Source organism: Pongo abelii, chromosome 3, assembly GCF_028885655.2.
Source record: "Pongo abelii isolate AG06213 chromosome 3, NHGRI_mPonAbe1-v2.0_pri, whole genome shotgun sequence".
Classification (NCBI taxonomy): domain Eukaryota; kingdom Metazoa; phylum Chordata; class Mammalia; order Primates; family Hominidae; genus Pongo; species Pongo abelii.
In genome coordinates, this window is record NC_071988.2 from 10,660,489 (window position 1) to 10,804,667 (window position 144,179).

Sequence of the window (144,179 nt, forward strand, 5' to 3'; positions counted from 1 at the left end):
TGGCCATGAAAAGAAGATGATGTCCTTTGCCACAAGGCTACATGCTCATCTGGTTCAAGACTTAGAGAAGATGAAAGAGGAAATGCAGTAAAAGTGATGGAGCTACTCCAAGCCCAGCTACTGTCCCATGATAGCAATTAAATCTAAACCTCAGCAATAACATGGAAACATGCAATGTTTTTTTCACCAGAAACCAACATTTGCTGGGTAATAATGGCTCTTTCACTTCTACATTCTACATCATGATTAATTTTCCTTGTGTCAAACCTAACCTGGATTTGTATAAGGAAAGGGATTCTGGAAAGGTACAGCTTAATTAAGTTGACATGGTAAAAAACAAAACAAAACTATTTTAGACTATAATCTCAAAGAGATACTGCATGCCTTGATTATTTTTTGTAACGTCTAAAAGTGCATAAATTTGTTTCTGAAAGACGGTTGCAACTTGTGAAAGTTTAATAAAATTAGCCTCCAAATTATGTGACATGCAGTGTCGTCTATGTATCTTCCACTTGAATCTGTGATCTGCTATTTCTTGACCAATAGAATATGGCAGAAGTAACACTGTGCCCATTTTGGGGGTCAAGGCCTAAGGAAAGGCACTTTTCACTTCCTGCTTCTTGGAATATTTGCTCTTAGAAGTCAGCCATGCTGGAAGAAAGCCCAAGCTACATGCTGAGTCCGTGTATAAATGATCCACCTATTAGCTCCAGCTGAAGTCCCAGTGGATCACCTGCTGGACATGAAAGTGCAGAGGCCTTTGCAATGTCTTGAACTTAGCAACTGTCTGGCTAAAATTGAAACATTAACTTCGGGATAATTTGTTGTAAAAACAGATATTTGGAATAGATTACAATACTAAATATGTTATGCTATCATATTTTTAAAAATTGACGTTGGCTTTGAGATTGAGCAGTGGGAGGAGTTAGAAAGACCTTGAGGAGGCTGCTAGTAAAAGCCTAAAATATTTCAAGAGGGCTATCATAGAGGGCTTAGAGGAAAGTAAGAATGGGATAATGTTTCTGGAAGCTGGAGGAAAGAGGATACTTGTGTGGTGGCAGAAAGTCTACCAACACTGTCACTTGTGTTAATGTCATAATTAGGAAATGCAACTAAAGATCTCAAGGATCTAGTTAAGATTTCCAGCCAGTGTGTTGGTAAAATGCTAAATAAAAAGCATTTGGAACTTGCTGTATTTTAAATTAAAGCTGTTTTCAATTCCCAGTCTCTCCAGACAGCAAATGATTCTAAAATTACACATGGCTTAGGTCAAAGATCAAATACAGGGTAGGATGTTCTGTCACCTGATAATAATTTAAGCAGTGGCTCATGAAAACTTTCAAACACATAAAAGAGCCTCTGAGGATTTTAAGGTGACACCTCACAGGTCGTTTCCATTAAACAATAGGGCTTCCAAAAATTCATTTTCTAACAGCAGCTTCACAAGAAACTCAAGGTGGAGAAGAGCTTTCCTAAAAGAGCTTTCTGATTTGGCTAAGTCTAATGGAGTGAACCCACATAAGAGTAAAAAAAAATTCACAAGGATTTTAAAATAAATTTCTGGTGGAAGCACCACCTACTTGGAAAAAAAGAAATAGAGGCTGTATAAAATGAAAAGGGTGTTGGGAAGCAGGCTGAGAAGTCTCATTCGTTGCAAAGTCAATTTTCTTATGCAAAATGATGAATGACTTATGGGAAGGAACCATGAACTTTGAGCACAGAGCCAAAATTTGGGAGAATTACTGTTATGAAGGAGGAAAGGGCCCTACAGAACATGTGTCTGACTGGATTTCAGAATTGCTATGGACCAGTAACTGTTTGTGCTTTCTGTTTTCTCTCTTTTTCTAAGACAGAGTCAGTAGCAGTTATTCTGTATCTGTTCCACAATTGGATTTTGAGTGTGGTGTGGAGAAGAGATTGAGGGGAGATGTCAGATAACTTGTCTCTAGTTTGTACATTTTTAGATTGAGAGAAACCAGGAGCCAAGGATCTGCACTTTAAGAAACCAATTTAAATAAAAATATTTGAATCTTGAGGATGAGTCTGACACCAATATGCTATTAAATTCTTAAGAGATCTTGGGAATGAGTATATTTTGCATTTTGGAGAAATGTTCATAATTTGAAGTTGGTGGCCAGACTCTGGTGGTTTTAAAAACTTACTGTGATATTCTTTGATATTTCTTCTATTGAGCAATGGGGTCTATGTTCCCTTGAAACTGGGCTCTATGACTGTGCTTCTAATAGATTACCCCAAAAGGGACCCTCTGACACCTTTCAGGCCCAGGCTACAAGAACTTAGCCACTTTGACTTCCTGCTCTTGGGATAGTGGCTATTGGAACCTAGGTACCTTGTTTTAAGGATGCACCAGTTACATGGTAAGTCCGTAGGTAGGTGTTCCATTCCCAGTTTTGATCCCTGCCAGTAGTCAATATCAACAAGCAGGCATGTGTTATAGAGGCTTTTGGCATAACTCCAGTACTACTCACTGTCTAGCTAAAAATGCACAAAAGTAAGAAACACTAAACTGAACATAATCAAACCCCAGAATTTTCATAGATACTAATAAATAATTGTGATCATTTTAAGCCTTAAGTTACAAAGAAATTTATTATACAACAATAGATAGCTAGAGTAGCATTTAACTATGTCTCACGAATGAATGAAATAACTAATGATAAACTCAGGAAGTTTTTTTTACTAGTAATCATATTTTATGGAATGCTTAATGTCCTGGTGAAGAAACTGAATACTCAAAGGTCAACTAATTTTTTTCCAAGACATGAAATTAAGTTATTTTCTTTAATTTTCCATTCTCATCTATTTCCTACTGTATCATTGAGAAACCGTACTTATCACAAATGACACGTTGATTAAGAATTTTGTCTGTGATTTTCATCATGCAAATATGGACTGGTCTTTCTGTTTGAGTGTTGAAAATGTAATCTGGATGCACTAGGAAATAAGTAGAATATAACAGAATAGGTAGATTTGCTAAAAAAAAATTTAATACATACATAAATTTGTGACTCAGTTGTCTTTTTTTGTTTTAATGTGAATCAAGTGATGACAATAAATGTTTATTATATACATTTTTTTTTCCAGGATGCAACATTTAAAATATACTCTTTTCCTCCAGGACTCAATCTTCCAATTAGGGATCAAGATTTAAAAAAACATGAAATAGGTTCATACACAGTGTCATGTACAGGAAGGTAAATTATACACAACATCAGAAAACTTTTGTCCTTGATCAAGGATTGGCAAAAAAAAAGAGTCGGGTAGTAAATAGTTTATGCATGGCAAGACCTACCATCTCTGTTGCAGCTCCTCATCTCTGCTGTTCTAGCGTGAAAGCAGCCATAGACAGGAGGCAAATGAATGAGTGAAGCTGTGTTCCCTTTAAACTTTATGTTCAAAAGCAGGTGGCCAACTGGATTGAGCCTGCTGGTAGTAGTTTTCTGCCTCTTGTTTTAGACTTTGCATTGCCATTGGTTAGTTGTGTAACCCAAGGATAAATCAAGCTCAGAGCTTCATTTTTCTTATCAGTAAAGTAAGAATAATAGTAGCAACCTCCTAGACATTCCCAGTACGAGGAGAAAGAAGAAAATACTTGTGAGCTTTTTTGGAACTGTCTATTGTGTGGTAGACATGTTAAGTTACTTGCCATTATTATATTTATTTCAAGTCTCCTGGCTCTATTCTTTTAGCTATTTTTCTATACCTTTTTGTGAAATGGGAAATCATGGTTACTCCTTTTCATTTTGGGTTGGCAAGAAATTTTGGGGGTGTGGGCATCTCTGGCCCTCTTGGACTTGATATTCTAAGCAGCATCTTCATTCCATGGCTTTTGATATGCTATTTTATCAATTGTCCTTCCCTGCCCCTGTTATCTAAATTAGCTGTCACCACTTTCTTTGTTATACCCTGCTTCATTTTCTTTATAGTACTTATCACAGAAATTATCTTGTTCTTTTAAATCTTAGCCTCATAATGATCTGTCAGCCCCATTATGATATCAATTTGATTATTTTCTGATTCACTTAGTAATATATCCTCAGCACTCATGAACGTACTTGCCGTATATTACAAGTTTGACACACATTTGTTGAATGAATTAAATGAATGAAACGTGCAATATTATCTCATCCTATAGGCAAAAGTAGAAGTTCTTCTGTGTATCTGGCCTGGCCACTCTAGTTTCTGGAGTCTGTATCAGATATTTTACTTTCATATCACTTAACAGATTACATGTATCTACTATAATATTTAAGATTTTATAAGAACTTTGATGGAAAGTAATTGGAAATGCTTTCAGTATTAAATAAAAATTATGCATTGTGCATTTAACTTGAGCATAATCATCTATCTGGTGCTTAATGATATTATTTACAGAAAGTGTCTCATTTCTGCTTATTTGGTTATTACAGTTCAACAACAGTGTGCTTTGTCAGCTGCATATCTGCAGACGGTCTGCCAATATGGTCTTTTCCAAATGCCTCATATACTGTAGTTGCCAATCTTCTGTGTATATGTATCTCTCTCTCTCTCTCTCTCTCTCTCTCTCTCTGTGTGTGTGTGTGTGTGTGTGTGTGTGTGTGTGACTTGATTCTCTTTAGGAAAGTAGTGAGGCTCAGGGACCACTTTTTTTTTTTAATCGAACATGCACTAGCCAAATTGAGTTTAAGCTGAAGACTGCCTTTTGCAGAGAAACATAGATACTGTTGCACCATGTAACACCGTCACTCACTCACACTGGATAAAGCAGATCAGAATTTCACTCAGAATCCATTTCGGCACCAGTAACAGGTTGGCACAAAAGCCTTAGCATTCATTACATGCTTACTGAATCTAATACAGATTTTCTGAGGGACGCTGAAAAATAGAAACAAGGGCAGGTTGCCCGGTCACCTTTAAATCAGATTTTTTAAAAAGTTGGATTCCTAAAGGCTAAGGAGGTGTAGGTCTTCATGAAAGTTGTAGAAAATCTGCTTTGTGTCTTTTCCATCTTTAAATGTTTATGATCCAGTGAAAAGTCAGATGTTCAGGGTTTTCTTCTTTAACAGAACTGTGGTGAAGAGGCAATGGCTTTAACATAGATTATATGTGAGTTCCATGTAGTTAGAGAAAGCAGAGGAAATTGTTTTTTATATGTTCTTGCCATTTTTTTTGGCCTCCTCTCTGTTTCTAATTTAATCTGGCAGCACTCTCTGAAGGTGTGGTAAGAGATAAAGCGTGACGGTTGTTTGGGCTGGCTTGCCAAGTGATTTGAAAGGCTTCTTAAGGATTTTGAATGCTGTCTTGAAGGTAACTGGTAGACACTGACAGGTTTTAGGCAGTAAATTACTTTGTCAAATTTACAATTTAAAAGCTACCTCTGGCTACAGTGTGGGAGATAAATTGGAGTATGCTGAGAATAAAAGCAAGGAGAAGATTTGGGAGTCTGCTGCCACTGTCTATAAGAACCATAGTATCTCTGAAATAGCAAACAGGAATCCTGTGAAGAGAGTGGGGAAGGAAGAGCTCAGTGTTGAGAAAAGTGGTTTTGGGAAAAACTCTTCCCAGTGGTGGCTTTTGAGCAGAGCCTGGCATCTACCTTGGTTTACTAGTATGTCCCGAGCTCTAACTGCTACCCACTAAAACACTACCACCCTAAGGTAAGGAAGAGTCTGCAAAAGTTAACCTGATCAGTATCTATTCTGAAATAACTAAAAGGAAAATTGCTTTGAGTCTTAGCTTGGTCCAAAGAAGCTCAGTTCAGATGTTTGCTAGTTCTTTATATTCAGATTGCAAATACGACTCAGTGTATTTAAGGGAAACACTCATGCACACACACATACACACATACACACACACAAACACACCCAACCTGCAAGTCCCATGCATTGTGTGTTAAATATGGAACTGGCTGGCACAACTACCAAGATGGGAGTTATCCACCCCTGCAGATTACTACCTTGGACGCTGCTCTTCTCAGATCCTATACTTTCTCTTCCCTAACAGTCATTGGAATGTCACTAGAACTTGATGAGGGCAGGGCAGGAAGCTGAGTCAAAAATATCAGGAAAGCTAAAACACGGTAGAATTTATAAACCTTAGGATTCATATCTTAGGTGGGGTTGGGCTGTGTGATCTAAAATGGGAAGCGCTGACTCACTGCATTTTGAATAATGACTGGAGGCTCATCTCACAGTATGCCACTTCAATTACAACTGAGGGTTTCTGAATCTCTGATTTCTAAACACCATGCTCTTGCATCATACACACATTTGATTTATACGATTAAACTATGCATGCTGGCAAATAATGACAGGATAATAATCATGATGTTGATAATAATGAAGAGGGAGAGAGATGGAATATGACAATGAATAGAGCACAGGTGATTCTACCCCTCATTTCTCTGTTCCTCTGAATATGTCCTTGATTGAGTGTGACAAGTGAGAGAGGAATGTGCTGTTGCTTCAGTTGTCTGATTCTTATAGTAAATATTCATATTTTTTCCTGTTTCACATATTCCTTAGAAGAAAATTAACAATGTCTTCTATGCTCAAGGAAACAGAGACCAATTTGTATGTACACAGGAGGGAAAGCTGATTGTGTTAGGTGGATAAAAAATAATAGTGTTTAATTTTGTACCTTCTCAAAAGATTTTGGGGAGTCACTTCAACGTACACAATTTTAATTGTATTTGTTGATTTCAGAACCTAATGTTATTAAGACAAAGTTAATGGTGTTTTACATATCTGCTACAGACTTTTGGGGTGCTCTTCATTTTCCCTATCACAATTGATTGTCATGAACTCTGAATTAGAGCAGAAAATATTTCCATTTTGCAGATAAGAACCCTGAGACTCAGAGAGATAAGAAAATTATCAGCCAAATAATAATTCAGAGCTAGGACCATCATTAGGATTTCATGGAAGTATCTTTTACTCTCTACCTGATGTTCTGCTCTAGAATCTTGCTTTACAGCCCTGGAGGTTTCATCCTCCACTTGAATGAGTTATGTTTAGGTTCCTATCTTCGAAGGGCATATTGTTCCCAGGAAACCAGTCCTTAGAACCCACACATGATGACTTTTACTAAGACATCTATTGAGTGGTCTCAGTTAGAAGCCTAAGTCCTTATTTTAGAAATCAGCCATATGAAATCAAAGTCAGCAAGTTTTAGTAAGAAGAAAAGTCAAAAATGAGGCCATCTTAGAAGACTGCATTCTTGACTTGGCTCTGTCTCTGTTTAGCTTATGTAATTCTGGGGAAGTCATATGCCTCGGTTTCCTCACTGGTACATGGAGAAGTAATGTCCTTCTGGCCTATCTAGTAGAATGATGTGGTATTTAAGTGAGATAGCATTTGCAAGACTGTTTCATAAAGGTAGAGTACTGTAACGTAAAAGATCTAGCCACCTGTAAGGGATACGTTACCCAGAATCCACTTTGGCTCTTCTGACCAGTGTCTTTCCCACCCCTGGAAGGCATCTTTTTTTCAAATTTCCCTTCCTTAGAGTGCCATTCAGCAGCAGCAGCAGGAAGAAACAGCCACAGATATTTGGAAAAGAATAGAAAAATAGAACTCTTTCCTAAAACTTACTTGGAAGCTTGCTATTCATTCATTCATTCGTTCATTCATTTATCTCTTCATCATCTATTTAATGAAAACCTATTATGTAAAAAGCTAATATATGGAAATGAAAAAAGTCTCTGCCTCAAAAGACACAGTCTAGCAGAGGGAGTATGCATGTACGTAAGCTACTTAAAAACAGGTTAATATGAGTGTCCATGGGTGGGTGCGAGTGTGGGTACATGCACTTCTTAGGAACAAGCTATTGTGAGATGATAGGTCACAGCTGACCAGACTGGCAAGGCTTTCTTGAGAAGGCCACCCTTCTATGGAATCTGCAGGATGAACATAGTAGTCCAGATAAAGCAGAAGAGAAATGAATCCCAGGAGAACATAATCCCTGCTTCCTTCTTATGAGTAATGATGATGCCAGAGCAGCAAGTTTGAGATGTCTGTGCATTATGACATTGAATCCTCACAAGCCTCCTGGAAAGTAAGTATTGTACTGTTTATAAGAACAAGAACACATTCAGGAAAAGTAACATACCTGGGCTACTCAGCAGGTGAATGGCTGGAATTTGTAACCAGATCTTTGTGAATCCCAAGGCCGTAATGTTAACCACTATGATTCAAAATTTCCAAGCAGACACTCCAAAGTGTCTTGTTTAGAATGACACAATCAGAAAGTGGCCAACCTGGAAATCACAGCCACTCTGTTTGGCTCCAAACCTTGTTCCCTAAACTCTCTGCTGATCTGGAAACACATGTGCAAATGCTAGAATTTGAGACTATCCCTTTTTGGAGGCCAAAACAATTCTGTTAATTTGCTAGGGCTGACATCACAAAGGACCACAGATTGGGTGGCTTAAATAACAGAATTGTATTTTTTCACAGTTCCAGAGGCCAGAAGTTCCAGATCAAGGTGTCAGTAAGGTTGGCTCCTTATGAAGATTTTGAGGGAAAATCAGTTATGTGCCTCTTCCCTGGCTTCTGGTGGTTTTCTGGCAATCTTCTGTATTTCTAAACTTGTTAGGAGCATCACCCCAATCCTTGCCCCCTTCATCTTCACGTAGTATTCTCTTTGTGTGGGTGTCTCTGTGTCTAAATTTCCCCTCCTTATAAAGACACTGTAGTCTTGTATTGGAGGCCTGCTCTACTCCAGTACAACCCCATCATAACTAAATACATCTGTAATGACCCTATTTCCAAATATGGTCCTATTCTGAGGTATTTAGTGGTAAGACTTGAACATATGAATTTTGGGGGGCACAATTCAACTTTTAACAGTCACCCTCCATTGTTGAAGCACCCAGTGCATGTAGAAAACTTGCAGGAAATACAGGCTGAGAGACAAATGAGCATCCCGAAGATCTTATTGTAGTCTCACTAAGGACTTGGTTCTGTATATGACAATAAACAGAATTTTCTGTTTGCAGAGAGAAGACTCAGCTTGCAAGTCTTGGGCTGAAGCTGCTTCCACTAAAGTAAGAGTGCTACCCTTAAACACATCACAGCCTTGGTTCCTCCCCTCCCCAGGTTTCATGAGGACACAAACAGGAGAACTTGACTGACAGCCATTATGCATAATTGACTAAGCAAGAATCTAACTACTGGCTTGCTCTCCCTCTGCATATAGGATCCGCATGGGGGCGCCGTTCCAGGAATACGCCTGCCAGGCCCAGTCCTGGGCCACCTGTGTGTTTTGAATCATTCATTACCAGGTGTCCTCAACTCAACTTGCAAAACTGAAGTGTCTTAAGCGAGTTAAAGAACTCTGCAAAGAAGAGGCATGGTGCCTCCAGTAAAGCCTCGTGTGATAGGGACAATGATCAGGTTCAGGCTTTGGGGTAAAAAGAATTAATGAGCTTCAGTTGGAGTGACACTCCGGCTTGCTCTTGTCAGGACATCACCCCACATTACCCCTCATCTTGTCTCCCACAGAAGGCCTCGCTTCCAAGCTGGATTTGAGTCACTATCATTATCCTCTGAACAGACTTTCTCACAGTTCTTTTTTGCAGACAGTAACATACTGGGGTTAATTTTAGATATCACCAACTTGGAGTTTATTTTGGATTCCAGAAGTTTACATTTAGGTCTGCTAAAACGCACAACCTGCAGGGGTGGGTGTATGTGTGTGTGCATGTGTGCGCGTGCGCGTGAAACCCATCAACTTTCTTTAATAACTCTGAATATGAGTTATTTCAGAATATTTTCAATGGATTGCTAATGTTGTGCCAAAATTAAAATGAAATTTTAAACCAAAAGAACTTACAGATGAATTGCAGAGCTCATTTGCTTTTTACCACATTCTTTCAATTGTGATTTTTTTATCCATATATATGTGTGTGTGTGTGTGTGCATATATATATATATATATATATATATATATATATATATATATGTATTTGCCACACTTTAGTTTCTAAAGCTTTATTTTTGGTCATTGTAAGAAACAGCATTGGCTGAGTGTGGTACGTTCTCATCTTCATAACAATTCTGTAGGTTAGATCAGTTTCTTAGAAATTAGAAAACAGAGGCTCAGAGAGAGGTGACTTAAGTTGCTGAAGGCCATTTGGCAGGAGAGTGGCAGAGCAGGCATTGCGATGATGCTTCCTTGTTTCGAGACTTGTGTTGTTTTCATTACACACTATTTCCTCAGGGCTCTGTGGTTAGGCACAGTCTGCAGAAGGGCACTTCCTAATGGAAGCTCCCAAATGACCCTGTGTGCCACTGTGTGGAGTTGAATGAACCTACGTGATGGATAGAATCTTCAGATAGGTTGAAGAAGTTAAAATACGAACTCCTCAGACACATTCCACCAAATACTGTTTGGCAACAAGCACTGGGAATGCAAATTTTCTGTGCACATAACCCACACATTTGCAATGATTGGTCAATGATGTTATGCACAGACATAGCAGAACTATCATTAGATTTGAATGTAGAATGCCTGGAGTTTTGTTCTGGCTCTGTTATTAGCTGGGTATTTTAAAGCAAAGCAGTTCATCTCTCTAGGCCTTAACATCTGCATTTGTAAAATGAGGAAAAAATCATTTCATTGTGAGAATAACATGTCAAATATTTGAAAGCACTTTACAACCTATGATAAGGTATAAATGAGGCTTTAGTCTTCCTGAAAAGTCAGATGTAGAATAAACTTTCACTTATTGAATCACATTTTCCTCCAATAAGTTCCATCATTTCAATGAGGTGTTCAAAAGGGGAAAAATATCTGGGCTTTAACATGGAATAAGAATAACATTTAAGAATGGCTTAATACTGGATTCAGAAAGGATTTATCTATTACGGTTCCATAGTTTCTGTGCCTGCCATTTTCCTTCAATACTCTAGCAAAGAATTAATGACACTCAAAATCAATCCACTTGCACTTTGTACATATTTTAAATATCCATTAAAACAAATAGAACCAGGTCAATAAATATTTTTCTTAATACTGCTGTGAACTGCAGTTTCATTAGCTATAGTCACACTTAACCTTCAAATAGCAGGCCCGGGGTCTCCTAATTTCTTAGCCAATCTTGGCAAAGCCTGACATTATATAGGAGCCTTGGCTAGGTGTGATTCACAGTTGATTATTGGTTCAAATCCAGAGATTGTAACATTAAATTTCATAGTATAAATCCAAATGCCTATGGGTAAGCCTCCGGTCTACTTTTCTGAGCACAGCCTACTTCCCTATACCCCTTCAAATGTACTTTCCCCATCTCTTGCATTTCTTGATTATCTTTTCAGGTTTTGCCTGAATGTAAATTCCTTGTCTATTACTCAGACCTCCAATCTAGGTCTCATTACCTCCATTTCTTTGGCACTTCATACTACTTCTTGTGACTTCTGGCATTACCTTACAATACCAGTGGAATCCTTTTCCAAATTAGACAGGCAACCTTGAGCAAGAATCAGCCTTATCTTGATAACGAGACTTCTCAGATTCTCCCTGATCTTTATCTTCTTTTCTAATTCTTCTGGACTACATTATGACCTGGATCCCATCTCTTCTCATTTATTCAAGTTTTTCACTTCAGCAATTCTTTCCTCTCCTGTGTCATCACTGTTGTTTTCTTTCTGTTAGATCATTCACACCAACATACCAGCATGCAGTATTATCATAAAACAACAGGACAAAATCTTTGGTTTCATATGCCTTCTGGCTCCTGTCCCATTCCACTGCTTGTTTACAGTAAAGCTCGTTAAAAAGTTTTCTTTACTCACTCTTCATTTATACGTCTCCTTTTTCTTGAACCCATTATTAACCCACCAGATCTTGAAAATGTTCTTGTCTGTCACCTAGTGCCTTCTCTATTACTAAGTCCAGTGGCTAATATTCTCCTTGCATACCCTATCAGCAGCATAACATAGTGATCTATCTCATCTTAGACTATATTCCTTTTTTAGCTCTCCAGATACCACTCTCAATTCTCTTTGTACCTTACTTTTCCTCCTCACTTTCCTCTACTAGTCTATTTCCATTTCTTCACTCTCTACGCACAAAATTGCCCATGGGGTTAGACCTGGTTTCTCTCTCTCTCTTTCTCTTTCTTTATCTCTCTCCACCCTGTCAGATTTATTGTGATGCCACTGTAATGCCATTTCTAATCAGAATAACTCACCTTTTCTTGATGTTTGGTTTATAACATTTGACAAACACACACATTCATGTACCCACCACCACAAAGGAGATGTAGAACCCCAAAAAGTTCTTGAATGTTCTGTTGGAGTCATTTCCCTTCATCTCTGCAAGCCCATTGCAGTAACTGGTATATTTTTATATGTCAATTGTTTTCATTCTCCAGGATGTCATGTAATCAGAATCATCAGGACCATATTGTAGCTTTAAATCTGGCTTCTGTTTAATGCAGTGCATTTGAGATGCATCCATTTTTTTTTTCGTGTATTCTTTGCTTGCTAAATCCGATTACCTTATATGGATTTACCATATTCTGTTTATTCCCTACTTGATAGATATTTGGGTTGTGTCTGGTTTTTGGCAATTATAAATGAGCACTTTCACATACATTATTTGTTTTTGTTTGAACATATATTTTCATTTTTCCCTGATAAATACTTAAACGCAGTAGAATTAATGGGTAATATTATAAGTGTGTGTTCATAAGAAAATACTAAACTGTTTTCCTAAGTTGTTATACCATTTTTCATTCTCACTAACCACGAGAGTTCATGTTGCTTTATATTTTTATATTATACCATTTTTGCATTCTCACTAGCCATGAATGAGAGCTCGTGTTGCTTTAAATCAGCTTGGTATTGCCAATTTATTTCATATATTAGAATTGACTTTAAATATTAGAATTGGTATATTGTGCCAACCCAAAGTTATACAAGTTATAAGATTATATTCTTTTTTCCTAAGTGTTTCATAGTTTTAAGTTATATATCTATGATTAATTTTGAGTTTATTTTTTATATGGTGTGATCTATGAGTAGAGGACTTGTTTTGCCCTATTTTTTGTTTGTCTGTTTGTTTGAGACAGAGGCTCACTCTGTAGCCCAGGCTGGAGTGCAGTGGTGCGATCCCAGCTCACTGCAACCTCCACCTCCCAGGTTCAAGCGATTCTTCTGCCTCAGCCTCCTGAGTAGCTGGGATTACAGGCATGCGCCATCACGGCTGGCTAATTTTTGTATTTTTAGTAAAGACAAGGTTTCACCATGTTGGTCAGGCTTAATGCACAGTTGCTCCAGCCTTATTTATTGAAAAGACTAACAGTTTTCCTCTATATTGTCTTGTATTTGTTGAAAATAAATTGACCAGATATAAGTAGGTCAATTGAATTCCATGGATCGTACATTTAGTCTTTAATTCAGAGCTTAGCAAAACCTGCCCCATTGCCTCTTTTTATGTGATCCGAAATTTAAAAATTTCTTTTACATTTTTAAATGAGAAAATCAAAAGATGAATAATATTTTATGACACTTGAAAATTGTGTGAAATTCAAATTTTAGTTTCTATAAAGTTTGATTAGAACATACTCATGCTTATTGGCTTATACATTGTTTATGGGTGCTTTCACGTTAAATAGCACTATAATTGTGACAGAGAACCTATGGCCCACATAGCTAAAATATTTACTCTCTGGTATATCAATAAAATATTTACCAACCCCTATTTTCACTGATACCACACATTTTCTCTCTTTTTTTTTTTTTTCTTTTTCTTGAGACGGAGTCTCATTCTGTTACCCAGGCTGGAGTGAGGTGGTACAAACTTGGCTCACTGCAACCTCCGCCTCCCAGGTTCAAGCGATTCTCCTGCCTCAGCCTCCCGAGTAGCTGGGATTACAGGCACCTGCCACAATGCCCAGCTAATTTTTGTCATTTTAGTAGAGACAGGGTTTTGCCGTCTTGGCCAGGCTGGTCTTGAATTCCTGACCTCAGGTGATCCACTCGCCTTGGCCTCCCAAAGTGCTGGGAATACAGGCGTGAGCCACCACAGGTGGTCCACATTCTTGATTGCTATAACTTTACAATGAGTTTTTGAAATCCAGTAGTGTGAGTTCTCTCTCTTTGTTCTTTATCAGAGTTGTCTTAACTATTTTAGTTACTTTTATTTTCCATATAAATTAAAGTTAGTCAATTAAATATGTATATTTAATTGACATTTATATAAATTTACATAGTTATATATAAATTTATTTATATATCTGTGGGAATTTTGATTTTGATTGTGCTGAATCTGTGGATCGATTTTGGTAGACTGACATCTGAACAATACTGAATCTTTCAACCCATGAGCATGGTGTATTTCTCAGATCAACATTGTTTACTTTCATTAGCATTTGTACTTCTCAGTACAAATGTAAATCTTATATATATTTTCATTAAGTTTTTCCTAATAAGAGCTGATGCTTTGATGCTATTATAAATAGTGCTGTTTTGTAAATTTCAATTTTCATTTGATCACTGCTAGTATAGAGAAACACAATTGATTTTTCTATATTAATCTTGTATCCTATGACCTTGCTAAAATCATTTATTACTGCCAGTAGCTTTTTTTGTAGATTCTTTGGGATTTTCTATGTAGACAATCATTTTGTCTGCAAAGAGAAATAGGATAATTTATTTCTTTTCATTTGGTATGGCTTTTATCTTTTTTTCTTTTTTAATTTTTTACTTTAAGTTGCAGGATACATGTGCAGAACATGCAGGTTTGTTACATAGGTATACAAGTGCTGTGGTTGCTTGTGGCACCTATCAACCCATCACCTAAGTTTTAAGCCCTGCATGCATTAGCTATTTGTCCTGATGCTCTCCTCCCTCTCCCTGCCATCCCTCAACAGGCCCTGGCGTGTGTTATTCCACTTACTGTGTCCATGTGTTCTTATTGTTCAACTACCACTGATGAGTGAGAACATAGAGTGTTTGGTTTTCTGTTCCTGTGTTAGTTTGCTGAGGATGATGGCCTCCAGCTTCATCCATGTCCCTGCAAAGGACATGTTCTCCTTCCTTTTTATGGTTGTGTAGTATTCCATGGTGTATATGTACCATATTGTCTTTATCCAGTCTATCATGGATGGGCATTTGAATTGTTTCTGTGTCTTTGCTATTGTAAATAGTGCTGTGATAAACATACGTGTGCATCTGTCTTTATAGTAGAATGATTTATATTGGGTATATACCCAGTATTGAGATTACTGCATCAAATGGTATTTCTGGTTCTAGATTCTTGAGGAATCGTCACACTGTCTTCCACAATGGTTGAACTAATTTATATTCCCACCAGCAGTCTGAAAACATTTCCTGTTTTTCCACAGCCTCGCCAGCACCTATTGTTTCTTGACTTTTTAATAATCACCATTCTGACTGGCATGTGATGGTATCTCATTGTGGTTTTGATTTGCATTTCTCTAATGATCAGTGTTGTTGAGCTTTTTTTCATATGTTTTTAACTACATAAATGTCTTTTTTTTAAAAAAAAAAAGTATCTGTTCATGTCCTTTGCCCACTTTTTGATGGGGTTTTTTGTGTTTTTTCTTGTAAATTTGTTTAAGTTCCTTGTAGATTCTGGATATTAGACCTTTTCAGATGGGTAGATGGCAAAAATTTTCTCCCATTCTGTAGGTTTCCTATTCACTGTGATGCTAGTTTATTTTGCTGTGCAGAAGCTCTTTAGCTTAATTAGATCCCATTTGTCTATTTTGGCTTTTGTTGCAATTGCTTTTGGTGTTTCCGTCATGAATTCTTTGCCCATGCCTATGTCCTGAATGGTATTGCCCAGATTTTCTTCTAGGGATTTTATGGTTTTGGGTTTTACATTAAGTCTTTAATCCATCTTGAGTTAATTTTTCTGTAAGGTGTAAAGAAGGGGTCCAGTTTCAGTTTTCTGCATATGGCTAGTCAGTTTTCCCAGAACCATGTGCTGAATAGGAGATCCTTTCCCCATTGCTTGCTTTTGTCAGGTTTGTCAAAGACCAGATGGTTGTAGATGTGTGGTGTTATTTCTGAGGTCTCTGTTTTGTTCCACTAATCTGCATGTCCAACTGTAGCCATGTAGTATAGTTTGAAGTCAGGTATCATGATGCCTTCAGCTTTGTTCTTTTTGCTTAGAATTATCTTGGCTATATGAGCTCCTTCTTGGTTCCATATGAATTTTAAGGTAGTTTTTTCTAATACTGTGAAGAATGTCAAAGGTGGTTTGATGAGAACAATGTTGAATCTATAAATTACTTTGGGCAGTATGGCCATTTTCATGATATTGAATCTTCCCATCCATGAGGATGGAATGTTTTTCTATTTGTTTGTGTCTTCTCTTATTTCCTTGAGCAGTGGTTTGTAGTTCTCTTTGAAGAGGTCCTTTACATCCTTTGTTGGCAGTGTTCCTAGGTATTTTATTCCCGTTGCAGCAATTGTGAGTGGGAGCTTCTTCATGATTTGGCTCCTTTTGAATTATTTCATTTGGTAAAAACATCAGTGGGATGTTGAATAGGAATTGACAGACCAGTCATCCTTGTACTGTTTCAGTGTTACAGGGAAAACAGTCAGTCTTTCACATTAAGAATGTTCTTAGCTAGAGAGTTTGTAGGTGCTTTTCATCAGATTGATAAAGGTTGCTTAATATCTAATTTTCTGGAGGCTTTTAACATAAATGGATGTTGAATTTTATGAAATATTTTGTCTATTTCTTGAGATCATCCTATTTTATATATAGTCTATTAATATGAAAAATTACATTGATTATCAAGTGTTAAAACAAACTTACATTTCTTGGTAAAACCAACTTGGTCATAAGTTTTATCAGATTTAAGGTCTGTGTTGATGTTAATGAGGGAGGGTATAACGAGTCATGGCTGATGCCCACTTCAGGTCATGGCCTGAATCAGTATTTCAGGTTAAAATTTAGAGTGTCCTGACTGAGGAGGAAGTTCATTCAAATGGTTGGGGAGCCTTAGAATTTTATTTTTGGTTTGCACTTTTCAAACACTCCTCTCCTCCAATCACATCATTTCTGAACTTCTTCTTTTGATTAATGGTTTCTTTCAAAGCTTCTATTATTTTCTCAATTTCTTTAAGTGGCTTTAAAATAGTTTGCAGATAAAAATCTGTTTTATAGACATATATTCTGGCAGAATTTCATTGTCTGTACAGACTTTGTTCTGCTCCTTGTATTTTCGTTTTCTTACAATTACTTCATATAGAATTCTTTTATGTTTCTCGTTTTACATAAAATTACTTTTCCAGTACTTTTTAAAGGAAGACAGTGGGATAGAATAGCTGTTTTAAGGTTCACTGCCCTAGAGCATCTTCTTTTGCTGTTATTTTTGTTGTTTATATTTTGATATAATAAAAAATGGCTTTATATTTTCTGATGGTATCTTCCAATATTTTGGGGGTATTCTCTTTTCTTTGTCCCTATTTGGCCTGTTTTGCTCAATTTGTATTCTTCCTTTAGCAATTATTTCTTAGCATATGGCTTTCTCCTAGTATGGAGCTTCAAGTCATTAGTTTAGAGTATACACAGGTCTCAGACCACTCCAACACATTACTGTAGAACCCTTACTTCACCCCTGTGTTGAAGTCTATGGAGCACACTCCCCGTTGGTTACTGTACTCAGACTTCCCAATAAGTGCTTTTGGTGACTCAGTGAAGCACTGTTTAAATTCCTCTTCAGGAATGAAAGATTTATTCTTTCAGCTGCTGAAAGTATTGCTAAAAGATGGGCCTCCATCTGTTAGGACTGACTGTGGGGTTTGCCATAGCTAAAATAATCTTACTCACCCAAGGTCATAAAGCTTTGTAGGATTAGTTCATACTTAATGGCTAATCAATGTGGAAAAATAATAAAGTCCAGGCAACCTTGCCCAATCTTAGAACAACTCTAATTACCCATTCCAACTCCAGAGCTCCCAGGAGATTTGCTGAAGCCCTCTTTAGAAATGTATTACAGCTCCACTCCCTCTGCCCAGTGCTACTTCTCTTCTCTCCCTTCCACAGGCATGGATCCCAAAAGCACTTCCTAAAAAAAGCGTGTTACGCAAATATCCCTCTCATTGTCTTTTTTTCCTGGTAATGCAAACTGCAACAATACCTGTGGCAATTTTGCAGCTCTTCTCTTTTGAAGATTCCAGGTGCCCCATTTTTCTCTCTTCTTTCTATGACACAGATGCTGGTGTCACATGAGTCTCTTTCTACCACACAGATGCTGTGTCGCATGAGTCTCACAGCTGTTGGTTGTTTGTCCACACCTGCTTATATTTTGGGGATTTATGGGGCTATCCAATCACCCGGTTTTATTGTAAGTTGTCCATTCGTGTTTGTTTAGGTATTTTAGTTGCTCTCTTTGTTTTATTTGCGGATGGGGAGATTTAGATTCTGGGCCATGTAAAAACTATATTGCCTCTACTGCTATTTTTTTCACAGCATTATTTCTCACTGAACAATATTTTTGAAAGTATGTGTGTAAAAAGAAGGGTGAAAATGAGGTGATGTCCTCAAGAGGAAGCAGACTTAGACATTTTTGGGTTAAGGAATAGCCATTAACAGTATTCCTTACTTAATGCTGGATTTGGTGGTAAGGAGATATAGAAATATCACTGATAAGACCTGAGTTCATGTTCTGGTTTTGCTAATTCATAACCCAATTAACAAATTGCTAATTCCATTAAATATACATTTATCTATCTGTCAAACGGAAATATTAATACCATCCTTGCCTCTACCACAGAACTGTGAGGCTAAGAATGCAGTATTTCAAGTGGAAGCCCTAAATAAACATGAAACAAGAGGAGCTTTCTGTATGAAATTCATGTAGGATGTGCACAATCTAACAAATAAAACCACTGATGAAATTGACACAAAGCCAATAAGACAAAACACTAACTGGCATGCACTAATTCCAGCAACATAATTTATGATGTATTCCAAGTGGGATGAATGAAAATAGTTTGGGACTTTTCAGTTTTACCATCAAAGCCTCCAAAAGGTTCAAAGAAACCTTTTTTAGAGGTTAGTCTATGAAAAGCATATTTGACGGATGCTGTTGATTTCAGAATGCAAATATATTTGTTTTGGCATAAGGAAAGAAGATGAATAAAGAACAAAAACAAAACAGCCCATTTCTTCTGTAAATCTTTTAGTGATCTTGCAACAATGAGGACTTTTTCTCCTGGGGAGACAGGGTTTCTAGGAGGAAATGTGAAAAGAAAAATTAAAAGGAAGGAAAAGTAACACAAAACAAAATAACCTTAGGGCTCTGAGATATGCCTTCATTTTTGGCTCTGTTTTATTTCTTAATTGTTGTTTATTTCTTTTTTTTCACAGTCAATTTTCTGGGAGAAGACACAGCTTTTTACAATGTAGGCACTCAATCTCAATCAATATTTATTGTAGAGTGTGTGGTTGCAAACATTCTTGCATAACAATTTTGCAAATTATTTTTTAAAATAACCCATGGTTAGGTAACCAAAGACATGATTTTGAGGCAAAATAGATAATTTTACTAAGGAATATTGGTGAAAATCATACAAAAATAACCCCTCCAAATCATGGGGTTCGATACTATAGAACCACATATGATTTCTGGTCATTATTTGGAACTATTAAGATTGAATGAATAGTCGACTTTGAGGATTTTTATATATAATATTACCCAGAAACATTGTTTTATTATACTAGAACTATTGCAGTTACTCAGCAGGATCATCAATGCATAGCACAGTAGATATAACCTAACAAGATGTCACAGGTAGCTAAGGCTACTGTAACTGGGACTAAGGCATAAGGGTTCAAGTACAGAAACAACAATATGTGTGGCTTGTTGGAAATACTGCACCTATATAACAAAAAAAGTGGGCAGGCGCTGGTGGCTCATGCCTGTAATCCCAGCCCTTTGGGAGCTTGAGGTGGGTGGATCACGAGTTCAAGAGATCGAGACCATCCTGGCCAAAATTGTGAAACGCTGTCTCTACTAAAAATACAAAAAATGAGCTGGGTGTGGTGGCACGCGCCTGTAGTCCCAGTTACTCAGGCGGCTGAGGCAGGAGAATCGCTGAAGCCAGGAGGTGGAGGTTGCAGTGAGCTGAGATCACGCCACTGCACTCCAGCCTGGGTGACAGTGTGAGACTCTGTATTAAAAAAAAAAAGAAAGAAAAAAGTGACTATCCCCATAAAAATCATAGAGAGAAGCAAGATATCACTCAGAGGAAGATAGAGCAGCCATGGTAATGCCTAAAGGGCTCTTTTTACTGCCCCCTTTCCTCATTTCCAAGAACACCAAAAGTCGGGGATGGGCTACAAAATAAAAGAAATAATCTAGAACATAGAAGTGAGGACATGCTACAGAATTAATCTAACTAAGTCAATAGGCTCAAAAGACTTTCATATGATCCTCAATGGAGAAGTAGAGGAAAAATAAGGTCCCAAGAAAAGGAAACTCTTCAGCAAAAAATTAAAAACATAGCTTAGCTTTAGATGATTTTGAGTTCAGGTGTCTAGTCTGTGACAGATAAATTATATATCTGATATTTATTTTAAAGTCTTGAAGTTGATATCAGAGAAACATCGGCAATGATTACCTAAGAATTCTGGGGAAAGAGGTTCTTGAAGACTTGGTGAGCAAATTTTTTTTTTAGTTTTTAAAAAAGAGACCACACAGATACCAAATATTCAGTGCTAGTGATTTGAAACAAGTATTTAGCAAAATGCTTATCACAAAATAAGTGAGAAATAAAAATTTATTGAATTATTAAACAAATCAATACTTGATAAAAGGCAGGAGCCGTTAAAACACAGCACTGGTTCATAGAGAAACTAAACCTACTAGAATTTTTGACAGGTATTTTAGACTCAGAAATAGATACACATTTTTTAACCTGGATTTAAGAAGGCATTTCCAAAAAATCTCATGAGTCCATCATGTTCAAGATCTAGAAATGTGCATTAAGTGACAGTGTAATAATTGGTTTCATGGGGGATTGCATAAATCATAAGGTAAGAATTAATGAATCAATGTAAAATTGACAGAGTTCCCTAGTAATGCATCTGATGGTCTTGTCTTTAACCCTGCAGTGTTCAACATTTTAATTAAACCCAGAAATGGTTACAGGAACATAGATAGTCACTGATGTCATGCAACAAGGAGTATTAACTATCCTGCACGATAGACTCAAGATTCTCCAAGGTCCTGACGGTGACTTACAAGTTAACAAAAAGAAAAAGAAAAAGAAATCATTCACATTTAATTTTTTTAATGTAAATAAGAATTCCTGAGTTTAAGTTGGATCTCTTCATGCTCCTATATCTTATCTACCTCCTTCAGATGTCCAAGAAATAGAGCATAAACATAAGGAAAACTTGGACCTGTGTGTACTTCTCATTAATACATAAAATATGATCTGTTCTTGGTCACTGTTTTCAGGCTCACATTGAATTTTTCTTTGTGTTAAGGAACATAGAATAGTCCTCTTCTATTTCCTCCTTTTCTTTTTCTTTTTAAATTGACACATTTTTATCATACTTAAAATATGAGGTAAAATTTGATGTTTTGATACATATATAATGATTCAATTAGGATAGTTAGTATACCTATCACCTAATTCACTGTTGTTTATTTGTGGTGAGAACATTCAAAAATTTCTCTTCTAGCTATTTTGTAATGTAAAACACTTTACTCTTAACAATAGTCAACCTACTGTGCTGCAGACCACCAGAAATGATTCCTCCTAATAGGAGCTTTGTACCTGTTGAATAGCCGTTCCCCGTTCTTCTTCCTCTGACCCACTTCCCCATCTCTAGTAATCACTGTTCTGCATTCTGCTTCTTTGATTTCAGCCTAAAAAACTTTTATTTTAGATTCCACATATGAGTGAGATGAGGTATTTGCCTTTCAGTGCCTAGCTTTTTTTCACTCAGGTGATATCTTCCAGATTCATTCATGTTGTTGCATTATAGAATTTCATTGCTTTTTATGGCTAAAGTAGTCCATTGAGTATATATACGATTTTTTCTTTATCCATGCATCCATTGTTGAACACTTAGGTTGATTCTATATCTTGGCCACTCTAAATAGTGCTGAAATAAACTTTTTTATTTTTAATACTTGAGGGTACATAGTAGGTGTATATATTTATGTGGTACATGAGATATATTTATACAGGCATACAATGTATAATAATCATGTAAGGGTAAATGAGATATCCATGACATCAAGCATTTATCCTTTGTGTTACAAAATATCCAATTATACACTTTTATCTATTCTGAAATGTACAATAAATTATTATTGACTGTAGTCACCCTGGTGTGCTATCAAATATTAGATCTTGTTAATTCTATTCAACTATATTTTTGTGTCCATTAACCACCTCCACTTTCCCCAATCCCCTACAAACACCAGCCTTCCCAGCCTTAGGTAATCAACATCCTACTCTACTCTCCATGAGTTTGTTCTGATTTTTAGCTTCCATAAACAAATGAGAACATGTGAAGTTTGTCTTTCTGTTCCTGGCTTATTTCACTTAACATAATATCCTCCTGTTTTATGTGTGTTGTCTCAAATGACAGGAATTCATTTTTTTTTTTAATGGCTGAATAGTAGTCCATTGTTTCTATGTACCACATTTTTTATCTATTACTTCTGGATTTATTTTTCAGATTATTCAGTGTTGGTATATAGAAATGCTATTGATTTTTGTATGTTGATTTTGTATTCTGCAACTTTACTTAATTTGTTTATCTGTTCTAAGAGGTTTTTTTGGTAGAGTCTTAAGTTTTCCCACATGTAAGATTACATCATCTGGCCAGGCATGGTGGCTCACGCCTATAATTCCAGCACTTTGGGAGGCTGAGGCAGGTGGATCATGAGGTCAGGAGTTCAAGACCAGCCTACCCATGGGCAGGGCCTGCTGAAACTCAGAGCCTACTTGTTGGGATGGGTTATTCACTTCTGGCTAGGGCTTGTCTAAATTCTCCCTCAGTGGAAGCCAGCTGAGTTCTTCCCTGTGTTTCCTTCCACTGTGACAGGGCAGCACAGAGTTCCAATGGAAACTACCATAATCACTGCCCTCTCCCTTCTCCAAGTGAATAGATTCTCTATCCACACCACATGGCTGCTGCCACGGAATGGGGATGGTGTGCATAGGTGATTCAAGACTGTCTTTCCTACCCTCTTCAGTGCCTTTTTTCTTAATATAATGTTAAAACCAGGTACTGTGATGGCTCACCTGAATTTTGTTCCTTATGAAGGTATTTATTTGTGTGTGTAAATAGTTGTTAAATTCGGTATTCCTGCAGTGGAGACAATTGCTGAAGGCTTCTATTCAGCCATCATGCTCCACCTCCTCCTCTCCAGCTGCTTTCATTTTGAATTTATACACAGTAATGGGATTGCTTCATCATATGGTAGTTCTATTTTTAATTTTTTGAGGAACTTTCATGCTGTATTCTGTAATGGTTATACTAGTTTATAATCCTACCAACAATATGTAAATGCATCCTTTTCTCTACATCCTTGCCAACACATGGTTTCTTTTGTCTTTTTGATAATAACCATTCTACCTGGAGTGAGGAAATATCTCGTTGTGGTTTTGATTTGTAATTCTGTGATGATTTGTGATCGTAATCATTTTTTTATACACCTTTGGCCATTTGTATGTCTCCTTTTGGGAAATGCCTATTAAAGTATATTGACCATATATTAATTGACTTATTCTTTTTGCTGTTGAGTTTTTTAAGTTTTGTACATATTCAGAAAATTAACCCTTTGTCAGTTTTATAGTTTGAAAGATATTTTCTTCTATTCTATAGGTTCTCTTTCCTCTGTTGTTTCGTTTGCTGTATAAAATATCTTTACTTTGATATAATCCCATTTGTTTAATTTTTTTGTTGTTGCCTTCCTTTTCATGTAAAATTTTAAAATTCTTTCCCAGTCCAATATTGTGAAGCATTTCCCCTGTGATTTTTTTCTAGGACTTCTATAATTTCATGTCTTATAGTTAAGTTCTTAATTCATTTTTAATTGCTTTTTGTATATAGTCGGAGGTAGGAGTCTAGTCTCATTATTCTGCATGTGTATATCCAATTTTCCCAGCACTACTTACTGAAAAGACTGTCTTGTCTTCAATATATGTTCTTGGCTCCTTTGGCAAATATTATTTGGCTATAGGTGCATTCATTTATTTCCAGGCTCATTCATTTATTTCCAGGCTGTCTATTGTATTCCTATTGGTCTGTGTGTCTGTATTTATGTCAGCACCCTGCTGCTTGGGTTACTATAGTTTTGTAATATATTTTGAAGTCAGAGGTATGATTTCTGCAGCTTTTTTCTTTTTGCTCGGGATTGCTTTGGCAATTCAGGCTCTTTTGTGTTTCCAAATGAATTTTTGTATTGTATTTTATATGTCTGCAAAAAGTGCTATTGGTATTTTAATACACATTGTGTTAAATCTGTAGATTACTTTGGGTAATATGGTCATGTTAACAATGTTTTTCAATCCATGAACATGGGATTTTTCATTTATTTGCATTCTCCTTAATTTGTATTATCAATGTTTTATATTTCTCCATGCACAGATCTTTCATCTCTTTATTTAAATTTATTCCCAAGTATCTTTGGGTTTTTTTTATAGTTATTGTAAATGGATTTGGTTTCTTGATTTATTTTTCACATAGTTCACTATTAACATATGAAAACACTACTGATTTTCTGTGTAGATTTTATATCTTGTGATTTTGCTAAATTCATTTATTCTAACAGTTTTTTGGTGGGATCTTTAGGATTTTGTATATATTAGATTATGTTATCTACAAATTATAATTTGATATCCTCCTTTCCAATTTGGATGCTCTTTATTACTTTCTCTTGCTTAATTGCTCTAAATTCTAGTACTATATGAAATAGAAGTCATATAGCTGAACATCTTTGTCTTGTTCCTAATGCTACAGGAAAAGCCTTCTGCTTTTTCCTATTCATTGTAATGTTATATGAGAGTTTGCCATCTATAGCCTTAATTTTGTTGAGGTACATATCTTTCATACCTAGTTTGTTGAGAGTTTTTATCATAAAGCAATGTTGAATTTTGTCAAATACCTCTCTGCATCTATTAAAATGATCATAAGGTTTTGTCTTTTTATCTATTAATGTGATGTATTACATTTCTTAATTTGCATATGTTGAACCGTTGTTGTATCTTTGGTATCAGTCCTACTTCATTATAGTGAAGGCTGTTTTTAACGTGTTATTTAATTTGATTTGCTAGTATTTTGTTGATAAATTTTACATCTATGTTTATCACGGTTACCATCTGTAGTTTTCTTTTTCTGTGTATACCTGTCCAGTTTTGGAGGCGGAGTATTGCTGGCCTTGTAAAGCGAGTTTGGAAGTTTCTCCTTCTCTTTAATTTTATGGAATAATTTAATAAGGATTGATATTAGTTCTTCTTTAAATGTTTGGTAGAATTCAGCAGTGGAGCTGTCCAGGTCCTGTGCTTTTCTTTGATGAAAGATTTTTAAATTAGTGATTCAGTTGTCTCAATCATTATTGGTCTATTCACATTTTTTATTTCTTTATAATTTAATCTTGGTAGGTTTTATGTATCCAGAAATATATTCATCCCTTGTATGACATCAAATTTGTTGGTGTATAGTAGTAGATAATTGTCTTTTATAGTCCTTTGTATTTCTGTGATATCCATCAGAATGTCTTCTTTTTCACCTCTGATTTTAATTCTTTGCATCTTCTATTATTTATTTATTTATTTATTTATTTATAGTTAGTCTAGCTAAAGGTTTGTTAATTTTGTTTATCTTTTAAAAAATCAACTTTTCATTTTATTAATATTCTGGGTTTTTTTCCTCATCTCTGTTTTGTTTATTTCTGCCCTGAGCTTTATTATTTTCTTACTTCAACTCATTTGGGGTTTAGTTTGTTCTTGTTTTTCTAGTTTCTTGTGGTGCATCTTTAGGCTATTTATTAAAGTTCTTTTCTAATTTTTTTTTCTTTTTTCGAGAATGAGTCTTGCTCTGTCACCCAGGCTGGAGTCCAGTGGCACAATCTTGGCTCACTGCAACCTCCACCTCCCAGGTTCAAGCGATTCTCCTGCCTCAGCCTCCCGAGTAGCTGGGACTACATGCACATGCCACCTCACCCGGCTAATTTTTTGTGTTTTAAGTAGAGACGGGGTTTCACCGTGTTAGCCAGAATGGTCCCAATCTCCTGACCTCATGATCCGCCCGCCTTAGCCTCCAAAAGTGCTGGGATTACAGGTGCGAGTATTTTTGATGTAGGTGTTTATTGCTACAGACATCTTTTTTAGAATATTTTTTGGCTCATAGGTGTTGAGATAACATAGTTTTGTTCTCTTTTGTTTAAAGAATTATTTTAAAATTTCCCTTTAATTTCTTCACTGACCCATTGGTTATTTAAGAGCATGTTGTTTCATTTCCAAGTATTTGTGTGAAAGTTTCCAAAGTTTTTTGTTGTTGTTCACGTCTAGTTTTACAATATTGTGGTTAAAAAAACACTTGATTTGATTTTTATCTTCTTAAATTTGTAATACTTCTTCTGTGGCCTAGCATATCATTTATCTTGAAGAATGTTTTTTGTGTAGTTGAAAAGAATACATATTCTGAAGCTGCTGGATGGAGTGTTTTGTAAATATTTGTTAGATTCATTTGGTGCAGTTAAAGTCTGATGTTTGTTAATTTTTTTTGTCCATTATAGAAAGTTGGGTATTGAAATTTCTTCTTATTATTGTGTTATAGTCTATCCCTCCCTTTAGATCTAATAATATTTGTTTTATATAGTTCGGTGCACCAGTGTTGGATGTGTGTATATATATATCTATATGTGTATATATGTACATAGATATATGTATATACACCTGTTATTTTTGCTGTTGTTGAGTTGCTCCTTTTATCACTATACAATGACTTTCTTTGTCTCATTTAAATTTTTTATTTAAAGTCTATTTTATCTGAAATGAGTATGGCTACTTCCTCTGCTTTTTGGTTTCCATTTGCATGGAGTATCTTTTCTTATTCCTTCACTTTCAGTCTGTTTGTCTTTAATAGGGAGAGGAGTCTTTTATAAGCAGCATATAGTAAGGTCTTTAAAAAATTATTCACCACTCTGTCTCTTTTGGTTGGGAAATTTTATCCATTTACATTCAGGTTTATGGTTGATAAGTAGAGAAATATTCCTCTCATTTTGTTAATTGTTTTCTGGTTGTTTTGTAGATTTTTGTTCCTCTCTTATTTTCTTGCTGTTGGTCTCTCTAATTTGGTGGTTTTCTGTATGCTCAGCTTTGTTTCCTTTCTTTGCTTCATTCATGCATCTGCTGTAATTTCTTTCTTTATGCTTAACATGTGGCTAACATAGAGCCTTGTAGTTATAATAGACTATTGTAAACCTATATGTTGCTGTTTTTACCATTTGACTTTAAATCTTCATACTAGAGGCCTGAAAGATTTACATAGCACCATAATATCACTGAAAACTTCTGAGTTTGATTTATGCATTTATTTCTATTGATATTACACTTTCATGTGTTTTCATGATAGCAATTATATCTTTACTGAATATAGTACTATTGGCTGGCATTTTTTTTTCTTTTGGCACTTCTAATATATCACTTTACTCTCTCTTGGCCTATAAGGTTTCTGTTGAGCCCCTATACATGATTTCATGCTTTTCTCGTTAGCTTTTGGAATTATCTCTTTATCTTGTCTTTGACTTTTGGCAGTTTCATTATAATATGACCTCAAGGGTAACTTTTTGAGTGCTATGTCTTTGCAGACCTTCCCTTTTCCTGGATCTGAATGCCTATATTTCTCCAAGACTTGGAAAGTCTTTACCTATTATCTCATTAAATTGGTTTTTCATGCCTTTCTCCCTATCATCTCCCTCTGACAATTCTATAGCATGAATATTTGTTTGCATAATGTTGTCCTAGAGGTCTTATAGTCTTTTTCATTCTTTTTAAATTGTTATTTTTTTTCTTTCTGACTGGGCTATTTCAAAAAACTTGTCTTCAACTTTAAAAATTCTTTCTTTTGTTTTATCTAGATTGTTATTAAAGCTCTTGATTGTATTTTTAAAATTTCTATTTTTGAATTCTTCAGCTCCAAGGCTTTTGTTTATTTTTATATAATACCTATCTATGTTGCATTTCTCATTCAAATCATGAACTGTTTTCTAATTTCATTGAAATTTTGTTTATGTTCTCTTGTATCTCACTGAGTTTTCTTAAGATCATTATTTTAGAATTGTTTTTCAGGCATTTTGTAAATATCTTTTTCTTTGAGTTCTGTTACTGAAGACTTATTGTGCCCCATTGGAGATGCTATTTTTCCTTCTTTTTCCAAGTTTCCTGTGTCTCTATGTTGATATCTATGCATCTAGTGGAAGGGTTGCTTTTTCTAATTTTATGGAGTACATCATAGGTGGGTCCTGTGGGTTCTTTGGGTATGGTGCATTGGCTTTGGTTTTGGTTGGACTCAGTAGTGTGGTCTCCATACAGTTCCTTCTATTGTGATCCTCATTGGTGATGTCTGGGATTGCCTCAATGACTTAAGCTACAGAAGTTCATGATAGTGGTGACATGTTTTTGCTGGGGATGAGGGCACCAGGTTGGATTTCTAGCCCAGTGTAAGTGGGCATGGAGAGCCAACAGGCTATCTGGTGAGCTCTCTTTGTGGGGCTGGGTCACCACTGGACTGACTGTCAAGCTATGTATGCACAAGCAGGCTGGCTAGTTGTGTGGTAGTCTTTCCAGAAAATCAGGGCAAGTGCGGTGGTATGGTTGACTGTTCAACAGCTTCCTTTCTATGCAGATCCACCAGTTTCCTGTGGAAAGGTTGTGGAAGTATTGTGTAGATTTAGATGCTAGGATCTCAATAATTCTGTCAGATCCAAGCTGTAGGCAGCCAAGAGCATGGTGTTCCAGACATTCACGGAAATGTGATGGAATGACAGCAGGCACTCAAAGCTGAAAACAGTCAGTGGCCCCTGGCCCCCAGAGCGGGATACGCTTTAGTAGTTTGTTCAGTTTCAAGATGGCGCTGTGCCAGATCAGCTTAAGAGTGGAGGCAAAGGGTGCTCAATGTGGGCTTTTTTTCTAAGACAATGCAGCCACAAAACCTCTCAAATACTCTGCAAACTGGATTGGAGGCCTGTGAGGAATGGGGGATTCTCCTGAATAAAAAGAGGAAACAGTAGAGGGTTCTGGGGAAAAAAAGACACAGATGGAGCAGCAAAAGTTACTGATAGATGTTAGAATTCAGTCAAGACTGAGAAAAACAAACCAAACAAAGTTTGATATAGAAGTAGGGAGAAAGATTTTATTGCTGTATAGAAAAGTTTCTCATTCTCTAAGAGACATAAGGGAACAAATTCCACTCTTGTGCCTTTTTCATAAAGCACAGAACTTCCAGGCTATAGACACAAACTCTTGGCCAGCACTCTCTCTAGTGGTGGACCTATGAACTACCCCTCTGCACTTTTCTCAATTCCACGAAAATGCAGAAGACATCCAGTATTTAACAGTTGTTTATTACATCTGGGGAAAGAGAAATACATCTATATTATATGCATATCCATATATAAAATATAATGTATTCATATGTATAAAAATCCATACATATATAGAAATTATATATATTCATACAAATATATTTATTATATTTATATAATATATCCAATATATTGGATATGTGTGTGTGCATATATTGTGCATATATATATATATATATATATGCATTTCCAATAAAGAAAGTAATTCCCAATAAAGTAAGCATTTCCAATAAAGACAAAATTATATCCATGAGATCCCACCTAATAGGAAGAAGTGGCCCCTGCATAAAACAAACTTGCAAAGATATTCAGGGACCCGGAAATCAATGATAAGGGAATGGATCTGGAACAGGCGATATGTAATTTGCTACCTGTGAATTCTGATAATTCACATAAGCAATCTATGCCTCAGTTTCCTTAACTGATCTATTTGGATTGATCGTATGTCCCAGCTTGCCTGGGACAGTTTTGGTTATGCCAATTGTCCCATATAATTATTAATAATTCTGATTTTACTCTCTAAAGTGTCCCATTTGGGTGATGAATGATATGGTCACCCTAGTTATGTGATCCAAGGGTACTTTTTATATACTTTCATGGAGAGAAACGATTAAGCATGGAGCAGTTGAGGTACAGCCAGGAGTCAAGTGCTTGGTACTCAGTGCATTTTTAAACTAAGGTTTTGTCTGTGGAGCTAATTTCACCAATGATCGTTAAATGTCTCTTTGTATCTTCAATGTGTTATGTAAAGATGAGAGAATGGAGAGACTATAAGCTCTGGATCTTATCAAATTAATAAAGTTAACACTACCCAGAAAGCAGGAAAACCCTCTTGCATTACACATTTATCTGCATTTTCTGGCCTCTTGAAATCCTTAAAAACATTTAAAATATTCCACAAATAACGGAGAAACATTGACATTTCCACTATATTATAAAAAGGTATGGAAAAGGACAGAAAGCAATGATAATGAATGCATCATAATTTGGGTTTGGGTTAAGCTGGGCATTCCTACAGCTGCGCATTTTATTTCTATAAAAACACACATATGAAACAACTTTAATATCAAATAACAAGTGATTGGAGGAGTAATTATAGAGCATCCATACAATGCAACATATTGCAGCCACTAAAAATGATGGCATGAAGTTATATTTATTGACATGAAAAATAGCTCATAGCATACCATCAAGTGAAAAAAGCTATTGCTGACAAGCAGGTGCAATATTATTGTAAATTTATGTACAATTACATAATATATAGTTGTATGTGTTTATATGGTTTAGAAATGTCTAAAGTGTTCATCCACATATTAATAGTGATTATCTCTGGGTGGGGTGATTGCAGAGGACTTTTATTTCCTTTCTATTTTTTAAACAACAAATATGTTTCCTTTTAAAAAAACAAAACATACAATTTACATGAAATTACAAAAGGAATTTCTCTTAAACTATAATTCAGAGGTTGAAATACTTATGCACAGATGATGAGAATAGGCATTGATATACGAAAGCTAAATAGTCAGAACCTACACAGAATTAGAGCTCTTTCTACCATCAGTATCTGAGCCTTCCTGTAGCTCCATTTCTTGTAACTACCCCACCATCACCACCAAGAAAAAACAGTAGACCCTAAATGTAGCACCACAATTCCTGTGGTGCCAGTCTTAAAGAAGGTGCCAAATGGCCCCGTCCCCTGATTTAATACCTTTGTGCAAACCTGTCCCATCTCATGTGAGCTGGACTTGGTGACTAACTACAGTCAATAGAATTAAACAGAAGTCACATGCGTAAAATAGAAACTAGGTCATAAAAGTAGTATGACATCACCCGGAATCTCTCTAACGCTCTAGTTGTCATGTCAAAAAACCACTTAGACAGACTATGAAGAGATACATAGGGTGAGAAACAGAGGCCTTCAGCCAACAGCTGGGAGAAGCTGAGTCCCATCAGCAATTCAAAAGTCTGCAGCCCCAGCCAACAGTTTGATGTAACCTCATGAGAGACCCTGAGCCAGAACCACCTAGGTAAGCCACTCCCGGATTCGTGACCCACAAAATGATGTGGGATAATAGATGTTTGTTGCCACATGCTGGTAAATTTTGGCAAAATCTATTACAAACCAATGGATAATACAGTTTTAAACTTATTTGAGAAGTTCTGTCTCAGGAACAAGTAGCTAAGGAACCCTAATCTCAGCCAGCCTTTCCTTCCATGCCAGGCTCACTTGCTTCTCCACTGATAAAAAGATTCCTTGCATCAGCTGTTATGTGGTGTTTTTTCTTTCTTTAATATCAATCATGTTTCTTGTTCTTGGCACTTAGTATCCAAGTTGGATATCTCAAAGACATGTGACAGTTGTTTTTAGGTTGAAATCTTGCCTGAAATAGGGATTCCAGATGCACTGCTTGTTCTGATCTCTGAGTCCTGACTGTTCTTGCATTTAGTTGGTACTTCCTGAATTTTCTGGGCAGAGACCCATGTACTACCTGGACATCTTCCTTTGGCCAGTGATACCACAGTACACATTTGTAAGCACCATTTCTCTAAAACAGTGCAAGTGGGGGGAGCATTTATTGACTGTCAGTGTTTTAGATATGACTTAATTTAATTATTCAAAATGCTCTGAAAAGAAGTATTTTCATTTTATAGACAAACATTGAAGGTTCAGAAAGGGTAAAAAAATGTCCTGGATTATGGAGTTCATAAATGCAAACCCATATTTGTAACTCATACATATTTGACTCGTATACGCATGTACTTAACCCAAATAATGCATGGTCTCCCTAACAAATAGTTCTTTGTGGTAAGCCAAGGGGGAAAAAGTCTTTCTGACAGCCTCCTTAGCTGCTTCTCTGAGATCCTTTCACCTGTATATTCATTCCTCTTCAGTGGTCATGATGTGTCTGGAGTTGGTTCCTTCTGGTGGGTTCTTGGTCTCTCTGACTTCAAGAATGAAGCCGAGGACCTTCGCAGTGAGTGTTACATCTCTTAAAGGTGGGACAGACCCAAAGAGTGAGCAGCAGTGAGACTTATTGTGAAGAACAAAAGAACAAAGCTTCCACAGCGTGGAAGGGGACCCAAGCGGGTTGCTGCTGGGTCCGTGGCTTCATTGTTGAAGTCAATGAGACCGAGAACCCACTGGAAGGAACCAACTCTGGACACAATGACAAACCTGACCACAGCAAGGAAAACATTACTATTATTCATGCCACTGGCAGGTGGGGTCTGGAATTGTTTTGCATGACACTTTCCCGGTAGATGCTCCTCCTGGGCCTGTTCTAGTATATCACTATGATACCTGTCTACCAAAGTTTATCCACGTGCAGCTTCTTCCTCAACTTTACAGTAGGGACTCTGTTCCCCTGCTAGGATGGAAGTCTTCCGTGTCCCAATCACCTGATTTAAAACTCTGACAAGCTATATGGCCAAGTCCTTTTCCTGGGTGGGTACTGACCTTGGCTTCCAGACACCTTTCCCCCTTGATTTATTTCCAAGAATGAAGAAAGAAGAGCAGATCAGGTACAAATAGACACAATTGTAATATTGTCCCTGATTGCAGCTTTTGTGTAGTTCTATCCCACACACTGTATTCATTATCCCTTTATCATCTTGGGGTCATTTTCATCACATTAAACCCCTAAACTAATTGTTCTAAACTTTAGTGTGCATGAGATTCACCTACTCTGCTACTTCTTGCTTCTACGAACTTGGAGAAGACAAAGTTCTTATCTAATCCTCAGGTTCTTTTTGTAGTGGTGATTTTTAATAAGAACTCTCCTATAATGTGGCTATAAAAATTAAATGAGATAATCCATGGGAAGCATTTGGTATGCTTCAAGACAAATTGCAAATGATAGTGTTCTTTGTTATTAAAAGGCACAGGTGGGGCCTTTGGATGCCCATTTTTAATAAGCAACTCTAGCGATTACAACACAAGTTGCCATTAGAGCATACTATAAGAATTACTAACAGAATATAACTAAACCTTGTTTGGTTATTTTGATATTATTGATCTTATGCATTCCCTAGTTTCTATTCTCCTTAACCTTTGCATCTAACTTGCCAGGAAATGTTCTTTCTCTTTTCAGAATTTTCTGCTTTATTTCTGAGATGCTAAATAGCTATGTCTCTCTTGCAAGACATTTTATTTTATTTATTTTTTATTTTTTATTTTTTCAGACTGACAACTTGGCAATAGTGACTGCGTGGAAAGTGGCCTGCAGCTCTAACCCATATTCCATCAGAGCCCTTTCCTCTAGAGTTAGTCCATAATCTGTATTGGCTGTTGTTATTTCCACATCCACTCATATAACAAATATTTCAGGATGTAAAGTACATTTTTTTTCTGGAATAAGAGCCCAGAGATTATGAGCTACTTGTTAGTCATGGAAATGTCTATGGTTTAGTATTAAATTTCAAGACAAACAAAAGGCACTTCCATTTTGGTTATGATGGATAATGGATTTCAGAATTATTCTTTGCTTGTACAAACAACAATGGCATGAAAAATGGGATAAATAAATGGAACTAGTTTAGGTCTTGGCAGCAGAGATCTCAGAATGCATGTTGTTTTTAAATGTCAGAAACATTCATCACGATAGCCCTTATATTGGAAAATAAAATGTTACAATAATCTTTAAAATTAAAGCAAATATAGTGACTATAATAAAATTGCATTAGAAGCCAATTAAATATTTCTAAAAAATACCCAAAATATTTAGTAATAAATTGGAACAAAGTAATAATCTGTAATAGTATTATTTATAATTAAATCAATACTACATACTAAATAATGCAAGATAAAATAATAATTACATATAATTTCCAATAGTATAAAATGACTATAATATTTAGATAAAATTTGTGGAATTAAGCTGAAGTATTGCTTGGAGAAAAATCTATAACTTCAAATGACTTGATTAAAAAAGAAGATAGGTTTAAGATTAATAATGTAAGTTTAAACATTAAGAAACTAGGAAAAGAAAGGTAAATTGATATTAAATAAAAGGAAGGAAATAATAAGGATAAAAATAAAAACACATAAACAAGAACAGCAAACAGTCAACAAAAACAAAACGTCATTCATTGAAAGGACCAATAAGATTAATACACCTCTAGATTAAATGATCAAGAAAAGAAAGAGAAAACACAAATTATCAATATCAGGAATGAAGGAGAAGACATCGCCAAGAATTCTAACAATATTACAAGAATCTCAAAAGATAATTACGAAATCTTTTGTGCCAATAAACTCTTCAACTTAAATTAAATAGAAAAATTCCCTGAAGTCATATTCCCAAAACTGTCTCAAGACAAAACAGAAAAAGCTGTGTATCTATTAAAGAAAGCTAGTTTCTAGTTAAACATATTTTAGTCAAGGAAACTCTAGGCATACATAGCTTCCTTGATATATTCAGGCAAATATTTAAAGTACTGCACATCTGTTTTTCAGAAGATAAGGAAGCACTTTCTGATTCATTTTTTGAACTATCATTACTGTGACAACAAAACCAGACAGGTATTGCAATGAAGGAAATCTCAAGATGGATCTCTCTCAGGAGCAGATGCAAAAATTCTTAACAAAATAAATATTAACAAATCATATCTGATAATAGACTGTAATCAAGTCACATTTATTCAAGCCATGCAAGGTTGGTTTAACATTGCAAAGTGAATCAATATACATTACCATATTAACAGATTAAGAAAATAATGTATTTAGTCATTTCAATAAATGCAGAAATATTATTTAATACAAATTCTCAGCAAACTTAGAATAAATGGGGACTTCCTCAGCCTGATAAAGACATGTATAAATAATCTTCAGCTAAGATCTTATTTAATAGTGAAACCATAATAAAAAATAGGACAATAATATCCATCCATTAAGAGGGATATTGCTTTCCCCATTGTGTTGGAGCACCTGGCCAGTACAATAAGAAAACAAACAAGCAAACAAATAGTATGTGTAGTTTTTGCAATAACATAAAGATGATAAAGGTTAGGAATAAGCTAAGGGATAGATTTATAAGAACTTAATAAAAAGTATAAAGCATTGCTGAAATAAATTTAAAAATTCAAATAAATGCGAAAATATACCATATTCACAGTTTTGAAGATTGAATATTGTTCCTGGGTTGGTTCTTTTCAGATTGATAGATTTTGTACAACATTCATAAAATTACAGTAGAGTTTTGCCACAGTGATTTGAAAGTCCTATGTTCATTGTAAAAGTCATGTATTAATTTCAAAAGTTATAATTGCCAAAACTGTTTTAAAAAGGAACAGAATTGAATTTAATATAAAGCATCAGTGATCAAGGGAGTGCGAATTTTGCATAAAGATAAACAAATAGATTAATGTAACAGATTATAGTTTCTACAAATATACCTATAATTATCAAGTTGATTAATTCTCAACAAAAGGCAACAAACCAATTCAATGAAGAAAATTAACATTTTAAATAAGTTATGTAGAATCAAATCGATAACCCTAGGGAAAAACTTCTCATCCCTTGGTTCATCCTATGTGCAAGAGTAAATTTGAGTGGATCTGATGCATTAATTTTAAGGTTGAAATTATGGTTTCTAGAGGAAAACAGGAAAGACGTCTTTGTGATCGAGACAAAGTAAAAAAAGACTTTTTTGAAAGCACAGTTCCATAAAACATTAAAAAGTGATGAATTGAACTTTATAAAAATTAAATACCTCAGTTCATCAAATGACTCTTAATAAAATTGTATCATTAGCACAGATATCTGAGAAAGGACTTTTTCCAGAAAAAAAGAACTGCAATTTAAAAAAAGGGGAATGATACCTAAAGGCCAATAAGCACATTACATTTTTTAATGTGCTCAGCACTATTAGTCAAAAGAGAAATGCAAATTCAAATCAAATTATGATATCATACAAATCCACAGGAATACACAAAGCCACTACACCAAAATGCTGGTGAGAATGTGGAGCTATAAAAACTGTGTTTTTTTTGTTTTTTTTTTTGAGAATGTAAAACATTACAAGCATTTTGCATTATTCTGGTAGTTTCTTACAAAGGTAAATATTCAGTGATCAAACTATTCCACTACTAGTTATTTAAACAAGAGAAATCAAAACAAATGCCACAATAAGACTTTTATGAGAATGTTGAGAGCAGCTTTATTCATAATATACAAATAAAACTAAAAACAATTCAAATATCTATTAACAAGACAATGAATAAATAAAGGATGATATATTTATAAAATGAAATACCATTCAGGAATATCAATATTTGTATGAATGAAATAACATGGGCAAATCTTAAAAATGTGATGTTGAGCTAATACATTCTGACCAAAACAGTACGTATTGTAAGATTTCATTTATTTGAAATTCTATTTTAGGCAAAGCTTAATTTGTGGAGATAGAAATCAGAGTAGCAGTTGCCCCTGGGTGGGAGTTTGAAGCCAGACTGCCTTGGGAGGTGGCAGAGAGTCCAGGCTTTCCGAGATGTTGCAAATGTTCTCTTCTGACTGGGGAGAGGTTATATGAGTATATGCATATGTTAAAACATATTGCAATGTAAATTTAAATTCTATGTATTCCACTCTATGTAACTATATTGGTGTACTTACTCTGTCATAACAGAATACCATAGACTGAGTGGGTTAAACAACAGAAATTTATTTTCTCACGGTTCTGGAAGTCAGAAGTTCAAGAAGAAGGTGCCTTCAGAGTTGGTGTCTGATGAGGCCACTCTGTCTGACCTTTGCTGTGTGCACACTAGGGAGAGAGAGAGCTCTAGTATCTCTTCCTCTTCTTCTAAGGACACCAGTTCTACTCAGTTAGGGACCTACTTTTATGACCTCATTTTACCTTACCTTCCTAAAGACTGTACCTACAAAAATCAAAAAAGAAAAAGAAAAAAACCTTTATCTTCAAAAAAGCCAAACAGAGAGCTAGAGGTTCAACATATGAATTTGAGAGAGACACAATTTAGTTCATGACAGTAACTTATAGACTTAAAATGGAAAAAAAGGCAGGGAAAAGATACATTTATGTTCTAAGGGAAGTTTCATTTCTAGTTATATTAAAACTAAACATCATCATTATTATTATTATTATTATTATTTGAGACAGTGTCTTACACTGTTGCCCAGGCTGAAGTACAGTAGTGCAATCTAGGCTCACTGCAGCCTCCTCCTCCTGGGTTCAAGCAATTCTCCCACCTCAACTTCCCTAGTAGCTGGGACTGTAGGCATGCACCACCACACCTAGTTAATTTTTGTATTTTTTGGTAGAGACAGGATTTCACCATGTTAGCCAGGCTGGTCTCAAATTCCTGACCTTAAGTGAGCCACCTGACTTGGCCTCCCAAAGTGTGGGGATTACACGTGAGCCTGGCCCTAAATATTAAATATTAAAATACACTTCATTTCTAGTGATATAAAAATTAAAGTGAGAAAACATCCAGAGTCACATGTTTATCAACAAGTATAGTAACAAATGCTCTGACGAATCAGTCAAAGGAAGCTGATTAAATAGCTTGAATTCAACACAATTGAGCTGTTTCCACTATGCTGGTCTTACTGGCAATGACACTTTAGTTAAGAAAGGAGTGAGGTAATTTACCTTTAAGTGAGGCTTTGATTTTGCCAACTTAATACAGAGCCGCATCTATGACCATAAATTATACCTCTCACTAATCCATTTGTCCTTCTGACATATTAGAATGATTTTGCAAGATTCCACATCAATCACACACCTTCATGTATTACATATGTGACAAATTACTATTTGATAAAATCTAATTTAACTCCATACAGTCAATGTTGCATAGGAAATAAGCTCTTGAAGGCTGGGCAAAATTGAGAAGCTTGAAATACTATTATATGCTTTTTTCCTTCTACTCCATGGGGATTGTCATGTAAAGACCCATAGGAAATGCTTTCCCTGATGTCCTCCCAGGAATATCTCCTGTGCTACAACTGAAAAAAGTAATATTCTTTCTTCTATCTTTGCATTAAACATATATTGAGCATGTTTTCTCTTTCTAAGCACTGCAGTGGGTGCTGGTCATAAGAAATAAACACAAGTAATTTATTAGCCATGAGAACACTCACACACCCATCATTCCATGAGATGTGGTGGTTTCCAGCAGAGACAAGACTGTGAAACTCTGTCTTGGGCTAATGAGGAAAATAGATGTGTGAACTTTGACTCTTTGAGTAAACTGCAGTTTACTTGGTAGAGGTAGAGTGAGAAACGGCAAGAAAATCCCAGGTACAAGGAATAGCAGTGAAGCTTTTAAGACTTGAAAAGAGCATGGAGCATTTCTAGAATTTGGTGGCTCTGTGTGCCTTTGTGGAAAATGAGACGGGAAAAGTAGGGAGAAGACAGAATATGTTAAACAGTGTTGAATATCATGCTTTCATTCTTTTAGACTTTAGTGAGCTTAAGAGAATTTTTAAACTGAATTGTACCATTAGATTTTTCTCTCAGAAAGGCTGGAGTCCCAACTATAAGGAGAGTAGGGGGAAGGGATCTAGCTATAAAACCACTGTCATTGGGAAATTGGATTACATAGAGGCCAGCACTAAGGTTGTTTGCAATTATTTTATTGATTGCTTTAATATTTAGTAGACCACATGGAATCAGCTAACGAGATAGTTACAAGGAGTATATAGAGAACACATTGACATCTCGATAATCTAAGAGCATATAACCCATTAGTGGAGGCAGACAGGTGAATGAGTACTTAAAAATATCAGGGGCATCTTGACATTTTTTCATGATCACTCTATTTCCAATGTCTTCGGTGAGCAAAATAATACCAACTTCTCACCTTTATTAGGCATTTTGTAATTTCCAAAGCATGTCCATATACATTTTCTCACTTGAGCTTCACAGAAGCCTCTGTAATGGAGGAAGTTATCCTAGGAAGAAACTGGGGCTTAAACAGAGAAAATGATTTGCATAACAGCCTAAGAGTAGTCAGGAACAGAGTTGAAGCCAGAATGTAGTATTTATTCCAGTGCACTGCACAGCTTCTCTGTGAACTCTAGCTCAGCATTTACAATCATCTTCTTTATTTGTTTTGAATCTTCAAATCCTGATTGTTTACCCAGCAGGTCCATTGGCCCTCTCTGACCTCTCCTTTCCCATGGGTGTGCTGGTAACTGTCAGTCTTCTAGAGCTACACTGCTGTCCAGCCCTGCTCCATATTATTTTGTGTCTTCCCGATTCTGGTTTGTATCATCAGCCTCTGACCCACAACTTGAGCATCCCAAATCCTTGGGCCTATCTTGTGCTCCATTTGACTGTCTCCTTCTTACACCTGGACTTGACCTACTTGAAGAAAATTTTCAAGGGGTAGAGAATTTCTCCTCGAGATCAATATTTTGTGTTAACTCTAAGCCTAGTTACTTGGATTCAATCAGGTCTTCTTCTTTTGTTAATGGATCTCAAGTGCAATTGTATTATTTATAATCCTTGGCCATGCAATGTATCATTGGTCCACGGATTACACTTTTTTAAATTTTCAAAAAGTGATTACAATTAATTTGAAATAATGTCATAAACATCCATGAACCCACAGTTAAGGAAGAACATTAACAGTAACTGTATGGGGTCCTCTTGCATTTATTTTTCTTACGTAACTCCATCTCAAGTAACCACCATCCAAAATTCTCTGTGCATCATTTCCTTGTTTTCCTATTTGTGTGTGGCATTTCAAGCAAGCACTTGTTTGTTAATAATTGTATTCAACTTTATTTTTAAAAAGGATTTACAGCATACATAATATTTTTCAATGTATTTTTAAAATTTGAATATATTTTTATAATTCATCTATACTGTTCATTATTATTATACCACATTTATTTTTAGGGCCATAATAGTAAATATACAACAGTTTATTCATCTTGTATCCTCTCTATTGGCATTAGGTTGTTTATAGGTTTTTGCTAGTTTCAAAGATTTTGTGCATAATAGTGGACACATATCTATTTGGTAAGCCTGTTTAAAAGGTTCCCTTGGTTCTACATGTAGAAGTAAAATATGTACCTTTCTCAGTATTTGAATATACAAGTTTACAATACTCAACTATTTTCTTAAGAGATTCAGCCAAATTTACATATCAATCAGTAATAGGTAAGAGATGCTATAAATTTGTATCTTTCTAGCATTTGATATTGTCAGACTTTTGAAATTTTACTGATCAATTGACGGTAAAATATAGTAGCATATCATGGTCTTCAACTGCATCTTTCTCAAAACTAATGGAGCTGGATATACCCTCGTATTTTACAAACCATACATATTTTTATATTTTATGACAAACTTATTCAAACTGTCCATATTTCCCTGGGGTTCGTGTTTTTCTTTTAAACTTGTATAAGTTCTTTATATAGTCTTTGTTGTGTATATTAAATATGCTTTCTCTCAGCTTCTAGCTGATCTCTGAAATAAATATGATGTACTGTATAAAGACTAGTTTAGAGAAAAACTGTGTCATAAATTTTAGTGTTGACACTTTTTCAATGTGTGACCTGGTTATTCAGCACCTCTTGACTTAAGTTGTATGTTAAGTGGTCAAAAATTCATGCTGCTAGTGATAATTAGGAATCAAATAACATTGTTGAGCTCTTATTATATGCCAAACACTCTGCCAGGCCCTCGGTTAGGGAGAGGTGACACATTCTCTGACCTCACCATGAGTATGGTGTAATGAGAAGCAGATGAACAAACAATTATAGTGAACTGTAATAGTGTGACACAGTTGATAAGCGCAGGTGCTGTAGAAGCTTGAATCCAATCTAAAACAGACTTTGCAAGAAAGGGCTGGCAGCATGGCCATGTATTTATTCAAGCATACATGGATTCATTTACCAAACATACAGTGAATACCAACTCTGTGTCAGATACTTTGCTAAGCACTATAAGTGTTATAAATGGAATTCACATGAATTAGAAAATGGCTAACTTCTGGGGGAAAGAGAAAATAAAGTGTTAAAGAACTCCCAGGTTTTTACCTGTGTGAACTGTGTTTATGCACAAGGGGTTGTCTCTACTTTAGGTTTTAATCTCACCTCCTATTATTATTCAAAGCTCATTGGTCCTACTAAATTATCAGCTTGTTAATAAAATTAATATGGAAGATTATATTTTTATTCTCAATTTTTTACTCCTTTTCTGCAATAAGATTAAACAATTGGGTTGCCTGACATGTGACTTACCCTGTGACACTGACCTTGGCCATATGACATACTTTGGTCAATTAGGTGTGAGCACATATTTTTCTTGTCAGAGACAGTGCTTTAAGTGTCACTGCATTTTGTGGCTCAGTGTCCTTGAGTTTCTGCCCATGGTCCGTGGCAGGAATTCTCCTGCAGTTTGGGTGCACACATAGAGCATTTCTTAAAAAAGCCTCTGCCAATCTGCCCTCCACTGGCAGAATACCCTAAAACCTTGATGGATTCCTGCTTACTTTTCCCATCAGTTGAAATGTTAGCTACTGCAGAAAGTCTTTGCCATACCCACTGTATATCTTCCCACTCTCCCTTTAGACTGAGTGCTCCTTAAAATCAGGAACCTGTTGATTTCATTTTTCTATCATTGTGCACCAGACAATGTTTGATACAAAGGAGGTATTCTGCAAAGAGTTGTTGAATGAGTGTATGAATGAGAGGCCTGAGATTCCCAAGAGGGAGGACTTGGAGTCTCGTGGACAAGTTTGTTCACACACATTCACTCCTGATTATTGCGTTTTATAAATATTTTAGTAATCTACAGAAAAAAAGATAATTGTGGCTGGGTTGACTTTGGGAATCATTGCATAACAGAATTTTTCTAAAAATGCACCCTTGAAAGAGTTTGTCATAATAAACACATCATAGCAATAATAATTTTACATAATTTTACTTTTTGACCATTTAATTATTTCATTCCACAAATATTCATAGAGTGACTCTTATGTACCAAGTTTTTCATTTTACAATTGAAATAACTGAGTACCTAAAAAGGAAAAAGACTTGCCTTGTTCAAGATTAATAACTCTGAATTGTAGCTTAATGATTTCTGGGGGATAGGGGACTCCCTGAAAACAAATTAAACTGTGGATGTTCTGGAAGACTCTAGTTCTTCTTCCTCCAGGTTTCACATTCAAAAATGGAAGTGGATTTTGTACTGAGACAGATGAGAACTCTAGTGCATTTGTACATGTGTATGAGAGTGTGTGTGTGTGTGTGCGCATGTGTCTGTGTGTCTCTGAGTATGTAACCATGTGTGTGAGTGGGTTTGGCCGTATGTGTGTATGTGTGCATGTGTGTGTGACCCAAAATCCAGGAATTCCACCCTGCTGAGCAAAATGCATTTCATCAGTATTTATTCGTACATACTACTGAAATTTGAACGTCTTTTGAAGTTGACAAAGTATTTTAAAATTCATTATATTTTGCTCTAGGCAGAGGTATTCTAATCTTTTTCATTTCAGAAAAGGTAACCAAAGCAAATATAATGACTACCATGGATTCAGAAATGCCAGTGTGCCAGGCTCTGATCACAGGGCTTTGCAGATTTTTAACTCAGCTAACACTCATATCAACTAAGTAATATAGACTCTATTGATATATATTCACACTCTTATGTTAATATCATAACCAATTAATATCATCCACACTTATCTGATGAGGAGACTGAAACACAGTGTATTCAGTAACCTGCCTCAGGCCACACATATAGCTGGTAAAATGTGGTACTGTGATTTGACCTTGGCACTCTGACTCCAGAGCGAAACTCTGAACTACTCCAAGATACTAGTGGTGCTTCATTCATCATTTCCCAACCTGTAGGTGGAAGATCAAACTTCTGACTTAAAATTTGTAACTTTTCTCATCCTTTTTTAAAGTGTCATATCCCTGCTAAACATTTTCATTTACAAAGCACATTTACCATAATTCATTTATTTATAGAACAACAGATGGGCGAAACAAATAAAATTACCTTTCTTCAGTGCACAGATTAAAAACTGGGATTCAGGCTCAGAGTATTCAAGAGGCTCACCTGGGGTTATACCGGCAGTTAGCAGCAGACCTGAGACCAAAACCTAAGACACACAAGATGCAAGGATCCTCAACTCATATGACCTCTGTGGTCCACGTGCTTATTTTGAGTTCTGCTATTCTAAGTGAGCTATGTTTACAGATGTCTTAACCAGCGTGGGCTGCTATAACAAAGTCTCATAGACTGAATGGCTTATAAACAACAGATATCTGTTTCTCACAGCTCTACAGGCTGGAAATCCAAGGTCAGCATACCAGCATGCTCAGATTGTCATGAGGGCCCTCTTCCAGATCGCAGATGGCTACCTTCTTGTAGCCCCACATGGAAGGAAGGAAAGAGAGCTATCTAACTCCTCAGCCTCTCCTTATAAGAGTACTACTAATCCCATTGATGATGGCTCTACCCTTGTGACCTAATTACCAGCCAAAGGCCACACCTCTGAATATTATCACATTGGGATTAAGGATTCAACATATATGAATTTGGTGGGGAGGAATACAAACATTCTGTTCATTGAGACAGACACGGTATAATTTCTAACTTTACCTTAATAAAAATATAAATAAACCAAAGTGACCCAGAATGTCTTAACAAACAAGCCATGACCATTGTGCCACTGGGTTCTTAGAGCAGACGTCATGGAAATGGGCCAGATGTAAGGTGATTGCAGTATTTGGAGACACATAGCTGAAAATAACACTTGCAGCCCCCATGCACCCAGAAGTTTGTATCTCAAAGCAAATAGAAACAATAGAATGTTCACAGTGCTGACAGCCAGGGTGATAAAGGCTGACTCAGCGAGCAGGGGAGACCCTTATTGGAATTCAGTAGCAGAGGTTTTGATAGGCACCATTTAATTAAATATGTTATATCAGACCCATGGACTGTTAACTCTTTTGTAAGTTAGTTCATCTTCCATGTCAAGTAAAATGTGGCTCTTTTTTTGTATTGGGATCATAAGCCAATCCATATCATGTATCAGTTACCTATAATTAACATTAATTGTGACAAGCTGTGCTGTTGTTGAGTTATCTCAAGTTATAGGACTATTATATAGCTTTGCTGAAGTTGCACAGCCAATTCAAGAGTAGCTTCAATTGCTAATGAATGTAGTTCCTTTTTTCAGTCATTCTTCTCTTACACCATTAACCATTCAATCTATTAGTCATTCCAACTACAAATTCCAAACCTAGATTTCCGTGTTGCCTGACATTTTTCAGAGCTTGTCTGTAGGTATTTTCTCACAGTCTTCTACAAAAGACTTAGAAATAGATATCACTGTTTCCCTTTTAAAATTTAAGAATTCCCTTTTAGAATTCCTAAGGCTGGAGAAATATAGACACTTGCCCGAGGTCACATGGAGAATGCAGCAGAATCTGATCAGAATGCAGGAGAATTTTAACTCCAACTTGAGACTTTTTCTTCTCTCACACATGGGGTCCTGATTAAAAACAAAAACAGAAACAAAAACAGGCAGACAATTCTTCCAATGCCTGAATATACAAAATGCAAATATATACAAAGATGCCTATATATACAAACATGTAAAGAAATTTGGATTCTTCACTATTATGCTCATATTATCTCAGAGCTAGCTGACTCTGTTAATGCCTCTCTATTAATCCTCTTATTGACTATAGGATAAAATAAAGCCCTTACTCCTCAACCTGACTTTTACCATCTGAACCTTGTCTATTTCTGCTGTCTTATCACCAACTATTTTCCTGTACTCACTGCTCCTTCCATCACACAGGATGACTTATAATTTCAAACCGTGTCCATGTTCTCTAGTAATTCTGCCTGCGTTGTTCCTCCAGACAGCCTTGCAATCCCTTTTCCATATGCTTGGTTAAAACTTACTGTTCATGATTACTCAGATCATATGTCAACTGATTAAGTATACCCTTTGGATTCCATCTTTGTGCCATATATAGTGGTAGGCCAGGGGCGTTCACTGTTTTGGTTTCCATGGGCCACATTGGAAGAAGAAGAACTGTCTTGGGCCACACGTAATATACCCTAACATTAAAGATAGCTAGTGAGTTAAAAAAAATTACAAAAAAGACCTCATAAACTTTTAAGAAAGTTTATGAATTTGTGTTGGGCCACACCCAAAGCCATCCTGGGCCACATGCAGCACATGGGCTGCAAGTTGGACAAGTTTGTGCTAGGCACTGAAGGTCTAGATAGAGTGACCAATTGACCTGGTTTGCCAGGAACTGAGGGAGCTTCTGGGTTAAAGAATGTATAGTGCTAAAAGTGTAATAGTTGTAGGCAAAAAGTTTGTATCCAACATCTAGAGGACAATTGACTCCTCAGTTTCATCCTGTCATCCCTAGGCATTTGGATATTGCCTCCTCTGTGTTGCCTGGTTTCTGTCACTGCATTTACCTTATTGCTTTAATTATTGGTGTATCAACTGTCCACCTCCCAAAAAACTGTGTGATATGGTTTGCGTTGGCTCTGTATCCCCACCCAAATCTCATCTTGAAGTGTAATTCCCACATGTCCAGGGAGGGTCATTATGGAAGGTGATTGGATCATGGGGGCGGTTTCCCCCATGCTGTTCTCATGATAATATGAAAGCTGTCATGAGATATGATGGTTTAAAAAATAGCAGTTTTCCCTGTGCTCTCTCTTTCTCTCCTGCTGCCTTGTGAAGAAGGTTCTTGCTTCTCCTTTGCCTTCTGCCATGATTGCAAGTTTTCTGAGGCTTCCCCAGCCATGCAGAACTGTGAGTCAATTAAGCCTCTTGTATTGGTAAATGACCTATTCTCAGGTAGTATCTTTATAGCAGTGTGAAAATGAACTAATACAGAGAATTGATAACAGAAGTAGGGTACTGCTATAAAGATAACCTGAAAATGTGGAAGCGAATTTGGAACCAAGCGACAGGCAGAGGTTCGAACAGTTTGGAGGGCTGAGAAGAAGACAGGAGGGTATAGGAAAGTATGGAACTTCTTGAGACTTGTTGAATGGTTTTGATCAAACTGCAAATAGTGATATGGACAATGAAGTCAAGGCTGAGGTGGTGTCAGATAGAGATGAGGAAGTTGTTGAGAAATGGAATAAAGGTAATTCTTGTTATGCTTTACCAAAGAGAATGGCATTTTGCCCCGGCCCTACAGATTTGTGGAAATTTGAACTTGAGATAGACAATTTAGGGTATCTGGCAAAAGAAATTTCTAAGCATCAAAACATTCAAGAAGTAAGCTGTATTGTTCTGAATGCTTTCAGTCATATGCATTCACAAAAAGATGGTTTCAAATTGGAACTTATGTTTAAAAGCAAAGCAGAGTATTTTGGGAAATTTGCAGCCTGACTATAAAGAAAAAGCTCATTTTCTGGGGAGGAATTCAAGCTGGTTGCAGAAATTTGCATAAGTAATGAGGAGCCAAATGTTAATAGCCAAGTCAATGGGGAAAATGTCTCCAGAGCATGTCAGAGATCTTAACAGAAGCCCCTCTTATCACAGGCCCAGAGGCTTAGCAGGGAAAAATGGCTTTGTGGGTTGGACCCAGGGCCCTTCCTCTCTGTGCAGCTTTGGAGCTTGGTGCCCTGCAGCCCAGCCATTCCAGCTGCAGCCATGGCTAAAAGGGGCCAAGATACAGCTCAGGCCATTGCTTCAGAGGGTGTAAGCCCCAAGACTTGGTGGCTTCCATGTGATGTTGCACCTGTGGGTGCACAGAAGACAAGAGTTGAGCTTTGGAAACCTCTGCCTAGATTTCAGAGGATCTATAAAAATGCCCGGATGTTCAGGCAAAAGTCTACTGGAGGGGTGGAGCCCTCATGGAGAATCTCTGCTAGGGCATTACAAAGGGGAAATGTGGGGTTGGAGCCCCAACATCGAGTTTGCACGGGGGCACTGCCTAGTGGAGCTGTGAGAAGGCTGCCATACTCCAGACCCCAGAATGGTAGATCCACCAACAGTTTGCACCATGTGCTTGGAAAAGCCACAGGCATTCAATACCAAACCATGAAGGCAGCTGCAGGGGCTGTACCCTCCAGAGCCACAGAGGCAGAGCTTCCCAAGGTCTTGGGAGTCCACCCCTTGCATCAGTGTGTCCTGGATGTGAGACATGAAATCAAAGGAGATTTGGGAGCTTTAAGACATAATGACTGCCTGGCTGAGTTTCAGACTTGCATGGGGCCTGTGGCTCCTTTGTTTTGGCCAATTTCTCCCGTTTGGAAAGGGAACATTTACCCTATGCCTGTATCCTCTTTGTATCTTGGAAGTAACTAACTTGGTTTTGATTTTATAGGCCCATAGGTGGAAAGGACTCTCCTTGTCTCAGATGAGACTGTGGACTTAGACTTTTGAGTTAATCCTGGGTTGAGTTAAGATCTTGAGGGACTGTTGGGAAGGCATGATTGGTTTTCAAATGTGAAAAAAAAATGAGATTTTGGAGGGGCCAAGGGCAGAATGATATGGTTTGGATCCGTGTCCCCACTCAAATCTCATCTCAAATTGTAATCTCCATGTGTCAATGGAAGAACACAGTGGTAGGTGATTGGATGATGGGGGTGGTTTCCCCCATGCCATTCTTGTAATAGTGAAGAAATTCTCGTGATATCTGATGGTTTTAAAAATGGTAGTTTTCTCTGTGCACTCATTCTTTCTCCTGCTGCCTTGTGAAGTAGCTCCTTGCTTCTCCTTTGCGCTATGCCATGATTGTAAGTTTCCTGAGGCTTCCCCAGCCATGCAGAACTGTGAGTCAATTAAACCTCTTTTATTTATAAATTACCCAGTCTCAGGTAGTATCTTTATAGCAATGTGAGAATGAACTAATACACTGTGAAACACTGAAGGCTAATGGTGGAGGAGGATCATGTACCTTCTTTACTCATCCCAGATCCTGGCTCTGAACTTGTATATAAGAAGTGCTCTTTGAATATTGGCAAATGATTTTGCAGAAAAGGCCTTATATTCTTTCAATGGACACTCAGGAATTGGATAGTGCATGTGTTCTGTAAGATGGGAACCATCAGTGCCCTGAATATATTGAAGCATCATTTCCTGAACCCAGATATGCTCCATTCTCTCAGTTTCTTTAGCTGTTTAGAAAAAAACAAGTTTGGATGAGATCACTTCAGACAGTACATAAAATGGCTATTTCTGTTTTTGTTTTTTTTTTTGTTTGTTTTTATTTTGTTTTGTTTTTGAGACGGAGTCTTGCTCTGTCACCCAGGCTGTAGTGCAGTGGCCCGATCTTGGCCCACTGCAAGCTCCATCTCCCAGGTTCACACCATTCTCCTGAAAATGGCTATTTCTGAAAAACACATAAAGAAGGTGAATTGCTGAGAGAAGAACTAGAATAAAGAATAAGAGCAGTGGGGAGGTGTATAATAAGTGGTGCAATTAATGCTTTTTATATTCAATATGTAATTATAGCAGAGATACAATGATTCTTAAGAGAGAAATGGCTGAATCTACTTACAAAAATGGCAACTTACTCAGAAGGTTTTAGAGTCAAGTTTCAGGAAATAAATCAAGATAAGAACTATTCCAAACTTATACAAACTGTTCCAGAGAACTTGGAAACAGATGATTCACTTGAACTTATTTTATGAAACTGAGATAATCTTGGTATCAAACCAAGCCAAGACAGATGATAAATGAAAATTATACAACAATTCAAGTTACAGACATAGTTGTAAAAATTTTAAACAAAATATTAAGGAATTGATTCCAGTAATATATGAAAGATTTAGGACTCATTTGGGTGTATGCCAGAAATGCTGGTATAGTTTAATATTAAAAAATCTTTTAAACTAATTATCTTCATTAGTCCATTAAAGGAGAAGAACCATAAAATCACTTCAATAGATTCAAGAAAACATTTGCTAAATTAATTTTTTAATATATAGAAAACCTAAAACATTCAGGAAAAAAACATATAGGCAAGCATTTTAATAATCCTGGGTTATAAATACATACAACATAATGAACTCTACGTAAAAGACACCTTAAAAAGTGAAACAAAAGATCATAAACTGTAAGAATATCTTTTCAATGTGTATAACCAACAAAGAACTAAGATCATCAGTTTACATAAATCCTGGACCATACCTCTGTTTTACTACTAACACATAAATGTATAGAGTTGCTTTTTTGTTTGTTTGTTTTTAGGAGATGATGAGCTCCTGGGCAAGACTTGGGTTTGTGTCACTTTGCATCCCCAGCACCTAGAAGAGTACCTGGCACTTATTGGTGCACAGACAATGTTTGCTGCATGATTAGAAGGTTTAACCAGAAAAACCTACTAACCTCTGGTATGAGTGGTCCACCATGTACAAGATAATGTGCTGAGTCACCTTCAGTGGTTTATAAATGGTTAACCATTCTCATCATTCAGGGCTTTAGGTTGAAACAATACAAACTCCACTAGACAGTTTAGTATGCTATGACAAAATGCTATTGATTGAGTGGCTTAAACAACAGACACTTATTTCTCACAGTTCTGGAGACTGAGAAGTCCAGAGCAAAGTACCAGCAGATCTGGTGTCTGGTGAAGATCCACTTCCTGAAGGTTTCCAGATGGACATCTTCTCCTTGTCTCCTCATATGACTAAGAGCAGAGAAAGAGGAAGCATTTTCTTCATAATTCTCCTTACAAGGGCATTAATCCCATTTATAAGCACTCCACCTGTATGATCTAATCATCTCCCAAACGCCCTACCTTCTAATACCATCCCATTGAGCCTTATGGTTTCAACATATAGGTATTTTTTTGAGTTGGAAGGGGACACAGTCATGCAGTCCATACCACAACCAAGTGAAGGCTTCTTTAGGCAGAAAAAAAATCCTTACTGAAAAGATAGGGAGTGATTCATAGATTTCCAGGAAGATTGGAGAATCAGGCTCAAAAGAACAGAAATAAGGAGAGGCTCCTAAGCCAGAACCACTGCACAAATGATGCTGCAGACCTAATCTAGTGAGGGCCTGAATGCTGTTGCCACTGCTTCCAACACTGCACATGAGGTCTCCACTGTGCTGTGGACCATCCCTGGTAGCTGATTCTCCTACTGCATCTCCTGCCCACAAGAACATAAAAGTCTCCATTCCTAGGTCTTTTCTATCCCTAAGACCAGACACATTCCTTGGCTGGTAGGCAAGGTCACAGGCCTTTATATTTTTCTGAGGGATTGGAAAGTTAAATCTTGGCCTCTATCAACCTATAATTAGGGACACAGTTTTTCTGTATGTAGGCACAGGCTTCAGGTGCTTTGCAGTCCATGAAACATGATATGTCTACAACATAGCCTTTCAGCTTTTGGACACTGAAACCCCTTTTTTTCTAGGTCTAAGAGCATAGTTTGAGTTCAGATGAAAGAAAGGGGTTCTCAGATTGCTCTTAAGAGTCTGACCTCAGCAACAACCATCTTAAAACTCCAAGGTTCTCAATTTGGGTGGGAATTCCTCCCAGGAATCATTTAGAAATGTGTTGTGAAGACTGTTTTTTGTTATTCACTTTTAGACCTTACTATAATTTGATGTGGGGAGAAAGAGAAGTGAAACAACTCACAATACACAGAACACTTTATGAAGCAAAGACTTGTCTTACCTCATGCACACATCTTCTGAATGCTTACCATCACCGTCCCTGGGGTGAAAGCCCTCACTGCATGGTTGCTGTCACACTCTATGTGGGGGCCCAAAGCCAGGCTAAACAGTCCGTTGGGGAATTTCAGAACCAAACTTTGTTATTGCACTTGGCAAGGAGAAGGGAAAATAGCTTGATCTGGAAATATGTAGACCTGGATTATAGTCTATTGCATTTAAATTTCTCTTGAATTGAGGGGACTATCTGAGACTGAGCCAGGCCCCAGGGCTACAGACTTCAGAAGACCACTGGCTCTCTACTGCTTACCTACTCCCATGTCTTGGGGGCAATTTCATCATCATTTGAACTTAATAGCATCTTATTTTATTTTCAATGCTATTTCCGTGTGTGTGTATATTAACACAGTTCCCTTTAGATATTATGTAGCTAGAAAGGTTTTATTCAATAAAGTTATTTTACATCCTAGGCTGACATGTACTTTACAACACTAATGGTCATTGTGTTTACAATTGTAACCCATTTTACTGACCATATTATTTGCTCTGACTAAAAATATATGTATATATAAACATACATATAAACCCTACTGAATAAGTATTATCTTTGATCTTAGAATTTAAGCTATTTCACAACATTGTTTATGGAATTGTATAGTAACTAGAATTCCTAGCTATAACTTCTAGCACTCTTTTCCCTATAGAAGGAATAAAAAAGTCATAATAAGAATAACTAATGCTTACATAGTGCTTGGTGGTTTATGAACATTTTCAAATCTTACATACCAATGAAGTAGATATTACCAATGTGCAACTGCAGTTTATATTGTTTGAATCATTTGAGCAGAGCAATGCAGTTTACACCAATTGGAGTCAGGATGTCACACCAAGTCTTGAGCCTCCCAAACCTGTTCTCATCACTGCATGGCAATTACTTTCATCAAATGTTATTTTGAAAATCCAGTATCTTCTTCCTACAGTCATTGAGCATCTTTAAACTTGAGGAGGAGAAAACAAAATAAAAGTATCATACAATTAGATCAGAAAAATATATTTTTCTTTTTACTGTTTACACGCAAATATTTGTTGGAGGACATCATCCAAAGTGAAAGGAGAAAAATGTTACTTGAAACTACAGTGGTAACAGATACAAAATCACTAAAGGGCAGCTGTGGACACATAAGTGTGTGGAGTAAGCATTCTCATTTATTTGATGATTTCCTGAACTGGGGACGATTTGATTAGCACATTGGAGGAAGGTGGAGGCAGATAACACAATCGCTGTAATGACCTAATTTTCCAATAAAAGGGTTTTCAGACTCCTGAAAGAAAATATTGTAGTATATAATGAAAATAAATTAAGCTGCAGTGCTGATGAAAACAATATCATTGGTGTCGCTTTTCCATATCCAAGGGAAAATCTGGAGATTTATTGCTTGGATCTGACCTAGTTGATATCACCAAAGTCTGATCTCTTCAATACATTTACCATATGTGTAAGCACTAACCTTTTTTAAGAAAATAGAACTTCTATGGGTAAAACGTCAACATAGAAATAAAATGAAATAACCATGTGATATGACTCATCACTTTTATAGTTTCTGTTTGTTGGTGTTAGTATTTAAGTAGTTGTCAACAATTTTTGCATACAACAATTATTATACATTTAATCCTGGTAAAATTCAGTTAGGCGATTATGTATATATACACATATTCCTATGCAATTATTATTATTGTCACTTAAGCAAAGATAATAGAGACTGGCAGCAGTTAACTGACTTGTCAAATACAACAAAGCTGGAATTCCACCCTGCTTCTCTGACCCCAGATACCGAGTTCTTCGAAATTCTTGGTGCTTCCTGTTTTACAGCATATCAAGATTTCATTACAATACAAAGTAACCCAGTCAATGACCTTTCTCCTCAGTTTTCCTGTTCACATTAAATATGCCATAAATATAGAGCCCCTTCCTGCCATATCCTCTAGTAACCTTAGTCATGTTGCTTTGAGCCAATGACTTAACTAATTCTGTTTTCAGGGCTCAGCCATGGAATAAGTTTCATGCATGTGGCTGGTTCGTATTTCTGCTATTCATTTTTCCAAAATCACTAAGTGTCATCTTTGGTCCTTTCAAGTTTAGAGAAAAAAAAACAAGCAAGAATTTCACTTAGAGTGTGACCTAGAAGTAAATTATGTCTCTTAATGGGCAATAATCATGAAATAACTCTGATTTTTTAAAACTTAAGATTTCGAGCCAATAAATCTTAAATTATATGCCTGCAGAGTACAGGAGCAAGGGGTTGGCCATATAAATGTTTTGCAAATACAGAGAAAAAGCTAAGTTAACTTTTTAGAATTATGTCAGTCATGAGGTATTTTTCCTTAATTTCTTTCTGATAATGTTAGCTACTCTCATGTGCAAACAGAAAAAAACCTGAATCCACATAGTGTAAGTAAGCAGACATCAACAACAGCTACAAAAACAACAGCAGTGACAGTTTGGTTGAAAAGCTGTCTACTAACTACCTTCTCTCTAGTGCCCATCATAATAAGATGACTTTTATACACCATGCGGGCATCAAATCACATTTTCTGATAGCAAATACTTTCTTATTTTACATGATGAAATTAAATACATGATAAAACCATTGTATCACAGAATTCTATAAAGACACTCTGAATTCCAGGATTGTTATCACGTAAATGGGTTTGTGATCCACTGAACTAGATATTAAATATCTCTTACAGTGGTGGTAGTTTATAGGTTTGTAGTATGCAATATGCTTTTTGAAATCAGGACTTTCCTAGAAAATCTGTCAGATATGATCATCCTTGTATGTATAAATTGAGAATGAAAATATAAAGATACCCAGAAGACTTTGATCATGACAAAACTTTATGGGGGAAAAAAAAAAAAACTCTTGAGAAAGTTTATCCTCCTCGTCCTTCTCCTCTTTTCTTCCTCCTCTCTTCTTCCTCCTCTCTCTCTCCCTTTTCTTCTCCCTCTCCCTCTCCTTCTCCTTCTCCTTGTTCTTCTTCTTTGTGTAGGAGTCCGAAGCATTTAGCATAGTGGATGTTTACAGAAATGTGTATACACAATCTGCTGTTCAAGAGTGAGTTTTTCAGTCTGTATTCCATTTCAAGCCCTGTGCGATTTGTCACTCTAATCTCAAATAGCTTTTTTTAATGTAGGGTAGTATATGAATGTTGGGCAAACATTAAGTGTAAGTGCACAGAGTTCAAGCACTGTGAGAGATGCATCATATACAAGTATGGAAGAGAAAATGATGAGAAATCATTAAGCATGATGGCTCTAAGAGTAGCAGACAGAGGATTCAAGCAAGTTGGAAGAGTGGGAGCTACGAGCAGAAAAGCCAGATTAAGGGTATCTTAATACCTAAGGTAAAGTATCATAAGGCATGTGAACAGACTCAGTGGAAGTCAGCTTGAACAAGCAAAAGGAAACTTAAATCAGTTTTAGATGGCAAAAGTAACAAACTTTCTGCCAGATAAAATAAGGGTCAGTCAATGGAAAAGGGTATTTTAGTATAACTTCATAAAGAAGTCTTTAGAAAAAAAATTTGTGTTGGGAGGCCAAGGTGGGTGGATCACGACATCAGGATATTGAGACCACCCTAGCTAACACAGTGAAACCCCTTCTCTACTAAAAATACAAAAAAATTAGCTGGGAGTGGTGGCGGGCACCTGTAGTCCCAGCTACTCGGGAGGCTGAGGCAGGAGAATGGCGTGAACCCGGGAGGCGGAGCTTGCAGTGAGCCAGAGATTGCAGTGAGCCGAGATCGCGCCACCGCACTCCAGCCTGGGGGACAGAGCGAGACTCCGTCTCAAAAACAAACGAAAAAAAAAAAGAAAAAAGGAAAAAAGTTTGTGGAAAGAACACCTCGGTTTGAGAACACTGAATTTGAGGGGCTTAAGGGATACACAGGTAAAACTATCTAATCAGAAATGACTTTCTACTAAGTAACTAGCAATGGTGGGTCTGTAGGGTCAATCCTTCCACTTGCCTTCTTCTCTCATCCGCTTTTCAAGTTAGGCTTTCTTAGATCAACCACGTTGCTGGAAAGACATATAAATTCTTCCTTTCCAGCCCCAGACTGTGGTGTGATCTTCAGCAATTAAACATGTTGTTAAGATCAGCTTAAAAAGAGTGGCTGCGGTCCTGTCCCCAGTTTTTTGGAGGCTATCCTGGTTTAAGAGGGTTGTCCCAGAGTAATTATTTACAGCACTCTTTTTCTCTCAAAAAAAAAAATTTCCTGGATTGATCACCTTTGCCATTGTTGTCTTCATCATCATCATCATCATCATCATCATCATCATCGTAGTCATATAGATGATGTTTACTTTGCATGATCTCTAACAGCTTTAAATAACATTTGCTGCATTATCTGTTTTGATCCTCACAACACCTCAGTGGGCAGGTGGGGACAGAAGTTGACCCCATTTTAAAATAAGGACACTGATGTTACAGTAACTGCACAGTCGCACAGCTTTTGGTAAGGCAGCAGCGTGTGAATTAGTGTACTAGGGTTTCCCCCTTCCTTCACATTCTTGCCAACACTTGTAATCTTTCAGCTTTTTGCTAGTAGCCATTCTGACAATTGTGAGGTGTTAACTCCCTGTAGGTTTAATTTGCATCTTCCTAATATTTCGTGATGTTGAGCATTTTTTTTTTTTACATTTCCATTGGCCATTTCCATATCTTTCTTTGAGAAATGTCTACTCAGGTATTTTCCCACTTTAAAAATCAGGTTATTTGTTTTTTTACTATTGAGTTGTTTGTTTGAGTTTCTAATATATTTTGTATACTAACCTCTAATTAGATGTATGGCTTATGAATATTTCCTTCCATTCTGTAGGTTGCCTATTCATTCTGTTAATTGTTTACTTTGCTGTGAAGATGTTTTTTAGTTTTAAGTAATCTTACTTTTAGGGTTCAATTCTAAAAAATCATTGCCAGACCAATATTGTATAGCTTTTTCCCTGTTTTCTTCTACTCGTTTTACAGTTTTATATCTTATGTTTAAGTTTTAATTCATTTTGAGTTGAATTTTGTATATGGTATCAGAAAAAGTTCAATTTCATTCTCTATGTAAACAGCTAATTTTCCCAACATCCTTTTTAAAAGAGATCATGTTTTTCTTATTGTGTACTGTTGGCACCTTGGTCAAAAATCAACTGGTAATAAACGTATGGGTTCATTTTTGAGCTTTCTATTCTGTTCCATTGGTCATTGTGTCTATTTGTATGAAGTATCCTTTTTTATTGCTTCACCTTCAGTTAACGTATGTCCTTAAAGATGAGGTGAGTTTCTTGTAGACAGCATATAGTTGACTATTTGGTCTTTTTTATTTTTATTTATTTATTTTATGTATTTGGCTACCCTGTGTCTTTTTTATTAAGGAATTTATTCCGTTTACTTTCAAGCACATAGAGAAGAACTTATTATTGTCATTTAGTGATTTGTTTTCTGGATATTTTGTATATATGTAATATCCTTATTGTTCTTTATTTGTATTCCTTTGTGGTTCGATGTGTCTCTGTAGTGATATGCTTTGAATCATTTTACTTATGTTTTTAATATTTATTATATATTTTTATTTTGTGGTTACCTTAAGATTTACATAAAACATGTAACAGGCTATTTCAAGCTGATAGTAAGTTAACTTTGATCTCATATGACAACACTATGCTTTTATTCTCCCTTGTATTTTATAATTTTAATGTCAAAATTTACATTATTTTGTAATTTTTGTTCTCTGGCAATTAATTTTAGCTATAGTTCTTTTAATAGATTTGTCTACTGACCATCACAGTAGAGATGATATTCCTTTACACACTACCATTTTCAGTGTAGGGTGTTATGAATAGGATGCTGTATTGCTTATGCCATTGAATTTTGCACTTTCATATGTTTTATGTTTTCTTTTTTTATTATTATTATACTTTAGGTTTTATGGCACATGTGCGCAATGTGCAGATTAGTTACATATGTATACATGTGCCATACTGGTGCGCTGCACCCACCAACTCGTCATCTAGCATTAGGTATATCTCCTAATGCTATCCCTCCCCCCTCCCTCCACCCGACAACAGTCCCCGAAGTGTGATGTTCCCCTTCCTGTGTCCATGTGTTCTCATTGTTCAATTCCCACCTATGAGTGAGAATATGCAGTGTTTGGTTTTTTGTCCTTGCGATAGTTTACTGAGAATGATGATTTCCAATTTCATCCATGTCCCTACAAAGGACATGAACTCATCATTTCTTATGGCTGCATAGTATTCCATGGTGTATATGTGCCACATTTTCTTAATCCAGTCTATCATTGTTGGACATTTGGGTTGGTTCCAAGTCTTTGCTATTGTGAATAGTGCCGCAATAAACATACGTGTGCATGTGTCTTTATAGCAGCATGATTTATAGTCCTTTGGGTATATACCCAGTAATGGGATGGCTGGGTCAAATGGAATTCCTGGTTCTAGATCCCTGAGGAATCACCACACTGACTTCCACAATGGCTGAACTAGTTTACAGTCCCACCAACAGTGTAAAAGTGTTCCTATTTCTCCACATCCTCTCCAGCACCTGTTGTTTCCTGACTTTTTAATGATTGCCTTTCTAACTGGTATGAGATGGTATCTCATTGTAGTTTTGATTTGCATTTCTCTGATGGCCAGTGATGGTGAGCATTGTTTCATGTGTCTTTTGGCCGCATAAATGTCTTCTTTTGAGAAGTGTCTGTTCATGTCCTTTGCCCACTTTTTGATGGGGTTGTTTGTTTTTTTCTTGTAAATTTGTTGGAGTTCATTGTAGATTCTGGATATTAGCCCTTTGTCAGATGAGTAGGTTGCAAAAATTTTCTCCCATTTTGTAGGTTGCCTGTTGACTCTGATGGTAGTTTCTTTTGCTGTGCAGAAGCTCTTTAGTTTAATTAGATCCCATTTGTCAATTTTGGCTTTTGTTGCCATTGCTTTTGGTGTTTTAGACATGAAGTCCTTGCCCATGCCTCTGTCCTGAATGGTAATGCCTAGGTTTTCTCCTAGGGTTTTTATGGTTTTAGGTCTAACATTTAAGTCTTTAATCCATCTTGAATTGATTTTTGTATAAGGTGTAAGGAAGGGATCCAGTTTCAGCTTTCTCATATGGCTAGCCAGTTTTTCCAGCACCATTTATTAAATAGGGAATCCTTTCCCCATTTCTTGTTTTTGTCAGCTTTGTCAAAGATCAGATAGTTGTAGATATGTGGCGTTATTTCTGATGGCTCTGTTCTGTTCCATTGATCTATATCTCTGTTTTGGTACCAGTACCATGCTGTTTTGGTTACTGTAGCCTTGTAGTATAGTTTGAAGTCAGGTAGTGTGATGCCTCCAGCTTTGTTCTTTTGGCTTAGGATTGACTTGGCAATGCGGGCTCTTTTTTGGTTCCATATGAACTCTAAAGTAGTTTTTTCCAATTCTGTGAAGAAAGTCATTGGTAGCTTGATGGGGATGGCATTGAATCTGTAAATTACCTTGGGCAGTATGGCCATTTTCACAATATTGATTCTTCCTGCCCATGAGCATGGAATGTTCTTCCATTTGTTTGTGTCCTCTTTTATTTCCTTGAGCAGTGGTTTGTAGTTCTCCTTGAAGAGGTCCTTCACATCCCTTGTCAGTTGGATTCCTAGGTATTTAATTCTCTTTGAAGCAATTGTGAATGGGAGTTCACTCCTGATTTGGCTCTCTGTTTGTCTGTTATTGGTGTATAAGAATGCTTGTGATTTTTGTACATTGATTTTGTATCCTGAGACTTTGCTGAAGTTGCTTATCAGCTTAAGGAGATTTTGGGCTGAGACAATGGGTTTTCTAGATATACAATCATGTCATCTGCAAACAGGGACAATTTGACTTCCTCTTTTCCTAATTGAATACCCTTTATTTCCTTCTCCTGCCTAATTGCCCTGGCCAGAACTTCCAACACTATGTTGAATAGAAGTGGTGAGAGAGGGCATCCCTGTCTTGTGCCAGTTTTCGAAGGGAATGCTTCCAGTTTTTGCCCATTCAGTATGATATTGGCTGTGGGTTTGTCGTAGATAGCTCTTATGATTTTGAGATACATCCTATCAATACCTAATTTATTGAGAGTTTTTAGCATGAAGCGTTGTTGAATTTTGTCAAAGGCCTTTTCTGCATCTATTGAGATAATCATGTGGTTTTTGTCTTTGGTTCTGTTTATATGCTGGATTACATTTATTGATTTGCATATATTGAACCAGCCTTGCATCCCAGGGATGAAGCCCACTTGATCATGGTGGATAAGCTTTTTGATGTGCTGCTGGATTCTGTTTGCCAGTATTTTATTGAGGATTTTTGCATCACTGTTCATCAAGGATATTGGTCTAAAATTCTCTTTTTTGGTTGTGTCTCTGCCTGGCTGTGGTATCAGGATGATGATGCTGGCCTCATAAAATGAGTTAAGGAGGATTCCCTCTTTTTCTATTGATTGGAATAGTTTCAGAAGGAATGGTACCAGTTCCTCCTTGTACCTCTGGTAGAATTTGGCTGTGAACCCATCTGGTCCTGGACTTTTTTTGGTTGGTTAGCTATTGATTATTGCCACAATTTCAGCTCCTGTTATTGGTCTATTCAGAGATTCAACTTCTTCCTGGTTTAGTCTTGGGAGGGTGTATGTGTTGAGGAATTTATCCATTTCTTCTAGATTTTCTAGTTTATTTGCATAGAGGTGTTTGTAGTATTCTCTGATGGTAGTTTGTATTTCTGTGGGATTGGTGGTGATATCCCGTTTATCATTTTTTATTGCATCTATTTGATTCTTCTCTCTTTTTTTCATTATTAATCTTGCTAGCGGTCTATCAATTTTGTTGATCCTTTCAAAAAACCAGCTCCTGGATTCATTAATTTTTTGAAGGGTTTTTTGTGTCTCTATTTCCTTCAGTTCTGCTCTGATTTTAGTTATTTCTTGCCTTCTGCTAGCTTTTGAATGTGTTTGCTCTTGCTTTTCTAGTTCTTTTAATTGTGATGTTAGGGTGTCAATTTTGAATATTTCCTGCTTTCCCTTATGGGCATTTAGTGCTATAAATTTCCCTCTACACACTGCTTTGAATGCATCCCAGAGATTCTGCTATGTTGTGTCTTGGTTCTCGTTGGTTTCAAAGAACATCTTTATTTCTGCCTTCATTTTGTTATGTACCCAGTAGTCATTCAGGAGCAGGTTGTTCAGTTTCCATGTAGTTGAGTGGTTTTGAGTGAGATTCTTAATCCTGAGTTCTAGCTTGATTGCACTGTGATCTGAGAGATAGTTTGTTATAATTTCTGTGCTTTTACATTTACTGAGGAGAGCTTTACTTCCAAGTATGTGGTCAATTTTGGAATATGTGTGGTGTGGTGCTGAAAAAAATGTATATTCTGTTGATTTGGGGTGGAGAGTTCTGTAGATGTCTATGAGGTCCACTTGGTGCAGAGCTGAGTTCAATTCCTGGGTATCCTTGTTGACTTTCTGTCTCGTTGATCTGTCTAATGTTGACAGTGGGGTGTTAAAGTCTCCCATTATTAATGTGTGGGAGTCTAAGTCTCTTTGTAGGTCACTCAGGACTTGCTTTATGAATCTGGGTGCTCCTGTATTGGGTGCATATATATTTAGGATAGTTAGCTCTTCTTGTTGAATTAATCCCTTTACCATTATGTAATGGCCTTCTTTGTCTCTTTTGATCTTTGTTGGTTTAAAGTCTGTTTTATCAGAGACTAGGATTGCAACCCCTGCCTTTTTTTGTTTTCCATTTGCTTGGTAGATCTTCCTCCATCCTTTTATTTTGAACCTATGTGTGTCTCTGCACGTGAGATGGGTTTCCCGAATACAGCACACTGATGGGTCTTGACTCTTTATCCAATTTTCCAGTCTGTGTCTTTTAATTGGAGCATTTAGTCCATTTACATTTAAAGTTAATATTGTTATGTGTGAATTTGATCCTGTCATTATGATGTTAGCTGGTTATTTTGCTTATTAATTGATGCAGTCTCTTCCTAGTCTCCATGGTCTGTACATTTTGGCATGATTTTGCAGTGGCTGGTACCAGTTGTGCCTTTCCATGTTTAGTGCTTCCTTCAGGAGCTCTTTTAGGGCAGGCCTGGTGGTGACAAAATCTCTCAGCATTTGCTTGTCTGTAAAGTATTTTATTTCTCCTTCACTTATGAAGCTTAGTTTGGCTGGATATGAAATTCTGGGTTGAAAATTCTTGTCTTTAAGAATGTTGAATATTGGCCCCCACTCTCTTCTGGCTTGTAGGGTTTCTGCCGAGAGATCCGCTGTTAGTCTGATGGGCTTCCCTTTGAGGGTAACCCGACCTTTCTCTCTAGCTGCCCTTAACATTTTTTCCTTCATTTCAACTTTGGTGAATCTGACAATTATGTGTCTTGGAGTTGCTCTTCTCAAGGAGTATCTTTGTGGTGTTCTCTGTATTTCCTGAATCTGAATGTTGGCCTGCCTTGCTAGATTGGGGAAGTTCTCCTGGATAATATCCTGCAGAGTGTTTTCCAACTTGGTTCCATTCTCCCCATCACTTTCAGGTACACAATCAGACGTAGATTTGGTCTTTTCACATAGTCCCACATTTCTTGGAGGCTTTGCTCGTTTCTTTTTATTCTTTTTTCTCTAAACTTCCCTTCTCACTTCATTTCATTCATTTCATCTTCCATGGCTGATACCCTTTCTTCCATTTGATCGCATCGGCTCCTGAGTCTTCTGCATTCTTCACGTAGTTCTCGAGCCTTGGCTTTCAGCTCCATCAGCTCCTTTAAGCACTTCTCTGTGTTGGTTATTCTAGTTATACATTCTTCTAAATTTTTTTCCAAGTTTTCAACTTCTTTGCCTTTGGTTTGAATATCCTCCTGTAGCTCGGAGTAATTTGATCGTCTGAAGCCTTCTTCTCTCAGCTCGTCAAAGTCATTCTCCGTCCAGCTTTGTTCTGTTGCTGGTGAGGAACTGCGTTCCTTTGGAGGAGGAGAGGCACTCTCCTTTTTAGAGTTTCCAGTTTTTCTGCTCTGTTTTTTCCCCATCTTTGTGGTTTTATCTACTTTTGGTCTTTGATGATGGTGATGTACAGATGGGTTTTTGGTGTGGATGTCCTTTCTGTTAGTTTTCCTTCTAACAGACAGGACCCTCAGCTGCAGGTCTGTTGGAGCACCCGGCCGGCCGTGTGAGGTGTCAGTCTGCCCCTGCTGGGGGGTGCTCGGGGGTCAGGGGTCAGGGACCCACTTGGGGAGGCAGTCTGCCCATTCTCAGATCTCCAGCTGCGTGCTGGGAGAACCACTGCTCTCCTCAAAGCTGTCAGACAGGGACATTTAAGTCTGCAGAGGTTACTGCTGTCTTTTTGTTTGTCTGTGCCCTGCCCCCAGAGTTGGAGCCTACAGAGGCAGGCAGGCCTCCTTGAGCTGTGGTGGGCTCCACCCAGTTCAAGCTTCCGGGCTGCTTTGTTTACCTAAGCGAGCCTGGGCAATGGCGGGTGCCCCTCCCCCAGCCTTGCTGCTGACTTGCTGTTTGATCTCAGACTGCTGTGCTAGCAATCAGCGAGACTCCGTGGGCGTAGGTCCCTCTGAGCCAGGTGCGGGCTATAGTCTCCTGGTGCACCGTTTCCTAAGCCCGTTGGAAAAGCACAGTATTTGGGTGGGAGTGGCCCGATTTTCCAGGTGCCGTCTGTCACCCCTGGAAAGGGAACTCCCTGGCCCCTTGCACTTCCCGAGTGAGGCAATGCCTCGCCCCTGCTTCGGCTGGCACACGGTGCACTCACCCACTGACCTGTGCCCACTGTCTGGCACTCCCTAGTGAGATGAACATGGTACCTCAGATGGAAATGCAGAAATCACCTGTCTTCTGCATCGCTCACGCTGAGAGCCGTAGACCGGAGCTGTTCCTATTCAGCCATCTTGGCTCCTCTCTCGCAATATCATTTTATGTTATTAATTAGTGGCCTTTGCATAGTTTAAATAACTTCCTTTAGTAGTGTCTGTAAGGCAGGCCTAGCGTTGATAAATTCCCTTAGCTTTTGTTTGTCTGGGAATGTTTTTATTTCTCCCTCATTTATGAAGTACAGCTTAGCTGAATAAAGTACTTTTGCATGGCATTTATTTTTCCTTCAGGATGTGTTGGAATATATCATCCCACTTTTTTCTGTCCTCCAGGGTTTCTGTTGAGAAATCTGTAGTCTTATTGAGACTCCCCTTTTAGTGATTTTTTTTAATCCCTTTTAGCTTTCAGAATTTTTTGTCCCTAGATTTTGTAGTTTGATTATGACGTGCCTTAGTAAACTCCTCTTTGGATTGAAGACCTCTTTGCTTTCGGTACTTGGACGTTGGCATCAGATTTGGGAAATTTTTAGCTATTATTTCTTTAAATATTCCCCTTTGGACCTTTTCTTGTTTTTCTTCTGGAAATTCTATTATATAAAAATTAGATCTTTTGTTGATGTCCTATAATTATCATAGACTTTCTTTATTATTTTTCACTCTTTTGCTCCTCTGGCTGGATAATTTCAAATGTTCTGTCTTTGAGCTCACTGATTCTTTCTCCTGCCTCATTGCACCTGCTGTTGAAGTTTTCTATTGCATTTTTTCATATACTTAGTGTATTCTACCTCCCTAGGATTTCTATTTTTTTTTTCTTTTTCAGAGACAGTCTCCCTCTGTCACCCAGGCTGGAGTGCAGTGGCACAATCTTGATTCACTGCAACTTCCACCTGCTGGGTTCAAGCGATTCTTGTGCCTCAGTCTCCTGAGTAGCTGGGGCTACAGGCGTATGTCACCACACCCAGCTAATTTTTGTATTTTTAGTAGAAATGGGATTTTGCCATGTTGGCCAGGTTGGTCTGGAACTCCTGATCTCAAGTGTTCTGCCTGCCTCCGTCTCTGAAGGTGCTGGGATTACAGGCATAAAGCACTGCACCTGCCCTCTTTTTTTTTTTTTTTTAATTTCTATTTATTTGTTAAACTCATGATTTGTGTATGTATTTTTTTGTATTTCCTTTAATTTTATATCCACATATTTTATAGTTTACTAAATTCGTTCAAGAGGATTAATTCTGAACTATTTTTCTGTTATTTCATGAGTCTCATTTTTTAGGGCTCAATGTTGGAACTTTGTTTTATAGGTGTCATGATTTCTTGGATGTTTGTAATCCTTGAATTCTCCACAATTGAGGAGATAGCCAATTCTTTCAGGTTTTACAAGGTTTTCTATTTTCTTGGCAGAGATAGACTTTACTGTTTATTATAGGCTGTGATTCTAGGTGGGACTGAACCCTGGGCCTCCTTGTCAGGTGAGATGACTGATTTAATTCTGCAATCAAGCAGAGCTGATGGCTGGGAAATGTAGTTGGCTCTGATTGGGCCAAGCGACAGAGTATATTCCCTTGCCAGATGGTATTGATATTTAAGATCTGAAATTGGACAGAGTTACAGGCTGGGCCGCAAGGGTAAATGGAGTTCCCTCTTTGGACAAATAAGACCAGATGTTATGCTTGATAGAGATGCATGGTTAAGGTTTACCTCCCTGCCTAGGTGGAGACTTGGGTTGAGCTTTGAAGATGACCTGAGCACCATTTAAACTCCTGGGTCTGGCAAAGTCCCTACTCTTTGCCAAATTGCACTGTGGTGAGCATCACTCTTGCTGGGCAGGGGCCTGGAGTAGGGCTTGTAGCTGGGCCTCTTGGCTGGGATATTCAAGCCAGATCCTACAAATTATGGGAGCCACCAGCTCAGCTTTGCAGGTGGGCTATGCTGTTTGCTAGTTATTCTGATTGAGCACCACCACTGGCAGGTACACAGGGCCACCACAAAGATCTGTTTGCTGACTGCCAATGGGCTGTACCATCTTGCTTTGTTTCCACTTGGCCTCAGATATTCTGCCTATGCTGTTACACCTTCTTTTCCTGTACAGTGAGGCCAAAGTTGGCTTTCTGAGAAGTGTCTTGAAACATGAGAAAGACTAGATGTGGTTCTCTTTTCTCACTTTAGAAACCATGAGCCTTGGACAATCCTCTCTTTTTGGTACTATATCAACTACAAAGGGATATTTTTAAGCATCACCATAACAGAATCCTGACCATTTGTAAATAAAACCTTTTTAGAAACGGTTAGGTCAAGCAGGCAAAAATGATCATTAAGAATACAGAAAATGTGAAAAATCAAGTGGTAAAATCTGAAGGCCAAGGCTAAGATTCACAAAGAGGGAGGGATTGATAAAGAGAGAAGTGGGGAGAGAGATAATGATATGATTTGTATGTTTGTCCCATCCAAATCTCATGTTGAAATGTGATCTTTAATGTTGAACATGAGGCCTGGTGGGCGATGTTTGGGTCGTAGGGATAGATCCTTCATGAATAGCTTAGAGCCATCCTCTTGGTAATGAGTTAGTTCTCTTTCAGTTTATTTACACAAGATCTGATTGTTTAAAGGAGTCTGGGATCTTCCCCTTTTCCTTTCTCTCTTTAACCCCGTCTCCCATGTTCCCACTTCTGCCATATGACTGCCTGCTCCTGCTTCACTTTACACAATGAGTAAAAGCTACCTAAGGCCTCACCATAAGCTGAGTAGATGCTGGCACCATGCTCCCTGTACAGTCTGCAGAACTATGAGCCAACTAAACTTATTTTCTTTATAAATTACCCAGGCTCATTTATTTCTTTATAGCAACAAAAATGGACTAATACACACACAGAGAGAGGGTGAAAAGGGAAAATTCACACAAAGGAAAAAAGTACTTTTTTAAAGAAACATTTGTAAATTGTGGTCACAAAATACATTATAAGGTAAGGCTATTTTCTAAAAATTAAAATTTCATAAATCACATCTGAGCAAAGTTCAGTTGAATTAGAAAAAACACTAAACTATATTATTTTAAATTTTATAAGATAAAGAGAAAAGAGCAATTGAAATTAGAGAATACATTAATCTGAATTCCAATTAAAAACACTACATATCAAAATCTGAAATATGTAGTTAAATACTGTCAAAGAATAAGAGAGTATCCCTGAATATTCTGAGCCAAAAATGAAGCAGAAGCAGAAGAAGAAGAAACAGAAGGAGGAAGAGCAGGAGAAGGAGGAGGAGGAAAAGGAGAAGGAAGAAAGTTATGGAGGAAGAAGAGGAGTTGGAGCAGATGGGAGAAGAAAAAGAGGAGGTTGCACTTCAGCTGTAAAGGCTCAGAAGAGCAAACAGAATAAACATGATGATATTGAAAAGAAGAAAATTGTGAAATAGGAGAAAAAACTTAAACTAAATAGAAAATAAAACAACAAGGAAAGTTTAAAACCATAAAATCAACTCTGGACTAACTGCAAAATAGAGAACTTTTTTCCTCAAGACTAATCAAATAAAACAGACGCCTGTAATCCCAGCACTTTGGGAGGCTGAGGCAGGCAGATCACGAGGTCAGGAGATCGAGACCATCCTGGCTAACACGGTGAAACCCCGTCTCTACTAAAAATACAAAAAAAATTAGCTGAGCGTGGTGGCGGGCACCTGTAGTTCCAGCTACTCAGGAGGCTGAGGCAGGAGAATGGCGTGGACCCGGGAGGTGGAGCTTGCAGTAAGCCAAGATCGTGCCACGGCATTCCAGCCTGGGTGACAGAGCGAGACTCTGTCTCAAAAAAAAAAAGGAAAAAAAAAGAAAAGGTATAAATAAATAGAGGAAAAAACAAGACTTTAAAAAATAAGATTAAAAAAATTTTAAAACATGAACAACTGTATTCCAGTTAAGTGAAACACCAAACTAAAAAACAAACAAACAACACAACACAAATTGATTTTAGAAGAAATATATGACCTAAAAGAATTTTAATATTAATACCAGGTTCTGATGCTTTTATAAAATTTCAAAAACTAGGTAATCTTTATCATGTAAAACCATTTTAGATTAATAGAGACAGAAGAAAATTTCCAACTCAGTTATTAAAACCAAAATAGAATAAGTGATGAATGGAAACTGAAATTATGGGCAAAATTCATTCATGTGTAGGAAAAAATATTAGAAATATTAGAAATATTAGAAATTTCTAAATACGGGGTGGCATTTATCACAAGGACATATATATGGCCAAGATCATAAAATATATTAATTAATTATATCACATTAGGTATTAAAGAGTAAGTAATTTTATAGGTGCAAGTAACATACTAAAAAAAATCTATACTCCTTGGTGTTTTCAAAAATTCACACAACAAACTAATAGCAGAAAGATAAACATTCTAAATGTAATGATGATTATTTAAAAATCAAAAGCAAACATACACATTTTGGTGCTTAGAAGCACTGTACTTTATTTCCAGTCAAAAACAAGAACCAAAATTAAAAATGTACTACCACAAATGTATTCAATATTATATTTGAGTTGCTATGTAATAAAATGAGTTAAAAATGTAAATTAACTACATAGGAAACAAGAAGAAAGCAACAGAGTTATTCTTATTTGTAGACAATCAGTTTATTTTATCCAGAGAGGTCCTCCTGAGTGGGCTTGAGCCAGGCTCCTCCTGGCTTAATCAGATGAAAGTCCTTAACGAGGTACCTAGACCTTCCTGTGAAGAGTCTTTACACATTGGCGGCTTTGAAAGAGTAAGATTTTCTGAGGTAGACATCATACCAAGAGGGCCACATGGCATGTGGCCACAAGAGTGGCTCCTATAGCCACTCTCTAGGAGCTGAAAGTGGCCCCTGGTGTTACGTCAACAGCCAGCAGGAAGCTCAGGCCCACAGTCATTTTAACCACAAGCAATTAATTTTACCAACAAACCAAATGAGCTTGGAACTGGCTGTGAAAACTCAGCCCCAGACAGTATCTTACTTGAGGAAGACCAGTGAGATACTGAAGCAGAGGGCCCAGCTAGACATCCCAGAAATTCTGACATAGGAAAATTTAGAGACAATAAGGAGTTGTGCTGCTTTAAGCATTTATTTACGTGCTAATTTGTTATGTAGCGATGGGAAAATAATACAAAGGACAGTACTTTCATAGTCACAGGGAAAAATAGGAAAGAGTGCAAGAAATGGGTTACATTTTATGTTTGGTGGGTCCTAGTGCAGGGAGCTTCTTAGCACTTCAAGGAGTGAACTGGTCTTGTTTTGAGGGACACTGTTGAAAGTTTCAGGAAAGCCTGGCATAGGTGGAAGGTGAGCAAAGGGGAGATTAATTGCTTTTTTCAAAAGTTCATGGTTGTTATCAGGGTTAGATCTTAAACCAGAATTTTCTGACCTCTTAATGAGTTTTAATACACTCTGATTCTCCACTCAAAAATCATAAGTATTTAAGTGGAAATATACATACATACATAGATGATACTGCAAATGCAACCATTAAAAATTCATTTATCAGTATTACATGTACCCAGATAATCACACAAAGTGTTTGCTCTTCTTATTCTTTGAAACATGAGAATATCTTTCTACATTATTTACTTGATTCTTTCTTTGTAGAGATACCAATAAAGATTCCATAAGTTGAATTATAACATGTAAAGACATTAGAATTTACTTGAAGCTAAATGAATATACCTTATCCTTTAAGATACATTGTTAGCAATGGCCTTTCTTACGCTTCAATTGATTAATAAATTGTACTTACTGCTACTGCTTAAGGGGCCCAGGGTACTGAGTTGACAGGGAAATCCATCTTTAGACATGAGAACACTTTGGCTTTTGAGTTACTGTTAAACATTTTTTATTTTTTAGTGCACAGTTTGACAATGCATTCTGTTGCTTTCCCTGATCGTTCAAAAGTTCTTTTGTAAAATGAAGGCACATTATAAATATTGGCCTGTAATGATTCTATTATTATCCAAATAGGCTGCCTCTTCACTCTCTGGAAAAGGTCTGCATGTTTGAAGAAACATGTCAAAGGAAAATTTGGGTTAGTCTAAGACTCCTCTTCTATTTCCTAAAGGTACAATTTAGTGCATGTTTAGTTTTGATAAACTAGAACGAAGATATATTGATTCCCTCCCTTTTAATCTCTGTGAGGAACAAGTAAACAAAGATGTTTCTATAGGACATGTTTCCATAGGATGTTTCTATTGGACATGTCCTGTTAATGAAGGACACTTCACAAAGTGGAGGGTAAAAGCAGAATGGAGAGGCTACATAGATAGTATGCTGAGGATTCAGTGAGCAGAGATTGAGTCCACTTGTTTTTCCAAGGTCTTAGTCACCTGTAAATAAACTAGAGTCCCTTCAGAAGGGCCAATAAGCAAAGCCCTGTTTGGAATCCCATACTTGTGTTCATTTTTATTGCTCCATATTCATTTCAGGGAATCTTTGGATCGCTCTCTCTTAGAAACTGACGGCTTCTTACGCTGGTTGGTGAGTTGTAAGGGCTTTGGTATTAGATTCAGCAAAAACAGAAAAGGAACAGCTGGAAAGGGACTTTGTGCTAATTAGTGAACTAGGTATCACTTTGAAAAGTGGGTATTCTGAAACCCTATTTTTAACAATATGATGCTGAAAGCAGCAAAATTAAGTAAATTGAGGAAAGCCACCAACTAGATTATTGAAGAAGAGCTCTTTCCAAAATGGGATAAGTTAGCTATATCCCAACTATCCTAGAAAGCTAGTCAGGCTATCTCCAGAGAAAATGAGGCCAGGCACAGTGGCTCACACCTGTAATCCCAGCACTTTGGGAGTTTGAGGCGGGTGGATCACGAGGTCAGGAGTTTGAGACTAGCCTGACCAACATGCTGAAACCCCGTCTCTACTAAAAATAAAATTAAAAAAAAATTAGCTGGGCTTGGTGGTGCGCACCTGTAATCCCAGCTACTTGGGAGGCTGAGGCAATAGAATCACTTGAACCCAGGAGGCAGAGGTTTCAGTGAGTAGAGATCGAGCCACTGCACTCCAGCCTAGGTGACAGAGGGAGATTCCATCTCAAAAAAAAAAAAAAAAAAAAAAAGAGAGAAAGAAGGAAAATGAGGCTTAAGTATTCATATTGAAAAAGTGCACATAGTTAGCAATATGACAATTAGCAATATCCTTTTGATTTGAAATACAATTTCTAGTTGGTTCTGCAATCTTGATAGGTAGACTCTCAGTTAACTATTCTGGCACCTGATTATGGGCTGTTTTGCATGCAAAGGAGGAATTCAGTGAATCTGGACAGAAAAGGTCCACTTTATGAACTTGTTCCCCAGTAAATAATTACTCATTGTTTGGTTTCATTCATAAATGATCCACATACATACAATACGTTAACATATATAAGAAGGATACACAAGTTGTAAGATAATATTGTGCATACTCTATGTGTATCCAATAAAGATGTCCTCAAATGTGTTCTTTTTCTTGAGGAGAGTGTTCACATTTAACTCATCGCATTGTCAAAAGCATAGAATTTTGTTGAAATTTAGTTGTAACTAAAAAGTGTCATTCCCTTTCTTCATTTCCACCTCCCTTAACATTACATAATTGATTTCAAAATGAGCATTATGGATTCAAAGAAGGACCAAATTGGTTTAATAACAGAAATGTAATCCCACAATAGAACTTTACATGATAATTATTTTCTATGCCACTCTAATTCCATTTGTGGATGCTATATTGTCTGATAATCTTTGGAGGTTTTTTATTTTAATTTCTGCACTTTTTGAATCTTCATCAACTGCCGTTTCAATTTTTGATGACCAGTAAAAGTCCTTTGATTCCTGGACTTATCTAAATGCCCTTTGTTGTGGTGGTATCATCTGAAATCTTCACTGTAAGTATTTAACACTTCCATCCATCACAGTATGTATTGCTGGACACAAATTATGAGTCATTAAGCAAGTAATTGTGCTCTTAGACTGGTGTCATTCTTGACATTCGTTCTGAGTCCCCTAGACACATCTCCACTTAAAATGCTAAATCTCAATAATCTCCTACTTTCTTAAAAGATGAATAATATACAAATATATAAAAACAGATCTGCAAGGGAAATTCAGTTACAAAAGATGTTTATCTTAATAAAATAGTCCTTCTTGTGCCATTGGTATAGATAGATTCTCTGAAATGTGAAATTAGATCAACAGTTTCTGTTGATAATGTTCATGTGAAATTTGGCATCTGCATATTTTGCTAGTTAAATAAATAATCTTAGAGCACTAATTTACTCTAATGACAGAGACACCATTTGGCTTCACAAAAAACAGAAAACTAATCTAAGGTCCATTTCCTATTTATGGGGTGTATACAACATTCAGTTGTAGCATTCACTGAAGTTTAAAAAATGAGTTCAAGCAAATTTAAAGCATGGGGACACTGGCACAAGAACTCTTTGCCATGAATGGTAATTTGAATTTAATTACAGATGTTATCCATATGCATTTTCTATCAACATTTAAAAAAACACTCAGCCTTGCCTTTCTCTTCTGTAAGACTTCTACATCTTATTGGTATTCTACCATCACCTAAACCAAACCTTCCTGCAATTATTTGTTTACAATCTTTCTCTCCCACTAGAAAGATGTTGAGGACATACCACACATGTTTCTATAGCTGTAAAATGTAGTCCAATGACTCTCCAGCATGATGTGAATAATATATATTTGTTAAATTAATTAGATTACTTCTGCTTTTCTAAAGCTCGATATTACTTCATTTCCCTTAAACACCAATTCTACTCTGTATTCCTTTGTCTGTAGATTTCCAAAAAATTTGATTTAATAACCACAAAGATAGCATTTGATCATATAATATATATTGTTCTTTGGCTCTTTTATTAATTATGTAATTTATTGATCCTTTCATTCACCCATGTGTTAATTGACTCAGTCATCAAATAGTTCAGATTTTTTTATTTTTTAAGGATGGGTGATACATCTCAAATATAATTTTTTAATTCCCCAAAATTTCTAGTCCAGTGCTAAATGTAACACTAGTTGTGTATCCTTGTGCACATTACTTAACATCTCTGCCACAGTTTCCACTGTTATTAAGTGGAAATACAATAGCATGTTGTATTCGAAGTGAAGATTAAATTAATTATATAGGAAAGTGTAGCCATGGAACAAATACTATATAACTGTTTGTTGTTGCATTATTAGCTGACTAATAAATCCATGCCAAGTTGCTTGATAAACACAGTTTATTCCTGGAGAGAAAAGATTTTAAGAATAGTAGATTAGGATTTTTTTTCTGATTTCTACAGTTCATAGAGTCATTGCTTCTTTTATGATTAAAAAAATTCAAAAGACAAACATAAAGCTGTATAAAACATGGCGATATATTAAAACAAATTTATGAGTAATAAATGAATCAATCAACCAAGTTACCAAGTTACCTGTCTTTTAAAAATATACACTAAGTTATGAATATACTGGAATGTTTTATTCTGAAACATATAACCATTTTTCAGCTTCTAACGTGGAAAAAAATGGCCAATGCAGGTTGAAGGCTGCATGCTTGTTTCAATTCTGCTTAGCACAAGTTCAGAACTCATCATCACAAGTGGTTTTAAATACTTTTAAATTATTCTAAGATAAGCAAAGCTAATTTACAAAGTTACAGATTTCTTTATCCGAGCCACAAAAATGCTCTTAAGTGGTTCTCTGTTATCTATATTTTTGAACTAATTTATTTCCTATTTTTACCAAATCTAGCTAGAACATAGTTGGCGAAGTATAGAGCTGGGAGTGAGTTGAAAGGCTCCTTGTGTCTTACATCTGCACTTTTCTCACTGTTTTCACCTTGAGCAGGTCATTTGACTTCTAATCTTAGGATCCTCATTTGAAATGGTGATATGCAGAAAAATAGAAAATGTGAGTGGAGTGGCTCGCACAGTGTTTGGTACAGTAGTTGCTCTGTGAAGGCTATTTCCATCATCCTCAAGCTTTCTCCTTGGAGCTATAATTTAGTTTTTCAAAATAGAACAACGTGATTTTTTTGTTACTTCTATTGGAAATCCCAGCCTTTCTTTTTCCAGAGAAGCTTAGTAATTGGCGTCATTGGCAGCCAAGTGTTATTAAAAATTTATATTTGGAAATCGTGCAGGGTCCTTAAAAAACATCTGATCCATGTTCCTTCTCAGAATATAATCATCACTGCAACAGCCCTGAATTCTGATTATTCACATCATCCTTGAACATCTCCATTTTCCAGGAACTCCCTCTGTCCATAGATGATGGATTATAATTCTGTCCATCTCTGCTAAGATCTAAAATTCATTTTCCTGCTTTCTCTCTATTGACATCTCCCTGATTCCTTGAGTAACCACATAACAGGTCTGACCTCTCTTCCTAGCCCACCTCAGCTGTGTTATCCAGGTTCCTCGCTCTCCTTTTACATATTTAATCTCTCAGAGAAAGACTATTCCTTGTTTTGAGGTTTGGAGCAAGTTATTTACTATCTTTGGGCCCTCCGTTTATTTAGCTAAGGGCACAGATAATATCTACTTTTCTTGGTTGTGAGAAATAAATAAAATTATATGTACTATTCAAAAAGCATTTGTTAAGCCCCAATTATATGCCAGGCCTTAGTCTAGAACGTGGAGATGTAACAGTGAACACAATAAACAAATGTCTCTCTTTCATGAGCTTTCTTCCTTGTGGAGGAGGCAGACAGAACACAACCTATCATTTGCATAGTAAACAAGCAAGATAGATAATAGGTTGGTAGGTAGTGATAAATCATAACAGAATAGTAGGACACATGTAATATTGGAGTACGAGGTAGTAAATTTAGGAAAGGTATACAGGGAAGACTTATGAGAAAGGTAACATTTGAAGAGATTGGAGGGCCAAAGGAGACAGTTAGATGTATTTGGGAATGAGAACATTCCAGACAGTTGGAACAGCAAGTATGAGGGCCTTGAAATGGAACCTTGACATCATTTCTGTCATGAAATAAAAATCAATGAACTTAACATCAGTTTTTCTATAGCAATGTTTAATTTAACCTAATAGAGTCTCTGAACATTCTTTTTTAAGAAAAATCTTATATTTTCTCACCACAACAGTACACATAGGGAAACTGGTAGTAATATTATCATAAGAATTAACAATATACCTATTTAGAATTTAATTTTACAGTGCTCATAAGCATTAGCTTGCATTCCCAGACTAATCAAGTTATTGGAACACTGGCCACCCAAATGCTTTTTACAATCAACATTTTTGGATATGTATTTAGCTTTCAGAGACAATCATAATGATATTTCATCTCCAAATATCTCGTGTCTTCTAGTGTGATAGAAAAGAAACGAACATCTACTGCTTTTCATTTGGAAGACACACATGCCAGATGTGGTTAAAGTTTGTCCATGGAACATGAAATTTCAAATTGTAAACATACCCTAAAGAAAATATTAAGGATAAATGCATAACTAAACATTAATGAATACTGTTGTTTATTTCCTCTCCCTTTCCTTCATATTTTCCATAAAAGTCTTAAAGATTAACATTTTAATATTTTATCAAAGGGCTCATGATTATTTGACGTTGTCTGATGTGTTTAAGCAAGAAAAAAATATATATATTTTATAATAAATATATATTTTTATATAAAATATATTTATAAAATATATTTATATATATTTATATATAAATTTATATATTTATTTATAAAACATATTTTTATAAATATATAAAATATATATTTTATATATAAATATAGAAGATATATAAAATATATATTTTATATATAAATGTAGAAGATATATAAAATATATATTTTATATATAAATGTAGAAGATATATAAAATATATATTTTATATATAAATGTAGAAGATATATAAAAATATATTTTATATATAAATGTAGAAGATATATAAAAATATATTTTATATATAAATGTAGAAGATATATAAAAATATATTTTATATATAAATGTAGAAGATATATAAAATATATATTTTATATATAAATGTAGAAGATATATAAAATATATGTTTTATATATAAATGTAGAAGATATATAAAATATATATTTTATATATAAATGTAGAAGATATATATTTATATATAAATATATAAGATATATAAAATATATATTTTATATATAAATATATAAGATATTTATAAATATATAAGATATATAAATATATAAGATATATAAAAATATACATTTAAATATATAAAAATATATAAATATATATAAATATATAAATATAAAATATATTTAAAAAGTGTATATAAAAATATATACACATATATAAATATATAAAATATGTATTTATATATAAATATATATTATATGTATTTATATATAAATATATATTTTATATAAATATATAAAATATATATTTATATAGAAATATATAATATATATTTTTATATACACTTTTTTATATATTTCATATTTATATATTTATGTATATTTTTATATATTTAAATATATATTTACATATTATTTTTATATATATTTACATATATTTTATATATATTATTAAAATATATATATAAATTTTTTTATATATTATATATATAAATATTTTTTATATTATATAATTTTTTTATATATATTATATAAATATTTTTATATATATTATATAAATATTTTTATATATATTATATAAATATTTTTTTATATATTATATAAATATTTTTATATATATTATATAAATATTTTTATATATATATACACATACATATTTATCATGGGAGGCCAAATTGTGCTCTCTACTAGGAAGGGACACTTTTACCTAAAATTTAGCCATTATGCTGCATGTAGACCAACACAGCTAGAAAAAGTCTCACTCACTCTCAAGGGAAAGGCTTGGGGGAGCAAGACTATTGCCAATCAAACAACACCTGTTAAATCTGCCTACTTGGACTTACATTACAATGACCCATTAGGCATAAAGGATACCTTTTACCATACTTGTTTTTTAGGATTTTATTATTTCTGAGCCACAATCTGTTGTTGTTGTTGTTACACTACAGAACGTTGAATGAGGATTAAGATATCATTAGATAAATTCGGAGTTGCAGATAATCAAGTAAAATATAAACTGAAAGCAGAAAATATTCAGGTAAAAATCTTAGTCTGGGTATTGTGGAAATGACTGTATGTCTGATGATTTGCTGTCAGTTTCATTGAACTGTAACATTAGTGTGCAACTCTGCTTAACATGTCCTTAAAACTTATTTCCTAATTTTTTTTTTGTTTTTTTTTTTTCAGAAATCTCCAAGTGAGAAGACCTTACTTGTCTTCTGAAAGTCTGGTAACTTTCACCTGCACATAATGCTACCGTCATGATTTCCTTTTCCTTCCTTCTTTCCACCTTTCCCTTCCCTTTCCTCCCCTCCCCCCTCCTCACCTGCCTTTCCCTTCCGTTCTTTATCTTTATTGAGGTATAATCGATAACAAACAAAACACTTTGTACATGTTTAATTTATACAATTTGATGAGTTTGGGCATGCGTCTACGATATTATCTGTATAATCAAGGTACAAGTGCATTCATCACCGCCAAAAATTGTCTTATGTCTCTTTTGTGTGTGAGTGTGTGTGTGTGGTAAGAATGCTTAACATCTGATCTACTCTTTCAACAAATTTTTAAGTACTCAATACATTACTGTTAACTATAGGCACTATGATATACAGAAAATCTGCAGAACTTATTCATTTTGTGTAATTGAAACTTTATACCTTTGAATGACAACTCCTCCTTCCCCTAACCCAGACCCTGGCAACTACCACTATCTTCTCTGATTCTCTGAGTTTGAAAATTGTATATACCTCATATAAGTAGAATCATACAGTATTTGCCTTTCTGAGACTGGCTATTTCATTTAGAATGGTGTCTTCCAGATCTGTTCATGCTGTAACAAATGTATAATTCATTTCTTTTTAATGACTGAGTAATATTTCTTTGTTTCTATATCTTGACTGTTGTGAATAGTGCTGCAATGAACATGGGCATTCTAATAGCTCTTTGAGATTTTTATTTCAATCATTTATTGAATGTGTGTGTGTATATATATGTATGTATACACAAAGACAGAAAAGGAATTGCTGGACCATAAGATAGTTTTATTTTTAATATTTGGAGAAACCTTTATACTATTTTCCGAAGTGGCTCTACCAGTCAGCATTCTCACCAATAGTATTAAAATGTTTAAATTATTTTCATATCCTCACCAATACATTGTCTTTTTATATATATAATAGCCATCCTGATGGGTGTGAAGTAATATCTCATTGTGTTTTCACTTCACATTTGCCTAATTAGTGATGCTGAGAAATTTTTTACATAATTGTTTGCCATTTTTATGTCTTCTTTTGAGAAATACCTATTTAGATCCTCTGTCCGGTTTTTTTTATCAGGTTGTTTTCTTGCTATTGAGTTCTCTGAGTTTCTAATATATTTTGGATACTAAGCCCTTATCAGATGTATGGCTTGCAAATTTTTTTTTCTGTTCTATAGATTGCTTCTTCACTCTGTTGTTTATTTTGCTGTGCAGAAGCTTTTTAGTTTGATGAATTTCCATTTGTCTATTTTTGTTTTTTTGTTGGCTGAGCTTTTGGGGTCAATTCCAAAAAAGCATTGCCCAGACCAATGTCGTATAGTTTTTTCCCTATTGTTTTTTCAGTAGTTTTATAATTTCAGGTCTTACGTTTGTCTTTAATCCATTTTAAGTAGATTTTTGTGTATAGTGTATGTGAAGGGTCCAAATCCATTCTCTTGTATGGGGGCACCTAGTTTTTCCAAAACGATTTGTTGAAAATATTCTCCTTTCACTATTTTGTGTTTTTGGCATCCTTATTGGTGATCAGTTGACTGTATGTATAATGCATAAATTTATTTCTGGGCTTGAAAGACTCATTGATCATGTTTAACTATCAGATTTAAAGCATGCATCCCAAAATATTTTATTATATATTTTTTCACTCTTATAAGTTATTTATTATATATTTTTTCACTCTTATAAGTTATATATAGGTACCATATATTATATATAAGATAAAAGTAAATCAAAATAGAAATAACAAAAATAAAACAAATATACAAATATTGAATATATTCTAAATTCATAAATATCGTCTTTTGCACTCTGAATAACAAATTGTAGCCCAGTCCTTGTAGCTAAATTCTTATTTTACTACATTTATATTTTTCTACCTTTTCCTTTTAAAAGCCATCTTTACACATTTTTTCTTTCCCTAAGCTTTTCAAGATTAATCTTCTGAAGTGGGAAAACTGGAATTATATCAGGGACTCCCCAGGGTAAAATTTGATTCTCAAATCTTTACTCTTTTCCCCCTGAAATATAAAACATGACACTATATACAAAAGGAGTCTTGCTTTCAAATCAGAATTTTTGTATTAGACTATATGCAACATTTATTCTGCTTATTAAAACTACATGTATATGATATACCTAGGTAAATATTACAGAAGGGACTTATTATTTTCTCTTTACAATCAAGTGTAATATGATTAGACACAAAATTGATATTTCTCCAGCTAGATTACTCGATGTCAGGTATTTTGAGCTCTCATGTTTCAGGTAGGGGAAAAAAATATGAAGAAACCAGGTTTTGCCAAAGGCCACCCTTAGAATCAGTGATAAAATCCACATGTATGAGTTACTAGTCTGTATTTTATCAGAATTTGTTTTAGATGATTCCATCAAAACACTATCTAATCTATCTGAAGATAGTAAATTTCAAGAAGTAAAGTAATGTATTAATGACTGTTCTGAAAAAATATATATTTTTTAACTTGTAAAATATGTTAGAGGAAAAAACTGATACTTAAGAGATCCTCCCAAGTATCCTCCAAGTGGAGATAAAACATCCACTAGAGGGCATTTCTCCTTGGAGGCACTGTTGTCAAGGCTGTAACCTCATTCCCCAAAATGCTATGAACTCATTTCATCAAATTGGGAGTAACTAACTAAAAAAATTGAATGTGAAGTATTTTGATGCTTCCGGATTCACACAGATAAGATCAGAACCACCTTACCATTTCAAAATTGACAGAATTTGAGAGGCTATCCATTTCTGGTAACTCTCCTAGTGTCAAGCATGTTGCATGTGTACGTTTTTTTTAACCATTAAAGCAAATTTGAAAGTAAAATTTTATTATACAAATTTAGAGATGAGAAAACTAGAGTCAAGTAATCTATGTGTATTGTGCTCTTATTGTCATGATTTCTGTGTGGTTTCATGCCCAATGGCGTCTTTGTATAAAAAATAGATAGATATAACTATGCTTATTTTTCTTATGTGTGTTATGCTGCTGTTTAGATGTATGTTTCAACTGTACGATATGATATTTTAATATACATATACATACTGAAATGATTACCAGTGAATCACACTAACGTATCCATCTGTTTACATAGTTACTCTTTTTGTGTGTATGTGTGATAAAAGTGTCTGAAATCTACTGTTAGTAAATTTCTAATATGCAACACAATATTATTAACTATAATTCTTCTGCTATGCATTAGACCTCTAGACTTATTCACCCTACATAAGTGCAAGTTTGTATCCTCAGACCTACAACTACTCATTTCCCCTGCTCCCCATCCGTGCCTGGTAACCACCATTCTACTATCTGCCTGTATGAATTTGATTTTGTTATATTCCACTTGTAAGTGAGATCATACAGCACTTATTCTGTGACTATATTATTTCAGTTAGCTTGATTCCCTTAAGGTTCATCATATGGTCACATATTCTATAATGTTCTGCTTTTATATGGCAGAATAACATTCCATTCCATTCCATGGCCATTGCATAGTTTTTGGTAATTGTCTAACCATCTTAGGTATTCCTGGTTGTTTACATCATTCTTATTTCTGCTTTTAGGTATTCCTGGTTGTTTAGAAGCATCATTCTTATTTATGCCTTTATCTTCATATGGTGTTCTGTATGTGTGTGTGTATGTGCACCTTCATGTCCAAATTTCCTTTTTACATGAGAATACCAGTCACATTAGATTAGGGTCCCATTGTACTCTAGAATGGCCTCTTCTTAACCTGCCTAATTATATCTCCAATGACTTTACTTCCTAATAAAGGCACATTTTGAAGTATTAGGGGCCTTCAACATAGGGCTTTTTAGGGAAACATTTCAACCTACAACAGTCACTTTATGTTTTACTCTATGATTGGCACTCGACTGGGTCGGTCCTCTAATAAATATAAGAGACGAGCCATTCTTGCTCTTTAGAATACTATGTGGAGTCCAAGAAGAACAGAGGGTGATTAATTGGGAAGATGTTGCTTCAGACAAAAAAAAAAAAAAGGAAAAATGGCTTTAGATTGGAGAGTGACCTAATTTAAAACCAGTTCTGACAAAAAACTTCATGTGACCTTGAACAATTTATTTTACCATTTTTTTGTTTCTTCACATAGAAGATAAAGTTATTGAATTGGATCTGTCGCTGCCCAGCAATAATACACATTAGACATGGATTTTGTAGAAACACTATAGTAGATGATGCCTAAACCATCTTTCAATTCTAAGAGGTTGTCAGATGCATCTGGAAGAGCCTGAGAATGCTTTTGAGTTATACGTTGAGCTTGATACCAAATACTGACCAACTTGGTAACATCCCCTCTTTCCTTACCTCCATTCCTTTTCAATACATATGTTTCTCTGATATTGTATGTTCTTAGGATATAATTGCTGTGCCTCAAAATTTTGAATCCTAATCTAAGACATGTGAGGTGTGACTGATGCTTAGAAAATTATGTTGGTAAAACTTCATAAAACCAGGATTTATTATTGTTTTTTATTCTAGGACTATTTCATTCTAAAAATATTGTTCTTTCCTCTACTATACGATCAAGTCTCCATAGCTTTTGAAAAATTCAACCTCTCTAAATAGTTTTCAATTGGATTTGGAATGTTTTAAATTTTACTTGAGCTTCATTTTTAATGTTTTAATTTTAAAAAATGTTTTCTAACGGGCATGAAGCATAATAAGATTTTTATATTCTTTATTCCTTGTGCAGCTAGGACAGGACAGTTTTCTCTTTGATATTTTTGGGAGAAAGAACAATTAGACTGTCATCATAAACTCTTGTTGTCAAAGGACAGCTTAATTCCATTGTCAAGTGCTGATGTCTTTGGTGCTAACTGCTGAGCATTAAGAAGTTCTGTTCTCACTGCCAGAGGCTTACTCATGTTAAATTCTTGTCAGCCTCCCTAATCATAAGCCACTTAAATGAGGAAAAAAAACAGTGCTTCCAAATCTGAACCAAGTATGCTATATAAAGTTGGTGGACATGGTAACAACACTTGCCAAAGAAATATTCTAGCCAGCAGTGATATGGCATCCTGAGTAATGAGCTGAAGCAATCACCTAGACCTTAGTGTGTCATCCTAAAAGTAAAATGGAAACATACCTAAAGAAATAAAGAAATAATATTTAAATTATTGAAAAGAGCAATAGATAAAATGATATGAAGAATATATTTGGATCTTCTACCCTGAAATAAGCCCCTCTCTGCCCTGGCGTCATTTCAGGCCAATGAGCTATACCCAGTGATTCCAAAGTCCACATATATTTATTCTGTTCTCATTGTGCAAAGTAACCACTCTGAAGTCAAGCAAGTCATTGTTGATAGATAGTACTAATTGCATTAGGTTTTATATATGTGTGTCTGAACATACTATATAAAAAACATATACAGTACATGATTTTGCCTTTTATATATATGCTTGCATGTGTGCATATATATGTACATATGCAATCATGCATAGTTAATGGCAGATGTATACACTTGTGAAATAGAATACCTACCAATTGCTAATGAAGGGATTTCTCTGATACCAATTCAACTTGTATGGGGAAAGCTACTTGCCTGCTTTATTTCTCAATTTTTTCATCTATGACACAATGTAAGCTGGTGCACATGTTATCTGTGTTGTCTCCTAGCTCTTAATTTTATAACATGAATTGCATTTATCCAATAGGAGAAACACTTTCCAGCTTCAGAGTGTAATTGGTATATTTTACATTGCAAGTAACAGAAGCCCCATGGAGCCAAATTGATCAAAATATGGTATTTCAGAAGGATGAGGTAGATCTTACCTCAGGCATAGATGGGTACATAGATTCCAATGAAAATAATGTGGCACTGTCGTCTTGTAGCTCTGCCTTTTCTTCTGTGCTGGGCTCTTGTTTACCTGCTACAGGCTGATATTCTCCGTATGGTTGAGTATGTGTCCAAGCACTGCCAAGCTTCACATCTACCTGGCCTCCAATGCAAGAGGCTTTTAGAACTGCTGTTAGAATAGTCCTGGGAGAGCTTGGATTTCTGAGTTGAGACATGCGTAGACCCTTAAATCAATCACTCAAGCTGTGTGGACAATTTTCCATGGTACTCTGGACTAGGATGACCCATCCAAGAATTGGCAGGAAACCAGCTGGATCAGCCATACTTACACAGATTTATTCCCCCATATTTCAAGGAAGTAAGCCATTTTGCTTGATCCAATACATACTTTTCTACAGTGCTTACAACTAAGAACTCAGATACAGGGTCTTAAAGGCTTATTTCCTCTTACTCTTCAACATGAGCCTCTGCTCTAACCATTGTCAATCACTATGAATTTTCTTGTGTTTCATATTTTCTTGACTCTGGCTTATCTTGATAATTTCCTCATCTTCCTAAAGCCCTTAGCATGACTATCTTGTATACTTTCCCACCCACAACTCCAGATTTTCTCTACAAAATGTTGAAACAGATAAATACACATGGAAACAAAACAAAAAATAATAACTTAGCACACCTCTCTAGTAAATATTGTTTTCCTCAATGCTGGTGTAGAGAATTATTTTCTAAACTCCCACAGTGCCCTAGATTTTTCTCTGTTATTGCACTTACTAAAAGATACAGTGCTTTTTCTTTCCTACCACTAGACTCTTGCATAAATAAGGCATGTTTTGATTTAAAGACGCATAAACAGAAATTGAAATATTTTATTTAAAAAGAAAAAAAATTGGAAGGATCCCAGTACTTTCATAACTACCAGAGAGTTGTCTTCATATTTCTTGTATCTGCTGACTTTGCATGTCTATTTTATGTTCTCCCTTTCCAGAAAAGCTGGGATACATGATGACTGTCATCCCTTGAGTCACGTGCCCTGTAGCTGCCACTGTTGGGCTTGACTCTCTGTCCTTGGGCCCACTTTGAAAATCCCTGGGAAGTCCTTGGAGTCAGATGATCAGGCCTCCACGCCTCTGCCAAAAAGTCTGTTCAGTGAGTTTAGAATCATAGAAAAGACATGGATGTGGGGGGATCCTACGCCATGTATTTGAAACAGTAGCTGCCATATAATATGCTTTCAGTATATGAATGAATTCAAAAGGATATTATCATGCTGATACCTTCTAGATCAGGAGTCCCCAACCCCTGAGCCATGGACTGATATGGATCTATGGTCTGTTAGGAACTGGGCTGCACAGAAGGAGGTAAGTGGCAGGCAGGAGAGCATTACCACCTGAGCTCTGCCTCCCATCACATCAGTGAGCTCTGCCTCCCATCACATTAGTGGTGGCAGGGCAATAGATTCTCATAGGCGTGTGAACCCCTGTGTACTGTGCATGTGAGGGATATAAGTTGCACACTCCTTATGAGAATCTAATGCCTGATGGTTTTAATCCCAAAACCATCCCCCTGCACCCACAAGTCTGTGGAAAGATTGTCTTCCATGAAACTGGTCCCTGGTGCCAAAAAGGTTGGGGGTCCACTGTTCTAGAACTTAAACAGTGAACAAGTTTCAATTTTAGACTCATATAAGTTGCCAGTTGGCATAAAGCACTGGCTTTTCTCCCTTTTGGAGAATGCTTAGGAATAATTGACTTTTTCAGATTTCAGTTTTCTGCACTTTTCATCTGTGTAAAAGGGTATTTATGTTAAGGATATGTGGGCTAAAGGCCCAGATTCCAGATTAATGCACAAAGCTTTCTTGTGAGTTAATACGATAATTATTATACTTTTTTCCCTTAAGGCTGTATTATTTTTTTCTGATATTTTTCTACATAGCCAAAATGGTGTTTAAGAAATTAAAGGCCAGCTTGAATGTGGAAGCTCAACTATAACTACAAGGCAAAAAACTAAATCTTGTCATAATATTCATGAGTGGTTATCAATAATGAGGACTTGCAACACTTTCATCTAAATTATCTTGGCCATGGAATTAAAATATACAGATTACTTTCCATTAACATTAAGATACCATGAATAAAAGACCAAGTTTGTAATAATTACAGTAGGTTTCAGAATTTTGCCCTGCACTCAACTCATTACATTTTTTTAAATTTTATTTTTAATTGTTGCAACCTCTGTGCCTCCATTTTTTACTTATTTATACAATGACGATTTTAATGCTTTTCTGACAAAAGTCAAAGGGGTATTGTGAAAGCAAATACATTTTCTTGTTTTAATGCATATATAAACATAGTGCCAGTTCTCCTGTGTTAACGTTACTTTTTTTTCCCTCATCTTCAAGCAATGGTGTTTCTAGAATTTCCTTATAGGAGGAGTGAAGAGTAAGCATTTGGATTGGACCAGAATTTGGAGAACTTGTCATGTTGCTCTATGTGCATATGAAATACATCATCGTAACTTAGAATGTGAATTATAGAACAAAAATGAAAGTTAGAAAAATATTCTAAACATATTTTTATGATCTCTACTTGCAATAAGGAAACTGTTAGGTTTTTCTATCAAGGAATAAGTGAACCAAAAACAAAATTTTCTGGATGGACAAAAGGAGATTTGAGGGGCAAGGCTAAAGCCCCCCAAACCTTCCTCAGGATGAACACAAACCCCATATTTTCCTGTTGCCACTCTTCCATGTTGCTGGGCTCTATTCCAGCAAAATTTTGGAAAGCGTTGCTACAGTTCTGCTCCTCATTTCTTTCTCACTTCAGAACAATGATGCCCTTTCCAGGGAAAGCATCTTAATTAAACAGATGACATTTGAACTAGACCTTGAAGAACAGGTCAGAGTTATATTGGGAAAGAAGTAGGAGAGGAACACCCAGAAAATAACATTTATGAACATAAAGGCACAGAATATAAATGTCTCTGACAAAGATAGAGATCGAGGGTAAATTTTAGTGTGGCATGGATTAATTCACTAACTCACTTAATATATGTATATTTACATAGATAGCATGGATAGATACTAGAAATAAAACAATGGATTAGACATGGGCCTGACCTCATGATGTTTAGCAAATATTGTGTTCTTTAAGGCAGCGGTTCCCAACCTTTTTGGTACTAGGGACCGGTTACATGGAAGACAATTTTCCCACAGACTGGGATGGGGGGGACTGTTTTCAGGATAATTCAAGCACATTACATTTATGGTGCACTTTATTTCTATTATTACTACATTGTAATACATACTGAAATAAGTATACAACTCACCATAATGTGGCATCATTGGAAGCCCTGAGCTTGGTTTCCTGCAACTAGACAGTTTCCTCTGGGGCAGATGGGAAACAATGACAGATCATCAGGCATTAGATTCTTATGAGAAGCCCGCAACCTACATCCGTCGCATGCACAGTCCACGATAGGATTCACGCTCCTATAAGAATCTAGTGTCATGGCTGGCAGATCTAACAGAAGGTGAAGCTCAGGTGACAATGTGAGTAAGAGGGAGAGGCCAGAAATACAGATGAAACTTCACTCGCTCACCTGCCACTCACCTGCTGGTCTGCGTCCTAGTTCCTAACAGGCCATGGATACGTACGAGTCTGTGGCCTGGGGGGTTGGAGACCCCTGCTCTAGAGTACACATGCAGTGAATGTTGAGAAACAGATTAATTCATTAATGCAGAGTCTTCAATGCCAAACAAAAGGTTTGAGGGTTTTATCTGTTATAACTGAAAACAACACTTGTGTTTCACTAATTATATGTCAGGCACTACTCTAATAACTTAAAATTTATTCACTCACCTATTATTAGAACAACATTATGATATAGGAATACACTTGATATGTCCATTTTACTGATGAGGAGATTCAGACATATAGTAGTTATTTAACTTGGGTAAGGTCTTCAGAGCTAATAAGAGGAAGAACCAGGACTTGAGCATGGGTAGGGTGGCTTCAGAGTTGTAGTATGGCTGTTTGTAATCACCAAAATGAAGCTACAGTGATGTTTCAGTTTACATAACAGAGTCCTGAGGCTTAAAAATGCCAGGAAATTAATTTAAAGATATTGTAGTATGTATCCCTGTCCAGACTAGAACTCCAGTCCAGGAGAATGCCAGTGCTCCTTCTGCTTCACATAGAGAACACATCAGTACTGTGACACACAGAAAGGTTTTAGTGGGATGCTTGGTTGAGTTAAGAGAAATATGTTTACAACGAAAGAGGTGACAGTGTTGCTTGTCTTCGTATTGCTCAGAGCAGTAGAAAAATATGGGAGACCTCAATCAGCTGAAGTTCAACATGTTCAAAGGTAGACGAAGTTTCTTGTTGCTCTAAGTAAGTTTAAAATTGAGCCAAAAAGACCTTGATTGATAAGGGTGGCTTATACATATTTGAGTGTTTTCACTGGCATGATTCACAAAATTGTATAGTCCCAGGCTATCCCACCATTTAACTGCCTCATGAGGACTGTCTCTAACTTCTCCAGGACTTGATCCATAGGGAAATGCATGCAAGAATAAAAAGCATTAATGAATTCAGGATTCATTTCTCACTAAACAGCAGTTTGGGGTGATGTCACACACACACACACACACACACACACACACAAAAATGGAACAAGTCAGCCCCATTTTCAGCATTGCCTCATTTAAGCTTGGCACACAAAGACAATTGATGCTGACTCAGAGTTATTTCAAGACGGAAAGAGTGTCCTGAATTATCACACCCCACGTAATCCTGGCCACCCTGTATTCCCTCTCCTTACTGTCCCATAGGTGGGTACATCCATCCCAGATAACAAGGTTTGACTCATTTTAGGCCCTTTTCCTTCTGCACAAGATCCTGAAATTTTCCCTACCCTGTATGTTTGATGGTGCAGAAGAAACAATGCTAAAAAATAAACTAGTTTATCATTAGATGGAAGCAAGGTATCACCTTTATTAATGAGAAAGCAGAGTTTGGAGGACATAGTGCATTCCTCACGCAGATAGACCCTCTGCTATTGGCTCCTGCCTTTAAATTAGAAAGCCTTACTCTTCCATCTGCAGGTATTGCTATCCCTTTACAAGCCTCTGCTCCCAGGGAAAGAAAACTGTGTAACATATGACAAAAAGCAATAGAGGCTTCAAAGAAATTGTGTCAAGAATGTAGTTTATTACTTCCCAATTGACTCTAAGATTAGTCAGTAACTTTTCCATGATGTAATGGTAATGAGACAGAGAGAAGCAGAGTGTTCCACTAATTGATCTCAATCCACAAGAAAGGAGAAGTATTTCCTCCTTCCTTCCTCCGCATTGTGTTCTCTTAGAACTGTGCTTTACTTGCCCAGGGAAAAGAACACAAGTTTAACAAGCCAGTTCGACCCCTTCCCAGATGAGGCCCCACATCCAATGCTAACACTACTTCTTGGAATGAATACCCTTTAGAACTATCAATGAACTGAACTGAGCTGACCTTCCCCAATCCCTGTAGACTCTAAAATGGGTCAGAAGAGCACATTGGTTAAAACAACTCTAAGGCTGAAAATTTAATCTCTATTTGATTTTCTGGTTCACATTTTTTTTCTCAGTAACATTGCCAAAATAGCCTAGTAGGAGATCCATTTTGAACTTGAGTGATAACATAATTATACTCGAATCACAAAATGTCAATAATGAGATGACCCACATTTAAATAACATTTTTTTTGCTACTATAACATTACTGGGCCTATATTAAAATAGAGAGATTAAATTATGTTGCAACTTAAAGTATAAATATAATGCTTCCAAAGAATTAAGGTCCAAATCATTTTTTTACTGATACTTGTGAGTTAAAATTTAACAGATTTTAAAGTCTCCAACTCATTTAATTTTTTGGCCACTTGGTGTCAGTTGGAAGAGTTCTCAATACATTGGACCAGACAGTGATCTTTAAGCATTTGAAAACTGAGCTCTTTCTCATTGGAAGGGGTGTATTTTCTTCTTCATGGTCTCAGAAGTTGTATTTGTTTAACACTGAGTCTCTGAAGTTCTTCACTATTTAAAAAATTCCAAGAAGTTACTGTTAAAGAAAAGATTATCACAGCAATGGCATTTATTCTGAGAACTGGCTAAACAGAGCAATCCATCATGGCTTCTAGAAGAGTTTTCACAGAGAAAAATATTTTCAACCTGATCATTTGTATTGCCAAAGACTGCAGCAGAAACTTAGTATTGTGCTAAAAGAAGATGGATATCTTGGTGGAGACCTTGCTGGCATATCATTCAGTTCATGCTATTTTTTAAAAATCTAATAATTGAAATTTTAACTCAATTGGAAAACTTTCTCACCAAGATATTAATTCTGGAATTTTTTACTATATCAATAAAATTTACTTATAAATACTGCCTGATAAGTCAGAATGGATTTGCTTGCTTTTCCACTCATAACATTCAAAAGCTCCTGGCTTCCATGTCTGCTGAATGGGGGTTGTATGAAGTAAATGGAGTTCCCCACACTTTCTTATGATAAAGCATTTTTCAGTTCTGAAATGCTAAGGTTGCTTCTCCTTCATTTATCTTTCAAATTTCTAAGACATAAAAATATCCCTACTTCGAGAGGGTTTCCCCTCTTATAAGTAATTAAGAGATACAGAATTAATTTATCACAAGATAGTGTTGATAGTGGGAGGGTGAGTTAGTTGATACTTGACCCCATGGAAAAGCTGGTTGATATGGTTGGCTGTGTCCCCACCCAAACCTCATCTTGAATTGTATTCCCCACAATTCTCACATATTGAGGGATGGACCTGATGGGAAGTGATTGGATCATAGGAGCAGTTTCCCCCATGCTGTTCTCGTGATAGTGAGTTTTCACAAGATCTGATGGTTTCGCTTCCTTCAATGCTCTCTCTCACCTGCTGCCATGTAAGACATGCCTACGTCACTTTCAGCCATGACAATAAGTTTCCTGAGGACTCCCCAGCCATGAAGAACTGTAAATCAATGAAACCTCCTTCCTTTATAAATTACCCAGTCTCGGTGATATTCTTTATAGGAGTGTGAGAACAGACTTATACCCTGGTACTGGCTCTAGACCTGCAATTTCCTTCCTCAACTTGAATCCTAAGTAAAATTCGGCAGCCAATTTAGCCTCTTCCCTAGGCCTGGTGTTAACAATTTCAACCTAGAACTACCCTTGTGCCCTGTAACACACTCATAATTCACTTTCTTTCAGACTAAGCACAGCACATATTCCTCAACCACTGAGGCCTAAAAGTTCTTTAGTGATGATATGTTGTCTGTAATCAAATTCTTGCCTCAGCTGACCCTTTTAACTGATACCTCTGAGGCCACCACTATTTTCATGCTCCCTGTTCTTCATGCACGTAAACTAAGTACAGGTCAAGATCATGGTGCTGGGACCTGTAGCCACCGGCAGTCTACAAATTTGTTGGGACTTCAGAAGCCCTCTTCACATTTGCTGGGGCGTCCTTCTATATAAGCTATCACAGAACTCTGGCCAGTGTCACAATAACCTGTAGTAACCTGTCATGGTCAAAATAGTCCAAAGATTCAAAGTCCCTAGATCATGCCACACATTCATAAAGCCAACTCCACAATGAAAAACCAGCTGCACTGTGTAATGCAGGTGGCAAGTCACTAAGATTAAAAAAAAGAAAAAAAAAAAAAAAACAGCCAGCATGGCCTGTGCTTAGAAAAGCACAGTTTACAAGCATCTGTTCCAGCTCTGCCAAAAGCCAAAATCATTCCATGCGTAACTTGTTTCCAAAATTTTACACCTTGCTCATTTGTCAAGGTGCATAGCCCACGCATCAGAGTTATTTGAGAGAAGCTAAATGAATAACATTCCTTTTGCCATGACCTGGATTACAAACTAACTGAAAAATAACATTTCAAGCAAATAAAAGCCAAAATATACCCATTATTAATAATAAGGGTAGATTGGAGTACAAAACTTGTATTTGTGAGCAATTGGGCATACTAACACTAGCTTCTGAATTAGACACACTTACTGATCCAACCATAGATCATTCTGCATGGAAATAGACCTGGTAAAAGTTACAGAATGAAGGAAAAACATGTGATAATTTCATCTGCTATGAGACAAACTTTCAAGGCACATGGGTTGCACACAGAAGATCACTCTTGTCTTGGATTGGGAAAGACCGTGTTGGGCTCTCAGAAAAGGTTGGAAGGAAGATTCTTATTTACAAGGTTTAGTAGGAACATTCTAGATGAGAACATGAGTGGGTGGAGATTCTAGGAGTAAGTGGCACACTATGTTAAGCAAAGATACCATGGTGTTTTTTGAGAAAGAGTAAGTCATTTATCATTATTAGAGTATAAAGCATAAAGGGAGAGGTGGGAGGCTACATGTTTAAAGAGATTAAAAGGTGCCAACTTATGAAACTCGTTTAGGAGGCAATTAGATGGTTCCAAAGGTTGTAAGTAGCAGAAATTCATGATCAAACATGGCTTGCTGCTTTTATATACTGTATTTCTGAAAACATAAATTATAATGCTTTTAGAACAATTAAAATTATAATAGTAAAAATAACGTTCGCTAAGCACTTACTGTATACTAGGATCTTTGCTAAAGCCTTTTCATATATTATCTCTTTTAATATCTAAAGCAACCCTGAGGGAGGGAGGAGTGTCGTCCACATGGCAGAGTGGATGATAAATGGTAGGACCAAGGTTCAAATGGAAAGCTCCCCACTCCAAAGCCCAGGCTCTCAACCTTCACTCCCCCTGTATTTTTAAGTAAAGCTCCCTTATCTTGTCTGAAAGCAGGAAGTTTCACATCATTAGAGAAGAGGAAAGAAGGACATTTGTACTGGGAGGAGTCGACTGGTCCCAATCAGGAGAAAGTAGCTACAGAGTCATGGGTGAGCTAGGTCCCCCAAAAAGGAACTTTAAGGGAAGGGACTGAATCAAGTCAGAGATGTCCCCAAAGCAAGACCAAATAACTGAGCAAGAGAAGCATTTATCAGAAACCAAAATTCAGCTACAAGTGAGCATCCAGATGGAGGTATTATCAAGAGGAACTGAGACTGAGGGCAAAAAGTGCCAGCCAGAATCCTGGATAGGAGAGCAAGAACCAGGACCTTGTTTAAGAGACAACCTGCTTAAGGCAGAGTAAGGTGAGATTGGATTCATGCAAAGACCTGGAATTCAAGTAGGTTAATGAACAGATAGTGTGTGCCTATACCACGAATTTACAATAATAATAAGGGTGCTAATAATCACATGGAATTGTAGAATATAATGAAAATATACACACTGGAGAGAAATTGCGTGGGTTGGCATCTTAGCTTTGTCATTTACTATAATAGTTCAGTGACCTTGGGCAAGTTATTTAACCACTCTCTGCCTCAATTTCCTGATCAGTGAAATGAGTTAATAATTCTTTTTTTTTTTTTTTCCCCCGAGATGGAGTCTCACTCTTTCACTCATGCTGGAGTGCAGTGGTGCGATCTCGGCTCACTGCAGACTCCACCTCCCTGGCTCAAGCGATTCTCCTGCCTCAGCCTCCCCAGTAACCAGGATTACAAACGTGCACCACCATACCCAGCTAATATATATATAACATATATATTATATATGTTATATATATATATATTTGTACTTTTAGTAGAGATGAGGTTTCACCATGTTGGCCAGGCTGGTATCGAACTCCTGACCTCGAGTGATCTGCCTGCCTCAGTCTCCCAAAGTGCTGAGATTACAGGCATAAACCACCAGGCTTGCACTATTGATAATTATTATAGCATAAAGTTTTTCTGAGGACTAAATGGGGCAAAATATGTAAAACACTAATTGTAATTATTGGCAAATCCCATAATGCTTGTTGTTATTAGTATACTTAGAATTATTTTAACATTAAAAACTGAAAACTGAAGCTCTAAGAGTCTGTGTGACTTTCTGAGGATTAAAGAACTGAAAAATGGTAGAAGTGGAATTTGAACCAGGAAAGTATGGTTCTTGAATGCATGGATTTAATCCCTATTAAATACTTTATCTTCCAAAATGTATGACTCCTTAGTCTTCTTTGTTAACAAAACTTACTTTACAAAATATGGAACTTTCAGTTGTATATATCAAATAATATTTGTCTATAGCTGAATTCTGTGGACGTATCCAGTCATCCATTCCATAGTTGTAAAAGCATTACTTTTTTTTTTTTTTTTTTTTTGAGACGGAGTCTTGCTCTGTCACCCAGGCTGGAGTGCAGTGGTGTGATCTCGGCTCACTGCGACCTCCGCCTCCGGGGTTCACGCCATTCTCCTGCCTCAGCCTCCCGAGTAGCTGGGACTACAGGTGCCCGCCACCACGCCCAGCTAATTTTTTTTGCATTTTTAGTAGAAACGGGGTTTCACCGTGTTAGCCAGGATGGTCTCAATCTCCTGACCTCGTGATCCCACCACCTCGGCCTCCCAAAGTGCTGGGATTACAGGCGTGAGCCACCGTGCCGGGCCCACTTGTTTTAATGAATGGCTGTGTTCATATATATACATAATAAAATGTTTCACCCGTGTGGTTGCCCACTGCTTCTGAAATGCCATCAATCTCTGTTGATAAGTTGTATTAATTTTGTTATAAGTTTGCAACTGTGGAAAATAAACATAGACCCATCCAGCTGTTCACTTCCTCAAGCGACTTATCTCCATCTGTTGTGATCAATCTATTCTAGCACTCCTTCAGACTCCCTGCCAATTAATTAATGCCCCTTTGTAAGGTGGCTTTCTTCTTGAGTTCGTCCATGGGGCTTTCCCCAGTATAGATGAGAGTAGTGGTAAGCCATGAATCAGAGAATAGTAACAATGGTCTGGGGTAGGCAGAGAGGGTGAAATTCAACTTGACCAGTGTGTCATCCTCAACAGCAAAGAACTCTTTTTCTCCTTTGAGCAGAAAGTCAGTGGCTCCTGTTAAGCAATCACTTGATGCCCTCTAAGATCTGAAGTCTGCTTAGAGTCTCAGATTCATCTTGCCATCCTGTACCCATCCTGGCCTTCAGTCAAATGCACTTAGAGACGTCTGAATAACCTGCACCCTCTATCTTTGCTGTGATTTTGCATGTGCTGCTCTCTCTAGAAAAGTTTCTTTCCCCCTATTTTGTTTCACTTGATAATCTCAGATCCTGCTAATGTATCATATATGCAGGCTACCTTCACAGGCACTTCCCCTCTGTATCAGTTAGTTTTACTGTAACAAACCGCCACAGACTGAGTGGCTTAAACAGCAGAAATTTCTCACAATTCTGGATGCTAAAAGTTCAAAGTCAAGGTGTCGACAGATTTCCTTTCTTTTAAGGCCCCTCTCCTTGGATTATGGATGGCAATCTTCTTCCTATATCTTCACATGGTCTTCTGTTTCTGTGTCCAAATCTCTTCTTATAAAGATACCAGTTATATTGAATTAGTGCCCACCCTAAAGTCTCATTTTAATTATCTCTTAAAAGACCCTGTCTCTGAAAACAGTCACAGTTTGAGATACTTGGGATTAGGATTTCAATGTACGAATATAAAGGAGACACAATTGAGCCTATCACAGGCATTAACTCCAAAAGAGTCCCTTCTGCTGATACTCCTGGCAAGCAACAAGTGCCTCCCTCAGAGGTGGGCTCAGCTGTGTCATGATTATATGTTTAGACGTCACCTACTGCAGGCTGTGATCTCTCAAGCCGTGGCCTGGCTCCTGTTAGTCTCCTCTCCTCAATTAGGTAGCAAACTTGTTGGCAGTGTAGGTGGCTAATTGGTAAGTTGGTAAATGATCCAGAAAAAGAGCATCTTGTTAATGGAAATGTAGTTATTAAACATAATTATGAATTTATCTATCTTTTTATCTATCTTCTGTCTTTCTTCCATGTACTACTTAACTGCCACTATTTAATTAGGAGATTGGATATGACTATAAGTTGCTTTCTACTAAAAAGAAAAACTAAGTAATTTTAATTTCTTCACCAACTTTCAAGATCACACTTAACTTTTATTCGTGCTTAAGTATAATTTTTTTTTATTTTTGTATTTCCTGGTATCTTAAAGGATGCACCTATATTATGTAATTAGCAGCAGTTGGCATATGGCTATGAGACACATTGGCTGTGGACGATTTTCCATAAGAGGCATGATTTAACTTGGACTTGCAAAGGTGGGGAGTGGGGTGGGATGCAAATAGGTGAATTAGCAAAAGAATATGAAAAGAATATGGAAAACACCGTTTGACCTCCCATCCAGAATTCTCTTCTGGTCAAATATGCTTTAGGAAAAAAGGCCATCAGGTTGCATGAGTTTCTCAACCTTTGTACTGGACATCCTTCTATTTACCTGACTTTTCATCAGTCACTAAGAGACCTTCTGAGGATACAGAAACGACTAGGAAATAGCAACAAACAGTGGGACAAGAGGTCTGCAATAGGATGGCTAGTACTAAAAAGTCAAGGCTGGGCCCAGTGGCTCACGCCTGTAATCTCAGCACTTTGGGAGGCTGAGGAGGGTGTATCATGAGGTCAGGAGATCGAGACCATCCTGGCCAACAGGGTGAAACCCCATCTCTACTACAAATACAAAAATTAGCCGGGTGCAGGGGCAGGCACCTATAGTCTCAGATACTCGGGAGTCTGATGCTGGAGAATCACTTGAACCTAGGAGGTGGAGGCTGCAGTGAGCCGAGATTGCACCACTGCACTCCAGCCTGGGTGACAGAGCGAGACTCTGAAACGAAAAAAAAAAAAAGTCAAAAAATAACATGTTGGTGAGGTTGTAGAGAAAAGGGAATGCTTAGACGCTGTTGGTGGGAGTCTAAATTAGTTCAGCCATTGTGAAAAGCAGTGTGGCACTTTCTCAAAGAACTAAAAACAAAGTTACTATTCAACCCAGAAATTCCATTACTGGGTATATACTCCCCAAAATATAAATTATTCTTCCATAAGGAGACATGCACGTGTATGTTCATTGCAGCATTAGTCACAGTAGCAAAGATATAGAATCAATCTAAATGTCCATAAACGGTAGACTGGATAAAGAAAATGCAGTACACATACACCATGGAATACTATGCAACCATATAAAAGAATGAGATCTTATCCCTTGCAGGAAATCAAGCTAAATGCTCATCAACAGTAGACTGGATAAAGAATATGTGGTACATATACACTACGGAATATTATGCAGCCAAACAAAAGAATGAGATCATGTCCTCTGTAGGAACATGGATGTAGCTGGAGGCTATCATACTTAGCTAACTAATGCAGGACCAGAAAACCAAATATGGCATATTCTCACCTATAAGTGGGAGCTATATGATGAGAACACATGGACACAAAGAAGGGAAGAGACACAGGGGCCTACTTGAGGGAGGAAGGTGGGAGAAGGGTAAGTATCAGTTAAAATAACTGTTGGGTACTAGGCTTAGTACGTGGGTCACTAAACATTATACACACTAAACCCCCATGACAAAAGTTTGCCTATATAACTAACTTGCATATGCATCCATGAACCTAAAATAGAAGTTAAAATAAAAAAGGTCTGGGACAAAGCTGGGGCTGGACAACAAGAGACAAAGAAGGTACCTGATGGATGAGATCCACTGGAGCTGTAAATCTTCAGCACTTCATCCACTGCCCTGCTGGCTCACGGCCTTGTTTGCTTCAGGTGTTTAATGAACTGCTGAGAGATCAATAGCACGTGGCAGATAACTTGGAAAATTTCCCTTGACTCAATCAAGCGTCTTAAATCCTCATTAATTCTGATGATGTAAGAGCTTTCTGATTAGCTTAGTTGCTAAATATCCACTCATAACTGTTGATGAGGAAATAAGAAACTTCATTCCCTTAGACCTGTTAACTCTATGTGAGATTAGCAGTTCATTGCTGCTAATCCCACAGAGAGTTCAGAGGTCTAAAATTTTTATTAAGTGATATCTTTTCCACAAACATTACACACACAAACACACTTTAAAAGTATTTATTCATTCATTAAATATATGTATTGCATGGCCAGTATGTACCCAACGTTGAATCATTTTTCAGTACACAAAGCTAGAAACATTAAAGTCTGAGTGAATTTAAAATGTGAGCAGAGAAGCATGCCTGTGACCAAGTAATTTCAGTATACCAAATATGAAACTGCTTTCATTGACCAAACTAGGCTTTCAAAGGTAAATACAAAAGCTAGCTTCATTCTTTCTCCCATTGCTACTTCAAATTTACTCTCTAGAATGGTACTTTTTCTTATTTAAAATTATAGAACAATTCCACAACTTTCCTGATTAGTGTTCGATAAGATCCCATCTCATCCATTTTGGATATTAAAAATCCAGGTAATAACCAAATAACTCCAATGCAAGTTAAGGCCATATGAATATTCAGGACTCTTAGTCAAATTAAAGCCCAGGGTCTGATTCAAGCTCAAATGTTTTCAGTGGGCAGTGAGTCAAAGTTTGCTTCTTTTCTCTTTGACTCATACTTGCAAAGGTTGGCTACTGATGACTTTTGGCTGAATTTCTCTCTAGGAATGACACTTAACTAAAGAGAATTCTTACCTAGAATTCCTCTTTCCTTGGCTTATATATAAATTAACCCCCAGGTATCAGGATAAAAACTACTACATCAGAGAGTCCATTTCAAAACTCTCCAATCTAGTTATTTCTCTGGGTTATTCACCAACGATTACTGAATATTTACCAATAGCATCACCCAGGACCCCTTTGTATGATATTGCTCCATGCTGATGTTCATTAAGTGTTATACCTGTCATGCACTTACTCTGCAAAGAGGGGAGAAAAACACACCTGCATGCTTACTCACTGTATCCCCAGGATGGAGCACTGTGCTCAGTATATATTAGAAATTTGGCAAACATTTGCTGAACAACTGGAACCAAAAAAAATATTGCAGTGCTTTAATTCCAGTAAATTTTTTCTTTGTTAGTTTGCCAAGAGATAGAAGGCTTCATTTACTACCAACTGATACCAACTTGAGTTAAAACTTCCTCCACAATTTTTAGTAAGCCCTCTTAAAGATAAGAGGAAACGTAAAAATAAATGAAATAAAAACTCGAAGTGGGAAAACATCTTATCATCTGTAATAGTACTGTCCAACAGAAATATAATGTGTACTACAAATGCAAGCTACCTGCATAGTATTCAGTTTTCTTGTAGTCACATCAAAGAACAGGAAAAAGCTAAAATGAATTTTACTGATTAATGTATTTTATTTAATTTAATATATTAAAAATATTATTTCACCATGTAATCAATATAAACACTGTTAGATGCTTTGAATTCTGCTTTAGTTACAGTTTTTAAAATCAAATGTACTTTATACTTAAAGCAAAATATACAACACTTAATATCTGCAAAATGTAAGGATATAAGTGTTACAAAAAATCTCAATTAGTAGAAGTAACATTTCCAGTGTTAAATAGCCACATATGCCTAGTAACTATTATGTCATACAGTGCAGGTGGATAATATACTCTAACAGGGAATTCTAAGATATATTTCCCCAAAGCTCACAGTATTATCTATTATTTTTATGTGTATGTATGTATATATGTAATGTTTTGTTTTCCAAAACATGTTTTGTAATTCTAGCTGCTAGCAATATCTGGGCTCCAGATTTGCATTTGGTTGCTTTGAAGCAACTATAATTTTCTCCCGCATACATTAAAGAAAACTTCAGACAATTTAGTTATAAGCATTGGCTAGTGTTTTATTAGTCTTGCACGACAGATTTTTTTAAAAGCCCCCAATGGCCAATTCAAAGATTTACTCTTGGTTAGTATTTCACAGCACACAAGAGAAGGAATAGGTAGCTTTGTTAGATTATCTATTAAATATCAATAATCATGTTAAATACTGGAAGAAAAGAAAGTCTCCTTAAACGGCACTGAATTCTTGACTAAGCTGGCAGTCAACTGGGTTAGTGAAGTTCTCTGGATACAGCTTAATCTTATTAAAATCCAGCAGAAAATCACTTATCATTTTGTCTGGAATACTAGTTTCTTCCCAGAAGAAGGGTATTGTGAACTACGTTGCTCAAAAGTGTGTTTTTTGTTTTTTGTTTTTTGGTTTTTTGTCTTTTCTACAGTAATGGTGTCATTACCTCCTGTTGTTTCAGAGATCAAATTCGGTTTTTTAAAAAAATGAAATAGGACTAGGCTGGGCGCAGTGGCTCACGCCTGTAATCCCAGCACTTTGGGAGGCCAAGGCGGCCTGATCACTTGCAGTCAGGAGTTCGAAACCAGCCTGGCCAACATGATGAAACCCCGTCTCTACTAAAATATACAAACAGTAGCTGGGCATGGTGGAAGGCGACTTAATCCCAGCTACTTGGGAGGCAGAGGCAGGAGAATCATTTGAACCCAGGAGGCGGAGGTTGCAGTGAGCCGAGATCGAGCCATTGCACTCAAACCTGGGGGATAAGAGCAAGACTTCTCTCAAAAAAAAAAGAAAGAAAAAGAAATACGACTATTGATAAGTCTTAACGGTTAAAACATAGAGTGTGGGTGAGAAAGTTTTAGATAATGAGGTGAGAAAAAAAGGTTAGGTCTCTAAGTTTTTTATACCATTCTTAGGAGTTTAGATTGTGTGTTTAGCCTCTGGAGAGCTATGTCCGCATCTGAAAAAGTAGAGGTAATTGAGAAAAATCTTGTAATAAACCGAGATTAGAAACAGTGAGATTGCTATCAATGTGTCAGCTTCCTAGACACCCCCAAGCCTTCTAGACTGGACTTATATGGAATGACTGAACTTAAATAAAAATGAATCCAATCTCATATAGAAATAGTGGACAACTGAGCATCACTCACTAACTTCCCACTATTTTCCAGCATTTACAAGAGCTTGTATTTCTTATAATGTCTTCCTACTCAAGATTTTGCTTTCTGTCATATTTTCTCTCTTTTGTCTTTATATTTCACCCCATTTGTTTCTTATAGCTGTTCTCTTTTTCTGTACCAAATATTGACCCAAAGATTAAACAAAATTTATTTTACTTTGATTTTCTCAAGGCACTTCTCTGACGGGGCCATTTCTTCAAGTAGACTTTAATTAAATTTGGGAGTTAATGCCAAGTAGGTAACAGCAAATATCCAATCAACACATAATTTATAACTAAATATTAGGTAGCTCCACCCTTCAAAGAATCTGAAAGATTTATCTCTTGGATGCCTTGTCTTCCAGAGATCCCATGACTCATTCTGAGCATGGCCATTTCTCTACCACATACTCTCACGTCATTTTATTTCTGAGAACACTTACTCTTCTTATCTGAATCCCAGGCCATCAAGATCATATCCTGAAGACTCTCTTTCCACACCAATATTCCATTAAAGTGTTTGCAAAGCCATAGATATCTTCTCCCTCAGATTTATGCAATTAGCTTTTAAACCATCTCCTCCTCCCACCTTCCCCCCCATGCAGACTTTTCAACTTCCTTAAAAATAATTCTAGGGGCTGGGTGTAGTGCCTAACATCTATAATCCCAGCACTTTGGGAGGCTGAGGCAGGTGGATCACGTGATCAGGAGATCGAGACCATCCTGGCTAACATGGTGAAACCTCGTCTCTACTAAAAATACAAAAAAGTTAGCCGGGCGTGGTGGCGGGCACCTGTAATCTCAGCTACTCGGGAGGCTGAGGGAAGAGAATAGCGGGAACCCGGGAGGCAGAGCTTGCAGTGAACCGAGATCGCGCCACTGTACTCCATCCTGGGCGACTGAGCGAGACTCCGTCTCAAAGAATAATTCTAGCAAATGTAACATTAATGCCAACTAAGATAAAGAGGTAGAATCTCCACTCCCCAGAGATGGGGGATTCATGCTGTAGCAAGACACAACAGGCAGTGCTCCTACACGTAAGAGCAAGGATGCAAAATAAAAAACAAACAGCGGGAGTCTCCTCTGCAGGTGCCTGGTGAGGTCATTCTAAGCTTTCCCCGGTAAGTGCAAATCATCAAGCAAAATCATGACATTTGTCAAGGAATTCTCAGAATGCCTTTTAGATTCTGGTCCACTTTCCCAAACAGACACCTCAAAACCATGCCTTCCACTTAGAAATAAAAAGATTTCTATATAATAATTCACTTAAAACAGTTACACCTTTGGAAGAGTGGTTTCATCTGTTACCTGTAGAATAGTCTAGATGAAAAAAGTTTTTGTAGTTATTGCGGCCCCTGTGTGAGAAAATGCAACATAGACTGGCAGGTTCATGCAAATGCTGCAATTCTGCCTTTGTGTTCACAATGTGTAGTCACTGTGTATTGTGGAGTGAGCACATGCTGCCTCTAAATGGGAGACCTCTAAAGCAAGAGGATCCTCAGGACCGTAACCTTGGCTCAGGCACGTGCTCAGTTCAAACTCTGCATGATCAGTGTTGCAGCAACTTCTCTTCATTATTGAAATGGAACAATATTTTATTTTCAAACAGTATTTTTTGAAATGAAATACTGTTTGAAAAGCCTGGCCTATATTTTTCTTACCAGTTTTCTTTGTCATCCCTAAAATTAAAATAAGAAAGAATAAAACAAACAAAATCATCCTTCAACCAATTAACTCAAAATATGTTTCTATATTTAAATGTGTCTGAAATGCCCCTATTTTCTTCTGCATTTTATCATCACCTACCAAAATGTAAGGGTATAAGTGTCACAAAATTGTTTTACTTCAAGTTCAGCTGTTTTGTTGGAATTTATTAGACAAAGCTAAAAAGTTTTCTGTGTGGGAACAAAAGAGTGTTACATGCAGTGTACAAAAATCCCTAAAACTTTTGGCATTTCTGCTTTAAGATGGGTAGAAATTGGCTGCAATTTTTTTAAATTATTATATAATATTTATCATTTGTTGGATTAACAAAATCATTTCAAATGTTGGAATACACCAAAAGTTTTATTAGGGGAAGGAGAGAAGAGTGGGGAAAAAAAATAACAACATATATTGCACACACATTTTACGTAGATACCGGATCGGGTACTTTACATGTGTTATCGTTAAATCTTCACCAAAACTTCAGGTCATAGGAGTTATGTGCCCCATTCACATTGAAGGTACATAAAGATTTAAAATTGTAATTCCATGGAAGTGAAATAGAAAATTTAGACAACATTTTGTCAAGCTGGAGAGTTATTGTGTTCCATTTTCATTAAGCAGGGATCTTCCAGGAGAGGTTAAAAATAAGAGAAAAGTGAATGTGCTTCCAATAATTATTTTTAGTGTAGCCAAAGAAGGCAATTAAGAAGAGATTTCATATGCATTTCCTCAAAGCATGTTGTGAACTCTGCATTTGGCCCTGACTTTCAGGTTAGAAGCCACAGAGCAAAATAAAGCCTCATTATGTTATAGTACCACGGAGTCACTGATTTCAAGCAGTGTCCACAGCTTCCCATCAACCATCTTCATTAGTCTTGATTCCAAACGCTTTTGGCAGTTTTGAGATATTCAGTCAACTCTCAAAGGACTAAGATTTTGCCAAGTATTGTCACTGGTTAGCATAGAGAAGAGTCAGCACCAAAGGCAGTTCCCCAAAAACGGCAGTTTCAGAGTTGCTTTTAGTAATGGCAGCCCTGTTGGTATGAATGGAGCGCTCCCTACAGGGAAAGTTAGGAGAGAGGAGTGCAAATTCTCAGGCAGTTGGTTAAAATTAGCACTTTCTTCAATCATGAATACCTCTGCATGACCAAATGTGTCAATAAAATGTGCTTATTTTAGGAGTTTACTTATAGGTAATTGAAAATACAACTTAAACATCAGGTGATTTCATTCAGTAATAGATGCAGATATTTCAGATTATATAAAAGTATCTTATGATATAAGCTGTTAGGCTAAAAACTTTAAATACATGAGTACATATGTATGTGTATATATGTGCATATATAAATATATATGTGTATATCTATTTCAGGTTTTTTTAACATTTGTGTGTACATAATATATATGGATGTGTATCTAGAAGCCAGATGGTTATAATTCCAGTGATGGAGATATAATATGATATCAATTAACTTGGCAATATAGCCCAGGGGTAGGAGGTAAACAAAAGTCACAGCTCTGGTGAAAAGAAAAATATTATTTACAAACTTCTGTTTAAAATACAAAGGTGAGATGATCAATTAAGGAGCCAGGAGTTCAGGAAGTTAATTGAGATCTAGTCCACTAAGAGCTTTCAATGTCAAAGTAATATCTTAATTATAAGCCTAATACAATTTTCATCTGTTTGATATCTGCTGCCAAGGACAAGTAATGTTTAATTTTCCTCATCAAAATATCCCAGCCAGTTCAAGAATCAGAGGTGTTATAGCTTGAAGAAGATTAATGTCTATAGATGGGACACAGTTTGGCTATTTGTATTATTTTTTTTTGAATAGCAATTTTTATTGGCAGTGTTCCCTGGTTGTTTTTCATTTATTTCTTTTTTTTTTTAAAACAAATTAGCACAAATGGGCAGTCAACATCAATGAAGTAACAGCAAAGTCACATAATAAAAGCATGGAATTAAGCCAAGCTGAAGATTCAGATGTAATAAAACAACCACCCATTATCATCTCAACGGTTTCTGTGCCTCATTTAATCCAATATTTCTATTTTGTTCAAGTGAACAAATTAACTTTTAAAAATTAACTTTATTGAAGTAAAATTTACATAGGATCAAATCCAGTCATTTAAAATGCTCAATAAGTTTTAACAATATATATACCTATGCAACCACTTCATATGTATTTTTACACACTACATGTGTGTACATGTATGCACACTCACACTACATATTTGTGTACATTCAAATACACATACTACATATAACTATATACTATGTATACACTATATATATATATAAAAACTGCTTATATGCTTGATTACGCAATAAGCAGTAAAACTCCAGTTTCCAAGTGACACTGTGGTATAGTGGGAAACGCATTTGACTATAAATCAAGAAATCTAAATACTGGTGTTTGAGGGAGTCTGCTAAATAGCACTTTTTCTCTCTCAGCTCTGCACCCATTGAGGAATGAGGTAAAAGACTAAGATGGGAAAGAGACAGTGATGAGCTGAATCTGTCTTGTGTAACCTTATGAGAACGAATTGTGTGCATGTCTTTTCAAGTCCTCATTCATTGACGTCATGATCATAGTGAAATGAGTCTAGGTGGAGGTATTTATACCACAGAAGTCTGCAGATGCTGCAAGTCTGATTTGTTTTTTTCTTAGAGTCAAGTGTTAGTTTACCAGTATGATCTTATTAAGAGATCAGTATATTACTATTACTAACGGAGAAAACATTGGTCAAGTGGGCCTCCCAGTGCTGAACTTGGAATTTAGAGTTTTCATTCTCATCCTGGCACCATAGTCCATTCCCAGACTGCCTGGTCTCTGGAATGAGCCCCCTGCATGGACAACAGCTATAAAAACTCATGCCTTATGTAAGGAGGTCTGCCCCAAAGAAAAAGAAGGGAGCACCTTGGCTGTATATGCCCTAGCCTTGCTTTTGCATATACTAATTAGATAAGCAATCCATCCCCCACGGGAGGACAGATAGGGGCAAACAGAGGCAGGGCTTTTATACTGACGGAACCCTTTTACTTTTAAGAAAATCTCAAATGTGAGGGAGAATCTGCCCATATTTTCCTTTCACCCCAAAGCTGAATTTAGGACAGTTCTGTTTCTAAATAGTTCTTGGGCCCATTATTAATGCTTTTGTAAGAATAGTTTCCACCACTATAAAATAATTTTTAAAATAGCTTCAGATAATTTCAAAGGGGCCTCTGATGCCACATTTCTATTATTTACAATTTTAGGTTTCTATATCTGTAATGTACTGCAGCAAAAGTTTGAATTCTATTTTAGTGCATTTATAAATTCTAAAGAACTGATCCTTTCCACTCTGCAACTCCACCTTTCATCAGGTCATTTTTGAAAGCTTTTAACAGAGGGCAAATGGGAAGAGTGCTTTGACCTTCTTCGACATGAGACCAAAGTCAGCGTGAATAAATAAGCTGCTATTCTAATATATATGATGGATCTATTTCATATTATTATCTAGCAGCTGAAGTGAAGTTTTCTTTTCCCTGCTGAGTTTATTGTTGAAAATAACTGCCTTTTCACCTAAAAAGAACTCTAGGTGCAGATTCTTGTAGATTTGATCTTACTCAGTGATTGTCAAGAAGGTCATAGACCTTCAAACATGTGAGTGCCCGTGTTGTGTGCTTCTACTTCTTTTATGGTTCTTATTATTCTCTGATATAACTTGTTTTTAATCAACCTGTGAGTTCCTTGAGTCTTTCATCTGTATTCTTAATGTCCAGTGGAGTGATTGGAATGACAGTAGTTTGCAATATTTACTAGAGGTTTTAGGAAATGCATGATGAGCCAAGACTGTTCTGAAGTATTTATCTAACTCATGGTCAAAAATACATATGCATACAGCAGCCAGTTCCAATGCCTGGAGATGCAGGGATTTCAGATGAAAATGTCTAACAACAGGAATCCAGTTGTTTTAGTCTGTTTTGTGTTGCTGTAACAAAATATCTAAGACTGGGTAGTTTATAGAGAAGAGTTTTATTTGGCTTACGATTCTAGAGGCTGGAAAGTTCAAGATTGGGCATCTGCAGCTGGTGAAGGCATCAGGCTGCTTCAAATCATGGTGTAAAGCAAAAAGGGAAGCAAACTGGCATATGCAAGGGGGTCACATGGCAAGAGAGGAAGGAGGAGAGAAAAACAAACTGAGGGAGTCGGCCTATTTTTAACAACCTGCTCATGCAGGAACTAATTCATTTTAGTGACAGCAAGAACTCATTCAATCCCCATGGGAGGGCATTCATCTATTAATGAAGGATCCACCCTCATAACTCAAACACCTCTCCCTTGGCCCCATCTCACAATGCAATGCAGCCACATTAGGTATCAAATTTTAACAGGAGTTTTGGTGGGAGCAAAGCAAACCTTAGTACCAATCAAAAAAAGCAGTCATTGTGTGCTTCAACTAAATGTGACCCTTTGATTCAAACTCAGTTCTCTATTACAATATACCACCATGTATGCTATTAATTGAATTACTTCTAACATCAATGGAAAACCAGAACTCAAATGAGCATGATGGCAAAGACTGATGTGGAGGTCATTTTGTCTGATCTTCTAAATCAGCAGAGTAGGAGAGCAAATCCCCTCTGCAGGAGGCAGGACGTCTTTCCCTGCTATCAAGTGAACAATCAGAGACAACGCAATGACTTGCAAAACCTAATTTTAATTAGAAAAAAAAAAATCCAAGTTGGAATGATGATGCTTGAATTATTTCAATGTCTTTTCCGAAGCAATGTTAAGTTTCAAAATAAATCATTTACTTATAAAATTGTCAAATAAATATTTGTAGATTGCCCTGTGTACGTCAAGGGTTGCTCAAAGCAGGGTAGAGGGAAAGTATACAGATAACTTAGGCAAAAGAAGAATTTTGCACTGAACTCATGTTAACAACATGAGACAAATTTTCTTCCGGTTATTGCAGTAGGACAGAGAGAGGTTATTATAAACTGAGCTTAACTTCATTGAAACAAAAGGCAGGAAGGAGGCTTTTAAAATGCTGTTGGAGGGTGGCCAATGTGACTCCAAGATCTGTGTTTGCTAAAGGTGTTTATTGAAGTTAGGCTCCTACCCTGTCACAGAGATTGGGAGACAGGGTTTCCATCTGTTGTGATAATTACATTTCAAAAGGATGGCTTCCAGGTTTTTGAGAAAGACATTGCTGGGTTACAGGAGATGCATCTCAATGGAGCAGAGAAAAGATGTTAAATTGTAAGTTTTCTAAAGAAAATGGGAAGTCAGCCCATGTTCACATATTGACTAGAACAAACAGTAAACTCTTTGGCCATTTTTTCAGGCAGATCTTTAAGAGGTGGGGGTACGCTGGGGTCACCCTAGGAACATAGTCTTGGTCTAATAAAAGGCATGTTGGGGTCTGAACACTTCTCCTAGTCAGGGGAAGGAGGAGAGGTGGGTGGACTAGAGGGAGTTGTTTATGTGAAGGTGAAGAGTTTTGTGGGGTTTTTTTTTTTCTAATAAGAAAAGCAATTGAAGACATCTCTTCTGTACATTATATATGTTTTTTGAAGAAAAACTAGTTGCCACTTTTATTTTAATGATGATAGAGAAGAAACCATGTAAGAGGCTACCACATAAGCATCCTGCTTTTTGTTTGTTTTTTTTCATCATTTTATGTATATCTGTGCTAACAGGGATTCCTCTAAGGTGTTTGGCTTCACTCTTACTTACTTGGGGATATGTGTGATTATAATGATTATTATTTTTATAGCTGTGTCAGTCATGGACTTCCTTCTTCTTTCCTCCTTTCAAAATAGCATCACACAGAATGTGTTGGAGATTGACACTTGTCTTCCCATCCAATAAATGAGCAGTCCTTGTGATTCAGTCTGTGAAATGCTTCTTGAGTTCAGAGCCTCAGCCCTGCAGTCAGTACCTCTCCTTGAGCACAGACTCCCTTCTATTCCCTTGCACTTCTCTTTTCTACTACTCAGGAGCTAGTAGGATCTTTGTAGAGTTTACCTGTAATTAAACACTCTAGGGACTCCTCATTACCTAAAAGATCAGAGGATTCATTTCTAAATCATTTATTGAACACCTGTTACAGGTTAGGTACTGCACAATTTCTCTCAAATTCACACAGTCATAGTAATCTAATTTTAGACTTTTCCTAATGATATTTCTTGACAGTCTCAGCCACTATGAACTCTATTCACTATTTACATAGAAATACCAACTGTTCCCTTTATGCACTGAACTGCATCTTACCTCAATGTCTGCATATTCAATCCATCTGCTGAGAATGCCATTATGTAGTTTTCATCTGGTAAAATCATATTCAACTTTATGGTCCAACTCAAATATCAACTTTTCTTTATAAACTTATCTACTACCTCAAGGCCTACTTAATGGTATCTCTTTTGGGTTCCTGCAACTGTTCATTAATTTGTATAAAGTCACACATCTGATTACATAAAAATTAAAGATTCATGCTCCCCCCCACAGCAATAGAGTTTCTTTACAATAGAAAGTCTTATTTGATTGTATTTATAATTTTAGTATTCTAATATTACGGAAAATTATTTCTTCTTTCACTTGTTTCTTCACACAGGAAATATTTACCAAATATCCCAGACCAGACATTCAATACATCTAATATTCCTTAAATATTACATGAGAAAGAAAGTCCATAATATGTGAAAGTCAGTAAGGATAAGCTTTGAGATTAGACAGACTGGATTCAGTTTTGGCTTTGCTGTGTTCTATCATTCTTTAGAGAGCTTTTTTAGTTTAATCTGGTGTTTGTTTTGTTTGTGTGTGAGTCTCTTACTGCTAATAAAGACATACCTGAGACTGGGTAATTTATAAAGGAAAGAGGTTTAATTGACTCACAGTTCCACATGGCTGGGGAGGCCTCACAATCATGGCAGAAGGCAAAGGAAGAGCAAAGTCGCATCTTACGTGGTGGCAGGCAAGAGAGAGCTTGTGCAGGGGAACTCTCATTTATAAAACCATCAGATCTCATGAGACGTGTTCACTACCAAGAGAACAGTATAGGGGAAACTGCCCCCCATGATTGAATTATCTCCATCTGGCCCTGCCCTTGAAACGTGGGGATTATTACATTTCAAGGTGAGATTTGAGTGGAGACACAATCAAACCATATCAGTTTGCTTTTTAGCTAAACTATATAACCAATATAAAACACATAGTTTGAGCCTGACATAGAATAGATCATTCAGAAACATTGATGACTGAATGGAATAGTTAATGAACTCTGGCCCACCAGTTGCATGATAAGCTCAGTCTGCTGAGCTACATTGTTTCATGTTTATCTCAAATACCTACAGGGAAAGCAAACTGGTTTTACTGTATCGTTTTTAGTTCTTCTCAGAAAGGAAAGACAAGGGTAGATTAAGAAAATAATTAATAGAAAAAAAGGGATTTTTTTCAGATAAGGTAGGCGATGACTTATGTGAATGAGAATCACTTGCTTACTCCTGTATGTGGACGTTATAAATGATTCACTTAATTTTCTTTTCCTGTTCAGGACAGCGCTAATTTAAACTATAAAAGCAGATTGCTCTGCCTTTCAGAGGCCACTGCTTTTGTACATGGCCTGATTTTCCCCCTTGCAGTGTTTTCTCTTTTATATCTAAACAAAGGAAATAGATATGGACTTTGGATGCACATTCATTCCAGATAACCGAGGGAGGATCTTACCATAGTGGTGAAGTCATAATAAACTCCCGGTTACATATCAAAATATTTATTACTGTTCGACTGGGATAAAGGTGTGGTAGCTTTATCACCCCATTACAGGTTTCCTGTGACTCTGGAAAAGGAAGCATTCTTCTGCATTTACTGCTTTGATTAACTTTCCCTGTTTTTTTCTCCTTGTGTGTGTGTAGGGTATTTTTCCTCTGGAAATGAGCTGACTAGGCATGCTACTTCTACTTGGAAGAGATTGATGCTTGTCTTACACCATCTTGAGGTCACCACAGTACATGACTCAGAATCATTAGACAAATGTTGATTGAATATCTCCTACATTCCAAATACTGTGTTGAATGTGGTTAAAGCATTAAATGTTAATGGAATATTTTGTACAGTCAAGAAGTGATTGCTGTCATAGAAGAGACACAACACACTGGTAGAACACAGCAATGAAATTTGACTCGTGATGTATGTCCAGAAAAAGATAGATAACACATTCTCTAAAAGTTTAGAAGAAATTTTTGTCCCTTGGATTGTAGTCTTGACTGATTAAGAAACAGAACAACTTAGTTGAATACTGAGCATTGATTCGCAATCTAATGGTGCCTGGGGATGCCACCTGTTTTCTCGCAATTAAAATTTAAAAACAAAATTATACAAAGAGCAATTGGAGTTTAAAGCAACTGTAAAGAAAACAATTAGAACAAAAATCCATTAAAATGAAAAAAGTAAAAGGGAAAATGAACATAATCAAAAGCTGTTTTTATCAAAAGACCAATAAACAATTTTGATTGAAGACACAAGTTACCAACATCAGAAATGAAAGAGAAGCTCATCACCAATCATCCTGAGACACTAAAGGATAAAAACAGAATACTATTTGTAACTCTATGCCTACAAATTTGACAACTTCCATGAAATGGACCAATTCTATGAAAGGTATAAACTACCAAAATTCCCAGGGAGATATAACTCATTTGAATAAACCTATTTGTGTTAATAAAATTGAATTGATAATTAACAACCTTCCATAAAAAGAAAACACCAGGCTCAGATGCTTTTAAATTGAACCAAATATTTCAATAAAATAATAAAATAAAATATACCAATCCTTTATAATTTTTCCAGAAAATTGAATTGGAGGGAAAACTTTCTAAGTCACTCATTCTGCGAGGCCAGCATTACATTAGTACCAAAACCAGAAAGAAAATTACAAAAAAGAAAAACTATAGCCTAACATCTTTCATAAACATAACAGCAAAAATCCTGAAGAAGTGTTAGTAACCAGCATCTAACAATATATAATAAAACTATACACCATGATGAAGTGAGCTTTAACCCAGGTATTGAAGACAGTTTCAACATTTGGAAATCAATCATTGCAGTTAACTTCAACAAGCTAAAGAAGAAAAATAAGATGATCATATCAATTGTCTCAGAAAATGCATTTAACGAAATGTAGCACTCATTCATGATACAAACTCTTAGCAAATTAAAAATAGAGGGCACTTCCTTAACTTCATAAAGAACATCTACAAAAGTTCTTTAGCTAACATGTATTCAATGGTGAGAAACTTAATTGTGTCTCCCAAGATTGGGTATAAGGTAAGAATGTCTTCTCTCTTTACACCTATTCAACATTGCGCTAGAAGTCCTAGCTAGTGCAATGAGATAAGAAATGGTAAGTAAAGTATACAGATTTAAAAGGAAGAAACAAAAAGAAATCTTTCTTCACAGATGGTATGATTGTCTATGTAGGGAATTAGGAAAAGCAGACAAAAGCACTCCTTGTAACTGATAGACAAATATAGCAATCTCTCAGAATATACGGTTAATACAGAACATTCAAGCAATCTTTTTGCTTCCACCCTTGCCATGTGACATACTGTTTCCCTTTCACCTTCTGCCATGATTGAAAGCTTCCCGAGGCCCTCAACAGAAGTAGATGCTGGCACCATACTTCCTGTACAGCCTGTAAAACCATGAGTCAATTAAACCTCTTTTCTCTCTATATATATATTCTCTATATATGTATATATATATTTCTATGTTTCTTCTATATATATTTGTCTATTCTTTATATCTATATATATATTTATTATTATATATAATATATATTATTTATATATATATACACATATATATGTAGGCAGTCAATTGCCTACATATCAAAGAATTATTTAGAAATCAAATTAAATTTGAATTTCACTTTAAAGAAACCAATAGCAATGTTAACATCTGGAGAAATTTGAACAACAAAATAAAGTAATATTAAATTATAGCTCAAAGTATAAAATAAATATCTTTGAGTCCAACTGATATAAATAAGTGACTGACTAAATAAATAGAGAGGGGACAAATGTCTCACGCAGAAGAATTCCAAATAATTTTTATAGCTATTTTACCCTTAGGAAGGGGAACATAACTCCTCATTCCTTAAGTGTGGGTCCCTCATAGTCACTTCCTTCCAAAGGGTATACCACGGAAAGGGAACAAAAATGTAACTTTGCAGTGGAGAAATCTGACAAATGCCATTTCAGCCAGGTGATCAAAGTCAACATCAACAGTGATAAGTCTTGCTGGAGTCTGAGAAAGTGTTACAGCCAAGAAGAGCCTTAGAAGATTAAATATGATAAGGCATCCTGAAACAGAAAAAAACAGGCCTTAAATAAAAAGTAGGAAAATCTGATTAAAATGTGGACTTTAGAAAATAATAATGTATCAATATTAGTTTATCAATTGTGACTAATTCCCATGCAAAGGTAACATAGTAACATTAAGGAAAACTATGTGGAAAGAGTAGATAGAAAGAAACTCTCTGTATTATATTCCCAATTTTTCTATAAATGTAAAGTTGGTCTAAATATAAAGTATAATTTGAATACATATGGGATGTTTCTGAGACATAATCACAGCTTAATGCTGCAAATAAGGATTTGAAAGAATGCTGCATTTTGCAGTAAAAATAGTCCAATTTTTTTTCCTGTTTTGTTCCGTAGAAGCCTGATGACCTTGACAAAGTCATTTAACATTTCAAACATCACTTTCCTCATCTCAGAAATAACTACAGCCTGTCTTCCCCTGCTTCATAGGATTGTTGTTAGGATTAAGTTATTCAATACATGGGAAAAAAGATAGATATTGTCATGTGCAGACAGGGAGATATGACAGAATACAAAACATTCAAGGAGAATTAAGAGATAAGGACATAACAGAAGCACAAAAGAATTAATGTGAGTTAAGTAGAGAGACATTCTAGTCCTAAAAAGAAAACAGAAAGAAACTCCCAAGCTACTGCTTATATTTAAAAATTATTGAACGGCTTGGTGAGTGAGCTTGTTCTAATTTAACTTCTACTTGAGACCACCTTTTTTATGACCTTCAACAAATCACTTACCTTCTTTTATTTTGCTTTTCTTATCTGTAAATGAGACATGATCATATTTTCTCCCTAAGTTTGTTGTCAAAAAGCCAGTCACATAACATTTAGGTAGCAATGGTAGATCTTGGTCCAACAGTAAAATCTGTGCCCATCCATCTTATAAAAATTCTCTTAGTAACCCAAGCCTCTTAATTCCTAATGAGTCATGCTAATTTCCTCAAGGTTATCGCTGCTATACTTCAGTTGGCTGATGTTTGTGGATGACTAAAGACGTTACTGATAATTGTGAAAAATTGTATCAATTATCTTTGACCCATAAATTTAAACAAAACTACATACTTTATTCCATTTAATCAAAATATGTACTTTTTCCAGGTGAATTATTAAGTTTTAAACACCCATGACAATAAGATGCTTTTACAACATTTTGCTTAGTGAAATCAATCCTGTAATATTCTCCCTCTTCTCTGGTAAATAAAACTCTATTCATCCTTCCAGGTTGAGCTTAAATACCTTGTTCAGGAAATATTTTTCAAGTACCCCAGTAAACTGACTTCCTTATTCACTGCCTGTTGCAATCACATTTAAATTTCTAACGTGTTGCTCTAAGCTGCCATGCATTATCTGTATTCTCTCCACTAGGTGGCAATTCAATAGCAGGGTGTGTTAGAACTATTTCTATGCTCTCCTTAGCCTCATCTTCCCACACAAACTACGCCTACCACTATGTTTTCCACATATGGGGTGTTTTGTTTGTGGCCTTAGTGCTTCTTGAATTTTATTAATGTCATCTCTCCCTGCTAGACTGTGAGTCCCCTAAAGAACTCACAATGGCAGAAATTATACTTTTATTTATGTATTTTATTTGTGTCAGGCCTCTGAGCCTAAGCTAAGCCATCATATCCCCTGTGACCTGCAGGTACACATCCAGATGTCCGGTTCCTGCCTTAACTGATGACATTCCACCACAAAAGAAATGAAAATGGCCTGTTCCTGCCTTAACTGATGACATTATCTTGTGAAATTCCTTCTCCTGGCTCATCCTGGCTCAAAAGCTCCCCTACTGAGCACCTTGTGACACCCCACTCTGCCCGCCAGAAAGCAACCCCCCTCTGACTGTAATTTTCCTTTTTCTACCCAAATCCTATAAAATGACCCCACCTTATCTCCCTTCACTGACTCTCTTTTCAGACTCAGCCCGCCTGAACCCAGGTGATTAAAAGCTTTATTGCTCACACAAAGCCTGTTTGGTGGTCTCTTCACACAGACATGCATGAAATTTGGTGCTGTGACTCGGATCGAGGGAACTCCCTTGGGAGATCAATCCCCTGTCCTCCTGCTCTTTGCTCCGTGAGAAAGATCCACCTACGACCTCAGGTCCTCAGACCGACCAGCCCAAGAAACAACTCACCAATTTCAAATCCAGTAAGCGGCCTCTTTTTACTCTCTTCTCCAACCTCCCTCACTATCCCTCAACCTCTTTCACCTTTCAATCTTGGTGCCACACTTCAATCTCTCCCTTCTCTTAATTTCAATTCCTTTCATTTTCTGGTAGAGACAAAGGAGACATGTTTTATCCATGGACCCAAAACTCCGGCACCGGTCACAGACTGGGAAGGCAGCCTACCCTTGGTGTTTAATCATTGCAGGGACCGCCTGCCTTGGTCCTTCACCCTTAGTGGCAAGTCCCACTTCTCTGGAGGAGGGGCAAGTACCCCAACCCCTTCTCTCCGTGTCTCTACCCCTTCTCTGCTTTTCTGAAGGAGAAGCAAGAACCCCTCAACCCCTTCTCCTTCACCCTTAGTGGCAAGTCCCGCTTTTCTAGGGGGCAAGAACCCCCAATCCCTTATTTCCACACCCCGACCTCTTATCTCTGCGCCCCGTCCCTTATTTCCGCACCCTGACTTCTTATCTCTGTGCCTCAACCCCTTATTTCCGTGCCCTGACCCCTTTCCCACTTTTCTGGAAGGTAAGAACCCCTGAACCCCTTACCTCTGTGTCTCTACTCTCTTTTCTCTGGGCTTGCCTCCCTCACTATAGGCAACCTTCCACCCTCCATTCCTCCATCTTCCTTAGCCTGTGCTCTCAAGAACTTAAAACCTCTTCAACTCACACCTGACCTAAAACCTAAATGCCTTATTTTCTTCTGCAATGCTGTTTGACCCCAATACAAACTCGACAGTGGTTCCAAATAGCCAGAAAACAGCACTTTCAATTTTTCCATCCTGCAAGATCTAAATAATTCTTGTTGTAAAATAGGCAAATGGTCAGAGGTGCCTGACCTCAAGGCATTCTTTTACACATCAGTCCCTCCCTAGTCTCTGTGCCCAGTGCAACTCGTCCCATATCTTCCTTCTTTCCCTCCCACCTGTCCCCTCAGTCCCAACCCCAAGTGTCGCTGAGTCTTTCTAATCTTCCTTTTCTACAGACCCATCTGACCTCTCCCCTCCTCGCCAGGCCGAGCTAGGTCCCAATTCTTCCTCAGCCTCCCCTCCTCCACCCTATAATCCTTTTATCACCTCCCCTCCTCACACCCAGTCTGGCTTGCAGTTTCATTCCAAGACTAGCCCTCCAACACCTGCCCAGCAATTTACTCTTAAAAAGGTGGCTGAAGCTAAAGGCACAGTCAAAGTTAATGCTCCTTTTTCTTTATCCCAAATCAGATAGCGTTTAGGCTCTTTTTCATCAAATATAAAAATCCAGCCCAGTTCATGGCTCATTTGGCAGCAACACCGAGACACTTTACAGCCCTAGACCCTAAAAGGTCAAAAGGCTGTCTTAGTCTCAATATACATTATATTACCCAATCTGCTCCCGACATTAAATAAAACTCCAAAAATTAAATTCCAGCCCTCAAACCCCACAACAAGACTTAATTAACCTCACCTTCAAGGCGTACAATAATAGAGTAGAGGCAGCCAAGTAACAATGTATTTCTGAGTTGCAATTCCTCGCCTCCACTGTGAGACAAACCCCAGCCACATCTCCAGCACCCAAGAACTCCCAAACACCTGAACCGCAGCGGCCAGGCATCCCTCCAGAGCCGCCTCCCCCAGGAGCTTGCTACCAGTGCCAGAAATCTGGCCACCAGGCCAAGGAATGCCCGCAGCCCAGGATTCCTCCTAAGCCGCGTCCCATCTCTGCAGGACCCCACTGAAAATCGGACTGTTTAACTCACCTGGCAGCCACTCCCAAAGCCCCTGGAACTCTGGCCCAAGGCTCTCTGACTGACTCCTTCCCAGATCCTCTCAGCTTAGCGGCTGAAGACTGATGCTGCCCGATCGCCTTGGAAGCCCCATAGACCATCATGGACGCCGAGCTTTAAGTAACTCTCACTGTGGAAGGTAAGTCTGTTCCCTTCTTAATCAATACGGAGGCTACCCACTCCACATTATCTTATTTTCAAGGGCCTGTTTCCCTTGCCTCCATAATTGTTGTGGGTATTGATGGCCAGGCTTCTAAACCTCTTAAAACTCCCCAACTCTGGTGCCAACTTAGACAATACTCTTTTAAACACTCCTTTTTAGTTATCCCCACCTGCCCAGTTCCCTTATTAGGCCGAGACACTTTAACTAAATTATCTGCTTCCCTGACTATTCCTGGGCTACAGCCGCACCGCATTGCCACGTTTTTCCCCAGTTCAAAGCCTCCTTCACATCCTCCCCTTGTATCTCCCCACCTTACCCACAAGTATAAGACACCTCTACTCCCTCCTTAGAGACCGATCATGCACCCCTTACCATCCCATTAAAACCTAATCACCCTTACCCCACTCAATGCCAATATCCCATCCTACAGCACGCTTTAAAAGGATTAAAGCCTGTTATCACTCACCTGCTACAGCATAGGCTTCTAAAACCTATAAACTCTCCTTACAATTCCCCTATTTTACCTGTCCTAAAACCAGACAAGACTTACAGGTTAGGTCAGGATCTGCGCCTTATCAACCAAATTGTTTTGCCTATCCACCCCGTGGTGCCAAACCCATATACTCTCCTATCCTCAATACCTCCCTCTACAACCCATTATTCTGTTCTAGATCTCAAACATGCTTTCTTTACTATTCCTTTGCACCCTTCATCCCAGCCTCTCTTTGCTTTCACTTGGACTGACCCTGACACCCATTAAGCTCAGCAAATTACCTGGGCTGTACTGCCGCAAAGCTTCACAGACAGCCCCCATTGCTTCAGTCAAGCCCAAATTGCATCCTCATCTGTTACCTATCTCGGCATAATTCTCATAAAAACACATGTGCTCTCCCTGCTGATCGTGTCCGATTAATCTCCCAAACCTCAATCCCTTACAAAACAACAACTCCTTTCCTTCCTAGGCATGGTTAGTGTGGTCAGAATTCTTACACAAGAGCCAGGATCGCACCCTGTAGCCTTTCTGTCCAAACAACTTGACCTTAAAGTTTTAGCCTAGCCCTCATGTCTGCACGCAGCGGCTGCCACTGCTTTAATACTTTTAGAGGCCCTAAAAATCACAAACTCTGCTCAACTCACTCTCTACATTTCTCATAACTTCCAAAATCTATTTTCTTCCTCATACCTGACGCATATACTTTCTGCTCCCCAGTTCCTTCAGCTGTACTCACTCTTTGTTAAGTCCCACAATTACCATTGTTCCTGGCCCGGACTTCAATCTGGCCTCCCACATTATTCCTGATACCACACCTGACCCCCATGACTGTATCTCTCTGATCTACCTGACATTCACCCCATTTCCCCATATTTCCTTCTTTCCTGTTCCTCACCCTGATCATGCTCGATTCATTGATGGCAGTTCCACCAGGCCTAATCGCCACACACCAGCAAAGGCAGGTGATGCTATAGTACAAGCCACTAGCCCGCCTCTTAGAACCTCTCATTTCCTTTCCATCATGGAAATCTATCCTCAAGGAAGTAACTTCTCAGTGTTCCATCTGCTATTCTACTACTCCTCAGGGATTATTCAGGCCCCCTCCCTTCCCTACACATCAAGCTCGAGGATTTGCCCCCACCCAGGACTGGCAAATTAGCTTTGCTCAACATGCCCCAAGTCAGATAACTAAAATACCTCTTAGTCTAAGTAGACACTTTCACTGGATAGGTAGAGGCCTTTCCTACAGGGTCTGGGAAGGCCACTGCAGTCATTTCTTCCCTTCTGTCAGACATAATTCCTCGGTTTAGCCTTTCCACCTCTATACAGTCTGATAACACACCAGCCTTTATTAGTCAAATCAGCCAAGCAGTTTTTCAGGCTCTTAGTATTCAGTGAAACCTTTATATCCCTTACAGTCCTCAGTCTTCAGGAAAAGTAGAACAGACTAATAGTCTTTTAAAAACACACCTCACCAAGCTCAGCCCCCAACTTAAAGAGGACTGGACAATACTTTTACCACTTTCCCTTCTCAGAATTCAGGCCTGTCCTTGGAATGCTACAAGGTACAGCCCATTTAAGCTCCTGTATAGACTCTCCTTTTTATTAAGCCCCAGTCTCATTACAGACACCAGACCAACTTAGACTGTGCCCCCCAAAAAACTTGTCATCCCTACTATGTTCCGTCTAGTCATACTCCTATTCACCGTTCTCAACTACTCATACATGCCCTGCTCTTGTTTACACTGCCAGTTTACACTGTTTCTCCAAGCCATCACAGCTGATATCTCCTGGTGCTATCCCCAAACCGCCACTCTAAATTCTTGAAGTAAATAAATAATCTTTGCTGGCAGGACTTTGCTGAATCTCCTTAGGCACTCTCTAATCAGATGTCCTAAGTCCTCCCAATTCTTAGACATTTTATGCCTGTTTTTCTACTTCTCTTACTCCGTTTAGTTTTTCAACTCATACAAAACCATATCCAGGCCATCACCAATAATTCTACACGACAAATGTTTCCTCTAACAACCCCACAATATCACCCCTTACCACAAAATCTTCTTTCAGCTTAATCTCTCCCACTCTAGGTTCCCACGCCGCCCCTAATCCTGCTCGAAGCAGCCCTGAGAAACATCGCCCATTATCTCGCCATACCACCCCCCAAAATTTTCACGGTCCCAACACTTTACCACTATTTTGTTTTATTTTTCTTATTAATATAAGAAGACAGGAATGTCAGGCCTCTGAGCCCAAGCTAAGCCATCATATCCCCTGTGACCTGCAGGTACACATCCAGATGGCCGGTTCCTGCCTTAACTGATGACATTGTCTTGTGAAATTCCTTCTCCTGGCTCATCCTGGCTCAAAAGCTCCCCTGCTGAGCACATTGTTACCCCCATTCTGCCTGCCAGAGAGCAACCCCACTTTGACTGCAATTTTCCTTTATCTACCCAAATCCTATAAAACGGCCCCACCCTTATCTCCCTTTGCTGACTTTCTTTTTGGACTCAGTCCTCCTGCACCCAGATGATTAAAAGCTTTATTGCTCACGCAAAGCCTGTTTGGTAGTCTCTTCACACGGACGTGCATGAAATTTGTGTGTTTGTTTTTATTTATTCATTAATAATCCCTCAATCTATATCAAGGACATACAAGGAGATAGAAAAGTGGGAGGAGAGTGAAGAAGAGGATACCAGAAGCAAGAAGAGGCACTTGCACTGGAAATAATCCCTCTTCTGCGACAGGCATAGCATTGAGGTATCAAGGACTAAATAAAGGGATCTGTTTTGATCTTCAGTAGGAATGAGATGGGAAACACTGACTTTCTAAATGTGAAGCTATAGTGGGAGAATTAACGTAAGAGCCAACATTTGAGAAACAAGTCAGATGATCAGGGCTGACTTTCACAATGACTGGAGAAGCAAACCTGTCATAAGAAGGGCCACACACAAAACCAAGCTAGAATCTCAAAAAGCCAGGGACAAGTGAATATTCTGAACAGGTCATGGCACAGGGCCTGTGACAACCCTGAGCTAGTCTACACAGCCTTGCCCTTATTATCACTCGTGAAGCCTAGGACAGGACACCTTAAATTAGGTGGTACTAGGTGGGAAATAACAGGGACATTGACAAGACAGAATGTCAAGATCTAAATGAATAGGAAGTATATGGAGTAGTGGTTACAGTGATTAGGGTTGGAGATATGACAGAATACAAAACATTGAAGGAGAATTAAGAGATAAGGACATAACAGAAGCATAAAAGAATTAATGTGAGTTAAGTAGGGAGGCATTCTAGTCCTAAAAGGAAAACAGAAAGAAACTCCCAAGCTACTGGTTATATTTAAAAATTATTGAACAGCTTGGTGAGTGAGTTTGTTCTAATTTAGCTTCTACTCCAGACCACTGTCGGTGGAGGGCGGGGGGCAGCATAATGCCATATAAGTATGTCATAGCCACTAGAAGATTATAATAAACTTAACCTTCAAACAACTGATAATTAACTTTGAAGTGATGTACCAAAGGCAATATATGTTTCATAGATTGAGAAACAGTGGCTAAGTACGTATGCATCCTGTATCAAGCTGAAGTAACTACCCTTCTCATCAGATCTGGAGAGGTCTCCAAGCTGTATCTGCCACCTTCTAGAGGGATCTAAAATAAAATTAGCATTCTAAAGCAAAGTAGGAGAGTCAAGGACAGTTAAGAAGCCAAACAATTCACAGGACCCAAATGTTAGGTTGTGCTGTTCTGAATTCTCTTCAAGGATGAATGAGGGTTTGTATAGAAACTAGATGGTCCTGAGATGAAGTTCATCCACACCCTCAGATGCAGGTGACTGGAAAACAGAAGCTGAAAGATGGAAATGTGGCCATGTGCCCTCAGTGTTTTTGAGATAAATGTATTTTTCATAAAATACTCATCTAACTCATTTATTTCATAGAATACTCATGAAAAGCAGAGAAAACAGGAATGGTCTCGGGCCAGAAGATTTACTATCTTGAACACATTCACTCTGCTAATTAAATACTCATCACCCAAATCTATGAAGATTCTACTTGGCAAGGCCATTAAAATATGCAAATAATTATTCATCCAGACTTAAAATGTTTACCCCATCTTAGCTTCAGCAGTAGAACCCTCTAAAAAGACAGATCTAAGACACTCTTCCATCTTTTTTCTCTATTTTTATACTCCAACAAATGAACAAAGTGTTCTGAAACATAACTCATTGTTTTTGTACAGATGACTGAAATACAAGCCTTGGTTTTTCTACAGGTTCTATGAAAAGCTTGACTATATCTTTTACTTATTTTTTTCTTTCCAGCTTGATGAACACCTGTTTTCTAAGTCCTGAATCTGTAATCATAAGATTCAGCCCTGTTTCCTTCCAAATCTTGACTTCATATTCAAACTAGAGAATAAAAATTTAAAAACAGACCCTTGTGCCTAGGATGTAGAAAAATTATTAATTGTTTTCCTATGTCCCACATAAAATACCAAACAGTTTTTAACCATTATGAAAATGTATTTATTGTAAGACAGCTTCAAAATAAAGTATTTTCATGTAAGTTTAAATATTATGGCTATTTTTCTTCTTTAGAATAGTCTTATGTTACAAAGAAACCTTTTAGTGCCATAAGAATGCAAGGGAAAGCATAAAACTAAGAGGAAAAATACAAGCAATTTTTTTCCACTGGGCTCAGTTTAAATAACAAATCAGCTGCAGAATAAAAGCAGCATGTTATAACTCTCCTATTGTTATGTGTGCTGCTGTAAAATCCTTCCTACATAATTCAAAACACATGACACATAATTGACAGAGAGATATAAAACATACTAATAACAAGGGTATCACTAACAGTAACAGGAAATACGGAAATCTCTCTCTCAAGCTTGACAAGGCACTTCTCTACTTAGTGTTTAGAGACTCCCTTGGAAATATCTGCAAAGATTTTGAGGAAAACGAGCTTCACACAATAAAGTAGTGGGTGGTAGGTAATCTAATAAAGTGTGAAGGTTCATAAAGAGAGAGTATAAAAGTAAATATTTTAAACAAATCATGGAAATTATTTTTCTAGATAAGATTGTGCTCTCATTTTAAATTAAAAATAATTAGCTGAGACATATTTTTGACTGTTATACTAGCAGCATGAAGCAAGAAAATAAAACTTGTAATATTCATTTAAAAATATTTAGAAAATATCTACTGTGTTCCAGGGATCTCTATAAACTCTGCAGATGCAATGGTGAGAAAATTTAAGTAACAGCCCAAATGAATAAGAAATCATGTGAGAGTACATTCAACTTAAACCCTATAGGCATTGCCAGTTACTTCTTTGCCAATCCCCTTCCGTTTTAAAAAATAATCTAGGCTGGTCGCGGCGGCTCACGCCTGTAATCCCAGTACTTTGGGAGGCCAAGGCAGGTGGATCACGAGGTCAGGAGATCGAGACCATCCTGGCCAACATGGTGAAACCCCGTCTCTACTAAAATACAAAAATTAGCTGGGCGTGGTGGTGTGCGCTTGTAATCCCAGCTACTTGGGAGGCTGAGGCAGGAGGATTGCTTTAACCTGGGATGCAGAGGTTGTGGTGAGCTGAGGTTGGGCCACTGCATTCTAGCCTGGCAACAGAGGGAAACTCTGTCTCAAAAAAAAAAAAAAAAAAAAAAAAAAAAGATCCTGTAGGACACTTAGTATATTGAAAGACACATGCTCAAATACGTGTACATAAGTGTTCATAGCAGCACTGCCTACAATATCTAAAAAGTGGAAACAGCCCAAATGTTCATCAACAAATAAATGGGTGAACAAAATGTGATAAATACAAATAATGGAATATTATTAAGCCATTAAAAGATATGAGGTATGGAAACATGCTATACATGGATATACCTTAGGCACATTATGCTAAGTGGAAAAGCCAAACACAAAAAGCCACAGATTGTATGATTTCATTTGTATGAAATTTCCAGAATACAAAAATCCACAGAGAGAGAGAGAGCAGTTTGGTGGTTGCCAGGGGCTAGAAGTGAGGGTGAGGAATGGCATGTGACTGCTGAATGGGTATAAGTTTTTCTTTTGGAGTGAAGAAAATGTTTTGCAAGCTGGCAGAGGTGGTTGTTGTACAATATTGTGAATGTGCTAAATGATGATGAGTTATATACCCTGGTGTTTTATTGCACAGCCCAGTAACTATATTTAATAGCAATGTTTGAATATTTCAAAATAGCTAAAAGAGAGAATTTTAAAGGTTACACAGAAATAACAACTTTTTGAGGTGATGAGTATGCTAATTAGCCTAATTTGATCATTTTGCAATATATACATGTACTGAAACATTATATTATATCCATAAATTTATACAAGTATTATCAAAAATATTCTGAACTTCTTCCCCCCAAGTTAGTAATAAATAAAAAGCAAATAATAACATACAATGGTTAATTTTATGTTATATGAATTTTATTTCAATGTAAACATCTCTTAAGAGTAATAATGTTATTGTAATGTCTGCATAGGCTGAGAATATAAATTACTTTGCCAACTAAAGTAGATCATCACACAATTGATTTGATGGAGGCAACTGTCAAGAGGGCAGAATCATTAAATAGCCAAGTCTAGTGGGGTAACCATGTCTAGACACAATCCCAGTCAGAGGTTTCTTTACTTCAAAATCATTACCATGACAGTTGTTTTAGGGTTTTGAACTTGACCTTCTGTTAACTAAATTTGCATGGTGAAGGGAATGTTGTACAGGATCCAGGAGACAGCAGTTTAATTCTGATCGACTTCAATATTTCAGCTTGACTTACAGCTTGAAGAGAAGATTAAAAAAAAAAAAAAAAACCTATAACATAATCTGAGAAGCTTTCAAATCTCTAGTTTTAAGTAAATTAACAAGCTATTCATCCTAAACACTAAATAAATATACATAGGAGACAAACAATTTTTAACTGGAATGTAAAACTCACTGATTAATCTGTCTTTAGCCACATAAATCAGATAATTGATTGTTATTTCTTCTTAATGCGTGAACTCACAAGGTCTATAAAGTGAACATAGTGTCTACCTCACAGCGACCAGATGCATGTAATAAATGAGTAAGTTCTGGAAAGGATATACCTTTGTAAATCCAGAAAATGGTACTTAAAATCTAAGTTTCTTAAGAGATAGGAAATAGTACAAGAGAGGAAGTTTAGAGGTCAAATAAAAATTAGAAAATAAAACATAAATAGGTCTTACTCTATCTCTACATTACATTTCTCTTAGTTTCACCAAAATAGCCAAAAATTATATCTAAAAGCCATTTTTATGCACTTAAGATCAAAATGTAAACATCCTCCATATCCCTGGTTTTTCTGGACTACTCACTCCCATATACCAGGAAAATCAATCCTAAAGTCAATATTTTTTAATTTCCTAAATGAATCTGTCATCCATTCTTATCTTTTTATTGCATTATCATCATGGTAGGTAAATGATCCTTAATTGTAAATTAAGTCAGGGCTAAAACATGTCATGATTCATGTAAATTACATCACCTATTTCTATGTTTTATAATACATAAATTTATTTTGTCTGTAAACTGGTGGCACAAATTCTTACTTCACAAGAATTTTTTATAATGCTGAAGTTCTTAGAAATTATAATGATGAAGTTTTTGGAAAATGACATATATTATTCATTACACTTCAGTAACACCAAAAAAGTAGGTTTCTAGAGCAATATTGTATTAGTTATCTGTTGCTATATTAAAAACTCCCCCCAAAAGCAGCTGTTGAGAACAACATACCTTTCATTATCCAGTTTTTATGAATCAGGAATTTGGGAATAGTTTAGCTGGGTGGTTTTGGCTTAGGGTCTCTTAAAAATTTCAGTCAAGATATCAGCCCTGGGCCAAACATGGTAGCTCAAGCCTATAATCCCAGCACTTTGGGAGGCCGAGGCAGGTGGATCACTTGAGGCCAGTTCAAAACCAGCCTGGCCAACATTGTGAAACCCCAAATCTACCAAAAAATACAAAAACAAAATAGCCAGGCGTGGTGGCACATGCCTGTAATCCCAGCTACTTGGGAGGCTGAGGCAGGAGAATCGCATCAACACAGGAGACAGAGGTTGCAGTGAGCCGAGATCCCACCACTGCACTCCAGCCTGGGCCACAGAGCAAGACTCAAAATAATAAGAATAATAATAATAATAACAATAATAATAATAATGAAAGATATCGGCCCTGGCTGTGGTCAAGTCTCTGCTAGAAAGAGTTCTATTTCTGTGGCTGTTGGCAGGCCTTGGAAAATCTTTACAACCTCAATCTCTTGGTTAAGAGAAAACCTCAAAAGATCTCCTGCGTTCACTCATGTAGGCCTCTCTACATAGCTCTGTCATGACAGGGCAGCTGGCTTTCCCTAGAGCACACTGTTGTAAAATCTAATCTCAAAGATGAGAATCTATCACTTCTGCCATATTCTATTTATGAAAAGTGATTTAGTCCTGTGCACATTCAAGTGGAGGGGATTACACAATGGTGTGGATATCAGGAGATGGATTATTGGATACTCTCATGCAGGCTACCTACCAGAAATAGCAAACGTGTGCTCTCCATTCTCATAGCTCATAGTTAGAGGAGCCTGGGCTTTCAATACAAATCTGGCCACTTAGTGTCTTCTGAAAACTCAGGTCATTTTGTTAAACTCTTAGAACCTCAGTTTTCTTCTCTTATAAAATAGAATGAACATAATAAACCTTATAGAGTTGTTGGGAAAATCAAATGATGATCGTCAAGGCAGATGCCATGAAGTGATGGCAGGGGGCAGTCACAGTCAATCAGCTCCAAACAGCAGAGAGGCGTTTTCTTATTGAAATCCCTAAATTCTCAGTAAACTATCGCAAGAACAAAAAACCAAACACCGCATATTCTCACTCATAGGTGGGAATTGAACAATGAGATTACATGGACACAGGAAGGGGAACATCACACTTCGGGGACTGTTGTGGGGTGGGGGGAGGGGGGAGGGATAGCATTGGGAGATATACCTAATGCTAGATGACGAGTTGGTGGGTGCAGCGCACCAGCATGGCACATGTATACATATGTAACTTACCTGCACATTGCGCACATGTACCATAAAACCTAAAGTATAATAATAATAATAATAATAAAATAAAATAAAATAAAAAGAAGAAAAGGAAATGGCTTAAATAAACTTACAAAAAAAAAAAAAAAAGAAATCCCTAAATGCTTCTAGTACGCACAAACTGGAATTCTCAAGGGGAGAAGGGCAAAATGCTGCCCCAACCATTGACTACTGGCTGCTGAATTAGATAAGCCTTAAGAAGCATCATTCTTCATCATTTCCCTTGATCTTGTCTCAGCGGATGCCCTTAATCTCCATTTCACTTGGCTGCTGAAGCATTTTAGATAGGTTATTGATCAGTGGAAAGACATGTCACACACACACGCATACTTATACCTTTTCAAATTTTAAGCAAAGAATATTGAAGACATAGGTGTTAGTGGATTCTCTGTGCAAAAATCATCTTTAAGTATATTATTTTAAAACTGATCTATAATTGTACTATACCAAGCATGGCCATTTTAAGCTCAGAGCTTACAGTACCCATCTAATTACTTCTTTTAAAGGAATTTTTACAAGTTCTATGTATGCAAAGGCATGTCTTTATCTAGATGGAAAGATGCTAGGGAAATGTGTGAAGAAACCTAGTTTGTAGGTAGTACTCAAGTGGATTTAACATGTTATTTTCCTTAAAGAATATCTTTGCCTCTAACTTTCCCCTATCATTGAAAACACTGTGATTTAAAATTCTCCTATTTCTAAATGTCTATCACCATTTGGTTTGATGAGCTAATTCCTAGCATTCTTGCACTTCACTGAGATGCTGCTTCCTGAAACAATTCTTCTTTTCTATGAACTTCAGGGATTTTATTTATTTATTTATTTATTTTTGAGATGGGGTCTCACTCTGTCACCCAGGCTGGAGTGCGGTGGCGCAATCTCGGCTCACTGGAAGCTCCTCCTCCCGGGTTCACTCCATTCTCCTGCCTCAGCCTCCAGAGTAGCTGGGACTACAGGCGCCCGCCACCACGCCTGGCTAATTTTTTCTATTTTTAGTAGAGACGAGGTTTCACTGTGTTAGCCAGGATGGTCTTGATCTCCTGACCTCTTGATCCACCCGCCTCCACCTCCCAAAGTGCTGGGATTACAGGGGTGAGCCACCATGCCCAACCCACTTCAGGGATTTTTATGAGGTTCCTTAATCCATGTTTTGCCCACCCTTTGGCAAATATGCCTTGCCAAGAAGTACAGCACAGGTGATCCTGATTTATGTGGACTAAGAATCTCTGGGGCTAGATCTCTGCTGTGTCTGTAGATGAGGCTTGAGGTAAGGAGGTTTTTCTGCTTTTATTATTGTGTTGATCCAACTGTACCTGCAGGCAAGAGTAGCATGAGGAATTCGGGGTTATGTTGTTCACGTACCTGTTTCTCCTAGAATCCAAATTTCATGCTCCAAAGTTGGTGCTAATTTATCTCTAGATCTTTCATGGTGGGCACTTAAGAAATGTTTGGAAAACATTTTGTTGGCTCTAAATATGTATTGACTAAAATATAGCAGATGAATAAAAGAAGTTCATTGAGAATTCTGAAATATGGAAGATCATGGAAGGAGAAATAGATAAGACACAGGAAGGCTTCCGTGAGGACCGAACAGAATAGAATTATTACTCACCTGCCTGCCATGCAGGGTTGTTGTGAAGATCAACAAAATAATGTGGAATGAGTGATTCTACAGCTTACAAATCAGTGTTGTTGGTTATTTTTCAACAATAAAAACTGCTAGATTTCTCCACTATAATTTTCCAGTATATATTCATAGGCAAAACAATGGATATGAAGCCATATTACAAGTTCACATTATTATAATAGTTTACCATTAGTTAACCCAAAAATGTTTGTAAGCATGTAGTATTGCTTTTAAATTCTCCTAGTAGAGCAATAGATGAGAAATATACATAGGAAATAATCTCTGTCTTCAAGAAAGGAATTGTTCTGTATCTCCTAAAAAACAACGAGGATGAAGATGACAAAGAAAAAGAAGATGCAAAACTTGTAGTAGCATGAAACTACTTGCATAAATTGACCAATGTGCTAAGGAATTTATATGACATGAATAAACTCAGTTATTCTATGTTGAATATACTATTTTTGTCATAATTTATGTTCTATAAAATGTGTGAGAATAAAGATGAAGCTTGGATGAGAGAAAAGGGAGAGCCCTAATCCCATTTTATCTCCTAAAAGCCACTGAAGGGGGTGACCTTCTTTACTAGGTTTTCGAGTTTTAATATGTGAGGTTTTTGTTTGTTTATAACTTATAATCATATCAAGTGGTTTCTGTAGAAATGTCAATCATCAGGGACTTCCTCAGGAGGGAGGAGTATCTCCTTTGTAGCCAGCATACTTTTTTCACAAAAAGACTTTTTTCTTTTTTTCTTTTCTTTTTTTTTTTTTTTTTGAGACAGAGCCTTGCTCTGTAGCCTAGGCTGGAGTGCAGTGGCACAATCTTGGCTCACTGCAAGCTCCACCTCCCAGGTTCACACCATTCTCCTACCTCAGCCTCCCAAGTAGCTGGGACTACAGGTGCCCACGACCACACCCAGCTAATTTTTTTTGTATTTTTAGTAGGGACAGGGTTTCACCATGTTGCCAAGATGGTCTCAATCTCCTGACCTCATGATCTGCCCGCCTTGGCCTAAGACTTATTTTTTTTAGAGCAGTTTTAGTTGCACAGCAAAATTGAAAGGAAGGTACAGAGACTTTCCATGTATCTGTGCACAGCCTTCCTCATTATTGACACTTCCCAACAGTCTTGCATTATTCACAATGGATGAACCTACATTAAGATATTATTTGTATCTCTAATTCAATTTGTATTCTCTTAATCTAAATTGGGTTAACAAGTTCAAATTATTTGGTCACGGTCAGTGTTCATATTATTATATCAGAATTTGATTTCAGGATGTCTGAGTCTCAGAGGCTGGATGGATAATATGATCATTTTACAAATTACTCTAGTTTTTATTGTGTGGCTGAAGAAACTGAAACCCAACACAAATACTCAAGTTCAAAACCTTCTAGGAAGTAGAAGAGGCAGGCGGTGGTGGACATGGCTCCCTGGGACTCCCAAGTCTTTGCTCCCTCCTGACATGGTGTCACCTCACCTTATGCCAGGGCTGCTTCCATTTTGTTTGCCAGCGGCCTGGTTATAGGTTCATTGCTGACTATCCTTTCCATTCATACCCTGGTGCTTTTACAGTTTTAAACGACCACAAGACAAGAAAGGGAATTCTATCTGTAGTAGTGGAAGAAATGTTGGCTTTGGAATCAGAATTTGCTTCAAATTTTGACTAAGCCATTTAGTAGCTCTGTGAACTTGAACAAGTTATTTACATTGCCTGCACTTCTACTTGCTCAGTTCATTCATTCAACAGAGTTAACTGCTGCCAATTCTCTAACAGCATGCCTCTAGACCTCAGGGAGCTGGCAGTAAACATAGCAAGGCTCTATCCTCGGGGAACAGATATTCTTATGAGGCACAGAAATGATGAAAACAAACACATTTAATGTACAGAAATGTGTAAAATAAAGAACTAGGGATAATTGAAGGGACGTGACTGAAATACAGTTGCCCATAAGATGTAGCCGTCGAAATACCATTATTTTATGTTGATAAACCATTTTCGACATTTTCCTCTGTTAACACAGTTTTCTCTGTTTCCAAACTTGGCAGCCATCATGTAGATTGGTCAGCTAATGTTTTCCAGGAAAGATGACAGTTGGATTGAGAGATACTGGGAACCAAGGGATTATATGTGGGGAGGAGGATGAGCAGGTCTGCAGAAGAAACAGTAAATGCATAGACACTGGAGTTTTTGCAAAAAGATATGAGGTTCTAACCATGGGTAACAGAGGGTAAGAGGGCAGTGAGAGGATTGGTGTATGAGGTCAGACAGATGTACAAGCCCCAGTTGGCCATACTTAGGATTTAGTCTACACAAAATAAGAAATCACTGAAAGGTTTTGAGCACGACGGTGGCATCATCATATTTCTTTTTTTTTTTAATGTCTCATTTTAATGGAGTTGATTACTAACTACCTAATGTATAGGATGCATGCATGCAACGATTATTTGACAGTAACTATAAAAAATGCTCTAGGCACAATCCTTGGGAACAAAGTAGATTTCAACAAATATTACCTGTTACTTGGTTCATTTTCTTATTTAATACAGAGATTCAGATTTCTGCAGACAAGACGGGCATTATTAGAAAGGGGACTACTCAGCAGCAGCCCTGTTTCCTTGGAAAGTAGCTCACTCTTCTTTGTTCTTTGGCCAACAATTGGGGCTGGACCTGAAAAAAGTGGTCTTTAAACACTGACTCTTGTGAAATCCATGTGGAGATCTGCAAAGGCAGGGCCGGAACAGAGCTAAAGTTGAAGGGGGATTTGATCCAAGTGGGAGGCAGATAAGGAGTGGATTAACTCAGGTCAAGGGAAGAAAAAAGTGAAGGAGAAAAATAGGTGAAGTAGTTGCATATTGGAATAACAAGTAACTGGAGGTGACCTTTTTGATGTAGATGGCAGAGCCAGCTAACAGGGAGCTTTGCAGCAGGCAGGAAATACTCCTGAAACTGCAAATGTCCCAGGAGGGAGGTGAGAGAGGCTTCCAATGCTGAGCACAGAGAGGTCTGCTCAGTCCTCCTGCAAACAGCTGATGAGTGGCAAAACTTGCTTTCAGAACTGATAAAAGCACCCCTAAGGGAGCTGATGGCTTATTGAATTACTTCCAAGAGGAAACGCTTTCACTCAGAGGATTGCAAACTGGATCAAACTGAACTCCACAAGCATGCTGCATTTTAAAAAGTAATTGTGCTCAGGTAAGAGCATTGCTTACATCAGAGTTTGCAAACTCATTAATTCCTTCATTTATTCTTTGAGAACCTTCTATGTACTGAGGACTTTTTAGGTGCTGGAGACCAAATATTGATCAAAATCTCTGCTTTCTTAGAATATAATTTATATAATTTGGGGGGTGAGGGTGGAAACAATAAACAAAATGTATGTTAAATGTAAAGTATGTCAGATGGTAATAAGTGTCAGGAAAATATAAAGGGCGTTAAGAGGATTAAGTGTGCAAGGTGGAGGTGGTTGGGTGTGGCTGCAACATCAAGTAGGGAGGGCATAATGAAAGGCTGTATGAAAAGGCAGCAGCAGAGCAGGGAGGAGAAGGAGTTACATTCTTGCTATCTGAGGAAAACCTTTCTTGGAAGAGGGAAGAACAGAAAAGCCAGCACAGCTCAAATTAAATGAGAAAAAAAGGGAAGGTAGTTGATGTCAGAGAGGGGAGGACCACAGGTCATGAAGCCAGGTGATGAGATGGAAATTCCCTGGAGGGTTGTGAGCAAAACAGTGAGGTGACTTGATCTAAACCTGTTTAAAGGATCGTCCTGGCTGCTGTGTTGTAAATAGACTACCTGGGCTAAAGGGCAGAAGGAGATCAGTTATGGCAATCCTGGCTACTGATGATGAAAACTTGGACCTAGGAGTTGCAATGGAAGCAACGAAAAGAGCAGAAGTTTCTAGATTCATTTTAAATTTAGAACTGACCAAGTAGGTTGATCAATTATATTTGGCCTATAAGAAAAAACCAGGATTCATTGGCTGGGATTGGGATTTTGAAAGCATGTTGGTATATGCCGGAGTTAAGGGGAGATCAGGAGTTCAGTTTTGAGACATGTGTTGGTAGAATGGAGGTGTGTTGAAGGCAGAGACGTATTCAGGACATTTTTTTCTCTCGTGCTGACTCCAATACATAGGAGGTAACTGATCAGAGCGTGGTGGGTTTCCTGGCTGAGAGAGCGCCTTGACTGATTTCCAATTCTGATCATAGCTTAAACAGTAGAGAATATGTGAAAATAGCATTCTTATTTTAAATAATATTGGTAGGTGATATTGTTTGAATGTGTTCCCTCTAAAATTTATGTTGAAACTACTTCTTCATGCAATAGTATTAACAGGTGCAGTCTTGTAAGGTGATTGAGTTATGATGGCTCCACCCTCACATGTGGGATTAGCACCCTTTTAAGAGGGCTCCAAGTTGAAGGGAGCAGTCTCTTGCTCTTCTGCTCTTCTGCCATGTGAGATGGCAGTGCTCCTCCCCTCCAGAGGACGCAACAATAAGATGCCATCTTGGAAGCTGAAAGCAGCCCTCACCAGATGCCACTTCTGCTAGTGCCTTGATCTTGAACTTTCCAACCTCCAGAATCATGAGAAATAAATTTCTATTGTTCATAAATTATACAGTCTGTGCTATTTTGTTACAGCAGCACAAATGGGCTAAGACAATGAGTCTTTTTTTTTTTTTTTACAATCCTTTCTATAGGTCAGATGCCTCATATAAGAAAGATTTTATAAGTTTAATTTTGAGCTTTTGATACTCACAGAAGCTCCAGGTTAGACTCTCTCTCCCAATTGGCTTCACTATCTCCTGCAGATCTGGTTTTAAAGGAGATCCATAGAGTTCTTTTTGCTCCTCAAGGAGATTGAAAAATGAACTCAGAGAGCTCATCTGAATCTTATCAAGAGTTGCCTCCTCAGAGCACTGAAGACTTCACTGTTATACAGCACATAAGAGACCTTGCTCATGAAGCAATCTATAAGAACTGATTATCTACTTTTTCTTAGAAGATTAAGATTAACCTCATCAAGTTTACATCTTAGTTTTCTTCCTAGGTCAAATGGGAACCTCTCATTATTCTCACTCTTTTCCCAGGGTTATTTACTGAAATAGCTCTGGATTAGAATCAGTACATCCTCAATTCTTCATAGTCTTATCAAAACTTCCAAGCTGTTTTCTGGAAGTCATTGTACCTCACTAGTAAAACCGTATGGGAATTCTCTAACTTGCACATCTTCACGTGCACTGATCTATCTGTATCTAAGCCTTTTGTTCCCTCTTTTCTACCTATTCCTAACTCCTTTCCCATTGCAATAGATTTACTGTCCCCCCACCCATGGAGGACCAAATTCTCATTCGCGCATTGGCTCCCATAAGCTCTTGCGTACTCATATTCCTCACTTCTGTGATTATACTCCTCCCTCCCAGAGCATCCAGCTTTCTTTGCAGAAACATCTGTATTATGCAATGCAGGATGTTACCAAATATTCTGTAGTATCTCTCTTGATCTCTTATCACTCTAGCTACTTCCTAGTTTCTCTAGATCACTGAGGGAAAACTACAAGAAATACTACAAAATACTACAAAAACTCTACTTGCTGTCCTCATATCTTCACTTACTGTTCTTTCTTGAACCCATTTCTATCCTATTTTTCTCTCCACCATACCACTGAAATTGCTTTAGTCAAGTTTGCCAGTGATCGCTGCATGGTAAATCCAATGGTCAGTCTCAGTCGTCATTTTATTTTACCTGTCTGCAGAGTTGGGCAGAAATGAAACTTCTGGTATCTTAAAACATTTTATTTATTTAATATCTCCCAATTTTTCACAATTTTACCAGCACACTTCCTTAGTCGTTTTTGTTTTGTCTTTTATAGACACCTTATATTTATGAAAATTAAATGAGATGATGTCTGAAAACTACCTAATAAATGTATAAAACAGTGATTCTCTTTCTCCATTCCTCTTTCATCCTTTTTGTGTATGTGTATACGTGTGTGTGTGCATATGTGTGTGTGTGTTTTGCTTTTCAGTGTGACTCAGTTTAGTTACACTTTTGCAGTAGACTGGAGCTCATATTTTAAGAGTTTTCTCTCTCTTATCATTCCCTAGACGATCTTATTGAGTTTCATGGATTTCCAAAACAACTGTATGCTTAACACTGACAAAACAAATTAAACCCATTCTCTTTTACCTGAGCTTCAGAGTCAATGTATCATTTGTATGCCCAAGAGTTATCTCACAATTAACATATTTAAAGGAGAACTCTCAACACCTCTGCACATTTTTTATTCCAATAAATGGCATTATAATTCAGTCAACTGCTCAAGTCAAAAACCTAGACATCACCTTTAAACACCTCCTTTCCTTCAAAATCTTTAACCAATACATAACTATGTTCTACTAGCTATATTTTCATAATGTAGACTATATTCAATTTTTTCTTACCATTTCCAAGGCTGTCACCATTATTTCACCCCTGGGCCATTATAATATTCTCTCTACTAATCTTTCCTCTTTCACTCTTGTCTTCCTGACAATTTATAATTCTTCATTTTCTTCTTTGTCATTAAAAAAATTCAACTAGACTGCAAGGCCCATTAATATAAGTAACATCTGGTTTTTTTTTGGGGGGGGGAACTTGTCTGGTTTTTGAAAAATATTTTTAACTTTTGGATACATAATAGATGAAAATACTTATGGGATACATATAATAATTTGATACAAGCATACAATGTATAATGATCAAATCATGGTAGTTGAAATACTTATCACTTCAAACATTTAGCATCTCTGTGTTGAGAAAACTCCAAATTCATTTTTTTAGTTATTTTGAAATATACAGTAAATCACTGTTAACTATAGTCACCCTATTGTGCTATTAAACACTAGATCTTACTCCCATCTAACTGTATTTAGCTATCCACTAACCAACCCTTCTTGATCCCCCACTCTTCACTTCTTATTCCAGCCTCTGGTAACCATCATTCTAATGTCTACATCCACAAAGTAATTTTTTTTGTTTTTTTATCTCCCACATGTGAGTAAGAATACGTTATACTTGTTTTTCTGCACCTGGCTTATTTCACTTAACATAATGTCCTCCAGTTCCTTCCATATTGTCCCAAATGACAGGAATGCATTATTTTTATGGCTGAATAGTATTCCATTATGTATATGTACCACATTCTCTTTATCCATTCATCTGTTGATGGACACTTACATTGCTTTTCATTTCTGGCTACTGTGAATAGTGCTGCCATAAGCATGGGAATGCAGATATCTCTTTGATATACTGATTTGTTTTATTTTGGGTATGTACCCAGCAGTGGGAATGCTGGGTCACATGGTTGTTCTATTTTTATTTATTTGAAGAACCGCCATGCTGTTTTCCACAGTGGCTATACTACTTTACATTCCCACCGACAATGTATGAGCATTCGCCTTTCTCCAAATCCTCACCAAAATTTGTTTTGTTTTGTTTTGCCTTTTTGATAAAGATGACTTTAACTGGAGTGAGATTTGGTGCATTTCTCTGATGGTTAGTGATATTGAGCTTTTTATCATATACCTGTAGGACATTTGTATGTCTTCTTTTGAGACACATCTATTTAGATTTTTTGCCCCTTTTTTTTCTGTTACTCAAGCAGGAGTGGAATGATGTGATTACAGCTCACTGCAGCCTCAAACTCCTGGATTCCAGTGATCCTCCCTCCTCAGCCTCCAGAGTAGCTGGGATTATAGGTACGAGCCACCAAGCCTGGTTTTTGACCAGTTTTAATCAGAATTGTTTTTGCTTTTGCGTTGCCATTTTTCCCAGAAACATAACCTTTTAATAGACAAAATAAATACTCCAGTATATGCAAGGTAAAAACAATGTTGGGGAAAAATCATACTATAGTGTAAATTAAAAAATAAAACACATGCTGACAGTAACTTTTTCTCCATTTGGAAATCACATGGCAAATTTATACTCTTTCCACACCAAGTATACTCCTAATTCAACACAATTGCTTAAAATAAATAGCAACATCCAAAAAAAAAAGGTAGCTCCATTTATGTCTAAGAAGTGAAAACTGAGGTAACCTCTTTCTTTTAATTAAAACAAAGCAAAAAATTTGTTTTATATAATGTGGTTACTAATCGCCGGTGAGTTGCAAAGTTTGCAAATATCTCCTCTGAATCTGCAGGGTCTCTCTTCACTTTGTTGATTTTATCCTTTAAGCTTTTTAGCTTGATGTAATTCCATTTGTTCAATTTTGCTTTGGTTACCTGTGCTTTTGAGGTCTTAGTCAAGAAATCTTTGCCCAGACCAATGTCCTGAAGCATTTTCCCAATGTTTTCTTCTAGTAGCTTTATAGTTTCAGGTCTTACATTAAAGTCTTCAATTCATTTTGATTTGTTTTTTGTAAATGGGGAGAGTCTAGTTTCATTCTTCTGCATATGAATGTTCAGTTTTCCAAGAGCCATTTATTAAAGAAACTGACCTTTCCCTAGAGGTTCTTGGTGTTTCTGTCAAAAGTGAGTTGACTGTAAATGCTTGGATTTATTTCTGGGTTCTCTATTCTGTTCTATTCGTCTTTGAGTTCTGCTTTTATGCCAGCATCATGATATTTTAGTTACTATAGCTTTGTAATACAATTTGAAGTCAAATAATTTGATGCCTCCAGCTTCAAATTTGTCTTGTTTTGTTTATCAGCATATGCTCTATGCCCTGAAATAGGGCCTGATGGGTAGTAGGCCTACATATTTCCTTCCCCTTCCTCCCTCCCTCCCTGCCTCCCTCTCTCCCTCCCTCCCTTCTTCCTTCCTTCCTTCCTTCTTCCTTCCTTCCTTCCTTCCTTCTTCCTTCCTTCCCAACAACATTGTTTAGATTGGAAAACCACTGGATTTTTATGAGCATAATTTCTATTAATTTATAAAATTAAAAACATAAGATATAAACGTTTCAGAGCTGCAAGTAGAGGTGTTAAGAAAGGAAGCTATTTGGAAGAAATGCTCTTTGAAATAAAGTATGTGAGACATCAAAGTGAAGACCCATGATGGGAGAGGTAGAGCAAGAGAGGCGATAATCTCACTTCCAAGATGTAAACTAAAAAAAGGACGGATGGAATAAAAAAAAGAAAACTTGCTTCAATATTCTTTTTTGTTCCTTCATTCAAAAACGAAATATTGCATATCTGTGACGAATCACACGGATACCTTATGAAACATTTTGAGATGAATAAGATTTGGAATTTTTTCTAAAATGAACACATATATCTAGACAATATGCTTTGCATGATGCAGGCAATATAAGATTGTGAAAATGCTTCATGGATTCAATATTTTGTATTAGGCTTCTCTGGAGAAACAGAACCAATAAGACAGACAGATGATAGATAGATAGATAGATAGATAGATAGATAGATAGATAGATAGATAGGTAGATACAAACATAGATCAATCAATCTACATAAATAGAGTTATTATTAAGTATTGGCTTATGTGAGTGTAAAGGCTGAAAAGTCTGAAAAGTCCCACAATCTGTAGTCTGCAAACTGGAGATCTAGGATAGCCAGTAGTACAGATTATAATCTGGGTCTGAAGGCTTGAGAACCAGGAGCACTAAGGGCAAAAGATCAATGTTCCAACTCAACCATGAAGGCAGTGTAAATTCAACCTTCCTCTGCCCATTTGTTTTGTCCAGGTCCTCAACAAACTGGATGATGCCTACTCACATTAGGGAGAACCATCCGCTTTATGCAGTTGATCCATTTAAATGCTAATCTCTTCTAGAAACACTCTCACAGACACAGCCCAGAAATAAGGTTTTACCATATATCTGGGCATTCTGTGGCCTAATCAAGTTGACACATATAATTAACTATCACAGATGGGTAACATTCTCTCATGAGAATACGGTACTGAGGATGCTTTGTATAGAAAGAATAGAACTTTCTTAGAATTGGAAATTAGAGATCATATCTCAGAAAATGGCATTAAGAATTCTGTGTTCTAGGTTCAGAGAAGTGCTTGCTGTGAACCTGGACTATTGCATACAACTGCCCAGAAAGTGCCACTTTAGAAGAACCAATGGAACTACAATATTCCTGTATGTGGAAGGGAGCACATGAAAATAATACATTAGTTTCCTACTTCAGCTAGAACAAATTATCACAAATTTAGCAGCTTAAACCAACACAAACTTATTATGATATAGTTCTTCAGGTCAGAATTTGAAGACAGAATTCACTGGGCTAAAATCAAGGTATCAGTAGAGCTGTATCCTGTCTGGATGTTCCAGGGGAAAATCTATTTTCTTGCTCATTGAGAAAGTCGGCACAATTCGGCTCCTCAGTGTTATAGAACTGAAGCCTCTTTTTCCTTGCACTGTTCGCAGACAGCTGTTCAAGACTCTGAAGACCACCTTCATTTCAGTCTCATGGCTCCCTTCCTCCCTTTTCAGAGTTAGCAACAACAGATTAGTACCTGTCTTCTTTGTCAAGTCTCTCTCTTTACTTCAACCTGGAAAGACCCTCTGCTTTTAAGAGCTCATATGATTAGATTGGACTATCTGAATGATCCCAGATTATTTCTCCATCTAAAGGTCCATAACCTTAATCACCACTTCAAATTCTCTTTTGCCATGTGTCAGGGTAAATTCATATGTCAACTTGACTGGGTCATGGCAAGGCCAGATATCTCATTAAACAACACTTCTGTGAGGATGTTTCTGGAAGAGATTAGCATTTGACTTGGTGGACTGAGTGAAGAAGATGGCACCTCTCAATGTGAGCAGACCTCACCCAGTCAGTTGAAGACCTGAATGGAACAGAAGAAAAAGGAAGGTTGGATTAGCCATTTTTCTGCCTGACTGCTTAGATGGAACATTAACCTTCTTTTGCTTTTGGCACTCCTGGTTCTCAGGCTTTCAGGCTTGGACTGGAATTTATACCAACAACTCCCTGGCTCTAAGGCCTTAAAACTATACCATGAGCCTTCCTGAGTCTCCAGCTTGAGGGCAGAGGGAGGGAACTCTTAGCCTCCATAATCATCACAGGGGTCTATACCCTAGAGTATCTCTCCCTCTCTCTCTCTCTCTCTCTCTTTCTCTGTGTGTCTATGTGTGTGTGTAGACATATTCTTTTCCTCTGAAGAGCCCTAATACATATTTGGTAACATATTCATAGATGTTGACAATGAGGCTGTGGACATCTTTGAAGGGGGTATTATTTGTATTACTTTAATGAGCTATTCTCCAAGTTCAGGGGTATAATTTAAAAGGAAAATAAAACATACATATTGAGTTGAGGTTGAATTACTGGGGAGCCAGAAGGTTTACTAACCTACCCTGTAACTATAAGAGATAAAGAAAAAGAGAAAGAAACGTTGGTAAGGGTGGTATTTCCCTCTTTGTTTCCTGAGATGAAGGGAAGATGTGTTCTGCCAGCGCCCAGGGAATGTGAGTGGATGAAACTGGGTCTTCAGGAAAGGGGAAGCCCACCGCAAGCTAGAGAAAAGCAGGCAGTCCCAGCCCACAAGGGACACTTATGCCTAGAAGAAAGGATTGTGTTTGAGTATTCCACCATTAGGATTCCCATTCACATACACTGAATAAGTAGAAGAGAAGCTGAAGATGCCAGTCATCATGAATGAGGCAGACACATTACCACACCTACTACATAATTGAGCATGTAAGGGGACTTCTTTTTCCCTTTCAAACCCTGATCAAACATAGAGAAAGGTGAGCTAATTGTAAAATAGAAGATTATGCCCTTAGTTATAGTCTAGGCTTTAGGAAATTCCAGTCAAGTCTCACTGGAAACAAGAGAAAGGGCTTAGAATACAATTATTAGCCATTCTTGAGATAATAAAGCTGTCCATGTTTATATTAGAGTGTAGTCTCCTCAATTAAACTAATTAAAATAGAAAAGGAAGTAAGAAAAAGTAGATGGTAAAGGTGTATGAATAGGGTTGTTTTAATAGGATATTAGATGAAGTTGGAAATATTGTGTGGGGGACCCAGCCTCTCTAGCTTAAGGAATGTATGAGCTTCATTCTGTCAGGCACTGCACCCCAGATTGAAAAAAACACAGAGAAACAACTTTAGAAATAAGCAATTTTCAGGAGACCTGTATTGAGTTCTACCATTATTTATCCAAGAAACTGAAAGCAAATCACTTTGTTTTTGATGTTTATATTGTCTACATTAAAGAAGGAATATTGTTACTATAAAAAAAGACAATTTTAATACACTGTCAATGAAAGTTCCTTAATGAATGAACAAGTGAATGATGAATGCAAAGCATAAAGGGCATTGACTGAAGAGGTAGGTGATGGAGTTGAGATGAACTAGGGATCTGTTTGCTTTTGTGTAATTTGGAGGAAATAAGCACCCACATCAACAGCAAGGGGAGGAAAGGCTCCAGTAGGATAACTTTGAAAATGGAAGATGGGGATGTATAACATGTCTTTGAAATCTAAGTTTTGGGTCTTTTTCTACATAACAAAAGAAATTAAACAACTAGAACTGCCCGTTGAAAGCCTTTTTAGTTTCTCTTTGCCAGCTCATGTGTTGTTAGAGAGACCACGGAATTATATCAGAAAGGAACTTTGCATGTTTTCAAATAGCCTATTTTTAGGAAGCATGAATAATTACAGCAGATGGCTGTTTAAAATCTGTTGGCATTGTTTCTACTGTACTTTCATTGTTTAGAAATCCATTCTGTTAGATTTCAAAGAGAGGTACAAAGTTGCAATAGTCGTCATATTTAGCATTTATTTCTTTTGTAAATCTTTGTAAAAATTTCCACTGAGAGAAGGTTAACAGATATGCTGATACAGAGATTTTTAATAAATTATGATGGCAATGAAGCCAGAAAGCTGCCTCCATGAGAATACAGTATTTAATTTCCAGTGGTTGCTAGGGGTTTGTGTGTGTGTGTGTGTGTGTGTGTGTGTGTGTTTGCGCCACACTTGCATACACACACACACACACACCTTTCTATGGTTGCCTTTATGTAACTTGTTATGATGTTTAAAGATTACTCAGGATAATATTATCAGGGTGATCTGAGAGTAACTGGCCTTTTTTATTTTCTACAGCAAGTGAAAATATGCTATTTTCTTTCTCTGTTTCTTTGTGCCTCTTTGTTCTTCCTTCCTTTCATCTATTCATTGGTTTGTTGTTCTTTCATTTATTTATTGTTTTTAAGCTTCTTTTATATACTCAGATTAGTAAACTGCAAAGAAAAGTTAATTTCTGGTAAACTCTGAAGTGTATCACAGAAAGCAGGGAAGACAGAGTAAATAGTTCTTATTTTTTCACGATTTATTAAATGTATGTATGGTTCAAAACAGTCAATCCTTCTACATTATTTTTTAATTCTGAATTTTTATGGGCACCTTTAAATTAGGAGAGCAGATGCAGGGGACAGATTATTATAGGATTAATCTTGATACTAGAAATACCTTTAAAACAATGTTTCTCAACTATGATCTATCTACATGGGTCCTCTAAGTTGTCTCTGATCATATGATCACCCATCCATTTGCCTGATGGTTACACATCTGATAAACATATTCAACGATAGCATAGCTGCAAATTAAGTTTAATTTAAATAATTAATTTGAAAAGTAAATAGCTTTCAAATGTTTCTGCATTTGGCTCTACATTAAAGGGGAATATCCTTTACCCAAAGAATTATTTGAAAGGGTTTAGAAGTAGCATGAAGAAATCACAATAGGCTTGTGATAGATGATATTAGAGAGAGGATAGAATAATAAGATTTAAGAGCAAAGGAGAAAAAAATCACACACTAAGCAATTTGGAGACACTTAGTGGAGGGCAAAGAGCTCTATGGTGCTCAAAAGAAAAACGCCTGCAGGTTTAAACAAATTGTGTGTGTAATCTAGAACATGAATCAATAATAAAGTATTTCTGAATAATTCTGGTCAGAAAGGATTCTTTTGAAAATGTGACAAAATAAGACTGAAATAACAATTACAATGGAAGCTGGCTATTACCTCTGTTATTCAGCATTTTTTTTCTAAAACATTTAGACAAACCATTAGGGAATAGTATGAATGCTTACAATCAAAATCCAATAGATTTGGCTTTAAAAAGTTTGTGGTAACAAGTAATAATAATCAAATTACTAATTTAAAAAATTTCTTTATTTCTTCCTATAAAAATACATGTGCAGATCGTGAAGGTTTGTTACATAGGTATACAAGTGCTATGGTGGTTTGCTGCACTGATTGGTCCATTCTCTAAGTTCCCTCCCTCCTTCTCTCACCTCTCAACAGGCCCTGGTGTGTGATGTTCCCCTCCTTGTGTCCATGTGTTCTCATTGTTCAACTCCCACTTATGAGTGAGAACACGCAGTGTTTGGTTTTCTGTTCCTGTGTTAGTTTGCTGAGGATGATGGCTTCCAGCTTCATCCACGTCCGTGCAAAGGACATGATCTCATTCCTTTTTATGGTTGCATAGTATTCCATGGTATATATGTACCACATTTTCTTTATCCAGTAAATGACTGATTTTTGAGGCAAAAAATAATGTTTTCTTTACTATATTGTAGCCACTTCAAGACATAAAATTCTATACTAAATGGAAACAAAATTTGAGAATAAATCGATCTAGATATATTCAGAAATTGTTGATTATAATTTAAAAATATTAAAAAGTATGAAAAATAAGGATACCCAAGCTACATTAAAAGATATTAGTAGAGATTTAGGTTCTGGACTTGATTAAGAAGAATTAATGTACAAATTTTTCAATTCTACCCCAATTAATAATAACAAACAAAACAAAATTACAGTTATAGTGTCAATGGGGTTTTTGGGCCAGTTTGGTAAAATATCTTTAAGCTGATCCAGAAGAGTCAACATAACAAAAACACATGGAACTATTGGAATGCCTTGACTTACTATTGCTAAAACTCATGAAGTTAAAATAACTAAAAGTGAATGATAACAATCTAGGAATAAATAAGTAAAATGATTCAATAGAAAAGATAACAAAGACTGAACCACATTTTTGAGTTTAGAAAGTGATGGTTCACAATTCAAATGATTGGTAAAGAATAGATTATTCAAACACTTATTGGAACAATGAGGTTGCTTTGGGAAAAATAAAATTTGGTTAGGATATCATCACCTGCAAAAAAATAACTTACACATTTATTAATAAGTTAATAAACAAGGTATGAATATGTTAATTAAAATTTAAGTACAACATCTCTAGGAGAAAATATAGACATGTATGGATATTAATTCTTAGGAAAGGACTTCACTACTTGAACTCCAAAGTCAGAAAGCGAAAAGTAAAAATACTAATAAATTTGACAAGTAAAAATGTAAAAAATAGTGTACCAAATAAATCATTATAAAAAGTTAAAGGCAAATGATTAATTGGGAAATATTTAAAATAAATGTCATGAAAAGAGTATTACTTGTATGCCAGTGAATTCTTAGTAAAAAGAAGAAAAGATGGATACTTAGTAGAATAAGGGACTAAAGTTTATGAATAGGCATCAATGACAGAAGTAACAAAAATGGAATGAATTCATTACAGAAAAAACCATGCATTAAAAGTGATTTTTCTAATATGTTTTTAAAAGTTCATTCAATCATTCAACAATTGTCACTGATTATTGATGTGGCAGGAACAACCTAGGTGCTAGGGTTGAAGCAGAACAGAGAACAAGGACAATGTCCCAGGCACTTGTTTACAAATGGGAAACAGAAATACAAGATAATGTCAATATCAGTAGGTGGTATTGATACAACAAAACAGGATAATCTGACACAGAGCCACTGGAATGGAGCAGAGGCTCCCTTGGTTAGGGTACTCAGGGAAAACTCCTCTGGGGTATGGATATGTAAACTGAGACCTGAATCAGGAGAAGATGTCAGTCACCGACTATCTCAGAAACAGTGTTCCAGGCAGCATGGGAGCAACTTTAAGATCCTAAGGAACAGAAAGAAGAATATTGTGGGTAAAATTCAAGAGTGCGTGATGGAGAAGCAGTGGGAAGGGGCTGATAGGCAGAGTATGAAATTAGGTTAGGCAGGTAGAGAGAGATTCTATCTAATAGGACCAATTAAATTTCATTATAATAACAACAAGACCTTATTGAATGATTTTAGGTGGGAGCAGTGATAGGATAGAGTCACTTTTTAAAGATATCCTTTGGCTGTTCTCTGGAGAACAGGTTGTCAGTGACAAGAACTGAAGCAAGAGAAAGGGTTGGGAAATAGAACACTGGACCAGGCAGGAGATAATTAGGACAAAATAAAGCAATACAGACATTTTCTAGTTATCGTATTGGCAAAGAGTAAAATGAATAAATAGGGATAGTAACAATGAACATCCATACATATGTGTGCATGTGCATTATATAAATGTATATATGATATCATTAGTCTCATATTCTATAGACTTGTTTAATTATTTATTGATATTTATCAAAGTAAATAAGCATACACATGTTGACCCAGCAATTTAACCTCATAAAGAATTAGCTTCCTAAAATAATTGAATTGATTTCCAAAAATTTTATACCATAGTTTAATCTCAGATTTATTCATAATATGGAAAACTAGAAGTGTCTGAACTAACCTTCAAGGCATAATTGGTACATTAATCATGCTTTGTTCATTTCATAGACTGATTACTCAGAAGTCATTAAAAATGATGTTGCAGCCTTCCACTTAATAAAATGAACTAGCATTAAGCGATCAATTTTGCTAATGCATATATGTAAACATACATGTTAAAATCATGAAATATTATAAATCATGATATAAATAATTATAATTAGTGAGTATGAGATTCTTACGTAATTTTTTACACATTTGTATTTTGTTATTTTCCATCATGTAATAAAATTATAATTTAAAAAGTTATTTTAAAATAGACAAGATACGAACTGTGCAAAAACCATATGACATTGCAACCAAAACTATTTGTATTTTATACATGCTATGAACTTTTATAATAAGCAGACTTAATATTTAAATAAGCCTACATTATTGGAAAATTAGCTTAGATAGGTTAACTTTCTATTTTTTAATCACTCAGCTCTTCTTAATATTAGTCTATATTGACCTATCCATGCATCTCTCCATGCATGTTTGACATGACACCACCACCAAACTCTATTTGTTTTGTTCAGAGATTAGGCTGGATAACCCAGGTCTCCACCTCATGACCATCAACTGATAAACTCTTCTGCTTTATTTCTAACTCAGATCTAGAAATCTTTACTTCAGAAAGTTCTCTGAACCTATTAAGAAAGAATTGGATCCTGCTCCTGAGGCTCTCATAACCCCTGCCTTTCCTATTACCACAGCTCTGTTTATGTGTCTGTCTTTGCTGATAGACCATGAACTCCTAGAAGAAAGGGAGGTTCTGTCTGAATACCCTCTTTCCTTAGTGCCTGGCTCAGACGTTAGAATGCAGTAGATGCTAAATATATAGTGGATAAACAGAAAGAATAAAGCATCACCATACTTACATTTATTATGTGGTTATATTATTATAGGAATGAGTAATTTATACCTTACTCTTTAAAAACAAATGGATGGAGAAAATACTCAACATCATTAGGGTGTTGCAAATTAACACAACAGGATACCACTACACTTCTACCAGAACGGCCAAAAT

At 36.8% G+C, this 144,179-nt stretch overlaps 1 long non-coding RNA gene across 2 annotated transcripts; it reads left to right on the plus strand.

Annotated features, from left to right (window-relative positions):
* Positions 1-31,439: 31,439 nt before the first annotated feature.
* Positions 31,440-118,315, plus strand: LOC129058912 (uncharacterized). Of its 2 annotated transcripts, XR_010139604.1 has the most exons (7): positions 31,440-31,626; positions 76,347-76,389; positions 83,231-83,391; positions 108,717-109,461; positions 112,824-113,329; positions 115,051-115,252; positions 118,025-118,315. It is a non-coding gene; the product is annotated as an uncharacterized LOC129058912 (long non-coding RNA). The 2 variants fall into 2 exon arrangements; XR_008524350.2 differs by lacking the exons at positions 83,231-83,391; positions 108,717-109,461 and having other exon boundaries at positions 115,051-115,248; positions 118,050-118,283.
* Positions 118,316-144,179: the final 25,864 nt, after the last annotated feature.